Consider the following 113,042-nt stretch of genomic DNA (forward strand, 5'->3'; position numbering starts at 1 on the left):
ATTGCGTTGCAACTATTATTCTTATCATCATTTGTTTTTAAGAACCCAGACATTTACATTTTTTTATACCACTGTCTTTTATAATATCGTACTTAAATATAGAGTTTTAAATATGCAGTAATCACTACAAGCCGTCCATCTTCTACACCCGCTTAAAGCAGGGTCAAAGGGGTCTGCTGGAGCAAATCCCAGTGCACTACGGGCAAAAGGCATAACTACGATCCAATTTATCATTCATTTTTATTTTTGTATCACCCTCAGAGTTCGGATAGACTCCAACAGAACTCAGTGACCCTGAAATGGGAGAAGTAGGATTACATGCTGGATGGTTATACAATGTTGTGTTGTTGTTTTTCAGTTTTTGTTTTATTGTTTAAGAGAAAATACTGCTTTTGTATGGAAACTTCAAGTTAAAAGCAACTTGTGTTTACCTTGCAGATTTCACATAAAGCAGACTAGTTAAGATCAGCTCAACCTTACAAAACCTTGCAAATTAAAATGCTGCTCACTCATCCATTGTTAATACGATCTGTAAACTCATTACAAATAGTGTTTTTCTACAAAGTAATGAGTCTTTGTTAACGGCCTTCTTATATCATTATACTTTGAATTCCTGTCTCAATCCCAAGGACTTTTATGCGCCTTGATGCATTTAGGGATTTGAGTATTTATGTTTAAAACTAGGTCAAAGAGCGCCCTCTGGTGGTCAAACCCCTGCCAGCGCGTATCAATGTGAAGTTGTTGCCACATTACACCACTAGTCAGGCCGGTGGACGGTTCGCCTTCTCGCTGTATATATTTAGATATCTGACGTGCACACACAGATCATTTGCTGTGCCTCGAAGAAACAAAAACAATCTCAGGAGGAGTCGTTTTGGTTCAAAGTTCAGGCCGAACAGTGATGGCATCGGTGAAAAAGGACAACAGACTGACGAATTCCCAGAGCTTCATGTGTGTCGGTTTCGCCGGCGTTTTCAGCAAAACGACTACTTCACCTTTGGAGGTGGTGAAAATTAAAAGTCAGGTGGGAACTTTTCACTGCAAGAGCGGTTTCTGGCAAAGTTTTCTGGTGATTTACCAGAATGAAGGACTTCGGGGGTTTTGGAAAGGAAATCTGGCCTCATGCCTGCGGTTGTTTCCTTACACCGCGGTTCATCTCACCACATACAAAAAGTAAGTTGAAATAGTCAAACGTTTGTTTGGTTTCACTCTGTATTTATTTATTTTTGTACTGTTTATTTATTTTCTTGCCCATGTTATTGCGCAAATTAGCTTGTTAATCAACTCGGTCAGCTGACGCTGACTTTACAAGTTCGTGTGGTCGAGATAGTATTTGAAACAAGTTAATGTAAGAATAAAAAGTTTGCATCGATCTGCAGTTATTGAACAATTATAGAAACGACATAGTTGGTGTGTTTTTAACTGTTGTTTACAGCTAAAGGTTTACTTCCTGTTGGTTTTACCGACCACGACGCACCTTATTCCTCTCAGCCAATCAGAAGGCTGCATTTGCTCAGTCGATTTTTTAAAGATACACGTGTTATCTGTGGCCCCGAGTTCTGTCTGACAGGTGAGTAAATAAACGTCTCCTCAGTAAAAAGGCACAATTTCCCCACATATACACTTTTAAAAACTCCGAAACAACTTTTTGCAAAAATGTAATACAACATTATATTAAAATGGCTACTTATGTGGTATTACTTTTAACAGTGCCCAGCAACGTTGCTTGTACTTGAAACTGTTGTACAAAGTTGGAAATTGAAAAGGATTGACCATAAATACCTTCTTTTTTTTTTTAATTAATATTTTTATTAACAATTAACAGTACTGGTTATGATTTCAATTAGTATGTATGTAAATGCAGAGGTGGGTAGAGTAGCCAAAAATTGTACTCAAGTAAAAGTACTGTTACTTCAGAATAATATGACTCAAGTAGAAGTAAAAAGTAGTCATCCAAATAATTACTTGAGTAAAAGTTAAAAAGTACTTGGTGAAAAACCTACTCAAGTACTGAGTAACTGTTGAGTAACGTCTGATTTATTTTTTTAACACAACCATTCAAACAGACAAAAGTACAAAATAATCATCTTCAGGCAAATTAAATCAATAAAATAAATTAAAATGAATAAAACATAGCTTAAATTAAAATAATCTTAAAGTAAATTCACGTACTTTAATAAATAATAAAATAAATACAATAATAACAGAATAAAAAAATTAATTAAGCACAAGTAGCACAAAATTTCAAGCCTTTGTACTTTTCTGTTTTAACCAGAACTAGAACAAGCCCATGAACTCATAGAAACTCTGTGTGTGTTTGAGTCTGTGTAAATGTGACAAAACATGCAAAAACAAACATTTTTCCCAAAGAATCACCCAGTGATGTCATGAGATTGACACATACGCGGATAAAAGGGATAAAAGAAAAGTAACAGCTCAACGTAGCCTAATGTAGCGGAGTAAGAGTAACGGTTTCTCCTTCACAAATTTACTCAAGTAAAAGTAAAAAGTATAGTGATTCAAAACTACTCCTAAAAGTACAAAATTTCCCAAAAATTACTCAAATAAATGTAATTCGTTACTACCCACCTCTGTGTAAATGATACAATGTGTAGTCAGGCAAATGTAAGGTAAATGCCAATTACGTCTGAATGTTATTGAAGGTTTTATCATCAAATGCAGCACCATTTAAATATTTGCCATCAAACAGAAGTAAGATAGGAATCCTAGTACTAGGAATAATTTAATAAATGCTGTTTTTTTTTTGTATAGTGTGACATTGTGAAAGTAGGCCAACAAATATTGATTCTCAAAACATGATGTTTTCAACAATATTTTGGTTTTCATATATTTAAATATTAAAATTGGTTCCTCCTCCTCAAGATAAATATTTATTTATATCTTGGTCTGCAAAGTTAAAGTTTGAAATCAAACACGTCAACAAATTCATTGCTAAATAAAATAAATGTCAATATCTTAAATCATAATATATATTTTTGCAAATAGTTGCATAGAGTTATTTTACTTTTGCATTTAATTTTTCAATTTATGGTTATGGGGAACTTTTCATCATGGGGATGACCTGCCTGTGCGGCTGTGCTGAGGGCTCAATATCGCCGGGCCTTTTGTAGGGTCACTAGAGGACAACACATATGGCTGAGCCAACAGCATGGCTTACGAACAACATAAACATGCTGGACAGCCAGGTGCACAAACCACAACAGTAATCAGGCATAGAGTCATAAACCCCGTATCTCAGTAAGTGCCCAGTCACGCTGCATGCTTGTGTGTGCGTGTTCACACACCTAATCCTGATTTGGACAAACTTCCTCCTTGTTTTGTACACCACGTTCCTGGAAAGTACTACCCCTCCCCTATGTTTATCACATGTATCACTCATTCACGTGCTCTTCTGCAGAAGACTTCCTGTTATTGTCCTTAAATATGTCACTTTGATATGTCAGAAGAGATATTTTTATGTTAAAGAACATGATCTACCACAGTGTCCACTGTTGAGTTTAAGCATTTAAAAAAGTATTTTCAGTGTACTGAGCAGAACCAACGCCTTGATTTGTTTTTTTTCCCTGCTTTGTATTTTTGTTTGGAAGGCTAAATTAATCGACATAGTAAATAAATCGCCATCATTCTTTTTTTTTTGTTTAATTAATTTATTGTTTATTTATTTTATTTCTATTTATATCCTTAGTTTTTGCGGTTCCCTGGCTCATACATTAAAGTCCTCAACTTATATTTAAAAAATCTAACCAAAGAAAAGTGCAAATTTGAAAATTTAAGATATAACATTTGGCTTATTTTCCCCCTTCTAAAGGAACTCAAATCAATAATGTGTATTTTCTTAAGGAACGTTTTGGTGTATTGATTTATTAAACCAGAAAGTAAATGTGTATAGAGATGCCAATAATTTAAATTTAATGGGAAACAAATATCAGTAAAGAGATGGATTTGTAAATCTGTGTGTGCAGGATAGTCCACCTTCACATGGACGAGTTGGGCTTTATCTCTCAATGGAGGGCCATATTTGCCGGTGGACTGGCTGGTGTTGCTGCGGCTCTGGTCACATACCCTTTGGAGGTGGCGGAGACCAGACTCATCGTTCAGAACTGCAGGGAACCCACATACATCGGCGTCGCTCACACTCTGTCACGTATCTACAGAAATGAAGGGCTGCGAGCTCTCTACAGAGGGTTTTCCCTCACTGTCTTGGGTGTGTATGCATATTCCTAAAAAATGATTAATTTCCTGTGAGTAATGCTAAGGCATATGATATCAAATATTTCTCACCCACAATATTTGTACACCCTGTTGTATACAATGCATTGAGGTTTAAAAAAACTATCTTTGTGTACAGGTGCATTTCCATTTTCTGTTGGATGCTATGCAGTCTACTCGAATTTGGACAAGATCTGGAAGGAGCCTCCCTTTCGCTTCACTCCTCTGCAGAACTTCATTAATGGCTGTATTGCAGCAGGACTGGCTCAAACCCTTTCATACCCCTTTGAAACGGTGAAGCGTAAAATGCAGGTGGGTCACTATGGTACTATTGTTGTGTCCATGGTGACTAAGTAGGGGCTTGTATATGGAGCACTGCACAAGTAGTTTATCAGCTGAATGAACCTCATATTCATGTCAGCACTGTTTGTTGCGATACTGCTGTTGCACAGAACAGTTGCTGGCATATTTTATCATTCCGTTAAGTATTTTATCGTCTCACTAAGCTCGCCGATCTTGTCTGTTATATGTTGGATTTTCAACCACACTGCATTTTCACCTAAAGACTTTTTCTCAAGCAATCAGTGAGGAGAAAAAAAATCTGGCATCAAAGATTATTTACTCTTCACAGAACAGTCATGTTACAACTTGTGAAAACGTCATTGAAAATAAACCATTCGATTTTTAATTCTGACGATAATTCAAATGTTTTTCATTAAAAAAGATTACAAGGCACGGATGACTGTGACGTGCTGCTCTTGCTGTAGCAGCAAGACTACATCAACTTGTAAGTTAAGTGATTTATGATAACACTCTGTTTACAACAGAAGTAAGTTGTGCTGTATTTTTTTAAAATTGAGTACTTCACTAACCATCGGCCTGCTGTCGGACTACACCACCTCCTGGAGAAACTTCATAACTGCACAAACTGATCTGCACTGCTATGTACTTGCATTTGCAGGTCATTTCTCGCTGTCACTTAACTGCAGTGCGCGATGGTGCAGATGCTTGAGCACTCACCATTGTTTGCACACTACTTTTATCAGAGCATTGTGGGATACATTAAGGGCCCGATTTACTAAGATCCTAAATAAAGAGTACTAAATTGCGTGTGCACTGAAAAAGTTTGCGCGTGCTGTTGTTGTGTGTTTTGCGGGTGATCAACTAAGATTGCGTGCGCAATTGATAACAGGTGCAAACCTCAGTATTTAAATGAGGTGTTGCGCGTCTTACGGTTTGCGGCGCAAACTTTGCGCCATGGAGAGTGGATGGAAAGCAGGATATACAGTAGGCGCAAGCGCAAAATGAAATTTGACGAGTTGGAGTTAGAGATATTAGTGGAAGAGGCAAATTGTTGTGCCGTATTCAGCACCCCTGCCGTGAAAAGCACCCCCTCGTATATTCAATGATAAGTAGACCAAGAAAAAAAACAACACACTGACACTTCAATATATTTATATATACACACTCACACAAACACATACTTAGTAGTTTATATTATATATATTTACAAATATTATGGAAGACAACACAGTAAGCAGGCTATTAATTAATGACATCAATAACCATTTACCCCATTTTTGTTATCTGTGACTGTGATTGTGGGAAAGTATGACTATTGTGGAATCCATGAGCGCATTTAAACATGAATCATTAACACAAAACTGGACGCTAAACAGAACGTGACACGGAATGAGAATATGATTTTTGTCAGACGAGGGGGTGCTTTTCACGGCAGGGGTGCTGAATACGGCACAACACCGGTGTATGACAACTGCAGAACAGGCGCACAATAAGAAACACTTTTTTCTCCATGAAAACACATGATTTATTTATTATCACAAATAAAAAAATGAATGTGCCTCCTGTGGCAACCTTTTGCTGAATAATACTCGATTTAACATTCAAATAAAATATTTCTCCTTTTGCATGTGGAGATTAGCACCTTCCTTTCGAACGTATTAAATACGTAATACGCAATCACAATCCACGCAATTACTTTCAGGCTTGGTAAATCTCATTGCGTGTGGTAAATGGACCAATTTGCATCTTCCCCTCGCAGTATATAGCGATTTCTGCCGGGTACGCCCCATATTGATTATTCATCAGGGCAAAAGTACTAAATGAATTGCGTGTGCTATTTTGCTCATTTGAGAGGCGCAGTCCTCTTTGCACGCTGTTAGTAGATACGCTGGCACTTTGGTTTGCGGGTGCTGTCAAGTTTGCACACGTTTTTACACACGCAAACCTTTAGTAAATCAGGCCCTAAGTGTTCCTTATAGGGGTTAATAATTTTCATAACATATTTGGAAATGGCTAATAAATGGCAACCACTTAATGTAGTGGACTATATATTATTCAGGGTGGTGGTTTCAGACATGTCTGCGTGTGTGCTGTAGCCGATGTGCACTACAGTGTCCTAGGGTTTAAAAAATTGATAGATTAAAAAAAAATATTATGCCATAATATCAAGTGTTCAGTCATACAGTTTATGACAGGTAACTGTTTTCTCTCCCCTCCCGTATTTATTTATTTTTTAAGTTAAAAGTAAAAATGTGTTTATGTGCAAAATTGATGCTGGAGATAATGTAATGCATCTTATAATGAAATCAAATATTATGATGCATATCTACATATTCCTCACTTAATATCTGGTAAGAAAAAAAACCTGTCAACTACCAGTTGTAGGTCCTGATTACTGGCTGTATTACCGGTTTGTACCACAAGAGGGCACTATAGACGTGCCTAATTAATTGACTATGTAAAGTTTTAAAAGCAGTCTGTGGCTACACGCTGACCTTACTAAGCCATTTAATGTTTTTAAAAGTTGAAGAGGACACAACTTCAGAGTAACACCATTGTTAAATGTTTTGAACATATCCTTCACATTAAATAATTTTACTTAAATGTAATGAGCAGACATTTTCTGTATGTATGTCACAATCGTGGAAGAACATGTCGTGTTACTTTAGAGTCAAGTCTGAGATGTCCTCTGTACGTTGGGAAGGACTCGAGCGGAACAATGGCACTGCAAAGAACAGAATACTACATCCGCTTTCGTCAGGCTGTTATTAGACACCACAAGGTTCAACAGCAGCTGGGAATGCGAATGTGGCCCAGGTCTGCACAAGCTATAGATAAGTTCTCTAAAGATAGCTGGGAGCTGTCAGATACAAGGAGCACTGAGAGCTGTTTGTTTCCAGTCTATCAAGCCCACATCACCTTTTCAATAAAGACAAATTCATTCATTCATATATAAAGATTTCAATTTAGTCATTTGGTCTCTGTAGTGAAAAGCTCTAGATCTACACATTAGTGCATGGCAGGATGAAGATGATGGTAAAACAGCTGAGGTTTCAGAAGCTTGGGATAATGATTACAGTACTGTATGTTTAACTTATCCGTAAGCCTGATGTTTCCCCTACAAATTCCAACCCACATGTGACTTCAAGAATCCTCACCGCCTATATGATGGCCGGCAGGGCCTACGTCACAGCACAAGGGAACTCAGCGACGCCCCAGTTGCATATGACCCTAATAAAGGTTAAATATCTGCGTCCACCAATCAGTTGGAGCCGAGGGAGTCTCGTGGAGGTGAAATGGCTTTAGCAACCAAAAAAAATGTGTCCAGCTTCTCTCCTTGTATGTTATTATGATTATTATAGCCCGGAGAAGTAAAAACTTTGAACTGACCAGTTTACAAATGGTTGGTCTTTACACCCTTGTGGTGCTGTTTTCCCTCCGTCTTGAAACGTCTGAGGTTATCTGTCCTCTGTCAGATCACATGACACTCATAACACAGTCTGCAGGGTTGGGGTTAACTGGAGAGTAGAGCATAAACTTTCACACTGCAAGAGTCCTTTCACTGACTATATATAAATATGTCCTTGATAAATCTTTGTTATAATTCAGGCCCATTTCTGTCAGTCACATTTATTAGTCAATTTAAGTTATTAGAACATTTCTGTTTTTCTTCTTATTTATTTAATTTTATCACCTCAGCTTGTCCTTACAGAGTATTCAATATGTGACTACAGTGGTTTATATTGACACAATATATTGAAGATGTTTTACGTTAAGTAGTATGAAGTTGCCTTTTCACTCGGTACAAAACATTTTCAGTGTTGTTCTTGTAAAGCTGCATATGAGAAATGTCCACTGCATGTGCTCTTGTAGTAATTACAGTAATCTCCACTGCGTTCAACACGTCCTGCACTCTCTGTCCTCTAGCAAGACCCACTGCAGCTGTTTGAGAGCGTAGCTCCTGCAGCTCAAGCTAAATTTTGGACAAATCCTCCAAGAAAATATGTGAAGATGTCTAATGAAATCAGTGCACCTAAAGATTCACTTATGTTTGATTTCACTTTCATTGTTTTCTCAGGCGCAGAATGCCCGTCTTCCCCATTTTGGTGGAGCTGATGTCCACTTCACTGGAATGATTGATTGTTTCGTCCAGGTCGTTAGAAACAAGGGTGTCCTGTCACTGTGGAATGGCCTCACAGCCAACACTATTAAGGTACGTTCATGTACTACTAATAATAATTTGTCATTGTCCTCAGATGTGACATCACACTCGTAGGCAATGCAGTTCAATGCGTTACAAGCAAGTAGGAACTGTAATAGCTGCACATGCTCAAGAACATAGGGGACTTTATGAGTAGTGGGGTTGTAACTCGTGGCCTTGTCAGAATAGGGGCAGGGCTTGGAAAGTAGCATCCACAGCAGGAATATCACAAGGAAGGTGGAACAGCATGCTCCACTCTCCAATTTCAGCTGCAGATATCGTCAGAGTTGCACATTGTGTCACACATGACAATCTGAGTTGAAATAATGCCACCCCCAATTTGTCAAATACTTTGACTAAGACTTAAAGTAATATAACTGATGTCAGCGAGTAAATGCTTATTTTAATGAAATACACTTATCTCTCCCAACCGCTGTCATCCTCTCACAGATTGTTCCCTACTTTGGCCTTTTGTTCATGTGCTTCGAGATGTGCAAGCAGGTTTGTCTTTACCGCAATGGCTACATCCTCTCACCTCTGAGCTACAAGCTCACTCCGGGGGTCGACCAGAGCCTCGGGCCATACGAACTGCAGGAGGTCAAGCGCTACTTGAGAAACAGGAACTTTGGTTCTCGGGAGTCGTCTCTGGGAAATCGCTGGTGAAGCTAAGAAAAAAAAAAAAAAAACAGACTGTGGACTACATTTCACCAGCAAGGACTAAAAAATGTGATATAACCAGATATGTCTTGTCAACCATGGACTCTCTACCTCTTTCAGAATTGTATTATTTTATTTGACAGTATTTGATCAAGAATGACTCACTTGCCAGGAGTTTAGGACAGGTTTTACTTCATAACATGTGCCTCCAGAGTTAAATATTTATTTGGGGCTTTATTGCAGCTGTTGCTGCATAAACGCCATGTAGTGCCAGAGCCTATGCATTTCAAATAGGTTGCTAACAGCTCTGACACTGTGGAAAATCAAAACCTGAGCTTTAAGTCTGTACGAGGATAATTTTAAACATAATGTGCGGTTAACGTATTGATGCGTGATACGTTTGAGCATGTTATGGACAATCATGTTAATGTTCTAACATGGATTATGGTGGAGGAAATTGAGTATTAAAACGTCCTTTTTCATGAACACACTGTACTGGATAAGAGACTTTCTCCTATAGTGAGCTTTCAGCAAAAGAGCTTAATGACTGTTCTTTTGCATATATTCTAATACAATTTTGAGTTACATGGTTATTTTTGTTTAGAGAGGTAAACTATGTACAACTCCATTAGATTTATTTTACATTTAACTATGTTCATGGTTTACTTCTTATATTCACATTAGTGTATAATATGAAATCACCATTCATTATTAAAACGTTAGAAAAAGTGTTTTACTGATCCTGGGTGTGAAACTGACCATCTTTTATGTGGCATTTTGCAGGAGTGAGGGCTTTCAAATATATTCTGATGCTGATACATGTGTACGTTTGCTTGAGTAGTATTTTCAAAGTTCATTGTGACTGTCTCTTCACTGTGATTATTTTACTTAAAGCTCAGAGAACGAACTCAGCCCTCTGAGTCTGGTAGTACTTTTGAGGCATCGGACAAGTGTGGATGAGTGTGCTGAGACGGGCTTTGCTTGGAATCAGTCAGCTGATTGAATCGCGTCCTTCCCACTGTGGGAAAAAAAGAGTGACAGCCAGAGGACGCCAACAGATGGGATGACCTTTACCCGCCATATCCTTTAGGCCTCAGCTGCTTCAGACTGACAGTTTGACACAACCTTGAACTTTAAAGTGAAGCAAAACAAATAAATATAAACACAAAATGATGCATCCGGAGTTCTGCTGTGTTGTTTAATTAGACCATCCACAACTTTTCTTGTAAAATAAACCCTCTGTCCGTTGTGTGGGGGGAAAAAATGGGTCTGTAGTGGCTTTACTTTATTATGATAGAGGTGACGCTCCAAATCGGACCGTAAGGGACATCTCTTGGCCACGCCCCCCTCTCCTCCAGCCGACCAATCAGAAGCGAGCGTTGCCGTTCACGGTTTCTCTGGCGTGCAGCCTCCTTAAATCCCCTCACCTCCACATTGGATTCGGCCATTTCAACTCTACCGGCAAACCTCACGGAGAGAGCAGCGGGACCGCGTCCGACAACACCTGAAAGATGAGCGAAACAGCCATTTCCTTCGCCAAGGACTTTCTGGCTGGCGGTATCGCCGCTGCCATCTCCAAAACAGCTGTAGCCCCCATCGAGAGAGTGAAACTTCTCCTCCAGGTGGGTCTCATTTACGTCTCTGCAGCCAGTTACATGCATTGGTGTCAGCTTTATGTGGCATCCTCAGAACTCCTGGTACTGGTTTTGCAGAAGTATTACTACTTATTTTTGCTGATGCATGACTCCTAGGGGGTTTAAAAGGGAAGCTGAGACATTTCAAAAGGATGTAATGACATGTGATGGTAAAAAAAAAAAAAATTAATGGAAAAAAGGTTAAAACTTACAGATGCTACAGTGTCAGAAGTAGAAACTGGCTATTATTATTATTATTATTATTATTATTATTATTATTATTATTAGATAAAAATGATATTATTAGGATTATTATTTTATTTATTTATTTATTTATTTTATTTATATTTATTTAATTATATTATTATTATTATTATTATTATTAGGATAATATAAAAATTGTATTATTGATTGTTATTTTATTTTGTATGTAAAGCACCATCTGTTGCATTTATATTGCATGATTTGGTGCTATATAAATAAATGAAGTTTGAAGTATTAATAGTAAATCGTAGCAGTCTGTCAGAGATTGGTGCAGCACAGATGAAGAAGGATCATACCTGTTACGTCATAGACCAGCCCCCAAAAAAGTGCAGACTACTCCTGCGGACCAATGAGGGATCACCCACTGTTGTCTTCTTCAGTGACATGGAGTTAGTTTGTCTGACAACAGCCTGGGAAGGTCACAGCCAGGGCTGCGCCATGCTTCTCCTCTGCTGCATTGGGGCTGAGTTCAGGGGGAGGAGGAGGAAGAGGAGGGGGTGGGTGTGAATAGTTGAAGAACTGACTTATGCAAGTTTAAAACTTGAACAAATGGGATGATTATGGCATGCATATGTGATGGGCTCTGATGAACTGTAGTGTCTTTTGCTATGATTACAGGTACAACATGCCAGCAAACAGATTACAGCTGATAAGCAGTACAAGGGCATCGTCGACTGCGTCACTCGTATCCCCAAAGAGCAGGGCTTCCTCTCTTTCTGGAGAGGGAATCTGGCCAATGTCATCAGATACTTCCCCACCCAGGCCCTCAACTTTGCTTTCAAGGACAAGTACAAGAAGGTTTTCCTAGATGGCGTGGACAAGCACAAACAGTTCTGGAGATACTTTGCAGGCAACCTGGCATCCGGCGGCGCCGCTGGGGCCACATCGCTCTGTTTCGTCTACCCCCTCGACTTCGCCAGAACCCGTCTTGCTGCTGATGTTGGCAAAGCGGGGCAAGGGCGTGAATTCAAAGGCCTGGGAGATTGTTTGGTGAAGATCTCTAAGTCTGATGGCATCAAGGGTCTGTACCAGGGCTTCAGCGTTTCAGTGCAGGGCATTATCATCTACAGAGCTGCTTATTTTGGCGTGTATGATACAGCAAAGGGTGAGTTTCACTATCAAACATAGCAAAGCTCAACATCTCTTCTTAACGTTGAAGCTCATCTTGTTCCTTGACATTTCTGTTGCAGGCATGCTCCCAGACCCTAAGAACACAACCATTGTTGTGAGCTGGATGATTGCTCAGAGTGTGACTGCCGTCGCTGGTCTTGTGTCCTACCCCTTTGACACAGTCCGTCGACGTATGATGATGCAGTCTGGACGCAAAGGAGGTAACGCATCACGGTGCACCATATGCTCAGCTCTCTTTGCAGTTCTGATTTTAATATGTTAACCATTTTGCTTCCTCCCTTCAGCCGACATCATGTACACCGGTACCATTGACTGCTGGAAGAAGATTGCACGCGATGAAGGCACCAACGCCTTCTTCAAAGGAGCCTGGTCTAATGTGCTCAGAGGAATGGGTGGTGCCTTTGTGCTCGTCTTGTATGATGAGCTTAAGAAAGTTATCTAAGATGACTTTGTTTATCCACTGCTCTCATATTGTGAAGTTTAACTGTAACATATCTTGTACATTTGGAAGGACTTAAATGCCGAGTTATATATTTATAGGGACCAACTAGTATTTTCTACTAGTTGTACTGGGGGAATCTGTTATGCACTCTTCTCTTGGCCCATACTTTTTTTCCCTTTTTTCTTTTTTTCCTTTTTGTTTTGCCCCACACAATAATTTCATTCCCCAACCACAGGAACCTTGCTGGGAAAAGTTGAAAAATAAAAATAAAGGCAACCTACTGAGTGAATGTCCCACTTGGTTTTTAAATTCAGTGCAATGTCTGAAAGATGTCATGACACATTTAAGTGTCTTGGCAGCCCATGTTCCTTAGCCATGGTGCTTTGAAAGCCATTTGGCAGCCTCGTGTGAGAGATGTAAGCTTAGACCTGCAGGTTGTGCTTGGGAAGGAGCCAAAATCAGCTGAGGAAGCCGACTTGCTGAACATAGTTAAACTAAGACACGCTTGCAGAAAAGTGATATACAGGAAGTCCGGAGCTTTCTGTGTAAAATGGTTAATTCCAAATCTATTTAAGTAGAACAATCAGGATTACCTGTAGTAAGGTGGATTGTTCCTACCTTCTAAATATACTTTGAACTCCTGTCAAGCCTTATTCTGACTCCAACTGGTGTGACAGAGAACCCTGTCCTTGAACGGTTGGATCATTTTCCATCATGACAAATTATTTACTGTCACAGTCAAATGATCGCTTGATGTGCCCCTTTTGAAGTGCATAAGAATAGATTATTATGTATGCTAGTTCACAGAAGAAAAAGGTACAAAAGTACAGTTTTCATAGTTGGGCATGCAGCTGGTATTTTAAGCAATGTCATGCGTTAAATTCTTTTTGACATATGATCTTGGCTAGTTTAGGCTTTGCGCTGTTATGGACATGCTGTACTACATGTGGACCAAACAGGGTGTACGCCTCCCCTGCTGTAATGGTTAACTTTAGGCTCTTGCTTTGTAATGTCTATAAATATTTCTCAGTAGTAGTAGTAGTAGTAGTAGTAGTAGTACTATAGGGTTTAATTGTATCAACAACACTGAGTTTCCATAGTCCATTTAAACTGTTTTTGCTTATTTTAGCATTACATATTTTTTGTTTTTAATAGGCTATAGTAGTACTTTAAGTAAAGAGCTACTATATCTTGGGAACACAATCTTTTGATTTCAGGATTTAAAAAAGAGGAAATAGGATAAAATTTGATAAATGGGGTCTAAAATTATGAAAAGGTTTTTAAATGTCTCTAGCCAGTCTTTTAATGTTGCTCCTAGAGTTTAACAAAAGTCACCGTTGATGAGTCGTCAGTATTATCATCATCATCATTAACTCTTAAAAGAATCACTCGTACAAGACCAAATAAAACGTGACTTGAAACGGTTCTTATATTTTTTAAATGCAACCCAGACAAAGAGCCGAGAACCTAATTTAAAGCAATGCTCTCAGATTATGTCATTCCCTCAGCTGGACACCGTCTGATGTGCCTCAGTGATTCACGAAGTCTTAAATTTGACCTCTAACCCAGTGAAAACAGTTGACCAGTCAATCCTTGAAAGCTTCTCTCAGCAGGTGACACATAAAGTTGATCCCTCATTCACCGAGCGACTGTGCCCTCACAGTTTACAAACACAGTGACTTGGAGGTCATGTGGTTAAACGGTCAATCCATTGCAGTCTCTACACTTTCACTATCATTGCAATATTCACAAATGCATGTTTGAATTCATTCATATTTTGCAAAACGTCCATATAGTCTTATTTAATAATTTAATGTTTCATAGGAATTCCTTTCCAATATTTCATTCAAAACATTGTTGAGTAGACTTATAAAGAAATGGGAAATATGATTTTATACTTTAGTAAAACTAATGATTTCCCTTTCTAAAAAGGGACGGGGACACCAGTGTGTCTGGTTTATCCACATTATGCAAGCCCACTATTACTGAAGCTAAACTCACTTAGAGCCATCTGTCTGCTCAACTTACATAATCGCAGCTGTTTCACTGAATTATGTCATAGCATTATTATCTATTCTCCCATCTGTCCGTCATGTCGTTAAAGTTAAAATATCGGTTCCATTGTGCTCATATCAGGTGTTTTACCTATCAAAGGATGACCTGTTTCTGGAGTTTATTAAGTCCATATTATTTCTTCCATCACACACATGTTCTTCAACAAATGTCAGTCGTAAGTCTGAGGTTGCATCTGTTGGGTCGTCTGCCCTGCTCAGGGCTCAGTGAAGAGAGGTTTTGCTGCCCTCTTGTGGTCATATGACGCCATAAGTAACACCTAAACATGGAAAAGTACGTTTAACATTTCTCCAAATTAAATAGAATAACCTCATTTTACCACATAATTAAAGAATAAAACCTGTAGATTAATTTGGTTAAATTTGTCAATAATACATACGTAAACCTGAAGTAAAATATAATTTCATACTCATACAAATTTTTATATATATACTACCTGAACATAATTTTCTATTTTCCAGTAACTGAAGATGAAATGCATTTATTGATTTTCAGTTTAAATAATATATAATAAGCAGAGAATGTGGCCATTGTTTTTATATCATGGCAGGTGTGGGTTTTTTTTTATTTTTATTTTTTTTAGAACATTTATGCATTCAAGTTCTGCACTTTCGCCATTTTTAATGTATTTGTTGAGATCATGAGCAGTTTTGGGTGTCTGACTTGACCTGGTCTGATTACATTTAAGCCCAATCTTAGAAGGCAAGACACCCTCTGAGACAGCTGTGAAAGTTTAGCGTCTCTCCACCAATCCTTAAGATCAGGGATCCTGATTCAGAGCATCATCTCCTCACAGTACTGCACAGGACATTAACGGCCTGCAGAGGGTAGTAAAGTAAAATGTGTTTATATAGCACTTTTCACAGAGGACGCTCATAAAGTGCTTCACATAACAACACAAAGGTAAAAAGTTAAAACTATAAATTACATAAACAAGGAAAATATAATCCATAAAGCACAAAACCAAGACTAGCAACAGACAGAAACTGTCAGAAAAATCACTACGATCCCTTACTAAAAGCTTGCTTGTACAAGTATGTTTTAAAATGTTGTTTTTTTTTAAATGTCCACAGTAGCTGAGTCTCTCAGGTCCTGAGGAAGAGTAGTTCAAAGCCTTGGTACAATAGACTGGAAGGCTCTATCACCTCTGGTTATAAACCTAGTTCGAGGTACAACCAGAAGAGTCTGGTTGGCAGACCTAAGAGACCTGCGACATGAGGGCAAAGGAGTTCAGACATGTACCCTGGAGCCGGATCATGAAGAGCTGTAAAAGTTAAAATCAAGATTTTACAATTAATCCTAAAACTAACCGGAATCCAGTGCAGCAAGGCCAAGACGGGAGTTATACGGTAACTCGTCTCAGATGTCAGGGTGGCCCGGCAGTAGAACACTGTCTAAGACCCCCCCCCTGTATATCCACGGCTATTCAAAGAGCTCTTCCTTGCTACCCTTCCCCTAGCCTGACAAAAGGCATGACCTGTTGATGCTGACCTAAGGAATTGTTTGTTGCCACCCTGCAATTCTCCACAGTAGCTCTGTCAGCTTCAGCAACACCTGTTTGTGCGACATGAAGAGGCTGCGGGCCAGCGTCACCTTGCACCCTGCAAACATGTGCTGGAGGCATATGCTACTGTTGTTGCACAGTGGGATCCTCATTCCCAAACCACCAAGGACATGGGGATGTGTTTTAGACTGCCTTCATCAGGAAGCTGAGTCATGCTCGAGGACACACTGACTTGATAAAATATTGTTCCATTTCCACCAGTGTGTCCTCCTCCACCATCAAGGTCTTCCACTGCTCCGCTAGTGGCTCTGTACAAGACTTGGGCCCAATCCCAATACACCCCCTACTTTTCTTCACTATCCCTACTTTCTTTCACTCGCCCTTCTTTTCTTCACTACCCCTAAAAAAGAAGGGACAGATTTTAGGGCACTTGAAATCTTCCCAGGGGCCTGTCCCAATACTCCCCCCACCCCTCGTTTTCATTCCTACTCCTAATCAGGAAGCTGAGAGCCAAAAGCTGTTTTAATTTCAGCTGTAGCGCTGTTAATATGGCACTTTATTAAGTTTTAATATTTTTTCAGGTGTAAAAGTAACCCTTAAGATCCCCAACCTGTGCTCAGTTTATCCAAATAACGCCTGTTAAGAAATTTGATCTGATTGTTTCGGCGATGATGAGACCGGGGCGCAGCAGCAGCCGGAGTACAGACGTGATCGCCAGGTCAACCTGCGCCGTCTTCCCGGGGAGAAACCTGCAGCTCTGTGGAGAATTACCGCTGGCTGAAATAAATCATTTAGGAAGATAAATGTTGGTTTAATAGATGAAATCTAACAGTTGTAGCTACGCCTGTTAAGAAATTTGCTCCGAAAAATTTCGGGATTTCTGTCTGCCCGCCGGCTTCGGGAGCTGATTTATGGTTCTGCGTTAAATCGAAGCAGAGCCTACGGCGTAGGGTACGGCGTAGGGTACGGCGTAGGGTACGTCGTACGGCGCGCGTCGCCGGGTAACCTACGCCGTAGGCCTGCATTGGTGTAACGCGGAACCATAAATCAGCCTTTATTCCGGCGAGATTGCAAAAAATGGGCAAAAAAGTGATTATGTATGTTATTCACTGAGTGACTATTATGAAAGTAAAATATATATTTCTCGCTAGAAATGTAATCAAAACTCATTTTTATGCAGAAACTAACTCGAAATATTGATTTTATTCACTAAAAAATAAGAAATGTCCGCCATGTTTTTTTTTTTGGATTCAGTCCGCAAATGACGACGAAAAGCATTTTGGGAAATTTTTTGGTCCCTAGGTCAGCGAGTGAGGACCGCAAATCCCTCGCTCCGTAGGGACAATTCATAGCCACTACCCCTCGTTTTCTCCACTCCCCCTAGGTGAAAAGAGGAATTGGGACACCACTACCCTCACGGGAACGCGCAAAATTTAGGGGTAGTGATGAAAACGAGGGGTAGGGGGAGTATTGGGACAGGGCCTTGCACTGGTTCTCCTCCGCCCATTCCTGCCTAGCTGTTCAACTTTTCCAAGACCTCTCCGTGCTGCAACCTGCTGATGGCTTGGTTGAACTATGCATGCAATTTCGTCCCCGGCCCCATATGAACCTCTGCATCTGCACTTCTTATAAGCTAGTCCTTGGATTCCCTTTGGCTGAAGATATTGGCTGAGTTCAGCAGAGGCTGCAAAGTATTCTTGCCAAAGAGGCCTAAGTTGGAGAGCAGCAGGGGAAGCTGAGCCATTTGCTGATGCAGTTGTTGGCCATGCCATGCATCATGGTCCCTGCTGATGATGCAATTTTGCAGACTGCATCAACATTATATGTTAGAAGAGTATGACAGCACAAATACTGCCATCACCACAACTGGTGCCGACTCTTGCTAACCTGCCTGCCAGTCTATTCCGAAACAATTGTCTATTATTCGTCTGTTGCAGAGCTCCAGAATATTCCCACCCTAAGATTTGAATCGGCTGCTTCTGCACAAATATAGCATTTCCTCTGCTCCTGCAGCATTCACCATGCTATCATCCCTCACTCCTTTCTGGATTGAGAGACTCTAAAACTTTGATGACTTTCTCTCCAACCTTCGACCAGTGTTGACAACTCATTGAGGTGCTTGGAAGTACATGGGGCTGCCTGTGAAATACTTGTGCCATCTTTCATGTAGCTTCTTGAGGCAGAGATTTTGATGTCAGATAACAACCTAAAGCCTCTCACTACTTGCTTGTTAACAGCACAGGCTGCTCTGTGGAAAAACTCCAGTGCAAACAGTTAGAAGAGCCATTAGCATTCACCATATGTGGATTGCCTCTCTAGCTCTTAGTGCATTCTTATTACAACACTATTGAGTGGTAGTGTAGTAATAAACATAATCTCCTTATTTTCCAGCCATATATCTTTATTGATAGATGTCAGCAGGCAACAACAGGCGTGTCAGTAGCACATTTCTCTCTATAAATGTAATCAGAGGATCCATAACATCTTGACAAAATCCTGTTAGTACTGCATTAAACAAAAAATGATCTATAAAGTAATCTGCCCTGCTCAGTACTTAAATAAAGAGCAGCATCACTTTGTGGTCTCCACCATATAATCTACCCACTGGATGGCAGTATCTCAAATGAAACTATATCTTTCAACAGTTTTATGGTTAATTAATGTATCATAAGAAGGAATCATATAATGTAAGAAGGAAGGCAATTTAAGGAAGGCAAGTAAAAACATGTCTGCCTAATGGAGGCCAGCCAAGTATTATTGAGTTGCCTGAAGAGTCTGTCAAGAGTCAGCCACACCTCTACAAAAATAATGAATTTATAGCTATTATTATACTCAGTTGCACAGACAATCATGTAATATCATTTTTTTCAAGTAGATATATTTAAGTAGTCTTGCTGTTGCCATAGAGTCTGCCCATAGTGTTGATGTGGTGCTGGATGAAATAGAGTCTGACACCCCTGTTCTACAGAATTCAGTTACTGTGTTAAATATTAAAATTAAAATAAGAAGAGGACTGAACAAGCAGGGATTGTTTTAAAAAAATGCCTGCACAGAGCCTCTTTTGTCTTAAAAGAACATAGCAGCACTGCTCATGTGTGCAAAGATGCATCGGAATAAACCCTCAATGTCGCTCTGAAATATATTATATTATATTATATTATATTATATATTTAAAGGGGACCTATTATGAAAAACACATGTTTTCTTGCTTTAACATATATAAAGTGATCTCCCCTCAAGGCTTCTTACAAACATAACTGTTCATTCAGGGGAAGCATCTGTTTTAAGCTCAAGTCAAGTGACCAAAGTCTTAATAACCGTCAGAGACACTAATCATGTCTACGCCATTAGCAAAGACGGCCCTAAAAAGGTCACGCTCACAAAATATGTAAAGCAAAGTAGAGTGCTCGCTAATGTTCTCGGAAAGCTGCTTTGCAAAAGACAAAGTTTATGGCTGTACATGCTGCACTTACACTTTTTTGTAAAAGGTGTATTTAGAGAAGAGAGCTGTTAAATTCTCACCACCCGATGAAAAGGACATTTGTCTTCAGTTCCAAGCTGGTTTTAGTAGACTTAGTACTCCTTCATTTGAAAAGTCTGTTTTTACTCAGACTAATCTGCAAAACACAGCAGAATTATTCATACGTTCAGGGGCAAAAATCCCGTTTCATAGTTGGGGGGGACGATAAACAGTAAAATTTTAGAGAATAAATCCAGTGGGGGACAAGGAATAAAAGTTTTAGCCTTCCTTTAATACAGCATTTTGACATTTTCAACTCTATCTCGCAAACAGGCAGAAGACCTTTCTTAGAGTAATACAAAACAATGGTATTAGGTGGAAGGTGGCAATAATACAGCACATCTGACATAATACACTGCAAAAACCCAAAATCTTAACAAGAATATTTGTCTTATTTCTAGTTAAAATGTCTCATTTTTAGTTTAAAAAAATCTCATTACACTTAAAACAAGACTCATCACTGGAGAAAAACAACAATTTTCACCTGTTTCAAGTAAATTTTCACTTGAAATAATTAGAAAAATCTGCCAGTGGAACAAGATTGTTTTGCTTATAAGATAAATCTTGTTCCACTGGCAGATTTTTCTAATTATTTCAAGTGAAAATTTACTTGAAACAGGTGAAAATTGTCAAATAACAAGTTATTTTTCTGGTGATTACTCTTGTTTTAAGTGTAATGAGATTTTACTGTTTATTATTATTTTCGATTTCGGTTTCGGCCACAAATTTTCATTTTGGTGCATCACTACTAAATACTACTGCATTGTTCCAAAATTATTAATTCGCTCTCAAATTATTCTAGGGGGGGACAGCTTTACTAATGGGGGGGACTTGTCCCCCCTGTCCCCCCCGGGATTTTCGCCCCTGCATACGTTACTTACTCATGGTCCATGGACAGTAAATCTTTGGGAAATATCTAACTTAAAAAATATCCAGTGTGAAGTTAAAGGTGTGACCAGTAGAGGGCGTCCCATCACTGTCCACAGCTGACACCCGGGCCTCCCTGCAGCCAATCACAGCTCTTCTTTAACCACCTTGACTCGGAGCGTGTAATTTTCTTTTTTTTTTTAAACACAGTTCGAGTAGCTTGTGCTGGGAGGAAACCGGCCTTCCCCTCCTCCTTTTCTTCCTCCTTTTTCATCTTCTTTTCCTCGGAATTAAACATGTGCTCGAACAAGTCAGCAGCCACTTTGTCCAACATGCATCGGTTCAAAGTGAGCGGAAAGAGCCTGCTGCTGTAGGAGAAAGAGAGAGAGGGGGAGGAAGATGTGGCGTCTGTGTATCGCCGTAACTTTCGGCCTGGTTTGGTATTTCTCCGACTGCGGTCGCTCTTTAACGCAGTACTTCATATGTTTCGTGTTTTGCTTTTCCACGCCACTCCTGCGTGGCAGCGAAGGGAGAGAGAGCGGGACGCAGACTGACGGAGAGACGACGGAACACCCGCTTCAGGTTCAGGTACTGCTGCTTTTCCATCAGACAAACTTTTAAATCCGAGGCTCAAGTTGGTTTTTTGCAAGATTAAACCTAAGATAGCTCGTAGTTAAAATATGAGTGTAAGATGTTTTCGTTTTCAACCTCCTGCACGTCACTGACAGGTGTGATGAAGCGACTTGATTGTTGATTAAAGGCTGATATATGGTTCCGCGCACCGACGCAGAGCCTACGGCGTAGGGGGCGCGTCGCCGCGTCCCCTACGCCGTACCTTACGTCTGCGTCATTTTAACGCAGAGCCATAATTCAGGCTTAACCTGGAATGTCAGCATTGTGATTGTCGCCCCTGCTGGGATCACATGACAGCACTTTGAGACAGTAAAACAAGTCAAAGTGAAACATAAGTACTTCTTGCCTGAAGTGCAAATAACTTTTTCCTACTCGAGCCTGCACTGCAGATATGTACACACTGTCCTGCTACATTTTTTTAAATTTTTTTTCACTCTGTTTTGTTTTCCAGGAAACTGCTGAGGATGAGTGGTTTGACGTGACTGATGCGGGAACTGGGAAGGACTCAGAACCACCAAAGTCTCACTGTCCTCATGCCAAGAGGTCCCTACAGCAAGGTGAGGGCCCCCCCCACACACACACACATACACATGTCCATTTAGGTGCCACTTTTAGAGCAAATAAGAAATGGTTTAACGACTGGACTGCTGGATCTTCACACCTGATTTCAATGTTTTGTCATCAGCTCTGTTTTAACTTGACACATTTGAAAAGAGGAACTCTGCATAGGCAGGGCTGCTGTTCCAGCTCACGTTACATGCAAACTAGGAGGGGCGTTTTGGAAATAAAAGAAGTGGGAGTCTTTAAACAGCTGTTATGAATCAAGCAGGAAATGAACTGCACTTTTCATGCACTGTTATCAGATTTTTGTCCTCTTTTTTTGCACCTTTATTCATATTTCTCAGCTCTTAATGCAATTCAACAGTTTCTTTGACTTTCGGAAGTCTCCCACTTTAATAGAAATAAACTTAAACTTTAAACAGTGAGGTAATAGTAAAGTATGTTAGACTTTATTTTGTTTCGTAATGAGGCTTCAAAAACACTTGACTGTACTAACTCACTTCTAAATATAGAGCTGGTTTGCACACTCATGAGCTATCAGTCCTCCTCAAATCAGGTTTTACCGTTTTTAAACTGTCTTTAATTTATATAGGTTATATAGTTTAATTTTGCACTTTTGTAAACTATACAGCAATTCAGGAACCCAAAATACATACTTTAACTTTATCAGTGTTGCTCCAAAGGCTAAGGTTGTAGCTTGTTTCCCCCTCAGTGCAATTAAGGCACGCACTGACAAAATGTTTGAGATTAAAAAAATATATATATATGTATATATATACACACACACACACACACACACACACACACACACACACACACACACACACACACACACACACACACACACACACACACACACACACACACAGTGTCTACTTAAAATAGTTCTTCTGCCTATTGGTCAAAATTGAACAGTGATAACATTAAAGCTCCTTGCATTAATTTTTGTACATTTGTATACATGCACTCTCGTGCCCTCAGTATGACTCCGGCCACTGTGACATCAATACAGAACCTCCGGAGATGTTCTGGGATGTCAAGGAGGTTTTGTATTGTCACATCTTGTGGATATTTATAATACTGGAATTTCCCAATGTAATTTGTGATGAGATGATCAATGTTTCTCAACTAAAAGTGGTTTTAATGTTGTGGCTGGTCGGTGTAAGGGAGCTTCTGTTTCAGCAAAAATACAAGCAATCTTCAGTTTAAGCAATTCTCTGAAAAATTATAAATAAGGGACCATCAAAGCCCTGCATTGACATTTAGACTGTCTATCCACCCGTTATCTATACCTGCTTATCCTGTTCAGGGTCACAAGGGATCTGCTGGAGCCTATTGCAGCTCTCTTTGGACAAAATGAACATTTAGTTTATCAGTAATATCTAAATGAAATTATTGGGATGTCAATTCACAGAATAAAAGATTCCAGATGAGGTCATCTTCCTCTCACCACCACCTCCTGTTCAGAGGAGAGTCCTGGCATGGATATTTATGTGGGGTTTTGAAATTAATTATTGAGTTTTTAAGTTATTCAGAAATTTAAAAAAGAAAAGAAAAAAGTGAGAGCTCGAATTTCAACTGAGCTCTGCTGCTGCCTTAAAGTTTGATCTTGAAGGTGAGTTGTATTTCTCTTTCACCTCCCTCCCCTATTGTGATTTGCTGACATTGTGATGGCTCTCCTCAGTGTTTGAGTGCGCCTACACGCAGCTGGTCCTGCCTTGGTACAGCGTCCCTGAGCCACGTGAGCACCAGCCTCTGCATAAAGTGCTCAGCAGGGACTTTGACTTCGTAATTGACCGCATCGTTGAGAGGGCCAAAGACTTTGATGTCTGCCAGGTGGCGGTGGGCTCCATTCGGATTTTGACCCAGCACTTGCATAATGCCAAACAGTCTGACAGGTGAGACTAGTCTTTTTCTTTCTTTTTATGCATGTCGTATTATATTCTGGTGCCTCTTAGGTTAGACTTTGCACTTCATAAGGCTTCTGAACTCTATAAATCCCTCGTTACTTTTTATCGTCTGTGAATAGGTAACCATATTTTAGGTCACATCTTTGCTGATGGACTCCTAAGACGTAGTGATCGAAGAGTGTTGCATCACAGGAGCAGATTTTAGATAAAAATCTTTAAGAGCTTCTGAGACTATTCAAAGCTGATTAGATATTTGGAGAAGGCTAGTACTTATGAACATTTAAGCTTACGTGTGTTTTTGCTGTCTGCTTCAGAGAGGTCTTGTTCAGCTCCAGAGCACAGGAGATCACAGTCCTCCGGGAGCTTTCTGACGCGCTGGTACGCAACCTTTTTCCCCAATCTCTCTGGGGACAAGAAGTCAACCGCTGTGCCCTAAATGAGATCATTGCCTTAAAGGGTAAGGAAGCACTAAATCCAATCTCTACAGTAACCCAGTGTTATGTAAGGATTAAGCCTCCCTTGACTTCTTTCAGGAGTGTGAATTCTATGTAATCCTTTAGTGTCAGCAGCAGTGTAGACTTAAGAGATTAACTTTAGGTTAAATAAAAGAACGGACTCATACTGAGATCTTTCAGTTCCCCTTAATGTTTTCTTTCTTTTTCAGTAATGGATAAAATGTTTTATCTCTTTAGAGTCTTACTGTGCACAAGGATTTGGCATTTATAGGTGTTCCCCAGTTTCAATAAAGGATTTAACAGAATTGTTAAAGTTAAATGTTCATCCGGACTGCTCTGGAGTTAAATGAGTGACGAACCTGTTCCCAGATGTACAAGTAAATGTTCTTACGTTTTAAGACTAACTCCTGAACACACTGAGCAGAGCCAGAAGTGAAACTCTACTAACCCTCTGACTAAATAAAGGGCTTTATTTGGCATTTAGTGGAGGATAAATATAGAACTTTGCTTCTTTCTGAAATGGCAAGAAAACTCCTCCTCTCTTCTCCTATCTCTACTTTTTTTGGTCTCTCAATCACCAGTGGGCAGATAGGCCAGATTAATCTTAAAGCCAGACATTGCACTGCCCTGAAATGGCTGCCCATAGACCATATTTAAGCACAAAAAGCTCATTAGTGTCACATCTTGTACATTTAACTGCTGTTAATTTCAGAATACCAAGAAATTAATCGGTGAACTGACGGAGAAACAACAAACAATGTCTGCACGGCAACAAAACAAAACGCTGCAGAGTAGACCATACCTTTAGCTCGTCCTCTTATTACAGGTCGATTTCAGACTTTTTGACATTTGGAGTCAACATCTGTCCATGTTTGCTTTTAGATGGATCAATATCTGTCGGGATTCTTCTAGTGCATTTACAGTAATGTAATAAGTCGTGTCTCTCTCGAGTAAGGTTATCTGCCAAAACCATCCCTGATTTGCTCTGCTGTCATCTGTGCATTAGGAGGATGTGATGAAACTAAACGACTGAAACTACTTCAGCTGTAAATTATAGGAAAATCCCTAATTTGTAGAAGTGAAATTAGTAAATATAAACCGGCTTAATAACGAGCAAATATTCTTTCTTTTTTTTTCTTTGTTTTTCCTGTATTTGTTTCCTAGTATACAGTATAATGTTTTTTTCAGTTGGATTTAGGTTACAGACAGATATATTCTTAAATATATCATCAATTCAATGGACTCCTGTAGTTGTGGCAAGTGTGTTTTTTTTTCTTTTATGTTCTTTATTTTATCGTTCCTTGTTTGCATCCTGCAAGAAACAGCAGGAACTGGCTGAAATGTTTTTCAAAACAAAAAAGGTCTACGCACCAGCCTCTATGACGGCCACAAATATGTTGTGTCCTGGGTAATTGAAACTAAATTGAAGGACTGCATATCATGCAGTTATGTTCAGTGTTTTGGTCCCCCCCCACCCCCCCAAGTCCTAACAAATCATTTATTTATTTACAACAAATAAAGGTAATAACTTTTATTTTTAGCATGCCGTGTTACCCCTGTAAGGCCTGAAAGTGTAGAGGCTACAGTTACTGATTTACAGCTTTCACAGTGATTTAAGCCAGAACTGAAACTGTAATATATTTTGCATATTTCCCTTTGTGGTGGCTGTCTTTGTAGGGTTGGGGCTCTTGGTGAATTGGCTCTCCGACCCCGACAACCTGAACCAGCTGGTGGTAAACCAGCTTGACAGAGTTGCATTGGAAATCTCTGCTGAGGAGCTGCACGTATCTGACCCAGATCATGTTTCTCTGGCTTCACAGGAGGATGAGGGCGAGGGGGAAGGAAGTCTAGTGTAAGTGGCTGTCATGTTACCACCCTGCTCTTTTGACCTGCTGAAATGTTTGTGAGCCGTTTTTAAGAAATGACTGTAGCATCCACCAATTGTGCTTCAAATTGAAATTGACAAGTTACTTTGGTTTACTATTTAGGAGCTTGGAAGGAGCTGGGATTTCAAACGGTAGTGGGATCAAGGGCAAAAGAAAAGGTATCTTCGGTGATGTATTGTTGCAGCTTGAAATTATTCTGTTCAAAGCTCTGTGTGAGTTCTTGTTTTCGTTATTTATTTTCTTCAGCGACAAAAGGCCTAAGGTAAAAATAATGGGGTACTTTAAAACACATGAATGTGCCTGGATATTGACTTGTACAATTATTTCATGAGTAAGTGTGCTGTCAGCTACCTAATGTTATACTTTTCTTTGTCAAATTGGTTTTCAGTGCACAATCAGCCCTCAGTTTCATCTGTTTGTTGTTCCAGACAGCTAATTACACAAACAGAAACTCATATAGTTCCTGTTTTTCTTTATAATCAGCTCTGCTCTGTTTAAATGAAACAATCCAGCAGCAGCGATGGCTGAATAACGGATGTCTATAATATATCTAATCCTGAATTCTGAAAAACACCCTAAGTTGTCATAATGATTCACAAATTGCCAGGTTGTTACATGAATAATAACTTTGACAGTTTGAATAATAATCGTGTTTACGCCGTTGCCCTGCCTCATTGTGCATTGAATTGTTCAAATGGCTTTTCACAAACATCTTCTCACCATCCATTGTTGCACCACTTTCTGTTAATGCACTATTCAAAGCAAATTTTCAGCCCAAAGTGTTTTTCAATGTCTTGAGAGAATTTGTTATTCACAATGCTTGGGATACAGTCAAATAATGTAACAGGAAGTTGTTCAAAATTATCCAGGAAAATGCTATGCTTTTACTATGTTTACTATTCTGAACTTTAGGCAACAGGTTAAAAGAAGGATGGTCCAAATTTGTGGAAAAGATGAAATCCAAGAAAGCCAAGAAGAAGAAGATGAAAAAGGTTGAGCAGGATCTGATGTTGAGGCTCATGCACGGGGACGAGTCCAATGAAGACAACGTGAGCAGCAGGGGCGGCTCTGCTCGCAGCCACACAGACTCTGACAGGGTGATGCTGCCTCAGATCATGCAGGGCATTAAATTGAATATCACAATTTGCTAAGCCTGACACATTCATTGCTTCTTTTCTTTTACCAAACACCATCAGGATGACAGCGATCTGGAGGACTATCTGGCCAGCGTCCAAGAGGACATGATGGAATTCAAGCTGTCTTATGAGATGTGGTGCATTGGCCACTGGGCCGTCAGCATCCCTCATGTGAGTTAGAAATGGTGACAGTGAGGAGTGTCCCGAAGGCTTGTTATCTGTCTACCAAGGCCCTGTAAAAGCTTGTCATTTGCTGAAGTGTTAATGTTTGAGCTGAGTTTTGACCAGAGGTTAACTGTTGTAGGCTGTCTGGGAGGATGGAGAGCTAATCTTCACTGTACACCTGGAGGAAAAAGACAGCCCTGAGAATTTGCACTGGGACATCAAGAAGACCTACACGGATGCTATTCATTTCCGCAACAGATGGCAGGTGAAGCCCTGCGTGCAAATCCCTGTTAAATTGTTTTCTTTTTTTGTACTAATTAACATATGATAGTGGTTCTTGTTAATTGCTGCAGCTGCTAATGTTTGCAAATTAAACTTCCTGAAATGAATTGGAGCCTTCACCTGTGAGGAGAAGCACTCGCTTATGTAAGAGTCTAGCACAACTCTGTGGCCACATATGCACTTGGTTTTACTAGATATGCTCTGGTTTTACAAATGATGCCAAACAGGCCAAACTCAAACCTACTGACTGAATTAAATGAGGGAGATGATACTTCTGGGAGATACTATAGCGGCTACAAAAAAGACCCCTACTACAACTACTACTATTATTCTCAGGACTCCCCCAACATTCCCATGATCTTGGAGCTGGAGGAGTCTGAGGTCAGTGACGAGGTTACAGAAGAAGCCAGGGCATCAGTTGAGCACTTCCTGCAGGTGACTTACTTGGGAAGCTCAAATGTCTTGATAAATAATAACTTGAAAAGATTTCACTCTATATAATTGTAATTTTGTCTTCCAGGAATTGATTTCTGATTATCTGATTGGCCACAGTCAACCAATTTTTCAGTTCTTGTGTCCACTTGACAAACTGCTGAATGAAGAAGTCCAGTCTGGAGGTGTGTGGGGGCTTCTCAGTGGATTGGCTTACTTCCTCACTCCAGGCCAGGAGGAAGAAGAGGTAACGTCTCACTGCTGTCTTTCATCAAGTTCACGCTTTGATACATTATTCTGATTTGTTAGAAACAAGGTTTGCCTGTGCTACTTTTACAAATTACAAGTATACTTACCAGATTAATTTGTGTTCATCATTCAAGGTTACGTCAATTTGACCATCTGAGTGTTTTGTACGTAGGTTGATTGCCTTACACAGAAAAACTCATAAATAAATTAGAATTGTCTCCATTTAACTTTTGCAGGGATTCTGCAGCCTCATGGATGCTCTGTTAATGTTAAAAAAAAAAAACATTATCGGTATTTTAAATAATTTGTCTAAAGAATGCACTAAGAAGTGTGTGTAATGGGATGGAAGAATATAGAAAATTATTAATATAATTTAATTTACAGAATGTTTAAAAAAAAAAAAAAAAATCTCTCTCTCTATATATATATATATATATATATATATATATATATATATATATATATATATATATATATATATATATATATATATATATATAGAGGTTTGTAGGTTCCAAACTATGAAGCTATATTTAAGTTAAAAGCAGGACCATGAATTGGTGAATGAAATTACCTTTAAAATATAACATAGTATGATTTGAGTTAATAGAACCTCACAAATAAATGCTAAATCTCATGGACAGTCCATATTCTGGCAACGCCATGTATACATTTAACAAATACCTGCAACGTGGATCGGTATTAACTGTGTACAACAACTATTTCCACATAGCTATTTATCAATAGCGTCATTATATCTGTGCATGAGCCTTATCTTTACAAACCTGACATCATCAGATATGAATGTGCTTTTCACTGCTTGAGAAAATGGGCTTGTCATGTCAACCCTGACAGGATGCCTTCATATTTCCTGTTTCACTTTAAGTCACAATCTTGTTAGCTGCTGGGAGGCTTGGTTTTATTTTTCTCTGCCTCCGTCTGCTGCTGTATCTGAAATGCCTTGAATTTTCATTGTTTTGATAAATGCAGTGGAAGTGGGCAGCCTGAAGTGGTAACATGCTATTTTTTTTCTGTCAGGGACTTTTTGTGTTTAAAGAGAGGTTCACTCAACAAGGTTTTAAGCTTTTTTTCCATGTCATAAACATAGTTTTGAGTCATGTTCATATATATAACAGACTACAAGCAAATATTTAGGTTAGTAGTTATTTTGGAGGAGTTCAGTGTTTTGTCAGGCATAAAAAAGGCATAGTGGGAAATATTACTTCTTGGCCAAAGTCCATGAGTATTATAGGGATTTTCAGCACAGAAGACGATGCTGCTCTAGTCATAAAAGCTGTCCTTTCTAAAGGGATTTGGTCAAAATACCACATAGAGGCAGTACAAAATCACCCTTTTCAACCATGTATTTACATCTTTGTTCATAATGGCTTGTTTCCAGGGATGGAGTCAACCACTTCACTCCACCCCCCTCGTCTGAATTTGAACCACCCAGTGAATGTCATATTTTCTGAACAAGGAAGTCACAAAGTGGCAAGATTGTGCTATGTTGGAGATTTAGAGTTTGTAGTCACTTAAGATGCTTAGGCGTGCTCCCATACTGGTGTATGGTGCTCATTCACAACACTGAACAGCCTATCAGGGGGATTTCTCTTACTGTCTGATTCAGCATTGTTCAGTTGGCTGGATAAACCGCCGACGGGGGTTCTGATAAAGCCGAGTGTCCTTTAACACCGAAAAACACAAGACAGATGTTCACTGGTGCTCCCGATGGTGTAGTGTCAGCTTTGTGTGTAAGGGTCATAAAAGAATAAACCCCTAGTGCAGGAATCACATGACTAGAAAAGACAAAGTGTGGATTGCTATAGCACAAGTATGCTTTTTCTAATTGCAAAAAATGCATTTTATTTTCTCCCCTTGCTTTATTGCAAAGAGAATGTATGTAGGCTTTTACATGTCCAACCCTCCCATCCAAGTAGCTTCTAAACCATCTTGGTCCACACAGAAAGGGGAACATAGTTATGGTTGTCTAAATATCCGGTGGTTATTCAAGTGTCATAGATGTGTTTTCAGATGGGAATCTATTCATATAAATGTGTTAAAGCACATTTTAATAGAAGGTAACAAGCAAGAGAACTTTACTTTAGCCATTAACCCAAGCAGTGCAGTATTTCAAGTTTGGTAAATGTCACGTTTGTAATTGGTGGCCTGCTCTTACAACAGCATCTCCCTGAACTGTTTTATTGGTTTTGTTTTTGTTTATTTCTTTCCTTTTTTGCAGAACTCACAGTCAGAAGTCCCAAAAGAAAATACAGTCCTGCATCCAGAATCCACAGCTGCGTGTGTAGAAAACCACTGTAATTCTGCTGAAAGCAGGAGCTACATTCCCGATTCTCCGGTCCCATCCATTGTCATCTCTCGGTGCGACTCTCCTCCAGAAGTGCCTCAGGAATCAGAAGTGAATCCACAGCCTGCTGTTAACTCAGGCTCCTCAAATGAAAACTCCTCCCAGGAAAAATCAGAGGACTTGGATAATCCCTTAACTTCTCACATTAAAATGATCATGAGAGGATTGACCAGATCCAGGTCACAGGAGACTCTGAGCTCACCAAAGGCCAGCGGTGATGAGCCGTCTGATTTGGGTCTGCAGCAGGACGGCGTGGAAATGCGATGTTTCAGTGCAAAGTCGAGTAAAAAGGAGAAGTCGATTTTCAAGATGTCTGGAGGGACCAAGGTCAAAGGAAAGGAGGCACAGGACACATTCCTGAGAGGAGAGGACTCCCAGCTTCAGAGAGGTCAAGTCAACCGGGAGCAGCTGGAAGCCACCAAAGCCATATTGGATCTACTGAAAGAAATCTCAGGTTTGTTCAGTTTTGGTTTTGAAAGTCTGATGGTTGCCATGTGGACATCTCATATAATTTTTTTTCTTTTTACCCCAATTGCTGACAGCAAGATATAATAATAAAGATATAATTTCACCTTCCTTTAAACACAGGACAACTTGAAGGGGTAGCTTTACTTGTTTTCAAAAGACCTGGGTGATGATTTTACTTGTTCAGGAAGCGGATTTAACAGCTGGCAGCCAAACAGCTGTTTTTATTTTTTTCACCTTTTGTCTCCGTTTTTTGCTCAACATAATGAAAACATATAAGTGACACCAGGATATCATATATTATAAATAATATAACTAGTAGTCATTAAGATAAAAACACAAGAACTTGAAGTTAGCTTAATACAAATTTTAAAAAAATCATGAAGGGTGCTGAACTACTAAATTAAAGAAGCACCATCTAAAATATTGATAAAAGAATCTTGGAAATGCAGTAACGTATATTATTAATGGAGCAATGACACATGAATAAAGGTTAACTTTTTGATAAATTATCTACCTGAGGCAGCCTGCAAACCAGAGAGAATTAATATTACACCACACTGAAATAAACTGGCGTGATCACATGACATTAAAACTGACATTAAAACTGTTGTTTTTTTTTTTTTTTTTTTTTTTACAGTTTGTGTTTTGAAGCCTCTTTCAACTCGAGTTTTGGTTCTCAGCTGGCACATGTCAGTCTCAGCCTCTCACATAAACCTCAGTAAGATGCAATCCAATGATTAATTAACTCATGTTTGTAATTGTAAGAGCAAACATTGCTATTTTAACCCTCTCAGAGTAAAAAATTTAATTCCACTTAAGTGATCCTGTGGATAAAGTTTCTATGGACAGATGTAGGTCCTTTTGACTTTGTAAGTGTCCATGAAGGAGTTTGTACAAACAGATCTCCTTCTGCTCACTGCCCGTTTGTTGTAAGTTTATGCAAGTCGACTATCGAGTGTCGTGTCAATAAACACAAAAGCTTCTGCTTCCTGTGTTGTCTACCCCTTTGTGGGCGGCTTCTAATTTACTATCATTTCCCATTGCTACAGGACATATTCCCCTCTGACCATCCCAGTGCTTGGTCCATCTGTCTTTCTAGATGTCTCTTAGATATCTGCCGAAACCCGGACCTGTAGTCTCAACCCTCTGACCACCTCAGTGTCTGCCGTCTACATCCGTCTGTATAGTCTCGGTAGCACACCAACTAACCACGTATCAGTAATAGCTCACAGATAATTAATTCTAATATATATTACATTTTTATAAATTCTCAACTCTTTAAATGCCTATTTGATCATGTGGCGTCACTTTTTAATGAAAGATAAAAGAAGATATAAAATATGAGTTATTTTCCACATAATTAATTTTATGGGTCTGGGGATACTTCTAAAAGACCAGTCTTAAATATACCACAGATTATACTATCAACTTGACTTCGTTGTCACTTTTAGTGTCCGGTTTAAATGTTTCTACCCTTTTGGGTAATTCAAGGACAAAAACAAGTCCTCTTCCAAAAATTGCAATTTAAAAGTATAGATTCATATTTCTTTCACTTTCTTTTGCTAGTTTATGTGAAGATTAAATATTGGTGTGATTTATAACTTTTCCTGTCTTCACAGGAAACTCTATCCTCATTAACATTTTTGATGCCATTTTGAAACCTGTAATGCCCATTTTGAAAAAGTAAGTTTACTACTATTTATTTATTTATTTTTTTCTTTTCTACAAATATTTGTTAAATTTCACTCTAAATGACTTGGCTCACTGTTGCTCCTCAGGAAAGTGAACTCTTTCCTAAACAAGATGAACCCCACAGAGGAGCAGATGGCTGCGTACATCGACAGCCTGCGTAACAAACTGTGGCCCGAGTTTCAGGCAGCTGCACCTTCTCCTCCTCGCACCGATGAGGAAAAGAACGAGACCAGAGAGCGAGCACATCACCTCATCAGTACCAGATGTAGTTGGCACCTTGCTGCTTTTAAGTCAGAGATAACCACCTAAATCTTTATTTTGTTTTTTCATTTTTTATTTCTGTCGACTCTGTGTTGTAGATTCAAATTACCTCATCCTGAAGAAGACAGACATGGAGTCGGTTTTTAATCTTTTTCAAGACAGTGAGGAAAACAAAACTCTGGTTTATGTGAGTACCTCAGCATTTCACTTTCCGTCATCATATCTCCTTTCCTGTGTCTAATCTTCAGGTTTGATAACAAATGTGTATGTTCTAAATCTGCCTCTTTATCTTTTATACAGATGCTTCTTTCATTCCTGTTGAGAGAGTTCTTGCCCAATGAGCACTCATTAAATGTGAGCGCTGCTATTCTGCAGAAAGTGACCAACTCCACCAACTGATCTGTGAAACTCTGATTTTCCTTTCTTTCTTTTCTTCTTTTTTTTAATGTAACTTTTTGATGCTTTTATTTATGTCATGTTATTTATTAAGCCTCTTTAAATGCCTTAACATATTTGGGATTACTTGTGTGTAAATGTTAAGCATCCTTTTTGCCGTCTTTACCTCAAACAGACTGTGAATATTTTCTTAATTTCATTTGGGATCATTGATCTTCTTTCACCTCCAGTCTAATGAACAGTGAAACCAGAAACATTTCTCAGAGGTGACTTGGAATAATCTACTTTTTGTTTATCTCAGGAAGAGAAATTATTCTGTATGTCATAATAGTTTGAATTTCATCTGTCACCTTTTTTTTGTATAAAGAATATATTTTTCTAAAATGTTTCCCATCTCTTTGAGTACTTTTGCGTGGTGATGGGTGTCAGCTCTTTTGAATTTCCTCATGAATTTTAAAATGTATTTCAATTTCTAAATATTTATCACTCCATATGAAGTCGCTCTTGAAGTAATGTAAAAACTTGAATTTATTACAAATAAAATGATTTGATAATGGGTTGTTTCAGTATTTTTCTTTCTCATAATGAAGTTGAAGGTCTGCTAAATAGTTGTTTTTAGTGCTCTTAAGAAATGTTATTTGGTTTATAACTATATCTGTGGAAAAGGTGAATTTAAAAGATGAATCCTTAAAATAAAAATTACAAAGAAGAAATTGTTTTGATTGAATTTGGGTAAATAATTAAGCAAGTATGATGGAATATAAAGATTTGTTACCTGTGCCTGCTATCACATTTAATCATCTGTTTCGATTAAAAAGTTGGACATTTGTCAATTTTGAGAACGAAAGAAGGGAGTCGAGATTCACAGATGAGTTAAAGTATAAAGTGCCAAATGAAATACACAGTTCATGTGTTTAAAGTTCAAGAATGTAAAACACATCCTTACAAGCAGTATTATGCGTAGGCAAACAAACTGATTTGTGAGGTATCCCTGATATAGAATCCGTCATACTATTTCATTTGTCTTATTTCATTCACATGTCTAGCTGTATATTTACCAGTACAGAGAGAGGTTTGTCTAGAAGTATATAGTATCTATGTTAAATGCATACATTATGTCTCTTTATGCATGTAACATTTTTATTTTGGCTTATAGACTAGACTACATTCATTACAGTCATTACTACGGAAGAGTATTAGGACCAGGCAGGAGAAAAAATATTTGAGAGGGGAAGATTTTTTTTTATTGTGCACTTTAAGAAAAAAGTCGAAATGTCGAGAAAAAAGTCAATGTCAAGATTAATGTTGAAATACAATTTCGAGAATAAAGTTGAAATACAATTTGGTGAATAAAGTGGAAATGGCCCATCAAATCCAGTTAGGAGAGCGACTGACAGCTATGCAGCAGCAGCCGTAACTAACCAACTAACTTACATCGTGGAAGTGTAACGTTAAGGGTACGTTTCTGAAGTTATGCAACTGCATATGTGTGATGTGTTTCAAATCAATATCGTACAAAATTTTGACATTTTTCTCAACATTTCGACTTTTTTCTCGAAATTGTACTTCAACATTAATCTCAACATTTCGACTTCTTTCTCGAAATTGTACTTCAACATTAATCTCGACATTTCGACTTTTTTCTCGACATTTCGACTTTTTTCTCGAAGTGCATAATGAAAAAAAAAATCTTCCTCTAAAATATTTGTATTTTTCTCCTGCCTGGCCCTAATACTCTTCGTACATTACACCCACATTATTGATGGGTCTTTATATGTTTATTTTTTTATGAAGGTACTTCAATGTTTCATAAAAATGTTTGAGAATTACAAAAGGTGTGTTAAGAGGTTGAATAAGAAAATTAACCTATTTGAAAGGTTAGAATCGACAAAACAAGACATTACTTTTTTCTTTTATATTACAGTTTTATATATATATATATAAAACTATTATATATATATATATATATATATTATATTTTATATTATAGTACCATGATTTGGTAAAAACTTTTATCCTTGACATATATATGCATTTTAATCTTGTAGCAGATGTGAGAACAGGGGCAATACAAACACCAGGAGGGCCAAAATGGTCACAGAGCAGAGGCGACAAACGAGGGCACAAAGGGGCACACCTGCGACCAAAGGTGAGCCCAGGACAGGCACGCTGCAGCCAGGTCCTCTCCAGGCCTGCAGGTCCTCTCCAGGCCTGCAGGTTTACTCCAAAAAAAAGCAATGCGACTCATAAACAAAGTTGGATACAAGCACCGAACCAACCAATTATTTATAGAGACAAATGAGCTTAAATTCAATGAACTGGTGGACTTCAAAACTGCATAGATTATGTTCAAAATCAACAATAACATGCTGCCAGACTGTATTCAAAATATGTTCAATTTAAGACAAAGCCATTACAACCTCAGAGGGGAGAGCATATACAGGAAATCAACAATCAGAACCAACACCAAACTGAGATGCATTGCCGTGGAAGCGGTGGATGTATGGAATAAATTAGATAGGGATTTGAAATTATGTAGAACCTTAACCTTATTTAAAAAAACATTGAAAAGAAGGATGATTTCTTTATATCAAATTAATGAGTGGTGACGCTTGCTATGTTGAGTTGGGTATTTATTTAATTAGTGATTTGATTAGATTTTTTAAGGATAAAGGTAACATGTAGACTGCACCTTTATTCTTAATTTTTTTTATTTCTTGAGGAATTTTTGTTATCCTCATGGAGGCCATTTGTTTTACTGGCAGTCTTTTCTCTTACTTCTTGCTTTTATTTCATTACTTTAATAAATCTTTTTGAGGGTAGGCAAATAATAAGCTTTGCTTCAGCCTACACCTTTTTCGGTCTAGATGTTATTTGTATATTGGAAACTTTTTTGTAATGTTTTCTATGAACAGTGTATTTGTTTTCTTGTTGTCATTTTTATTCTTTTTTTTGTGATGTCATGAACGAAATAAACTAAACTAAACACAGGTTCTCCTCCAGGCCTGCAGGTTCTCTCCTGGGTTGCAGGTTCTCCTCCAGGCCTGCAGGTTTATTTATTTATTTCAGATCCCCATTAATTGCTGCCTCAGCAGCAACTATTCTTCCTGGGGTCCAACAGTACAAATATACATTTCTATAAAACTTTTACAGTACAATATAAAATGTTAGTTAAACAGAATAAAACAAAGTAGATAATAAGTACAAAGAACAACAACTAAAAAGAAAAACAAGACAAAAAAAACAAATAAAAACTAAAGATAATAATAAGCAGAAAACAATGAAAAAAATAAAATGAATTTTCCTAAATGAAAAAAACGAAAATGAAAAAAAAAACAAAAAAAAACAAAAAACAAATAACAAATAACCAAAAACAGATAGATTAAGTGGTTCTCCTCCAGGCCTGCAGGTTCTCTCCTGGGTTGCAGGTTCTCCTCCAGACCTGCAGGTTCTCCTCCAGGCCTGCAGGTGGCAGCACTGAGCCGCAGCAGCAGTAGCAGTCAGGCCGCTCTGTTCCAAGATGTCTGCGCCCTGAAGGATGCTGCTGACAGCGTGAAGGTACAGGACAAGTTTCAGGTATTAAACAATAAAACACTCACCGATAAGCTTTTCAGCTGGTTGACTGGCAGAGTTGTTTTTAATTAAAGTGTCTGTAGCTGGTTGTTGTTCATTGTGGCTGCTGAAGACGCATCTTGGTGTCCAGTGAGTTGATCATGTGGATTAATGTTGTTTTGTGTTGCGTGTCTGGTTTATTTAGCGCTTTAAAGATCCGCGTTTATTCTTATGGCCATTGTTTACTCATACTGGAATAAGGTCAAACCGGAGGCTGTGATACCTGTTATGGTCATTAATGGGGATCAATGTTGTAAATCAGAGGTATCTTAGTGTTATTTACGAAGTGCAAACACTTCTAGAAAAATAAGTATCCAGAGGAGTGTTAAAAAGAGGAAAAGAAAGAAGTACAAACTGAAGTTCTTTAAAATGCTCTGTTGAATGATGGAACTTGATGTTGTAACCTTGTAAGGCCATATAAATCGCTGTTTAATAACATTAAGGTAACTAAAGAAAGGACACAAAGGGAGGTCACTTTCATAACACAAACTGACACATTTTTGCAAGAAGCATAGAAGTGTTCATTATGTTAAATGCACATTTAATAAAAAGGTTCAGGTATTTTAACAGGTGAGGCAAGGTAATAACATGCAGCGTGAACACTTGAAAACATGGTGGTTCTGATTTTCTGACACTTCAAACTTGAGTGTGAAAACAGCAGGATACATTAGGTTTTCTAGATGATGATTAGATTAAATGCAACGTTTTTGTCACTACTACATATCACAAGTAGAAACTGCGGTCAGGCCAGCTGTCATTCGCAGTTACGTGGTTAAATCAGCAGCCCTCACATTTCGTGTGCGCTCGTATTTCTGTCTTTACGACATCAGAATGAATGCGGCTCAAACACAACTTCCGGTTTTCAAAATAATATTTCGAGTCAAAATCATGGATGTATTATATAACATTAAATAAACTCAAAATAAACAAAGGAGAAAAATAAAAAAATGCGCTACTGATTTAGAGGTAATTAAGATATGTATTTTTTTCATAGATCTTATAGATTACCTTGATTACACCCATACTTTTACTGTAATTTTACACACTTTTACTGTAAAAGTAGTAAGAATATACAAATAATTTATCCCTGAGGGACTGTAAAAATTTGTTTTTCCATAATTTCACCTAATAACTCACATACCTATTTTGAGGACTAAGATGACTACACGGATTCTTTAGGGAAAAATACATTTTGACAGTCTGCAGCACAGTACCTGAAGCAGAAAAAGCGATTGACCTTGGTAAAAAAAGTCAAATGTTTGAAGTCCAGACCTCCATATTTCCACTTTTGCACAGTAAAGGTGTTTAAACATGTGGGTCTGCTTGTAGTTATCGTAGTCCTGAAGAGAGGTGTGTGAGTTATTCAAGATTCAAGATACTTTATTTGTCATTGTTCATATTTCATAACAGCGAAATTACAGGTGCTTCATCGCAGGTGCTGGTCCTCGTATACGTGCAAGATAAATAAATAAACAATAAATAAATATAGAGTGCAAGATAAGTTAAAAAAAGGTGTTAGGTGAAATTATGGAAAAATAATAATTTTTACAGTCCCTGCAAAACAGTACCGGAAGGGAAAAAAAAGCATTCAATCTCTTTAATAAAGTCAAATATTTGTATATTCTTAGCACATTTATCTTTTTTTTTTTTTTTACAGTAAAAGTGTCTAAAGATTATGATGCAAGTATGGCAAAAAATACTACTACTATTACTACTACTACTACTACTGTCATTTAGCAGACGCTTTTATCCAAAGCTACTTACATCAGAGACACACACGTTTAGGGTTAAGGCCTTGCTCACTGGGTCCTCCAGACCCAAGCTCACCTCTGTAACCACTAGACTACCACCTCAGTAATAAGATAAATATCTTTATTAGTTAAAAAATCAGTACCTTCGAATTCATATTGTACACCCCATATTGTACATTTCTGTTTATACATTTTATCTGTCCTATGTCATCCTACGTCACTTTTTGTAAAGACTCATATCCGGCACTTTAAAACCTCATATTGTACATTTCTGTTTATACATTTTATTTTATCTCTTATATTTGTTTGTTTTTATATTTTTATTGTATTGCACCAATCACCACAACAAATTCCTTGTGTGTGTTAACAAACTTGGCAATACACCCTTTTCTGATTCTGATTCCGATTCCGTCTTTATTTTGACTTCAAATATTATTTTGAAAACCGGAAGTTGTATTTGAGCCGCATCCATCCAGATGTCGTGAAGACTGAAATACGAGCGCACACGAAATGTATGAGCGGCTGATTTAACCACGGCTGGGGTGACCGCAGTGAGTAGAAGGTAGTAATACAGTCATTTTCGTAACTATAGCGGGAGTCAAACCCGGACCGCCTAGTGAAATCTGCTACAATCAAACCGTGGCTGCTGTGGGCTGAGAAGTGCAGGGCTTTTCCATATGTTAGTGAATGGCTGAGTTTCTGCAGGATCTGTTCAGTGTCCTCCTGACTTGTACTTGTTGTCACGGGATTAAAAAAGGGATATTTCGAATCTGGGTTTGAATAAATGACTGCGGCATCTGAGTTAAAGTACTTTATGTGGTATATGGTACCAGAAAAGCAATATAAAGTCCACAACTTACCTTTTTAGATGCTGTTCTGTCAAAAGGTTTATACTTAAGTAACTTCTACCAAACCACTCTTCTTATTCATTCCCCAATAAGTTAATTAATTCACACACACTTTTCTCTGATGAATTTCTTATTTATTTATTTTTTAATCTCAAAACATAACAACCACACACAGACCTGCTGCTGTTACCCTGGACAGTTTCTCAGCCATTATGACATATAATGTATGCAATTAATTGTGTTATTTATGACATTAGGTCACAAGAGGATACTTGTCACTTAATGAACATATGTGATGTATTTATTTTTTTTCTGAACCTCATATCAAACCAGGGTAAAGGACTAGTTCTTTTAGGCTTCGGTCGCACAGTGAAATCAGTATTAACTTTGTATTTATCGAATTTATTTGATGAGGGCGATTAAAGTAATGATTAACAAGCCAAATGGTAATTTTTTTTGTCTTCTATCTGGATAAACAATTCAATGTTTGTTATTTTAACAGTGACTAAAGTTCATTTCTTAACTTTTGTCATATACCGTAACTAATAATACCTGGGCTGTTTCAGGCCAGACATCAGCACCATTCATATGCTCAGTACCTCCACAGTTTTCAATACAACGCCTGCCTGAGAGGACATAGGTTTTAGAGAAAACAAATAGCTGAGTCATTTTCAAACTGCAGTTGTTTGCAGTCAAAGACAACAGACTTGGATCTGCTCCCTTTTCTTCCTGACACCCTTTTGTGGGGTCAGTAAGCATCCAAGCTTCACATGATGTGATATATTGGTGACACTCCAACTGAATCCCACTGATTTGAAAGCCAGCCATCTGAATGTGAAGTTAAAAGGATATACTGTCCTACTTTAGTTGTCTTGACACTGGGCTCGCTGTTTCCTGGCTACAGTTCCCACAAATATGTTTGATGATGGCATAACCTTGAATATTCACATGTGGCCTCGAGATGGCTATTATGTCTCTTCTGGGTAATGCATGAATCTGTTCCCATGGTGCTTTTCCTTTTCTTCCTCTTCTCTCATTGCTCATTTATCCTCAACATAAAGAAATCTGGTTATATAAGCCATAACAATTATCTCGACTCCTTCTCACACATCCAGGTCATGCAAATAATCAAGGCTTAAAATCAAGCACATCATGCTGAGAACTGGAAGATAAAAGTTGCAGAAGGGCTTTTATTTTATCTTTTGCATGATTTGTGGCACGTACGTCAGGGGATTTGATGTTTTTTTCTGCTCTGATAAGAGAAAAAAAAACTTACAGCTATGAAGCCACACATTACAGAACAACCTGCCTGCCTGCAAAATATATATATATATATATATATATATATATATATATATATATAAAAAATAATCTCAAATAAGAAAATACTTTTTCTCAAGTGGCTTCTTAGTTGCTGATTCTTTATTGCTGCTGTTAGTTGCCTTTTCAGGATTTATCTCAAATACAGCCTGTTTGTAATACATTCTATCTTGCTATTCAAAGATGATGGCGGAGGGAAATGTAATTCAAAGCTGCCTCTCTGAGATTTGATCACAGGGAAGCAGAAGTAATGCAGGCAGAGCGTTTTTGGCTAAAAGGCATCGCTATTCAAGTGTAAGCTCCTGGGTTGACCTGAGCTGTAGTGATGGGCTTATTTATGTTGGCTCAGTATTCAACTTTCAGCAAAGCAGCACAAAAACGGTGTCAAAGGCAGCTGAACGTTTTCTTTTTGCATGGTTTGCACTCAGCAGCTAGGATGAGATTATAATCTCTGTGGTCAAAACCGTTATTGAAAATTGCACTTTGAGTGCTGAACATTTCATTACAGTGCATGAAATTTTCCATCTTAAGCCTGATTTATGCTTCTGCCTTGCAGCGATGCATGTAGGGTAGATACAGCCCCCAGGCCGTCTCTGGCGTTTATATTTCTGGGTTATTGGCAAAGGTTATTGGTTGTGTTGCTCTGTAATTACATCAACAACCACTAGAGGCAGTGTAGGCTCTTTCTGTAGCAGTGTGGCTAGCAGTGCCGAGTTTCCTTTTGTTCACTACATGTTTGTGACTCAGACATAATCATGGATCAAATAAAATATATTTTACACAATTTGGAGCTGTAAAACAATAGCTATTGCAGCAAACCTTTGTTCTAGTTAGCTACTGCTATTATTTATGCACTATTTAATCTTCACTTTATCTGTAATATATCACCAAACTTATCATCTACCTATTTCCTATATTGTAGTTGTTCCTGTTTATAGTTCAATGACACTAATGCACAAATCCATCTGTTTAAAGGTGCGGGTATACTTCTGCGTCACACACACGCAGAGCACACGGCGCACCCGTGACGCCGTCACGAATCGTTCAGAGTTCTCCGTCTCTCCATTTGGTCGCGGTGCAGAACCCCCCGCGGCCACTAGTTAGCGATCTTTTTCTGAATGGTTTATCCGACTTTTTCCGGTCACAGTAAATCAAAGAAATAAGGACAACTATTGTGCAAAAAACAAAAACAAAAAAAATCACATATAAACGAAGAAAAAAGCCCTGGAAGTTCACTACTGATTCAAACCGGAAACCGGAAATGCTTCGCTTTCAAACGAACCAATCACAGCCCTCTCGGTCTGCGTGTGGACGGCGTCTCCTCGACGCGTAGTTACAATTTTCGGGAGGTGCACGTCACTGACGGCGCATGTGACGGCGTGTCCTCTGCGTGTACAAAAACCACACGCCGTAGACACGGCGTCGTTTTGACGCAGAAGCATAATTCAGCCTTAATATGTTCATAGTTCTTCACTATTTTGCTCACTCACCTGGATATGTACCAAAATTGCACTTGTAAGATATATATACCTGTGTGTATATATGTTTCCATCTGTAAATATTGTTCATATGCCGTAAATCCTACCTGTGTACAGGGCCGCCGCAAGGGGTGTGCGAACCGTGCGACCGCATGGGGCCTCGCGCTATGGGCGTTAAATTGACGCAGAGCATACGCCATAGGGTACGGCGCAGTCTACGGCGAGGTTATGCGGCGACGCGCAACCTTCGCCGTAGGCGCTGCGTTGGTGTAACGCGGTACCATAAATCAGCCTTAACAGTCACAGCAAATTTGCCGTGAAGGAGATTTGCGCTAAAGTTTAAAAGAGGACTAAATTTGTACAAATGTTTTGAATGTTACCCCGTTTTCCACGTTACCTGGATTATTTTGGGTTATGGAAGAGTCAACTACCGTTGGTGAGTCAGTGTAACCTTCTTAAATAATGTCTTTATCAGAATGTTGTGGTAGCTTTGACCACCTGCCTATTTTAATGTTTGTGTTGTTGTCAACTAGACCGCCGAGTCTATTCTCTGTTATAGAGCTCAGAAATTATGTTAATAGACCGCTGTGTCTATATCTATCTAAATAGATAGTGTAATTTTAGACCAGTTATGTTTTTTTTTTGTATTTAAGCTGTAAATCAAAGATGGAACTGAGCCAGTCCGTGACTATCTGAGTTTTCAGAGCCATGTGATTGACAGCTGTCAGACACCTCCCCACTGCAGGGGAAGGCGTCCAGTATTTTGCTAATTGGAGAGTTAAAATTGCGCATATAGACACCCGATCTGACCCGAAAAACCACAAAATTCCTCCTCTGGCCATTTCGCACAGGGCCTCGCAAATCTCCCAGACGGCTCTGCCTGTGTATACCTTGTATAAACCACAATATTTATGCTCTCACACTTACTGCTGACTGCACTCCTGGTTACATGCTAAACTGCATTTCGTTGTTTTGTAGCTTTACATGGGTAATGAAAATAAAGAGGCGGGGAGTTCGAAATAGAAAGAGAACAAATCAACCTCTCAGGTTTGAGGTATGTAGCTCAGTCATCAGATTTCTTCTTCTTCTTTTTCAAATTTCCTGCCCATTTCTAATTCATCATTTTCAATTCATGTAGAACGATAGCTTGTTGCATAGTGTAAAAACTATGGTTAAAAATGTCTGGTGGTCAACATTTATCAGCTCCAACTCGTGTAAAATATGCTTTATTTGCTCTGTTGCTATGTCTGAGCTACATACAGGTCTACTGGGGATTCAGGAAAGAAAATACTGCAACCTAGTATTTGGTTGGTGTAATTACACATATGAAAACAATTACGCAGTAATATAAACCGAGCAAAGGCGTAGAGGCCGTGCATGTCCTACTTCCCTCAGTACTATTCTGAAGCATAAACCAGGTGTTCGCTTCAACTCTATAGAGTCTGGGAATACAGTTGCTTTCAGTGAATCCTAAAGGTGATCTGGTTGGGCCGTTTGCAAACCAAGTTTTTCTAGATCAAAGCAATTTTTCATAGAACCTGCAATTTGCAAACTGTCAACATTATTTTGTTACTTTCCCTGAATAAGATAAAGTGGGGATGAAATTAGAAATTGTAATACAGGGGAAAAAAATCTCACAGGAGCTCTTGCATTAAATTATTTTTTACTGTATTTTCGGAGTGTGAACAAAAGATACTTAATGTTTTCTTTATCAATTTCATTGCATTTATATCATTTTCCACTTTTAACAAATTAATTGTGTGAAAATTCTTTGTGCATATATATATATATATATATATATATATATATATATATATATATATATAATAACAAAATCACCAAAGCGTTTGAAAACAATGCTGATAAAGGAAAAATTGCAATCGATCTGTATATTTTTACTTTTAAACTACATAATGTCATAAAACAATTCAAGGAATCTGAAGGAAATTCAGGCAATGGGTGGAAACCCAAGCTGGAAATCCACAATCTCCAATCCATCAAACGGCACTGGATCAGGAGTAGTCGTTCATCAATAGCTGATACAATCGCATCGCAAATGTATGGTGCCTTCAAGATAACATCTTTTCCAAGTACATCCTAATTCTGAACACGTTACAAAGGCATGGCTGAGGAAGCAGAGGGAGGACTGGACTCATCTGCTGCAACTCTGCCTCTCCCCCAAGAGAGACTAGCCTATGTGGAGAACCTTTGAATGAAAAATGTGATGATGACGTTAGACTGTTGAATACCTTAAGATGTGTTTCCAGGAACAATATCACACAGCTGAAACGCTTCTGGGCTTCTAAGTACGGTTGAAAGGAATGGCAGCGTTACAAAGTGGTAAAAGCTTTACGCACCCAGTTTTTTGGAATGTGTTACCACCTTGAAAAGCAAAAAATAGAAAAATAGGGGGAATAATAATTTTGGGTTTATGCTATCTGAAAAGTAAAACAAGTTAATGTAAATGTAAGAATCACTGAACTTTTTGTATTTTCCCGACTATTTCTGGGAAATTTGGTCATAAGAAATCATCCTCAAACTGCTGGAATATGAACTAAACAAATATTTTTTTGGGTTATCCTTTAATGCCTGCTTCTGAAGATTCATACAACCCAATTCTTAATGGTAATTAAGCAGACTTTACTCCGACAGTCATTGTGAAATTTGTTTTACTGAAAACTCAACAGACTCCCATGAAAGGGGGGGGGGTTAAAATAAAATAACATAAAAGGTAAATAAACCGCTTGGTGGGGGGGAGGCATCTGCTGCAACTCAGAAAGATAAGAAAGCAAACAACGGGCACACAAACATTTGGACTCTGAAAGAGAGAGAAAAACACTTAAAAAAATAGAAACAGGCAGTGACAGAAACAGCAACCACCCCAGGTCACTAAAACTGACTCAAGACCACCGCAATTATTTGTCCCCAAAACTGTGGGGAGAGCATGTAAGTGATTGAGCAAGCAGGTGAGTATGTCTGTGTATATGTGTGCGTGCAAGGCTTTAACTGAACTGCATCAAGAGCGGAGGAGGGGGTGGGGGGGGGGGGGGACAAGACAGAAGCCCATTGGCACCCAGCAGTGCCCTCCGGGGACCAGAAGAAGGGAAGAAGGATGTTCCTCGCCAGCAAGCCCTAGGTAGGAAACCCCAGAGCCAAAGCCCTACCCAGCTGCAAGGGCAGCGGGGGGAAGTGGACACGGGTACGGAGCGCGAGAACCCCCCAACAAGGAGCCACCCGGACAAGCCCAGCAGCATCTAACTCAGGCTAGACGATGGACACCCACATATATGCACCGACACACACCCACTGACAAAGACATGGACAATTATACTCTCACCACTCCCATCTCCCCCTGAAGGCCCACACACAGCGAGCCCACTCCCGGGCCGGCCATCAGTACCGCCCCCTGGCCCAGGGCCAACAATAGGAAACATGGGTGTAGGAAGACGTCACACCTACTGTACCCCTGGTGATGAGAAATTAGGAAGGCGAGGTCACAAGATCACCACCCACCCGCCCCACTAGGTGATGTAGCCTATCGGGGACCAGAGAGAATGCAGTTCTGCCGAATGATGTTTACTGGAAGCAGACTATCTCATTACTGATATGAACTGACAAAAGATTCCTAAATTGATTAATACATAGATTCGTTTTTTGCTTCCAGTTCATAAGGATTGTTTTCTTTGCGATACATAAGGCAGTGAGAGCCAAGTTAGTTTCCATTTCGATGTCACCCAGGAGACCTAGTGTGCATAGTGCGGGGCACGCAGGAATTCTGCTATTGAGCCATATTGATAAGTCTTCACATACCTCCAGCCAAAATTTTCTGCACAGGTGCACAAAACCACAAAGCATGCATATAATTATCAGGGGTGTTCTCTGTGCACCGTGAGCAGATATTAGAGGGTGCAAAACCCATCTGGAACATCCTTTGTCCTTTATTCTTCTGTAAGGGACTTTGTATTGTATAAGTTGCAAATGTGGATTCCTAGTCATACTGAAAATATTTAAACATAATTGTGACCACAAATTTTGATTAGTGTTAAGAGATAAGTCAGCCTCCCATTTTGGGAAGAGAGACTGAGTTATCTATTTTGGACATTCATCTATATAGTTTTGATAGTAATTTTGGGGTGTTCAGATTAAGAAATTCTGTCACCTTAATGGGAAGTTGTAGCTCCGGTTTGTTGCGTATATATTTTTTTACTTATTATGGACTTGAGTCGTTGGTATTCTAAAATTGTGTTACAGCTAAGCCCATATTGAACAGTGAGTGTGTCAAAAGGTACACATTTTTCCGCTTATGATTATAAAAAAACCCACTTTGCCTAAGTGGAGCATCTGACGGGACACCCATCGGTTCAGTCTCTACAGTTCACAGGTCTCTTCCCTCCTCCACTTGTCATGATGGAGCTTGAAATGTTTTGTCATTGCTGCAGTTTTTTTATTTTAATGTATTACAAGTACGACATTATGCAATGTCACTCTTACTTTAAGTAGTAAATCAATGAGTTTCATTAATTCTGAAGTTGCTCTTTGTCTTTTCATCTTTATTTAGAGGCATCATCTCTTCAAATGTTGAGCAGGTGCCAACTTATACCCTCATATGCCATTTAGGGGGTGTTATTTGTGTCAACAGTAGATTAAAATGGTTGATTTGATGTGTCCGAAGTTGGCTTGTCTTTTCCTCTTTAGTCAGACGCACAGAAGAGAAAATATGAGATATATTCTGCATGAGCACAAAACGGCGAGTTCAGTTTGTTATGATTAAAGTAAGATATATTGTTGGATGAAATCTTATGCCCCTCGGAGTTGATGAATGTTCTTGTTAAAGATCGTGTCAGGATTCCTAAACTGGAAATATGGTTCATTGATTAATCAACAAGGAAAAAGAAGTATTTCTATTGATAATGGTTTATTTTTTCAGCTCAAATGCCAACTAAAATCCTTGTTTTTCATGTTCAACACTGTGAGGAGATGCTTTTCAGCATTTTCCCGGCATTATATGTTTTGTAACATTTCTCCATTATATACTTTAATGTTTTAGTTAATTAAAAATGGCAGATAATTATTATTTTCCGATGAAATACAAAGTAGAGGCGGTCACAGTTTGTGCAACAAGGAGGTTGAAAACATATACCGTATTTTCTGGACTATAAGCCACACCTGTATATAAGCCGCATCCGCTCTATTTTTAAAAAAACAATAAAAAAAAGATATACAAGCCGCACCTGTATATAATCCACATCCGCTCTATTTAAAAAAAGATATGCAAGCCGCAGATATTTCTGTTGTTCTGTCTACCTACTTCTATCTGCTAAAGAAGAAGTAGCCTATTCTTCTTTGCATTTATTTTGTCTTAGTTTATATTCTAATTCCGGTTAGCACTCCCCCGAGCGGTGGAAGAAAAATCCACAGAATAGCCGCACCTTTGTATAAGCTGCAGGGTTCAAAACCTATGAAAAAAGTAGCGGCTTATAGTCCAGAAAATACGGTACTATAAAAATAAGACTCATAAAAACTAACAAAATGAAAATATACTAATTAAAAATAAAATGGTTTAAAATAAATGAATAAATAAAAAGACCTGATTCAGCGCAGTCTGCCTGTGTTTTCCCCTTTCGAAGCTAAATATGAGAGCCAAGTCAGCAATTTAAAATGAATGACGAGGAGTTTTTAGTTTCTTCAGAGGCAACGAAATCAAAAGGTTTTACTGGACAGGATTTTTCTAGAAAACCCTCCGGTTTTGAGAGGCCCTTTTATGATGTAGCTTTGGGTAATGGATTAAGGAGAAGTCTAACAGCAAAAGACAGAGTTGTCTGCTTATGTTTGGTCAAATAATGATGGATCTTCAACTGACACACAGCAGTACACAGCCACTTTCTGCTGGGTAGTAGCTAGATCTGAACATGATAAAGAGGAGGGACGTCTCTTATGGTTCAGAGATGCGAGGACGAAACCTGTCCCTGACCTTTACCCTCCCCTCTGTCCGCCGATGTCAGCCAGCGTTTGCTTTTCATCAATGCCGAGATCACTGCCCAACTGCAGATTACACTGTCTGCTCAAAATGTTAATAAGAAAAAGAAATCCAACTGATTTCATACCAGAAATCTTTCATGTTGAAAACATGGTCTCGTTGCAGGTGGGCGTCCGTGACCTGAATGTAAAGATAGATTTACAGCTTTTTATATTGAGGATTGTAAAACATGGTGAACACTGAAAATATTCATCCTGCTGTCCCATAGCAGTGATTAAATGTCTGCCTGCTCAGTAAGAACATCAGCTAAGTGTAGGACATGAATTTAAAGCAGTAATACCTCCGTCAGAATATATGTTTTAGACATAGTTAATCTGCAGACTGAAAGTTTAATATGAAGAGCTTCTTTCTTCCTGCTCATTTGAACCTAATTAGATCAGATGAAACATCAGGCTGTTTGGTATAAAACAGATGTACGAGGTTAAATGAGGAAATAAAGAGATTTGGTCCTGGGACGCGCAGTGGAGCTGAGAGCATGCAGAGATGCAACCTGCAGGTTCAGACGTGGGTTAAACTGTGTTGTGCAAATCTCGTTTTTCAGCGTCGAAGGGTCATTCAGTCTCTTCTTGAGGTCTTCGTTTTATTTGACGGGCCTTTAGCGCTTGGCATTCAGCAATCAATAGCTTGAGTCCCTGAGTTTGATGGGATGAATACTAATGTAGTAGAACAGCAGTGGTATATGACTGGTCCTCAAAATGTTTATATGTGACTTTGTCTGGATATTATTGAGGGCATCTTGTGTGGCTCAGCAGATGATTACAGTCCAATACATTTGTTCAGTTTGCTCACAGCAATAGGCTCATCGATTACAGTTAATCTGTGGCTCCCAGCTCATAACAGGGTGCCATCTAAACTGATGATGCATCCCAGAGTCCCCAGCTGCCAGTGAAGGTCCTCCCCATGCTGTTTATAGTGCTGTTAAGAGATTTAGTGGTTTTATTCATTCAAAGGCAGCAGTCATTACTTATGGTTCTAATGGTTTTCAAACTTTTCTGCACAGATGAGCAGAAACATGAAAATGTTGTAATTTTAATATCCTTCTGCTTTTTTTTACTCTCTTTGCATCCAAGGATTTAAACTTGTCTCCATGGATTGTGTCCCTGTACATCCTAAATATGCTTGGCAGAAGGCTTGTGTAGTCATGACAGAAACAATCCTGGGAGTCTCAGATGGACTCATTGTGAATTAATTTTTCAGTTTAATCCCTTCACAAAAAATGTAAAAGATGAGTGCAACCACTAGATGGACTTACAAACTAAGAGATTGAAGAGGAGACTGAATTTTGCTTCTGTCTTTAGAATCACAGGTCTGGTTTACAAAAGGGGTTCTGACAGGTTTTATCTTTTTAACAAGATGGAAGCAGAGAAATCTCTTTTTTTTCCTGTGATGAGACCAGAATGAGACCACTCTCATCAGAGTATGAACAAATTGGACCTTCAGGAAAAGGAATATCAAGCGATGGATCGTGATGTTTTCAGTGCAAACCAAAAAAGCAAATCAGATCAAATAGGTTTAATCTGTCAAATTAAATCATCCCAATTAGAGCAGCTAACTATCAGCCATGCTGCAGATACTATGTTATCACAACAAAGAAAGACAGCACGAGAGCCAGTCACAGAAAAAAAATAGAAAGAAAGGCAACTTAAAAAATGGAAGCTGCTAATGTAAATGAATCCTGAGTCGACAGTGTTAATACTGATATGTTGGTATAATGCTGCTCTGACCCAGGGAAGTGTGGACTCCACACGACATCTGAAGGGTTCCTGGTAGAATAAGACGCCAAGACTTAAGCAGCAAGTCTTTCACGGTGTGCGGTGGGGCCTCTGGTTCAGATTTAGTTGTATTCCAATCATGTGCTATTAAACAACATTAACTATGTAGATTTGAGTTTAGATCAAGTCCTTCATAAAAGCACCATCATTTCCAGTACTCGAGTTGTAAAAAAAAATCAGGGGGGATGGTGGATTTTTCTTATATGGGGACAGATCATTTGTGCTGATTACAAATAATATAATATATTACAAATAATAGCACTGACCAAAACACCTGCAGAAATAGTGCAGGAATGACATAGCAGCAGTTAAATGCAGCCTTCTGTAAGCTTTAAATATCCACTGGGCTTACATCAAATACATCAAAACACAACAATAAAAACAGTTTTCTGAACTTATCAATATGACTCTGTCCTTCACAGGATAAGTAAAATTGATCACTGCAAAAACTCAAAATCTTAACAAGAAAATGTGTCTTATTTCTAGTTAAAATGTCTCATTTTAGTAAAAAAAATCTCATTACACTTAAAACAAGACTCATCACTGGAAAAAACAACAATTTTCTCCTGTTTCAAGTAGATTTTCACTTAAAATAAGTAGAAAAATCTGCACGTGGAACAAGATTTTTTGCTTATAATGAGAAGATAAATCTTGTCCCATTGGTATTTCAAGTGAAAATTTACTTGAAACAGGTGAAAATTGTCAAATAAGTTATTTTTCTGGGTTTATTTTTCTGGTGATTACTCTAAATGTTGAAATAGCAGTAAAACCACATTCATTGATGAAATGACATAAGGGATGGAAAGGGGGGATGATTTTGACCGTTTTTATTTCAGGGGGGCCATCCCCCCTCATCTCCCCTCAACTCGAGTACTGATCATTTGACTGATTCTTTTTATATGGATATCCCAGAAACCAGAATCCCACCAAACTATTTACAGGGGTGTTAATCTATGCCTTTATCTGACATTGTAAGCAAACTGAACGCTCTTTATTGATGCAGAATAAATGAGTCATCATCTGACAGAAAATCACTAGGCTATTTCAGCCATTTGAAAAATGCACTGCATTTTGACATTGATCAAATATTGGCTTTTTATTCACCAGATTGAATCTGAACATTTATTCAATAAAATCTTTCAGCGTTTAGGCTGTGAAACGGTTGTAACTACTGTCATGAATTTTAATATGACACAAAAGTGTTTTGACCACAGCTCCCTCAGCTGAAGGAGCACATTAAGCATCTGAACCCGTTGACCTCTTGTTTATCACTCAAAACGGCTTTTATGCTGCATGCACCCACTGACTCGCAGGTTCAACTGTAGTTCATGTGGAGGTTTTTCTTTGCATCCGCTCACTGAAGAACACAGTACATCAGGGTCGATGCTAGGTTCTTGGAGGTTCTCTTGCCCAAGGGCACATCGAGATGTGGACTGCAGTGTCCGCTGGCCTTCTGATGACCCTCCACCTCCTGAGTGCTGAACCACAGCTGCCCCACTGTTAAACAACCTCTAGGCTATGTATCTTGTTACCATGGGAACTATGCAGTCGGTTAGGGATGCAGAATGGGCCATTTGTGTTATTATGTGTAATTATGACTAGCGGACACTGCTAAAGTTGTTCTTCAGTGCTGTTATTGGATCCAAAGTAGATCTGAAAAATTAAACCAAATACTAGAGAATATTAAATCAATAGAATTATTTTAATTTAGTTAAAGACTCTGGGAATTTCTGAATTTAATGTTATAGAATCAGAGTTTAAATATGCCCCTTTTATAACTCTTTTTAAAATGTAAGAGCTTTCTATGTAGTTGTCATGACATCAAAGGCATGCAGCCTGCTGTTCTTATGAACCAAGTGCTATTTCATGCAGAAGAGGCATCAACTAATGTATTACAGCCCCTTTAATTTGAGGAAGGATTAACGATGAAAGGTCATAATCACAGTTGTGGTTTCCATTATCTCTGTTTAGTTTTCAGTGTTTGTTCAGCCAGGTAAAGCAGAGCTGGATGATGTTTAACTTGGATTTGGACATCCCACATGTACCCAAATTCATTGTGATCTGAAGTGTTAAGAGGCCAAGTCAGCACTTCAGTCTCTTATATTTCCACCGTCATATCTGCATGGAAAGCTGTACCACGCAACTCTCTGTGGGACAACTGCTATGTCACCAGGTAAACTGAGGTTAAAGGTTTAACCCCTAGTTAAACTCCTGTACGATGGAAGACAGCCACATGACATAGAAAACTATACTGCACCGTAATCTGTTACCTCGGGATAACATTGCATTCATGCATAACATCATTTACATGAGCGTATTAACCTGTCATTTACATTTTGTCAATATTTACCCACATTTAGTCCCCTGCAGGGTGCTGCTTCTGAATTAAACACCAACAAAAAATGTGTTTTTGCAGTACATTAATCCTGTGTATTTAGGTGGATCACAGTGCAGCAACACTCACTCATGCATACATGTGCAAAAATGATAATGACTGACTGGACTTGTCCTGCTGGAGGAAGACTGTCCTGTCCTGATTGACAGAATACTTTAGCCTATCATGGAGGCTGTCCGCTCATGAAAGGAAGGTGTCCTTTCATGTCCTGTCAGTCTGTGTCACTTAAAGTGGCCCCCAAAGTGTCGGTGCACGTGTATAATTATAATCCAAGCATGCCTTCTTGATATTTGGTTGAGATGAAATCACCATGTCAGCTCCCTTTTAATACTTTGACTACAGGATTCAATAATATTTTTTTCAGAGTGAGCAACATAATTTCCCTCAGGCTGTACTGACTCCACAGGGTGAATATTACAGTTTCTGGTTTCTGGTACTTCTGGTTTTAAGCGGTTTAACTTGCGATCAGTGAAATCTGGAAGTTTAGCTCCAGGTTAAACTTGAAAAGTTGTGGTTTAGGTATGGTGTTAAACTAAGTCAGCCAAGTTAGCCACATCCTAACTGACTGCAGTTGGCCCTGTGAGTCATGCACATGGTCTTACAAGAGATTTACACCTGCTTTTAAAATCTATCCAGGGGGATTTAATCACAAATGGAAGCACGGGTGTAAATGCACCCAGGATACGTTGGAGGACTCATCGAAATGCAGATCCTTCAAGCACATTCATTGGTTACCTGGGACACGCGTTTGCTTTCTTTTACAAGTGTAAACACAGTCCATCCTGTGCCACATTGATTTTACTGATGTCTTCTGTCTAGGTGGAAGAACATAGTCATTATCGCAACAGCGGTGTCATATTTAAATGCAAAACATCAACAGCGAGAGCCATAGCAACTAACAACAATACACAACCACAATTTAACAGATTCATCTCAGTTTCTTTTGTATGTTAGGTTTTTTTTTTATTCCTTTTTGTTTCCGACACATATCATATGGATATTTATTCTTTACCATAATTGTTGTATATATGCTTCTTACGTGTTAAATGATGCTGGAAACTCGAGCAGATGAGCAGATTTTTCTTATCATTTTTCCTGGTAACCAGGAAACCAGTGGGGTTTAGTGCATTGCTGCTTCTGCAGGTTAAAAACAACAGTGCATTTGTTCTTTTGAGGCAGGAATCATGTATTTGCCACTCAAGAGACATATATGGAGACAAATGTTATTGCCAGGTGTGAGGATATGGGCTTGGAGCAGTCCACTTGTTACTGGATCACTTAATACAGAGTTTAGTATAAACACGACCTTAGTTTAGTTATGTAAGTCCATTAACTTAATTTCAGTGGACAAAAAAAGTAAACTGGCACAGTATGGGTTCGTACTGTCTGCAATGGGGAAAAATGTAAAGAAAAAAAACTCCATCTATTTATTTATTTATTCAGTTAATTAGTTATTAATTATCCATACTCCCCCACGCTTCTTTGGTTTGGGGCTGTAGATCAAAATTCAAAAGACTTAACTGTCAGCCGCTGGGAATGATAAAAATTCTGTATTAAATGTCACAGTAGTTCATCTCGTTGTCAACATGCTGTATTTCATTCAGCAAATTGCCAACCTTAACAGTTATTATCCAGGCACCATTGATGTGTATGCACAATTTAATGGCAGTTCACCAAAGCAAAAAAGAAATGTAAAAAACTTTAATGGGGGTCATAAGTTTATTATCTTGCTTTTTTTAATGCCCTAATCCAAATCTTTTTTTTTTTTTTTTTAGTTCTTAACCTCACATAATGTAAAATAATAATTGCTTATGTCAGCACTAAACCCTGCCGAGCACAAGCCAGGAGGCCGTGGTGTATTTTGGTGAGCAAGGCTTCACGATGTCTGCACAAGTCTGGTCAGAATGGCCTCGTAAGTTGAGGATGATAGTCCAGCCCTCAAAACCTTAGGCTTTTCTTTTCAGGTTGGCTCACATTTACTGTTTCATGTTTGACAGCATGTTCCTTTGAGATTATAATGTTAGACTTTTCATTTCATGTGGAAACACAGAGCCTATGTAACTGGGAAATATTCACTTTCGCCTTTTCGGCTTTTCCATTTTAATTTAACAGAAATATGGAGACGAGAAGGCAGATAATGTGTTACCAAGATTATTGAACCAGTCTTGATTCAGAGGTCTTGCAGGTACAGAGCCTGATCCGGCGGTAAAATTCATTACTATTCAGATTTCATTTCATCATGCTACCAGCAAAAAAAGATATGAAAGATATAGAGAGAGGAAGAAAACTTAATTTCCCTCAGGCTGATACAGCATCAGTATCATTTATACTGAGTGCAGGCCGGACTATCAAACCACAGAGAACTCCTGCAGGCCAATTTGTTCATTTTTCAGAAATCGCTTTTAATAGAAGATCAAAATCTGTACCCCTGACTTTTAAATAAATAACACATTTAGAAACCTTGTTGATAGTGGCTGCAGTTTGGCTTCCCTCCCCGATGTAGAGTAAGACGAACCTAATAGCCGAAACAACAAATGGTGGTGGGCTTCACTGGTGCGATTAAGCCCAAAATTTTAATAGCAAACTGCTTAATTTCTATAATCAAAGTCGGCTTTATCCTTGAAACGCAGCCGATTTTAATTACCTGCGAACACAGAGCAGAAGCTGGTTTACTGTTCTGTGACAACCTTCAGAGGTTTCAGAGGCATAACAGTGAGTAGGTGATACAATGCGATGTGTTTTTACATGGAAAGACGAGCTCTGAAAGATCCTCTCTGCAGTCCTGCGTGTTCTCATTACAAGAGGGATTTTATTTTTCATCTTTTCTGTCAAACATGTTGCACCCAACGTCTTTTGGTTTATTAGACAGACAAGAGTGGAGGTTAATACGTTTAATTTGCTTAATTTTGTTTGAAAAGCTTCTTTCAAAGTTTATATTTGGTTAATCACTGACATGTTATTAATCATAAATATATAACAATTAGATGTAGTTGGTGCCCAAGTTCATAAATGCAAGCCTGTGTTTAATTGTTGAATGTTTCTCTACATTCACAGTGTAAGTTTTTCAGCTCTTTCCATTTTGATTTGTTGTTAATTTAAAAACTGAGTCTTTGGCACTTTATTTATCAGGTGTGCTAACAAAGTGGTTTCACTTTATAACTGCGCAACGAAACAAATTACATTTTGTGTTTGCTCCTACTTAACCACAACGCTGTTGCCAGCAAATGCTTGAAGAGTAGCTAAAAAAGGCCTCTGTTCCTTTCTTAAATTGGTGCAGATTTGATTAATTACAGCAGAGTAACAACACAGCGCTTGCCGAGTCTTGGTCTGTAGTCTTGAACCACGTTTATTGCTGCGGTTGCCTTATCTTATTCCTTGAATCACATGTAAATTCAGCTGTGTGAAATGTACAGTGCCGATGTGATGCCTTATGTAGGTCAATTCTTCTTGAGCGCCCGCTGTTGGTCCTTATGAGCGATTTCATTTTGGGAAGGAAATGCAGTTATATTATTCATAGTTCAACAGAGATTGGAGTTGTGGTGCATTAAAGCATGACACTGTCATTTCCCTACTTGCAGAACTGTTATTCCTTTCGCCCCAAATTGGAATTAAACTGAGCTTTTGATGTTAGTCCGAACAGTCCCCCCCCCCTCACAGTCTCAAAAATCCAGATTAGCTCAATCAAGGTGAAGATTTTTAATTATTTTTTCGTGCTACCTTCAATCTCGTGTTTTTCTTCCTTCCATTTAAGAAGTCATGAGATTTTTTTCTGCCTTTTTCATTTTCTGACTTCAGATTTAATGCCTATTGAGCTCCGTGTTTTTGTCTGGCTCTGAGATCGACCAAAGCACAGCATCATTTCTTTACAATGAAGTAGCTGAGCACATTAGGTGAGTAGCGTGAAATTGACCTTCGAAAAGTTGCATTGTGTGTGTGAGTTACAATGTAAGGATTGCTATTGAGGGAATTCAGCCTAAATGGATTCAATTTCGGACTCTCTCTGCCATATGCGCATCACCCTAATGCCCCTACAAATATTGCCTCACGGTGGCTGCACTTTAACGGCTGCTGGATAATCACCACTCGTGATAGAATCACAACTTTTCTTGAGAGTAGCTTACCCCTATGTTTTTTTGCTCCAAAGCATCATGGGGTCCCATATATCTTTTGGGTTCTGTCACTTTTGTTGATCTAATTGGATACCCTCTGTTGCCTTCAATGAATCATTGCAGGACCTCCTCTCTTCCCTCAAGTACTTATTTTTATTGGATGCAGGGCTCTCCTGAATCTTAAGGCTCAACTTGAGAAGCGTGTATTTGTCCCTTGGCTTCAGTCATTGATCTTGTTTTCTTCTTTCTCCTTTTTCTTATTTTTACACCTGCGTGAGTATCATTTTATTCCAGCTGTAGATTATTGGCCTCCTTTGTCCTCTGTTTCCTCTGAGAAAAGCCAGGGATTCAGGCCGGCCGCTGTCTACGCTTCTTTAAGTGACTCCTAATTTAGCAAATGCACATTAGAGTGTAATAAAAAAAAAAAAAAATCTTTGTCCTCCTGGTTTTCATATACAGGGATGAAACTGCCAGCCGTCCTCTATGCGTGTGCTCTTGACCCCTGTTGATACAACACAAGTTGTGTAGCATCACTGAGGGTCTGGTGGTGACCTGCGTGAAGCAGCAGTGAGGCAACAAAGGAAATTCGACATTTAACTCCTGCTGGTTCTGGGGCCCTTCAGTGTGGCAAGTATTTAATTCAGCCTCTGATCCACAATGCAAACAGCTCCGGGAAAGCGGCTCTTGCTGAGACGATCGAAGGGAAAGATTTTTTTAATTACTTGCCCGTTGCAGGCGCGGGTTTGGCCTCTGGGTATTCGCATCGATGTGAGAGTATGATGTTTTAATGAGCCTGCCGTGTGAATGATTTGTTGCAGGTGTGTACGCTTGAAAAGCCTAATTTGTTTTTGTTTTTTTTTTTCTTCTGTGTTTTCAGTGGATGGATTCTCAGTTGGCTTGGAGACATATTTGAGGTTTTCCACACGGATCAGGATGTCAAAGATCTCAAAGGCCGCAAAGGCTGTGAAAAAATTGGACACCAACACTGTGATCCGGGCTATAGTGAGGTCAGGACAAGCAGCCCCTGGACCCCCGCTCGGGCCCATTCTGGGACAGGTAAATTACTTGTGATTTCACTTCTTGTTCCATCTGTTTGCTCAGAGTAATCATGAATGTTAACTTAATTGTGGGAGCAGAGCTTCATCTTATTAACCTGACTTTATCGCACAGCTCTTATTAACTGTGAGTCAGCTTCATCCTTCCCTGTTTTCACTTTGCCGGTCACCGAGGTGCTTTTTTCTCCTCTTCCACCTCATCGTGTATCCCCTTCATCTCATCCTATAACACCATTCATATTCCCATTCATATTCTAGTCGCACAGCTACATACTGCAGGTGTGTGCCACTCAGCGGCTCCAGCCTGCAACTATTTTCTCAGTGAAGACACCTCCATCCACAGCTCACACACTGACCACATACATTAGCCCCGCTCCCTACAAGGCAGCAGTTGAAATGGGATTGAACGTTGAAGGTTTCGTCTTCAATTCAACTGTACCTCTCTCTCGTTCAATTGCTCCAGAGAGATAGCTTAGGCTGTCTGTTTCTCTTTCCCTTTTATTACTCAGTGATGCACCGCTGCAACTTTTTCACAGCCCATGCCAATTCCAACAAGAAGAATTTATGTGTTGGCTGGTACGATAACAACATAAATCAGCAGTTCTCAAACAATGAACAATGTAGAGGGATTGAAAACTGAATTATGTTGTAAATAAATGAATCCCTCCGTATCTTAGTGCTTTTAATACTAATGCCGTGTTCATTAACCCTCTCTTTGTTTCTGATCACAAAGAATATTTTTAAAGCTTTCTTATCACATTTTTATTTTATTTTACACTATAAATGCACAGTCTGTTACAGCTTTAACAGCTATTATGCTATTAAAGTTTGATTGTTCCTCTTGAGAATGAATGAAAGGAGCCGTATGGCTCGTTCTGTACATACAAATGATCCACTTAGCCTCTTTAATGAACAGTGCTCATCAGCCCAGAATGCTGTTGCACACTTGGAAAGCAGATCAATTGTCACTGTAAATCCATCTCTGTGACTTAATGGTGATTCTCAGACAGGGGGAATGGAGACTTGGACAAAGTCAGTTGAAAAGAGAGCAGCACATTATTCAAGAAAATGCAAATGTTCAGACGTGTGAGAGGATATAAATAATGTAAATACATATCATGCCTCTCTTATCTGACATGGGCAAAATCTGCAAAGTGATGCACTCTGCACGAAACACAAAACCTGCTCATTACTGGAAACATGAACCTTCTCATTAATCTGGACGTGCTCAAAAATACTGTACTTGTTCAAAAGAATGGATATAAGCTCCTACAGTGGCCAGCAAATACCTTATTCAAGTTTATCTTACTACAATTGTTTCTAATGAAGTGAGAGATGACAAGGTTCCCAAAATGCTTGAAGATGAAAATTAAATTCATCTTCATTATCAGTCCAACTCAGTTTTCTTCATAAGAAGCTATGCAAATGTTTGAATACGCTGCATAGTTAATTTAGTAACACCCTCTTTACCGAGCATGACAGTTTTGTAAATGGATTCTGTAGCCAGCAAAGACTCTTTCAGACACTTGAGTCTGGAGCCGGTTAGGGGCCTCCGTGAAACCATCAGCTTGTTTGAGTGCCTTCTCGAGGTGCTTCATTGCAGTTGTTGTGTGTTTCTGATTGTGGAACTGTTGAAGAACCAATCTCATCCCCTTCTTTCTGTTTTTAGCCCGCCCAATGAGCCATCCCACTTACAAAATGGATTTACTGTGGAAAAACAACGCATTTTTTCACATTTTATGAGCTTGTTTGTTAGGGGAAACAGCAGCTCCCTTAATCAGTCATCAAAAAATGGCTGCAAATTAAGTTTTGGTAAACAGGCCCGCTGGTCCATAATTTAAGCTTTACATCAAGCAGCTCTGTTCAGAATAATTCAGCCCCTCTCATCCCTCCAGCTCTCTCCCCTCCAAATTCTGCATCATTTATAAAGGTGGTGTCTGTGCAATGGCTTTGCGGATGACAATCTTTCTTTAGTGGGGGAACTTTCGGTGTTAGAAATCAGAGCTTTTCACATCTCGGCACTGAAGAGGTTATACATATGTAGGTTTGCCTTAAAGCTGCCGGAATACATTTTGAAAAAGGATCACATGACTACGTGGAGCAAAAATAACTCTCCTTCAACCCTGCTGCTCCCCTTAGTTTTTACTGAGCACATCAGACTCTCAACACTCACTTTTTGTTTCCGACTTTCATCTTTGTTGTTTGGATCAGTCGAGCCGCTTTCGGCAACATTTCTGAAAACAGTGGAAATTTTCAGTTGAAAGGCTGGAACCATGAACTGATCAGAAAAAATGGGACTCCGAATAGATGCTGGTGTACATGTAAATAAGATGCTGAGGCTTCGGAATTTAAAAGCATTTGCACATCACTGTTGTTTACTTATTTTTTTCTACCTCCTCCAAGTTGCCAGAGAAATTGGTGCATAGTTGCCAGATATCAGACAGAATTATGAACTTGTTAAACGTACTTTCCCAGCTTCAGTCTGTCCTCCACTCTGATCATGTACAGTGGGCTGCGGCGTTTGATATACTCTAACTGTTAATTTACCTCAACCTTACAGTTTTAGAAGAGAAATGATGCACATTAAAAAGGGTTCAGTAAACATGTGTGGGATGATGAGGAGTAAATTGCCCGTGTTGCGACACAGAAGTCTGAGAACACTTGGCAACAATTTGTCAATAGCGTCGGTCCCACCGTTGTGCCAGTTGGCTGATGGTTAGTTCTCTCACTGTACTCCTCAGACAGGTTGTTTTTCACTTTGGGAACTGCTGCTTTTAAGTCACAATGCCAGATTCATCTTTTGAATTGGACATATTTAAAGGACTTGGCCAGGTCAAACTTCACGCAGGTTGAAGATGGTCAGAGGAGATGCCCTGGATAGAATTTTGCCTGGGTATAAGATAGACCGATATTTTGTGTGTGTCTGAAAAATGATGAAGAGGTGAATGGGTGCTGCCACCACATCCCATTTAAACGCTCTCTTATTATTGCTTTAATTTAATGCCCTGCCAAGTAAAATAAAATATATAAAATAGACCAATTTCAACATATCTGTGTTGTTTACCATAAGATGTATAATTGATTTCCCTTTAACTACACACAAGACCTTTGGCTGTCCTCTGAATCTTATAAAGTTGTTTTTTTTTTGTTGGGAGGGGTCATAGTGTTGTGGTGTCAGCATTAGTGGGAGTGGGTGGTGTATGTTGGGTGTTTGGGTGCTGCTCGGTTCCCAAGTGCATCATGGTTAGCATCATTTTAGACATGTCATTTGACATTTCCTCCACAAATCTGGGAGCAGTGGCTCTCTCCCCTAGCTTTAACAAATATTCTGTGTGATTTTTCCTGTCATTACTCTTTGATTGTTATGTATATTTCATCTTTGAATTTTGCAGTGTCCTGTCAAAATATTTTGTTTGAGTGAAAAACGCTGTAGGTGAAATATGCAAGACATAACTTTACTGTGGTTCGTTCATCTCACTTGGAGACTTACACAGTTTTTAAATATTACCACTGCTTGGTTTCATGTCGCTGCTGTTTTAAACTTTTCTTTTGGTATCCATTCATAGATTTTGATTTCACTATTTCAGTTTACGTGTAAATTAAGTGCAGTATTATCAGCATCTAATTGTAGATGCTTTTTATTATAAAATGTTGGAAAACTGAAGCTAATAGCCTTCACATTTTCTGACAATCCAAAGCTATGTAAGTTGAATTATTACATCACTTGTCCAGAAGACATGTCAGTACTTTTCTTTACCTTCAGAAAACTGCTTATTTGGGCTCAGTTTATTTTGGGTTGACTTTCATCTCTTCTGTGAAGTGCTCCAACAATTTTGCTGCCTGTGGCTCAACTGAGCTGTCAGTAGCTCCCCCAACACGTCAGTATTGATCAATCTGCTTTCATCAATAATTTATTAACTCTAGCGACACATTTTCATTGGACCCTGTTGCAAGCCAGTGCCATCACGCTGCATCCACCTGTTTTACAGGTGACTGCGTATTGTACGCTTCAGATCACGTTCCCTCTCAAGTCCTTTCTGTACTTTTTCCTATCACTCATTCTGGTTTGGGGTAATCTAAACTTCAGCATTTTTTTCTTTTTCTTTTTTCTTTTAACCAGTAGATGATCATGTTTCTCTGATGCTCATGTGGAGTTTTCTGAAGACTGACATTGTTTGTTGCTTCAGGAGATGGTTCTTCAGCAAATCCTGTGATCGCCCACCACTCCTGTTTCTGTGGGTCAGGAGGTTATGTTGCAGCGGTCATCAGTGTCTTCTTTTTTCTTCTTCCTCACAATGCATCAAACACTTGTATGACAAGTCCTAATGTCCCTGCTGTAATCTTGTCTGATGGATTACTTGTACCTGTTTCACTTGCATTGCGAGCCTATTTGATTGTATATTGAAAGTTCAAAGCAACAGCTTCCAAATGCAAATGCCACAGTTGGACTCAACTCCTGACCATTTGCTGCTCAATTGGCTAAGAAATAATGAAGGAATAGGTCACACCTGTCCAGGAAATGACATTTGAGCCCCTGCAACGAATTAAAGAGCTTGTAATTGCTAAATCCGTCCTAATTAGGATAAATGTGTCCTTAAATCAAAACTGAGAGACTGCATTTTAATCCTAGACCAATTGCATAGCTGTAACTAGAATGTTTATATAAGCTCATATGTAAAATAAATCAGTCATTCTAACAAACACACCCGCATTATAACAATGTGTACTCGCATTACCGGTCAGACACTGTACTCCTTGGAAAGCTTTGTATCAGGAAGAGATGGTCAAGAAGAAAATTATGTATAATTATTACCATAGATGATATAAACTGCTAACAATCGGTTACTTCATTACCCAATGCAAGTCTTACTGAAACGCTTGTAAGTATAATCCAGTTGCACATTATTCTGAAATAGATCCTTGCATCCATCACTGACGTTCATTTTTATTCTGTTTACTTGACAGTGTTTGCAGTGTGTTATCGATTATGTTCCTGAATTAAAACCCTCTTCTACCACTAATTAACAGAGAAAACAGCAGCAAACCCTGACATTTGATGAGGTGGAAATGCTTTGTTTGATAATTAAGTGGTTGAGCTTTTATAATTTATAGTTGTTGTTTAATTGTCTGTTGTTTTGGGCAATTTCCCAAGATCTCCCTCTTTTTAAAAAATTGAGATTTGAATTTCAGCCTCAGGTAAATGTCATTCCAGCATCACAGCCCGGTATTAGTATGCGTTTGTCTCCTCTACTGCATTACATATTAGATTCTTTTGCATCATCTCTTTCTCATAGAGTTTGCTTTGAAGTTTTCTTCCAAAGCAGCGGTGCTGATGGTGTGTGCTATGATGAATGATTTAGACATCTGTCCATTAAATGGGATCATTCTGTGCGGGTAGATGGGCTTGAGTTCATATGCATAACACAGCAGATGCACCATCAGGGTTAATGAGATGCGATGGGATGTGAACAAGCGCTCGGTCAAGCAAAACAAAGCCATGTGTTTGTCTAAAGGTGCGTCTTTTTGAACGATTTAGGGCATCATTGCTGTCAGGACACTGTGTCATACGCTTGTGTCTTTTGGCTCTAAAGTTTACAATCTGTGGAGCTAATGGGAAATAAATAGTATTTGGCAACTGCTTTGCTTCAAGCAGTTGCCCCTTTAATCTCACCCATCCTCTACTCCTCAGTTTCTTCCCTTGCTACTGACTAACCATCCATGACAGTGGAAGTGCAGAGAGGTAAGCTGCCTCTGGACTTCAGGGCAAATTTAAACAAACAAGAAAAATAAAAGAAAGAAGAGGATGTATTAAAGGGAGCTGACAGCTCTAGTATACATCATGAGGAAAAAATAAATTACACCCTGCTCTATGGGTCTGTATCAGGACATAATTAAAAAAAAAAGATAAACTAATCTAATCCATACCAGGTCTTAAAGTGAGGCAAATATAACTTTAGTGGATAAATTAACACATAATCCACTTTGCCATTATTTGTTTAACAAGGGCTAATCCAAAATGCAGAAACAGTGCAATGAAAAACTAAGAAAACCATCACGTCCCGGGCCTCTGCTGGAGCTGATCCGTTGGGTGAAAGGTGGGATACACCCTGGACAGGTCCCCAGTCTATCACAGGGCTACATATAGACAAACACACTTACTCCTACAGGCAATTTAAAATGAGAAATTAATATAACCTACATATTTTTTGGACTGTAGGAGGAAGCTGGAATACGTGGAGAAAACCCCACACCAGTACAGGGAGAACATGCAAGCTCCACCTGCAAAAGTGTTCTTGAATTCAGACCAGGAACCCTCTTGCATGGGGCAACAGTGCTAACCACCAAAAACACTGGTTTGGAAGCTGTTCTACTGAAATGGTTTCTGCTTGTAATATTTGCACTACTTAATTTTTTTATGATGAGTAACCATGCCAATATGAAAGATTTATGTTGGAACAGCATTACTTGTGTTTTCAGTTTTCTAAAGCCAAAGTAATGCCTGCAATAAGACTCCAATTCCAGGTGGGTTGAAGAGGAGATATTGAGAGCAGGAGTAAAATTGATAGAAAGTTGGAGGAAATTCAAACCATTTCTTACATTGGCTTCGGGAATGTATCACAGGCTCATAGATTTCTGACTAAATGGGCAGACAGAGCTATAAAAGTAAAGGAGTGAGTGAGTGCAGGGCTTTTTAACTACAAATAAATGAATGCCAGACAAGTTACTGAGAGTATCTCTGCACCCTGGAGATTGAACTGTTGGCTGTGAGTTTCCAAGCGTGCCGTCTACCACGGAAGTTCAACCATGTTACCTCCCAACGCTACATTTGACATCATTAGTTCAGATGTTGCCAAGCTACAAACACAACACTGCATCCATCCTGATTCTTCTTTTTTTTTGCCAGGCTCTTTGTTTCTGGAAAACTTTGTTTTGGGGTTAGTAGATATTTGTTTAGGCATATTTTTCTTGAGGAAAAGACACAACTCTTCACACACATTGAGGTCTGGACCTGTTTGGCCATTTTAACACCTTGTTTATTTTCTTTTACAGTCATTGTGTTGTAGATTTGCTGGTGTGCCTGTTGTTTTGTTGAGGAATCCGATTTCTGACACGTTTTAGCTGCCATACAGATGGCCTCACATTTGACTCAAAAATGTAAAACAATGTCCTGTGGATTCAAACGAAGCCCAAATCATCACATGTCCCATCCATGCTTGACAGCAGGAGGTATATGTGCTGATGTGTTGTGTTTAGTTTTAGCTGTGTGTGATGGTGAAACATCTTTTACATTTACATCTGTCCACATTTCATTGTTAAGAAAGTCTTGTGTTTTCTTAAAATGCAACCTTGCATACCTAAGCTGTGCAGACATGCTCATTTTAAAGGGAAGAGACTTTCTATGGGTAACCTTTCCAAACCCTCATCTTTAATTACAATTAACTCGGCTGCGGTGGAAAAGGATTTTCATTTAGAAAATAATCAACATTAGTGTCAAAATTAATTGAGGGATCTGAGTGCAAGGTTGTGCAGTCTTTCTCCTGATACTATCATGAATGTTAACATTTATCCTTCTAATTTACCCATGTAAATCTGAGTTGTAGCTCTTGGGATTTTTAGTTTCTCTCAGTTTGTTCTGTTTGACCCTCGGGAAACTTCCTGGGACATCCACTCCTGGGTAGATTGGCAATGGTATTGAATTTTTTCCACTTGTGAATAATCTTTCTCACTTTAAAGTCAATCCATATTGGCTGTAAATGGCCTCATAACCCCTCTCACATTGACATGTGACAGTGTTTGCTTCGATAAATCATTGCTGAGTGCTTTCCTGCTTTACATTGTGTTAGCAGCTATCTCAGTTCTCTGCGTGTAGTGCTGAAACCTCTGCTTTTATAGAGGTGGTCACAGTTTGTTTTATCAAGGTCTTCTGATAAGCAGCAGCTAGCTGCTACTTACACTCTTAATTTCTGCAGAAGCAGTTGTGGAGCATTTCAAACACTGCTTCTGTAATTTGCTGTTATTTGTCTGATCTCTATTTATGACCTGGTAAGGACTGTATATATTTTTTTATTATTTATTTCACTTTTTTATCATGTCCTGTAGGGATGTGCGGTATGGACAAAAAAATGTATCACGATAATTTCTGGCATTTATCCTGATAACGATAAAAATGAGGATAAAAAAATACCAATTCAACTCCACCTTTGTAACTATAAATCTATCTCGCTCTCAGATCTGCCATGTTTGTTACACAAAAACGTCATCAATGGGAATTTTTCTTTCTTTCTTTCTTTCTTTCTTTCTTTCTTTCTTTCTTTCTTTCTTTCTTTCTTTCTTTCTTTCTTTCTTTCTTTCTTTCTTTCTTTCTTTCTTTCTTTCTTCCTTCGTTCCTCCTGCTCTCTTCTTCCTTCCTTCCTTCCTTCCTTCTTTCCTTCCTTCCTTCACATACGTTGTGCGTGGATTTAACGCAGAACCATAATTCAGGCTTTACACAAAAACGTCATCAACGGGAATTTATCGTTTTTATCGCGAGATGACAAATTCTTAGCGTGAGGAATTTATTTGACGGTATATCGTGAACGGTAAAATATCGCCCATTCCTAATGTCCTGGTGCATAACATGAAAGAGCTTATACTTTATTTGAATGTGACTCTGTGAGAATAACTACAAGCTGGAGTGAGATGTGTACAAAAAAATGTGAGAAAAGAATAGGGAGTACCATAGCGAACTGCACACGCACACACCAAAAAAAGTAGCAGAGCAGCTTATGCACTTTTCTTCAGTTACACGTTATAAGGGTTGTTGGGAGCTGAGGGAAAATGCTGAGCATCGTATTTGAAACTTAACAGGTGTAACAAATTCTAGGAGGCAGTCATTTGCAGTGGCTGCTGCTTTTGCAGTCATCGCTTTTAGTGTAATGGAAATATGAGAAGTTGCCCAACAGGGACTGCATACAGAATGCATGTGTTTGAAATGTAGAGTGAACAAAGGAGAAAGAGATGAAAGACAGAGGGTGGGCGAGATTTGGATGCTGTTTACTACTCTGGTTATCCCCGTGTGTTTTCACCCTAAAAGGCTCTCTGAACCAAAGAGAAATACCCTGCAGAGACTGTAAATGAATATCCTACTGTGGAAGCAAGTGTACATTAGTCTTAATACATATTGTAAATCAAGCATAAATCAGTGACAGTAAGTGCTTTCATTTTGACAGAAAGACTCAATTTCAATTAAAATGACTATTAGAGCTCAGATGAGAGGACGGCAGGTGTATTCATCGCCGCTTAGAGCAGAGGCAGTTGGCTCTGGGAAAAAAGAAACGCTTGTATGATCTCTCTCTGCATTTAAAGCATAAAACACGCCAGCACAATCAAAGATTACAGCAGGAGGATCTGAGCTGATGGGACCGTTGGCATAATTGTGATAAATGACGGCCTTTCGTCAGCGTGCTGCCCCCCGAGGCAAAGACTCTGCGTCTCTGCCTTGTATGTGTCGGAATCTTTCATTCGCTTCAGTTCACAGTCAGAAAAGACATAAAAGCACACAACTTCCTGTGATTTGAGGATGGGGGGCTGATTGACTTTTATATAGCAGAAGCTTTACAAGAATGAGAGTGATGTCTCCTGAAGGCTTTTCTGGCTTCGTCTAATATCATCTGACTCATCCTGTTTTTCCCTCAGTGGGGGTGTGGGTACCAGTAACACTCCTACATAATTGTCAGTGAACTGTGTTCACCAGGCGAGTATGAGACACTTTATTAGTTTGTACTCCGTCCTGGAGGCGTGACTGACAACAGATGTGGATTAACTTCACAATATACACATGGCATTTTTCCGAGCTCTACGTGACACTTGTAATTGTCTGCATCCTGCTGCTTTGTGAAAAACGAGGCACCTGAGTGTATTGGACATCCTCTACGCCTGGTGCACCTCTAATATATCCTGATGTATTTGGGAATCAAAATCTCCGTCAAGATGACTTTTGTGGGCGAACACATTAGAGGCTTGGAGACAGGGAGGTGGACTGTTTTTCTTTTCCTTTTTAAATGATCGACAGAGTGAGACAAGTAAAGCTCACAACAAATATTGAAAACTTCAAAGGGATTACTAGAGTGGTATTCAGTCTTTATTAACAATATTGTAATGTAGAGGTGAGGTTTGGGTTTCAGTAGCATAAAGTGCATCCAGATTCCTTCTTGTCCATCTCTAATCCCTGCTAGAGGAAGATTGTCCACATTTTAGCTGTTTTAAAGTTTCCCCAGGAAGATTTGGCAATTAGTAGCAAATGCTGTAATGCATATGAAAGTCAGTTATCCATTTCTCAGTCATCAAGGTTAAATGATGGTGATATTTTGAGTCTAAAGATTTCAGAGTTCGGTGCTGGTGGTTGACCAGTGTGCCCCCGAGTCTGCAGTTTCTCATGCCACTGAAATTACAGAATGACTGCAGATTCAGCTGATCTATATTTTATATTTGATTAGAGGAACTATAAAGTGATATTACCCAGTACCCCTTTAGGATATGATGATGAACACACTGTGAATGCTGTCATACCTTAAAATGGACAGAGACACTAGCTATCAATCCTACAGACGTGGCCAGAAGGTTCACTTCTCAATAGAGATGTTTCAGGGCCATCGCTCCCATTCAGAGACTTGGGCTTTGGTTATTGGCTGACCAGAGTACCAGTCTGATACTTGTTAAATTTATTTTTTTTATTGTATTTTGTTTTTAAGTTTTATTTTTTATACTTACTACTACTAACCTTGGCTCTGTTGCTGTTGCTTTTATTGTGGTATGGTCATGCAAACGATAAGTACAGCCACAAATACGTAAAATAAACATCAATCATGATGTTTGGTCAGTCTCATACTGTTGGAAGATGGTGGTTTTGGAGATGTATTTCTGACCTGGGAAACTTTACTTTCCTCAGAGGTTCATTTAAGCTGTGAAATTCAGCATCTTGATCGACCAACAGGGTCTTGTTATCCAGGACAATGAAGTCTTTAGTTTTGTCTTTTATTGCTGAGGCTTCCTAGATTAATTTGCTTAAAACTTTATAGGGTTTGTTTGTGTTATTTTTTAGTCCACTCAGAAAAGTTGCGAGCCATTATTGTTTACAGCAACTTCATGTGCTGGCTCATAGAGCAATGAAGAAGAATTGGGAATCGGTTTCAGGTGGCACATTGATGTAAATGTTCACAGATCCCAATACCCTTATTGAAAGTAGAATCGGCAAGTATTTTAGTTACAGATATCAGACTTAGAACAATTCTACTTCTGTACCTCCTTGAAGGCCCAGTCAAGTCTCCATGAACAAGAGGAAGAAACGCAGCTCACACAGACATCCTCCGACGGTCATTTTAATAAATGTATGTAAAATTTATGCTGTTGTCACAGTGTAAAACGTTTTAACCAAAAAGATGATACAAGCATCCATTTTTTTTAAAAGCATGCACTTTTTCAACATACTTTTTTTGTGGTAATGAGTTGAAATGGGAATACCCAAAGGTAGATGCACCACACCGATCTTCAGGTAAAGGTGGACTAATCTTAACATTGCTAATTTATTCAGCCTATGTCAACAAATACACTGTTTGGGCTGGTAGTCTTTATCAGATGACAGAAAACCTGGAGATTATGTCATTTATAATCAGGAACTGGCAAATGATCAATTCAAGAAAATCACATGAAATGTATGTAAGTATAAGGCAAATAAAGAGCTTTCTTAAGAGTCATAGGTGTTTATGTTAAGGTCAACATGATTCTCCACTTCATTGCATTTTGTTGGATCTGGGTGTAAATCTCCGTCTCTCCTGCCAGAACAGTTTACTCTCCCGAAATTGAACAGGATCTTAATACAATGACATTCACAAAACTAAGTATAGTCTTTGTTTTAAGTCTTTTTTTTTTTAATAATATGTTTTTTTTTCTTTTTATGAGCAATCATTTGCCAATTCCATTTTTTAAATAACCTATTTTTTCTGCAATGCTTCAATTAAACTTGAACATCTATATTTAAATATCTTAAATAAATTGTTAAAATTCCGGTTCGTTTTTCTTTATACCCTGAAGAAGTGTGTGTGCTAACCATCTGTCTCTGGATATTCAACGTTGGAAGATACAGTATGTCCCTCACTGTAACTTTGTTCTGTCACCAAAGATATCTGAAAACGGTACCAAAAAAAATTAAAAGTAAAACAAACCTTTTCTCATAATCATAGAATAATAGGCCTTTTCTTGCTATAATTGTCAAACTAACCCAACAGCATTTAAGAAGAACCAGTTTCATAGCCTCATAAAGGGTAAAGAACAGCACCACCTCACCCCATCTATAACAATAATAACTGAAAAGATCTTTTAATTTGCTCATGACAAACGGGAGGTACAGTTGCAATGACCCTTCATTTCATCACTCGACACATCCGCGAAAAGATGAGATTAGTAAAAAAAACATGAAGATGGAAGAAAAAAAAAAGGTTTCAGCTACATTATCATTCCCCCTAACTCCTTTTAAACAGTGTGTATTTTAATTGTAGAAAAACTATATAACTTCCTCAGACATGTTGAAGAAAAAACCAAGAAGGGAACATCGCTCGGGGTAATGTGAAGGCTTTGATTTAAAGGATAATTGGGTTAAACTCCACATTAAATGTTTAAACTCAGTAAGTGTGAATTTTCTTTTTCTTCGATCTTGTGTCTGTGGTGCTCAAGAAAAATACATGAATTATCACTCCTCTATGTTGAGTTATTCCGTGAAAGTAAAGGATCAGAAAATGCTCCCTGGCAGATTGCAGGTAGTGTTTGGGCTTCTTATAGACGCATTCAAACAGATCTAACGGGGTCTCTGGGTGTTATGGGAATTGGGGAGGCTTCTGAAGGGCAACATATCTTTATGGGCTTTTTTTCTGGTTGCATTTGCACCACAAAAAGGATCACTGAAGTGATGCAACAGCCAGCCCACGCACGAGACGAATTAAAGTCAGGTCATAATTTCTCGATGGCATTTTGGCTCAATAAACCATGGACTTTACTGTTGCTCCGTTCCACTGGGTTTTGTGTAGGTTTTTAGAAGCTAATATTAAGAATAGTTGTCTGGCCAACTTTTTTTTTTTTTCTTAAGTAGGGGAGTATTGTGCTCCAGTATTCTGTCACAATACATAATCTGTACCAGTGTAAGTATTCTTGCATCGAAAGCTTGGAACGTTCCTTGTCTGAACTACAACTACTTAAACATTTATGCCAGAAAGCCAGATCTTATGCCAGAATTTTGAAAAGGATCCAGTTTCTTTTTTTTTTTTAACAATTGTGATCCTCTTGAAATGTTGACTACTACTGTAGGTTCTTAAAAAAGTCATATAAAAGTAGTTCTGTAACTACAGTTAGACATTGTGTTGGACACAAAAAAGAACTTAATTCCTTCATTGTCATTCAAACCATGAAAATGTTAAGGTGGTCCAAAAGCATCTTACTTGAAGGCAGAAGTTTTTTTTTTTTTTGTCTTTTCTGAAGAACCCCAGAAACTAAACTCAAAGTTTGATATAACTTTGCTGTTTAGTTTGAGTTAAACTTAAACTAAACACAAACTAAACTCAAATTTGTATTCCTCACTCCCACACAGATATTAATTGATATTTAGAAAGAAAAAGAAGAAAACCAGAAGAAAAAACCCCCAACTCAAACCACAAAAGCAGCTGGAGGCAGTAAAGCCTCCTTTGTACAACAATGACCACTACTAGACTTCAAACTTCCTAGAGTACTCTGTACACTCTGATAGTTGTGCTCACAGTGTTGACTTTAAAAATACACCCCCAAAAATCACAACAATGCATTTGGAGTTACTCTTAGGATGATAAAATGCTCAGCTTGCCAAATGCTTTTGCACAGCTCTATGTTGTACCCATCACCAAAATTCCATACACGAAATCTGCTTGGATGCGATACTGGCTTTGCACGTCCAAGTTTTCATGTTTGGGTGTGCGTTCATACATTTTTGCATGCGTGCATGTTCCGAGCGATTCTCTACAGTTCATGGGAGATGAAAGGAGGTCCTAAGGGCGTTTGTGGGGGCTCCAGGCTCACGTGGGAGAGTGTGTGACTTTGGGAGCGAGTCAGTGAGTGATAATGAGCGGGAGGAGCCTTTCCCTGGGCTCGGCCATCTTCCTGCTCCGAATTCTGGCTTGGCACAACGGAGCCTCCTGGTTCTGCTCCAGCCACAGTCCCAGCTCCTGCAGCGCCGCGCTCCTGCTTGTGTCTCTCCCAGGCGGAGCTCAGCTTCACAACAAGAGCCAGCAAGTTTTTGCCTAGAAACACAGTGGACACTCGGGGGTCTCTGTACCACAGCATGCCCGTGCCCCTGAAGACCAGGGTGAAGATGTTGATGGTGACCAGGCTGAGCCAGGGGTACAGAGCCTCCTTCCGGGGGCCTCTCTGTCCAGGTAGGCCCGTGGCCCCCAGCTCTGTGAGCGCCACGCACGGCAGCAGCAACAACAGGGCGTAGCAGTAGAAGAAGACCAGGCCTTCAGCCCAGATGGGCAGCTTCTGCTCGGCGGCTCCGCCGGCCCCCGCCGCAGACCCGCTCTGGGCCTCCCACAGCCCGGCCTGCAGGTCCAGCACGTCCAGCAGGTCCACCACCACCCACAGCAGCCGGCCCCGCACCTCCTGCTTCCTGCGCTGCGGGGTCATGTGGTCGGCTCCCGTCAGGATGAGAAACAGCGAGGGCAGGCAGATGGACAGTAGCAGCGTCAGGGTTTTTCTGGCCAGCGGGTCCGGCGGCCGACGCTCCTGCCTGTAGTTATGACAGACAAAGAAGAGCTTAAGCTGGAGGAGCGACAGGAACAGGAACCAGAGGGCGTTGGCAAAACCCCGACGCGGCGATCGCGCCTCAGAAACCACTCCAGCTGAGACGAAGCGCAGCGCCAGCAGGAATCCCACGTCGCCTGACAACACAGCTGCGTACTGCCACATGCTCGGCCCCGAAAGACCACGGGCTCCCAGCATGCTCTGCTCCAGAAGGTAGAGGTCCACCACTGCCATCGTGCTCACAGTGACCAGGGTTGATACGCACACCTGGGGCGTGGGCACCATGCCTGAAAAGAGAAACATAGACGCATGGAGGTCAATGTGTTACATCTTTTCCCTCAGTGCCATCTACCCCCCTTGAAAGTGACAGATGTGCAGGATAAAACACACACTTAGTTCTCCAAGACTGTGTTCAAACCAACTGTAGAATAGTTTGATGCTTGTTGCTATGGTTAAAGACATTAGCTGCAGAGAAAGCAGGGAGCGTCCTTCATCTTTGGCCAGAGCTGCACTCTAGCTGGTCAAGCAGAGAAGCTTGTTAAATAGTCTTGCTTTTGCTGTTTGAATTAACTAGTCTTCATTTTCAATAAAGATCCTAACAGCGCTCCTTTTTGATTCATACAAAGTTCTCTGCTGTTACTTTTTCTTCTGCTTCTGTTCTTTTTCCAAAGCAGCTTATTCATTATTAATTAATTGTATTCAGACACAGCTAGGTGCCGTGTCAAAGCCTTTTTCTTTGCCTCCATAGTTTTCTGTGTTTATTCTCATACTGTGCTGCACCTTTTTAATCATGCGTAATCCCCATCTCATTTCAGATGAATATTGATAACTTGCTATTTGTATGGAGATGTCCTTGACTTGTCTCTTTGTGTACACACTGCATGTGCGCTTGGGTGACTACATGAAAACAACTCCTACTGTGGCTGAGCGTGCGGGGTCATGCCGTTTTGTTACAGCTCATACCGTACATCAACCATGGACGGCATGAAAACCCAGTATTGATCTCGGTGTGAGGAATGATCGTTGACTTTCTAGTGTAATCGAACCGACATCTCTTTATCGTATTTAGCTGAAAAGCACAGCACAAGCCACTGAACTGCCCCTGATCAGCGCCGCTCTGGCGGTGTCAACCGCACAACTGGATCGATCGCATTGTAATATAAAATCATTACCAGTTCAGATGTGTCCTAACAGCAACAGTTGAGCGTGATTGATCGAGAGATTGTGAGCATGATTGTGGCTTCTGAGAGGGGGGGGAAAAAAAGGTCTGCCAGTGTCAAAAATTGTGTCTATTTCCCTGATGGAAGATACATCACCTCCCTAACTGTACCAGGGGCTTTGCCACGTCCTCTGTGGCTTTTGAATGATTCAAGACGGCCGAGGAACTCCAAAACACGGTTTGAGACAGTGTGCATTTGTGGAGGAGAAGGAGAACTGTAAGTGAAAGATTAAAAAGCCTTTTGGGCTGTCTGCATGGCTAATAAAGTGTTACCGCATGATGGTAATGGTTAATAAATAAGCTTTGGGAAAAAGAGGGGTGATGAAGAAGATAAGGCTTAAATGCGCAAAGAAAGTGGCTTCCACCCTCTTACATTGAAACATTCATTTCATGAGCCAGCTTGGCCTGAATGAATCCAGATTCATCTCTGGGAGTATTAGGAAAAAAATAGCAGGCATTAAAGGTTTATTCTGAAGCCGATGAATCAAAGGGATGAGGAACAATCTCAACTGATTAATCCTGCTTGGAGGCACGGTGGGAGGACAGGCGTGGATCAAACCAGCATTCATTGTCTATACACGCTTTTGTCTCACTGTGCACGGCAACTTGATTATCGCTCCTTCAAAAGCGAATGAATTTCAGCGAGCTGCAGATTGAAAGGATATTGGAAATTAAATTTGCATTCTGTTTCTCGGGGAGCAACCTCAGCCTGCTGGGGGAGGAAGCTGTGAGTGAGGAAGTTCACAGCCGCTGCTGCGGTTGCCTCTTTCGAGGTCATGCCTCTTAACTTATTCCACCTGCACCTTCAATTTCACCCTGGAAATATCGCCGTCAACCCGTGTTTGTGTTTTGACTCCCCTTCAGCGGGTTGTAATTTATTCTGTTCTGAGTGAAAGACAGAGATGACAGCCTGCGTGTCCACTCAGCTCATCAATAATGACCAAATTCATCATCCTGCTGTCTGGGGAGTGACACGGCTGTTGACAAGGTGAGGCAGCCTATTTCACACTGAGCGTGAGTAATGGCATATAATAGCGTACAGGTGAAAAGATTTGTCCAAATTCTATTTAGAACCGAAAATCCTTCCCCCCCCCCTCTGTTTTCATCCCCCTCGTGTCTTTCTCGGTGTTGCATGAATGCACACAGTGCCCACTAATGTCTTAGTGATCATCCAAAAAGCACTTACATTTTTTCCATCGCATAATAAAAGAAATAAAGCAATAGGTTCTAGGTTTTCCACTTGCATTTGTCTTTCTATTAATATTTGGAGATTCCCAGGTGGACAAAAAGCCATTTAGAGACCAAATTAATTTGTCTGCATCAATTTATCTCCACAACCAGCTGCCATGGAGCTCCAAAGACAAAATCTTTCACAAGCGTGGATGACACTGGACTATCAAGGACATCAGAACAACATCAGAGCCATTATGTCTGAACTAGAGATTTAATAGTCGGGGGTGTGTGGTCCCTGGTGAAAGGACTAAATCATCCCTCCAGACATGAATCCAAAGGACTAAAACATCTGTTGATTTATCAAGTGACAGCTCAAGAGTTGCTGGACAGGCTTCCCAGTTTAATTTTTTTTTCTTGTATTATCTCTTTTGTTGTAATAGCTTTCCTGGTTATTCCCTCGGCAGGCTGTGTTGTCCCGAGGCGCCTTTTCATCATTTCATTTAAAACCCTATAATTAAAAGCATCGCTGTAACACCTGCCTTATGAGCAGCCCTGTTTTCAGCGGGTATTGTGGGGTGATCCGTGCATGGCTGGTAGTAAAGTGAAGCTTTATTTACCCAAACCATTCGTCTTGCACTTGGGCTCGATCGTTCCGGCTTGATTTATAGAAAGTAATCCGAAGTGGGAGCGCTGTCGGAGGACAATAAAAGTCTCTTTTAATGTCGTTGATGAGCCGGGCTCGCTGATAAAAGTCTCACTGTTTGTACACAGTCAGGCTCCAGGAGGAGAAGCGTCGTCCAGGGGGCAAAGTCATCGCTCCCGCCTCACCAAAACAGCAGGCTCGAGTTTGCATGGGAGCAGAAAAAGAAAAGAGCAACCCGGCTCATACTTGAATGTCCTCCCTCAGCCCCAGATCTCTCCGTCCCGACCCCGCGGTGGCTCGGCGGAGGCTGGATCTGCAGCAGTGTCGCGGTCGGCTGTTGTCTGATAATCTTTTGACACAGCAGCGGGGGAGGAGAGCCGTGCAGGGCTGCTGCTGCTGCTGCTGCCTCCGCCAGCGGGCTCCGGCTGTGCGGAGCAGCCGGGAAGTCGGTCAGAAGTGGAGCGGCAGGAGCGGCGGCAGGAGCGGCAGGACGCGGTCGTCGTTCAAGTGGAGATCACAGATCGATCTGGACTGAAAAGATGGCTCGGGAGGGAAAGGGGAGCTACACAAACTCTCTCACGCTGTCCGAGTTTAGTCATGGTGATAATTTGTAAGCAGGCTACGTGCTCCAGCCCAGACCTCCCACCCTCATCTCCTCCTCTCCTCCTCTCCTCCTCCAGCAGCTGTGGAAGTTCAAAGAAGCTGACTATTCCAGAGTCTGATACTGTACACTCCTCGGTTATGCAGAGGATTACACCTGCTTTGTTTGCGAGCATAAAGATGCCTTATTTAGCCGAGGAAGTGGAGCCAAACATGCGTGGAGCGTGTAGATGCTCAGAAGGCGACTTTAATTAGCCCCGCTTCTGTCTACTTACTGCCTCAGTCACTCAAGGAAATGATTTCCTCTGTTGTAGATTAACTCATTATAGATGGCTTAGTGCATGCTCACACAGAGGGATTGGACATTTTCCGTGACAGATCTGATTGAAAATGGTGGTTTTGGGTTTTTTTGTTTCTTTTAGTAATTGTTTTTAGAAGGCTGGCTCTTATACTTGTTCAAGGATTCAATTTTTGGTTCCTTTGTCATCTCCAAATGAAGTTTTTCAGAATTCACAGTGTCACCTTGGTCTCAAGGTCCCACATGCTTGCCAAAAGCTCTAGTCCTCAGCCACCTTGTTTCTGTGACTCTCAGTGTGCTTCATTGTAGAACGAGAGGTTTAATCAGACTGTTGAGAAAGGGGATGGAGAGTCATCTTTCTTGTCAGATTCAGCTCTGCGCTCTGCTGGCTTCCAAGAGAGGAGAGATTTTCCATTTTCCTCACTTCAGTCTGTTTTTTTTCTCTCCAGCCCTTTTCCATCCTCTGCTACCCATATTCTTGTTTATCCCATTCCCCCCTCCGTACTACACCCCACTCAGCTCTTTTGTTTTGGTTATTCTTTTTTCTCCAAGTGGGTGTGGTTGAAGGTCAGTTGTGCACTGGCTCACTTTCACAGAAGAAAGAGGGGGAGAGCGAAGCAGGAAAAGGGACGAGGGGAGCTGCGAGAGGAGCAGAGAGAGGGGCAGCCAGGCGGGCAGCCTGTCCACACTTCTGTGCACTCATCACTTTTTGTCTCAGACATGATTGGAGAAGTTGGAGGACACTTGGGGTTTACAGTCTCTCAAAAATAGCTAAAGGCATCAACATTGAGCTATCCTCCACATCAGACCGGAGACTGACCTCCACAAACATGGAGGACACGGTGCCGTCACCTCTCGGCTCTTAATCAGTGCCATCTCACAGTGTGAGACATGAATTGCAGGAGCACAAGTGATATTATCCGTTTTATACCATCCATTCATCTTTCTTGTCAAAACCTGGCACATATAACGTCCATAATTCAAGTGGATTGCCAACAGTTCTGCAGGTAGCAGCTAATGAAGCCTGGAGCTATTGGCTTCCAGCAGAGTTGGAGGGTGGGTTAGGGACGTCTGAGTAGCTCAAGTCTCTTGAGACGTAGTGAACAGATACGCATATCAATTGATATGATCTGCAACGGGAACTATTCTGTTTCAGAAGCCTTACCTTTGTTGTCTGGGTAGTTTTTGATAAGTGATATTTGTCACATCGTCTATAATCCCATCTCAAAGCCGCTCACTATCTTCTGCCGACATTTTTCATTTATTTTTTTACTTATTTATTTTTTTAAATGTCAAACCTTGCAGAAATAATCAATGAAAGGAGAAAGAAGCACTTGTCTGGCATATACTCTTTTCTTTTCAGCTCCTGCTGTTGTTTGTCTGTGTGTTTTTTTACTGATTCCACAACAGTTTATCTTTAATAAAGACATATTTGAGTCTTAATAGTCAGTTGATGTGTTTTAGCAGGACGACCGCTGTCTGAAACATGGCTCATTGCTCCCAGTGGTGAAGTCAGCAGACAATGCTTTCCCAACTCCACATTTGTTTCTTTTTTCCTTTTTTTTTTTGTTTTGTTTTGTTTTCAGACTTGCGTCCCAGCACTGACTCAGTGACACCACTAGAGGTAATTTATCAAACTTTGCACAGCTGCACACTGCCAAAAAAGGGTTTAACTCTTTCTATGTATCCTACACTGCTCTCTAACACCTATAAAGTTCTCCTTTTGAATATAAATGAATTCCCCCTATAAACACATACATTTGGGGTTATTAAATGTAAATAATTTTAGTAAAACACAGTGTTTAAAATGTTTTCCACTCACATAAAGCAGTGTGAGTATCTTCAATGTTCTGGTACCATGTAGTCCAATTATTGTTTCCAGTAACAATCTTCACACTACACGCAATACGACATAAACCAATACCATATGACTGTCCTAGAATAGTAATAGACTACGCATGACTGAGAAAAAGTATGTTTCTTTGGCATAGCTGAGCTGCCAGAGGTGCAAAGGTTGATTTTTTTTTTTTTTTTATTTATTTATTTATTTATTTTTTTCTCGTTTCCAAGTTTATGAATCTAGATGTAAGATGCTTTGCTCATGAAGTTGTGGTTTAAAAGCTTATGTCAGGGATGGGCTCAGTCTTGCGCCTCAGAGCTTAGCACTGTTGTTGAAAACACAGAAGTGTCATCTTTCCATCACAGCCAGTTTGGGATTTGAGTCAATAAATACCTGAGAATAAACACTGTGTACCTTTACCATTCAAAGACGGCACTCAGACGTAAACAGGTTGTTTTTTACACCGTGAAAAGGAGCTATTTTCCTGTCCGAGCACTCCACTTAACGATAACTTTGTTAAAACATTTGCTTTCATTTGTCTTAAGTGTGACTTTGTTCCGGCCTCTGACTCTCTTCCTCTCTGTGTCTCTTCCCCACATGTGAACGTATCCTGTTATTTATTTATTTTCTCCGGCCACCTCCTGCATGCAGCCACAGCAGCCTGCAGTTCAGGCTGCCGTGTTTCTGCTGCAGCCTCCACACGTGATTAATCATGTGAAGTGGCAAAAAGCACAACACTGTCAAGTCTGTAAGGGGGACCTAATGGAGTTGAAAATGGGATGTTTTGTGGTGATGCAATCCATTTTGTTGCACTGCCGCCTGCTTGTTTGCTGTTGCCGTTCCCTCAGAAGGCGGATTCTTCTTGTTCCTTGAACAAAAAGAAAAGCTTGTCTATTCTGAAGGATGATCCATGTAGGAGGAGCAACACTGAGAGGTTTTTGTGTTATTTGTTCTAAATGTGCATCCCAGAATTTGGTTCACCCCGTCGGGTCGGCACTTGTGCTTGTTTGAGCAGCCCTCCCAAGCTCTCTTCTGCAGGCCAGTGTGTTGGCCTCAGCACAGTTCAGTGGAGACTGGGGGTGAAAATCGTTTTCATTTTCCACTTTTAAAACTAATCCACTCATTCCGCTGTGGAAAATCAAGTAAAATGCATGTCCAGCGTGAGTTCAATTTATTTCAGGCTGTTTGCAGTGTGTGGCAGCGTCTCCTGGAGTGGCCCGCTGTTCAGCCTCTCAGTTACCTCCTCTGCAGCCGAGGGGGGGCTCAGCATGAAACCTAATCAGCTGCATGATGCTGCAGAAGGGCTGAATGTGATAAAATGCCAACACCGGCGCAGATTAAATGAACAAGTTAATGAAGGTAATGAATGAGTGTTTCACACTGAAGAGTTTAATTAACCTCATCTCCCACCAGCCTCTTTTCTCTGTAACACCTTTGTCGCCGTGTCGCAGACCTCCCAAGTGCCAACCGCCCGGGGCAATTTATCCAGTGGCTTTGTGTGCCAGGGGCAATTAATTCTGCCTCCTCCCCGACGGCCTATCCCTCATCTGTATCCTTTAGCTTCATGTTTGCCCTGCCCCCATAAACACAATGCTCCTGTTTACTCACTCTTCCTGTCTCTTATGCACCTCCTTCTCATCTTCTCTGTTTCTCTTCTTACTCTTTTTTTTTCTTGTTGTCTGAGAAATAGAAACAGTTGCGACAGCACAGCAAACATTTCCCCACCGTCAGCAGCTTAATACGCTCACACGTCTACTTGTTAAAGAGATTAAAATGAGGAAAAAGTGTTTGTATATGAACATTGGAGCACGCTCACCCATATTCATGAGGACTTCTGCCCACCTCTGCTTTACTCCTCTCCTCTGTTGTTGTTCACCTCAGTCAAACAAACCCCCGCTCATTGTTCAAATATTGACCACGATCGCTTGCCACACTCTGACAACTTTAATACACCTCAGCTGTCTCCCCCTTTTCCATTTCCATCTCCACTCTCATTCCTTCAAGATCCCTCCCCTATGCACGCACACACACACACACACACACACACACGCACACACACGATGCTGCAACACCAGCGCTACATCTTGTTAAAAAGAGTTAGTGAAGCTGAAAGGCCAATCACATTAACACAGACGGAGTGTCAAAAAAGAACCGCAGAAAATGTGGTGGAAGGGTCAAATCCAACGGTCCCCGCTCAGATTTTAATTGCAAATGCCTAATTGCCCCCATAATTATTAGTAATAAGACTCAACCGCCGTGCTGATCTCAAATAGATCATATAGCAATTACTCACCATAGTCGCTGCCGGATGTTACAGCAAACTATATCATCTTAGATTAGCATCTAATCCCACTGGCCAAGATCTCTGAAGGCTTTGAAGACATGCGTCTGAAAGTCCTTGTCCAAAGGCGGCAGTGATGTGCAAGGCCCTGCTTTGGGTTACGGGCGGCACAAACTTTCTAGTGGAGAGCTATAATCAGTCATGGTGGAGGAGCACGGACTTATCCAGCAGCTTGGACTCATGGATGATTAGATGCTCAGATGCAGCGAGTGGGGTTAGTGATTTGGCCTGGACATGAATGTTACGGTTCGAGCTTTCTTTTGCTGATAAATGTCACGGGAAGTTGGAGGCGCCAACCTTGAATGTTTCTTTCATGGCATGCCAGCTCCGTGTCACATTTAAAAACTGTGACTGCAGTTATCGACACGGTTCAGTTGAGGTAATTGCTCAGTTAAGGTAATTATTATTGGGTTACCTAAGGCCAAGATAAACCTTTATCTTCATAGGCTGATTTGTTTGGACTTTTGTGGAACAGCGTAATTAAGATATGATCCCCTCACTCTAGCGTATATTGAAATATGTACAATGCTTAGGGCGAACTGTTGTCCCAGGACCGGTCTTATTTGGCACTCGGTTTAAGCAGCGAACGACGGTCTGGAAAGGAATGACTTTGTGTCCGTGGCTCCATCTATCTTTAGCATGGTCCCAGCTCTGTCTGCATAATGTGTCATTGTTCATGTTTAAGCACATTTGGTGGCGTCAAGCATTATCTCTCGCTGGTCAGTGAGGCCTTTTCACGGCTTTGTGTGGCCATGAAAGGCTGTCTGAGTTGGCGAGGGAGATCATTATCCAACAGGGACCGAACAGAAGGAGGGTAGCACAATGTGTGAGGCAGAGCCCGAGGGTTTGCTTTGACTCATACCCAACATCACAGCCTTTATATTAATCCATATTTAATTAGACTTTCCTGTACCGCACACTCCTTGCTTGTTTACCTTTCCTGTGTTGTTTTATGAAAGGCGGAGTGAGAAAAGGCTATGGGTAGAAGGTACTGACATGGGATTACTATTAATTAGTGTGAAGGGGAGGGAAGGCAGAGCCTAGTGAGGACTCCAGGGACACTTGTGTTTTATTTCACCTGTAAAATATTGTAATTTCAGGTTTGCACCCATCAGCTGAAACAATAATCTTCCTCAGCGCATGCAATGTGCTAAAATTTCCCTCACTTTGTTGTTATTGTGTTTTGTCTGCGAAATGCAACTAACAAGTAGCATTTTTTTTTTTTTATTGACATTAATGAAGTGATGGATCGTTGCAGATCGAGCGACTGATTTGCATTCATCAGGTGCTTTTTGAAGCCTTTGGTAGAGATGATGTTCAGGGAACTTACCACTCCATTAACTTCAAATAAATGTATTCCCCAGCCTGTCATTGGCAAATGTCTCAGGATGACGGACTTTTCATCAGATCCATTATGAGAATGTGCTCTGTCGTGGAGCAATAGAGCCCCACAACTCCATTAAACTCTATATAAAACCCTTTTTTCTATCCCTCATTTCTGAAATGAACATTTCAATCAGGTTATTGCCTTTTAGGGAGGATGATGGGTGAAGGTCAGTTTAAGTTTCAGCACTAGTAATTAGATTCTTTATTAGTCTTTGCCGCTGATTTTTGCTTCAAAGAGGAAATGCTGCAAAGGAGCCGCGCTGGCCCGGGTGTTGACTTAATGTCACCCATCCATTTTGCTCTCGCTCTGGTTGGCCTTGCAGGAGCCAGAAAATGGGAGCCTATTCATCACTGGGTTTCTCTGGCTCTGGGCTCCAACATGCATTTAGTCATAGCTCTCATGACAGACACACACACACACACACTTTGGAAAAACAGTGAGCTGCACCCACAAAACCACAGGCTTGTTCCCTGAACCATTCACATGTATGAATATAGTCAGACCTCTGAAGCTTTGTGATGGATTGATTGACATGCAGCCGGGGCATCTGCATTCTGTCAGCACAGCGTGACACTAGCGATATTCAGCTGAATGATTTGTGAGCGCAGAGTCCTCATACATTTACATCAGTCTTTCTCCAAATTTTCATACGTATTTCTTCTTCTCTTTTCTCCATTGCAGAAAGGAATCCCCATCGGACAGTTCTGCAAGGACTTCAATGAAAAAACCAAGGAGCTGAAGGAGGGCATCCCTCTGCCCATCAAGATCCATGTGAAGGTGCCTCTGTCTAACTCGTCCCCAACCTCTTTCACTTAACACTCATCCCTCCCACGATTGTAGTTAATTCCACTAGCCGCATAACATCATCAGAGCGCTTCCATTATTCATACTCTACCACTGAAGTAAGCCCTTCCATTTGCATTCATTAATGAAGCAATACCCAGAGGAACTTGAGTCAAGAGGCATTAAGTGCATGCAAGAGATGTGAATTCCTCAGGAAATGGGTGCTGCGACTTTGATTTTTTTTTTTTTTTTTTTCTTAATCTTCCTCAACCATAAATTGTTTGACTTGTCATACCTCTCTTCCTACCTTTTGTGGGTAAAGCAAGAGTTGTTTACTCACAGCTGATTTAATGTGTGTTGTAATGAGATTTAGGTGTCAGGACGGTCAGGTTAATCCTTTAAAAAGGCATGAATTTAGTCTTGACATGCAATATTCAGCAACAGCTCTGCCATCACAACCGTTTCTGTCCATCAGTGCCATCTGCTGGTGATTCCTTATTGTTTTCATGTAGTGAAAGGATTGTGCACTTTGTTTTCCAAAAAACATGTGCATGGAGTGCATTACAGCCCCGAAGATGGATTGGATGCATTTTAGCTTGATTTCACCTTGGCTAAGTCTTTGGTTTTGAGCACATCTATTACTTCCTTTCATCTTACTTTAAAGGAACAGATGGGCTCTTTGGACAGTTCATCTTTTCACTTTCTTGAAGAGAGTCAGATGAGAAGATCAATGCCTCACATGTCTGCATGTGAAATAAGAAGCTCGGGCAAGGAGGCAATTAGCTCTGCATAAAGACTGAAAGGAGTGGGCAATTGCTTGCGTGGCTCTGTCCAAACTTATAAAAGACTGCCAGGGGTCTCACTGTAGCAGTGAGTCCATGCAGCTCAGTCGGTTGCTGTTACAGGATGTCAAATCGGTTGGGGAAATGGTCTCACAATGACGGATCAGAATGCATAAATAATTACTCAGGGTACTGCTGCATAAACTCCACACGCTCCTCACTCAGTTTAGAAACATATGGATCCAATGTTGCTGTTTGATAAAGTCAGGGGTACATTTTGCAACATTTCTTCTTCTTTGTGAGTGATGGATGTGCTGTGATATTGATGGTGATGCAGCAGAGTGTAACGTTCATCAGGTTTCACACTCAAGAGTCAGTTCAATATATGTGAGGGACAAAGGTGCAGAACGCCAGCAGATAAATACCAGTTTGAACAAGAGCAGGGTCTGTGAAACATAAAATGACAAGATATTGATATTTCATATTTGGCTTAAGCCACTGTGCAATAATTGCAGGGCTTAAGAAAAGGAGACAAATCAGGTGTTGAAACTCCTGTCACGTCAACAAGATGAAAACAGGACATTGCTGCTCAGATTGTATTATCTGAAAAAGTCATTAACAGGATTCAGGCAGACTGCTTCCACCTAGTGGTAGCCACTCCCCCCGGATCGTTTTCCATCTTGACAGCTTTCTTAAAGCAGCACTATGTCACTTTTCCACCTTAATATCATATTTCCAGAGTCATTGTGATGGTACATCAACTTCCAACAGGTTTAATGAACCTCTGTCATGGTCTGAGGGGTCTGTACCGCCTTCACTGGCACTATGTAACTTTGAGGAGCATGGTAGGAACCCTGCCACACTAAAAAACTACACATTTTTACGGCTTTGACTGCTTTACGGCATACGTCACTTCCCCCTCCTTCCCGATTCGTAGTCGAGATGAAAGCTGGGCGGGGCTTGGAGCTCAGAGCTCAGGAGAACTGGTGGTGAGCTAAACACAGAGTTGTTATCATTGCCGAAGCAGCGAAAAATCAGAAGAAAATAAAAGTTTTAACGGAGAAGGCGAAAAAAAGAAAGCGGGAGAGTAACAAGCTAAATGCCCGGAGAAGAATAAACATTGGCCCGGCTTTCACTCGCTGGTGTGAGCTGAAAGACGAGGAGGGATGTCCGACCGATGGGGATTTATGGGGATAAAACAAGAGACAGAATTGTTATGATACAAATGTAAATGTAGAGTTCTATGTTCAATAAGAATCAAAATTAGAATATTTTCACATTCGTCTTGGGTTTTGGTAATTCTAAAATTACTGACAATATCAACGACACAGAATAATAATAGTGATCATAAAATTGTGTAATTGACAATGAGGAAGCTTTATAAAATAATAATACAATTGAATAGAATTACAGCACTAGAGGAAAGAATGCAATGCAAAGAAAATGTATAGAACATTTCTACTATTTTTCCTGAGAACTGTAAAATTGTGCAGGGCTGATCTGCAAAACATTCAGTTATTCACAGGTTATACATTTTTTTTTAATTTTGTCAGTAAGTATGTTGAACTACTAATTTATGACGAAGTCCCTCTAAAAAACGTGACAGGAAAAAGGTGCAGTAGAACAAAATCCGAGCGTTTGTAGTTTGGGGCGCAATTTGGGGGACTTCACTAATAAAACCAAGTTGAACTTAATGATTTTCAACATCGTCATATTACATTGTTTAGTCAAAAATAGATACATTACCTCTTCGCTATCCATCCTGCAAACGACTGCTTGAAACAGAAAAGTAGTTTTGAAAGTCTGTCCCGTCTTCTCAATATCAAAACAAATGCACGCGATGGGGACAGGAGTTTTCCGGCAGTACGCGCTGGTGCTCATGGAAAACGTAGTGTTCTTTCTGGTAAAGCACTACCGCTTTTGTCCAAAGGAGCCGCCAAACTCAACAAAAGCTGAAAGTTACATTGTGCTGCTTTAATGATACAGGTCATTTGCCATTACAAACCAGTGGATATAGAATGTCTTTCACAGGTGTCTCAGTCTGATGACAGCACTAGACAAAGGTTTATGGGATCATCAAGTTTGTGACAATTTATCCTGAGAGGACCATGGATATAAGTGGCAAATCTCTCTTGGAAATCCACAAGTGGCTCTGGTCAGCCAGAAGTCCAGCTCTTTTGGTATATTTCTGGTCTTCAAGCTAAACTAAGAAGATCACTTCTCATCAAATATGATGTTCAAAGACATTTCCCACAACTTCGACCTCTTTCTCAAACATATTTGCAGAGTCAACTTCCTGTTACTCTAGTTCTCTGCTCCCCCTTGACTCTGTCGTATTTTTCTCTTTCTATATTGCTTGTCAGGAAAACCATTGCAGTAAGCGTTTGTTTCATTTTATCAAATGGAATCACGGAAAAAAAACAAATCCTCATTGGATCATATATAAACAATAGCTTCCTTCATAAATGGAGATATATTCTGTTCCCTCTGTCGAAAGGTCACCGGTGTTAGATAACACGACTGCAATGACAAATCACCAGGTCTGCAGTATCTTCTCAGCTCATCTTACGCTCTAGTGTTTGGTTTTTTATATATTTATATATATATATATATATATATATATATATATATATATATATATATATATATATATATATATATATATATATATATACATAAATATGTATGTGTGTGCGTGTGAGAGAGAGACAAATAGTTGATCCAAAGTACATTTTTTTCCTGGATGATTTATTGATTGGATCAATGTGTCAGTTTTAGTTGATAAAGCCCCCCAGCCAGGCAGTGCACTTGAATATAAAAACGAGGGTCAGAGAAGAGGTTGAGGAGATTATTTTTGTTTTGGTCCTGAGGGAAGAATGTAAAGGCTGTGCACTGCTGCACATCTGTAGCCTCATCTGCTCAGACTAAATAAATACAAAAATAAAAACACCTCATGCAGAAAGTTTTGGTAAACTTCCCAGTAACTGAAGTAGTTAAATATTATTCTACCATCTTCAGGACTTCCCTGGTGCATGTTCTGTATTTTGCATAGCCGGTGGATCAAATGCCTCCATATAATGTGAAACAGGCTGTTGGTGGAGATAAATCAGTGCAGAGGCATTACCCAGGTCCGCAGTTTGTCTCGGCTCACTGTTCTGGCCAGCTTTCCGGATCGGATACAGTGTCACTATTCTGCCACAACAAGCAGCTGCTCAGCGTACTCGCTGATAAAAAACTGTTATTTCCCCTAAGGAGCGGTAGGAACATAGGGGACAGGAGGTAGGGACAGCAGTTTTCATCCAGAAAAGATGCTCTGGAGAAATATTCCTTCTCCTATGTGACTGGCAGCAACTGCAAACATGTGTGTGGACAGAAGTGTGCAGAGTCAGTCACTACTTGACACTGTCTGGTTTCATTTGCTATTCTGAATAGTTGTGTCCAGTCATGTTTGCCTAGACTTTGGTTGTTTTATGTAGTTAAACAGTGTGATGAAGCACATGAGGGGTGGAATTTTATTATAATAATATTGTAGGCATTGATCAGTGAATAAAAAAAGCACCAAGCACTGTACTGGAGGTGCCAAAACATTGCTGGTTTCCTTCAAAGCTGAAACCGTAAACTAAGTTTGATGCATCTCCACATCATTTTCTGGCTACAATTCAACTCACTTCACATGAGATTTCACAGCAGGTTTTCTATTTGAACAAAACGTCTCTTACATTGAAGAAAGAAATCTATTTTTGCAGGAATCATGTCCGTAATATTGTCAAGCGCGTATCAATCTGAGCTTCTTTCACTTTCATTTGACAACAACTGCCTCATGGATTGCTTGGCAGTAGTTTTCCTGTAGCTTTCTAACTCTGTTAGATAGATATAGATAGATAGATAGATAGATAGATAGATAGATAGATAGATAGATAGATAGATAGATAGATAGATAGATAGATAGATAGATAGATAGATAGATAGATAGATAGATAGATAGATAGATAGATAGATAGATAGGATAAATTGGTTGTTTTTGTTTAATTTAACCTCAAGTGAAATATGGTTTTGAGCTACAGTTTTGAATTTTCTGCAAAAGTGATGAAAGTTCCAACCAAAGTCACCAACACAACATCAAGGGCTCATGTCTCTATTTTAACACCCAAGTGTTAATTCATGAAAACTAGACTGGAGAAACTAGATGAATATAGATAAAATTAATAATTCATCTCAGATTTTGCCGTTGACAGTTTGGGTAACGCTTCAAAGCACTTTTAAACCCTTATGTTTCAAAGTGAAGTTGTGAAATAATAAAGATAATCCAGTTTTAGATGGGGAGATGCATCCTGCACTGATGTTAGACAAGTTTTTGTTTTTTATTTTCATGTTAAAATCTCAGTTTCAATTTAATTTGAAGAGTACAGTCTTTGACGTTGTGAAAGCAACCTAAGCTGAGCACCTCTAGAGAGACCCACCGAGCAAAGATTTCAAACGTTTCTTTGAGGCGCTTTTGCAAGTTTGTCGTGGGGTGGGCTTTTTAACATCAAATTTAGGAGACAACATGCACCGGTTCTCATGTTTGGAGGTTGCCTAAACTGTTAATTATTCAATGCAGGGATCTGAAGCAGCTTTGCTTGCAAAATAGCTCTTCACTGTTTGGTAGCTGAAAATAGTCCTGGGTGTACAGCAACCTTAATATGTATATTTGACAAAAAACACCAACAAAAACATTTCACACAGGGATCCGACAGAGGCTTTGGTTTACATATAGTTAGTTGGATTTTGTGGGACTGCTGTGCAAGCGCAACACCACCAGATGTCCCTGTGAGCAAGAATTCTCATGGAAATTAATGGAGGAGTTTTGATGAGCAAAATTGTACTGACGTCTATGAAAATGGTAGAAGTTTTAAAATAAAGAAAATCGTCAACCTGCTCCAGACCATAGAGTTTTCACTTAACAGACCCCCCCCCCCTCTCTCTCTCTCTTCCTATTTTATTTTATTTTTTTCATCAAAGAGAGGAAAATCGGAAAATGTTAGTTTTTCATGCTGGAAGACACCAAGTGAGAAAAAGACACTCATCTGTTGGATTTACATTCACCTTTTATGTTGACAATTTTCACCGCAGAAAAACACAAAAGTCAGACAGATGTGTGATAATTCATCATGGAAACCATTAAATACCCCTCAGAACTCGTCAGATGAGCAGGGTCTGTTATATGGTTTGTTTACAAGACGTTTTTAGAGTCACCTCACTCTAAAGCAATCAGCAAGAGAGCAGGGATGGGGAGTAGGAGCAATTCCACCACAGTTTCTCCAGACATTGCTTAGTTTAGTTCGATCCATGTGAATTCCACTTCCCAATGTTTTTGATGACGGGTTTCAACTGCTCTTATTTCTCTCCTCAGCCTGACAGAACATATGACCTAAAGATCGGACAGCCCACCGTGTCCTATTTCCTCAAGCAAGCAGCAGGAATTGCAAAAGGGGCCAGCCAAACAGGTGAGAAGCAGCCGTGTCCGCTTTCACTTCACTCTAACTGACATGTTTCTCCATTGAGTCAGTTTTCTGTTTCTCTGTGATTGATGTTATATTCATGACTCGTGGGGGAACTGTAGCTGAGACAGGAAATGGCAAAGGTGGTGTGTTAAAGATGGAGATTTATAGATTTCCACCTTTTTGCTCCAAGCCATCTCCAGCTCACTTTCAGCTACTGACTATGAACCATCAGTGTACTGTGTCAAAAGAAAAATGCACACACACACACACACACACACAACCCAACTCAGTTTTTCTACATTTGTGCCAAACTCTATTCTTTTTATGTACTGAATATATATATTTTTTTCTGTTTCACTTGCACAGGCCACGAGACTGCAGGGATGGTGTCGGTGAGAGCGGTGTATGAGATTGCTCAGGTGAAATCTCAGGATGAATGCTTCACGAAGAGGAACGCCTCCCTCCAGACCGTTGTCAAATGCATCATTGGCTCGGCCCGTACGCTGGGCATTAAAGTTGTCAAGGAGTAAGTGAAGATTCTGTACCCGCTGCGCTTATGATCTCATTTGATCGAACTGAGATACAACAAGCGTGATCAGCGGATGAATGAGGACAGATGCTGGCGAGAACACTGGTTCAGTGTGCCGTTGTGCCTCCAAATGTCCGATACAAATCAAGGCAGGTAACGGTAAAGGACTGCTTTGGGCAGAGTAAGGTGGAGAACTGGTGCAACCTAACAAATGCTTTTCTATAAATTAGTTTTGCTGCAAAACTAAAGGTTGAGGAATGGGATTACCGGTAATTCCCCCCAAAATTGAATAAAACAACTATTCTTCAGTGTAATTCAGAAGGAGACTGCAGCCTCGCAAGGAACTCAATGTGCCTGTACTGCTTTATTATTGAATGCTTATCTGGCCAGTACGTATTCATACTACATTTAATGCTTTGACAAGAGAAAAAAATATGTATTTTTGAGTAAAAACAGCCTGATAAAACCTTGAAAACATGAATGTTTCATTATTTGTCCATTAGGGTATATCGCAAAACAGCTAATTCTCACTGTTAATCTCTGCAGCTCCAGCAGAGTTACTCATCATACCAGTACTTACCATCATTATGCAGTATGTACTTGGCTTCTCCTATTAATGCACCACATGCATACACAGTTGAAATACGACCCTTAAGTTTTCTGACTGATGTGATTTTTTGGGTACTGTAACGATGCAATCTTCTTCTGGCATTAACAAGATACTTTAAATATCCATCAGCCTGTCTGCAAGCGAGAATGTAGTTTATAGTGCAGAAGTAATACTTATATGATACATGGTTGCAGAGTGCACTTAACTGCATCAATCTCCGTAGGAAGTGTCGTTAAACCATAATACCCTGACAAAGACAATGAGCAGACAGCACTTTTTAAATCTCAAACTTGAGCTCAGTCCCTCCGCGAGCATCCTGGTTGATCTTTTGTACAGACACGGCCTCTGCTCGGCTAAAAACTCCTGTGGATAGCTGCCAAACTCTTCATTAACACCTAAAAAACAAACAATAACTAATGTCAACTTTGTTGTCGGATGGAGAAATTCAGTTCAGGGGGTGCAGTATTATTGATATGCAGTGGTGCACGGGTTGTATAGGGTCCTGTTTATTTAATTGTTTACGTTACAAAAACCCGACTGAGATACAGAATACAGTAAACTCTGGATATAATCAGATTGTACTGTGTAGTCAAAGCCCATGGATTCTGCAACAATGTGATACGTTTGTAATCTTATATTTATGGGCCTTTTAGATGCAGCAGCAGAAGCCTGCTTGTTTTGCTTCTTGATATCCTCCAGTTTTCTTTCATACTTTCAAATAAATATAGTTTATGACAAACACAGTGGGGAATTTATTTTGACATTAACTGTTCTTGGTTAGTATTCAGGCACATTTATCCACTTCTTTTAATTCCAGTTTCCCTTCAGATAATGAAATACTTTTTCATTATCCGAAGGGATAATGAAGGGATTTTCAACCCAAATTCAGTTTCAGCTTGTTCAAACTTAACATGCCCTGCAGTGTAGTGAGTGCGCCGTCTGTGGGGAGACTGGTGTTTTCCTCTTTTCACAAAGCATCGCTGATGTTTAATCACCACTGTACTGTAGTTAGTCCAGGGAGAGTCTGTTGCTCTCTGACTCTGAGGCAGCAATGCCTAAAAAGAAAGGAATTTTACAGATAGTTTAAGGATTCTCAGCTATCAAGCTGCATATGTTCTGGTTATATGATGGTGTGGTGTCTAGTTCTTTCACACCTTGATCCACCAAACTCAATCATTTATTGTAAATTAATAGGCTTTCAACATTTTCTTTCCTGGAATAACTGAAGATAATTTCCCTTTTATTTCTCCTCAGTCTCTCAGCCGATGAGTACAAAGTCTTCTTGGAGCAGAGAGAGGAGAAGCTGAAGGCTGATGCTGCAGCTGCTGCAGTAGCTGCAGCTGAAGCGGCCAAGAAGAAATAACATTTTAAAACAACTGTAATACTGACCTCCATTTGTTTTGACTCTATTCATGTACTTCATTTATGAAAAACTTTCTTATTATGTTAATAAACAGTCACTTGTTACATCAGTTATCTCACTTTCTTCATTCACATATGGCATAACTATATTTGCTTTCTTGATTTCAGCATTTACATCACCTGAAACTTGGCAATAAAAACTATCTTCTTTGATTATGAACATATTCATGGCCCTGAGTGATTGGTTTCCTCTGAGCTTAGTTGCTAAAAATGAAATTGCTGTATCTTGGAAGGATTTTTAGGTTCAGGCTCTTTGATGTTTTTATCCATTATTAACACTTCTAGAAGCGGTTTGGCTTTTTGACAGGTTGTGCAGATGGGCTCCACCACATTTCACACATTTTCAATCAGTCAGAGATCTCAAGGGTTCAGTACATTAATTATTTCACAAATCTGCCGATGTTGTGGTGCTGAGATAATTTATAGATAATACCAACTTCCAGATGATCCGTGCTCTCGTCTTGGAACAAAACTGCCATTAAAATGAATTTAACAACTTCAGTTTTCATCTCACGCTGCATAAAAATGTAATTGTTTGCTGTTGTGAAACTTGTCATTTATGAAGAAAAGATTGTTTGGTTACAGAAGTGTGATAGTAATTATTTTTTTCTGCATTTTTGTTTAATGATTGTATAATTTGAGGGTTTGAACTGTCACAAGTACATAATCAGTTAAAGGATCTCGCCATGAATTCTATCGTCTTAAGCTGATCATTTTTTCTGACGTTATATAGTTGCCTTGTATCAGCTAAAGGCATAATTAAACAAGCCACAAAGAGTAGATTAATTTGTAACCAAGGATGAATAATTTATTAAATGAATTAAATAAGTATAAGAAAAACCCACTCAGGTACTTGTTGAATTCATAATTCTTGCTGAGCTTGTTCAAGTGGTCCACCGGCTCCGAATACAAATTAGCTGAACATTAAAATATTTGCATAAGAAGATGAAACCTTTTCTATTTAAAAGTATGTGGAAGATTTTTTTTCTATAAACATTTGTTTAGTTGTAGCTCTGTGTTAAAAAAAAAAAAAGATTGTATTAATAGATTAATTGCCAAAACAACATTGAGAGAATATGTACAGTATCTCACATCTTGAACAATATATTTTCTGGATTAGGGTCAGGATTTATGGGTGTCCTAAAACTTTCACATAATTTTTCTTCTGCTGTTAGTGGAATAACCTGTCCATTTTAGAAAGTTTTCCTGTTGCAATCCCAGTTGCAGCAAAACAGCTTCAAACCATAGTAATACCACCACCGTCTTTCACAGAAGGGCTGAGACATTTCTCTTGGATCCCAATGTTTTGTTTTCTCCAAACATAATTCAAATTTGGAAAAAAGATTATAAATAAATAAATATATATATCAATGGTGCTGAGTAGAGAGCACAGGGCCCATGAGAGGGCATTTTGTAGGGCTCTGGCAGTGCTCATCCTGTTCCTCCTTGCACCACGGAGCAAATACTGGTCATTCTGATGATTTAATGACCTTGAACGGCCTTGTACACCAATCCCAGAGTAACTTCTGGAATCCCCTCCATGCTCTTGAGACTGTACTGGGAGACGTATCTATGTCCCCCTCCAGGAGGAGTTAGACTGCCTGTGCGTCTTCTGTAGGGTCCAGGTATTGCCACATGTTATCAGTGACCCCAGTAAAATCCAAAACTAGAGAAAAATACTCCAAAAAGATGAGGAAGGAAAAAACATTATTGTCCTCCACCTTTAAAACCATTCCTGTATTAGTTTCTGTCTCGTTGTTGCTCCTCTAGCGCACCTGTTGTAAATTTGATTAACACCGAAGCGGCTGAAAGTGATTAAATGTTCAACTGGAATGAAGATGTGTCACGTAAACATCTCATTTGGAATAAAAACTCCCAACCCAATAGAAGTGTCTACCAGATTGAGAGAAACTGTTTTATAATCAAGTCAAAAGAGAAAACACCATTTAAGGAGATGTTCTGATTACTTGGACTGTGTAGGGGGATTATCAGTTAAATGATTTGCTAAAAGAACTTAATATTATTCAGTGTTTATCCAGCATGTGAATGAAAGAAAGCTGAGAAGTGCAGATTTGTTCAGACTTAAAGAAGATGGTATTGAGTGAAACAGTGTAGTTGTGCTACTGCTTCATTAAAATCAACCAAATACCAACAACTATCATAATCAAGAAGAAACAGATCTCCATTTATTAAAGGGCAAAAATCACAGTACAACACTGAATAATGTACATGTGTCACAAACGTATTTGGACTGAAAGCATCATATGTTACTATATGTCAACAGGAGACTGGATAGGGTAACATGTAATCAATCTGAATCAGTCATTCAGAATAAACTGAATCGCAACAACAACACAATGTGTGTGTAAATGAGACCACTGTCCCCCATCCCACCCGCCCACATCAGCACTGTGGCCACTGGTTGATGCTGAACAAGTGTTGGAGGTCAACATCACCACTTTATGTCTGACTACTGGACTGCTTTAGTCTTGGTGTGGATACTAGAGATGCATACTACATCACATCACAACACCAACCACACACATGCATCTACATAGACACCACAAATACCACATCCATCACCGCCTGGCATTTGTCCTTTGTCTTTATCTGTCCTGTCCTTCTGTTTTGGGAGTTAATAAGGCATATTAGATTAGACAGTCAAAGAGGGCTGGTGAAGGACACCCTCACTATCACTTACACTTACACGCAGGAAAAATTAATCTGCTGCTAGATTAAATTGTATATATATATCCAACTTTAAAAAAGAAAAAGGCTTTGCCAGATTTTTGGCACCAACCATTTGATGCAGATAAATAAAAGAAGGTACAGGACTAAAAATGGTGGACTAAAGAGGACTGGGACCATCCAGTTTGTTATCAATGTTCATTTCAAAAGCCTGTATCCCTGAAGGTACAAGGCTGCATTAGTGTCCAGGGAATCGCAGCTTCCACATCTGGGAGGAAAACACAAATGCTAAAAGGAATGTACAACATACTGTAAGGTCCTATCAATCTCCTCAAGCCAATGTCCAGATTCAGAGAATGTGGAGAAATCTCTGTGCACGGGAACAAAGCCAACTTTGAAGGCTCATGATCTTCAGACCTTCAGGCAACATTAAGACCCCTTCCAGAAATTGTAATCAAAGGACACAATCCACAAATACAAGCAAAAGCTCTGTCGTGCAAAGAAGAGGACATATACAAATGTGATATTTTTTTAATTTGCGCTGAACCAAAGTTCTTTTCAGAAACATGGCTTTGTTGTAGAAGAGGGCTGATGCTTAAAGGCTTTGCCTAATGTCCAGACCTTCCACCGATTAAGACATTTGATGGCTCATGAAACAAATAAGACCCAGGACTGCTGAGCAGCTCAATCCTGTCATGTCAGGCAAAATGACAACATTCCTCTCCCACAACTCCACCAACTGATCTCCTCTCTCAGACAATACTGCACTGTATATGGACTATTGCTAAAAAAAAGAAAGCCTAACTACACAGTAAACAATGCTCCGACTTCCTGCATGGAGGATTACCCTCTCCAACGACTGACCATCCCTCAAATATGTCTAATTTAGTTTCATTTTTATTATCAGTGTCCAGACAGTGGACAGTGCCACCCATGACCCCCGATGATGACCTTGATAGGCAGACATGTAGTTTGAACCTGTGCTCTCTCTGTCCTCCTCATAACCTTTTCTTCTCCTTAAGCAAACAATAGGGGAGGCTCCTTTATGTTGCAGTGCTTTTCTTCTCCAGAAGATAGCAGCAGTAGGCTGTGCTGTATTCCCCACACTCATCCTACCTCCGTCACCAGCTCTGCAGCAGGTAGTGGTAGAACAAAATGTTCATTTGCAGATACAGCATGTGATCTCAAGGAATTCGGCTTTTTATAAATATGCTGTGGCACATTAGCTCAAATGTAGCAATAAAAAAGTAAAAATGGAGCCTATATCCACGCAACCAATCTTAAGCAAACCCATCATCTTATCTTTTTATTCCTTTTTTTCATTCACTAGTTTTTCTTAAGATCACCTTTCCACTGTATAGCAACAGGAGAGTTTGTCCCACATCCTTTGCTACTGTACTTCTAATTATAGCCTCCTCTGGCTCTTTCTTTGTTTCTCCCCCCCTCTCTCATCCCTCCCCATTCTGCTCCTTCTGAATAGAAGCTGAGAATAGATTGTTTCAGTCGGAGCTCTTGACCAGGAATGCCTATATATGGAGTCGTGCAGGTACATCACTGAATGTGGGACACTGTGATTGGGAAGGAGGGAAATATTGGCGATTGGGGCGGTTTGTGCGTGTGTGTGTTACCTCCCTGCTTTTATGTGTGTGTATCATCACCAGTGGGAGGCCAACTGTGTTTCCCCGTGTGGATATCGTCATACGAAAAACCTTGATGCGAAGCGTGCGCGTCAGACTGAGTCACAGAGCGTCTCATTCTGTCTCGTCATGCGTGTGCGTCAGTGCTGTTGCTGAGCGAAACTCGCTCCAGGGGAAGAAACGCAGGAGGATGAAGGGGAGGGAGGAAGAGAGGCAGGCATCGTGGGCTGACGACTATGATGATGATGGTGGTGATGATGATGATGATGAGGCTGAGGGAGGAACAGAGGGCTTGACTCTGACGACACAAATGCATCAGCCGCGTTAAGTGCACTTTAATATAAATGCATTTGTATGACAACCAAATACACTTATAAGCATCACAAAAGAACACTGGTCCACAATGTCCATTCTTCAGAATATATTCCCTCTTATGCAATAAAAATCTCTATATTTTATGTACAGACCAATAACTGTTTCATACAAATGTACAAATGCGTACAAGCTTTCTCAAAAAAAAAAACAAAAAAAACAAGAACAACCAAAACATATGCCTACATCCTCAGACGTAATGCATATGAGATAACATCTTTTTCAAATATCACACATACAATAATATAATTTTACACATGTATATTAACTTAGCCTTTAATAGCTAGAACGTAGGAATCATCCTTTACTTGACCGTAGACAACTCTACGTGAGCATGTCGACACCATGGGAATTGTACCATTCTCAACCCGTGTCGTTTGGTTACTGAATAGAAATAGCATCCCATCCCCGTTCTCATTTTTAAAACAAAACCTTTGTATTCTAACCCCTCTTAAAAAAGAAGAATCGCTTCATTCACATAGTCAATTGTGCCTCACTACACCGCGCTCCAGTGGAGCAACGATGTAACCGTCCATGTCGAATGGACTTGGTAAAGAGTTAAAGAGTTCAGCAGGTCAGGGCCGTGTCAGGCACCCAGGAGCCGCTATAAGCTGCCAGCATTGCAAATATTGATGCTGCAAGAATATCCAGCCGACTGCCCTCTGGCCAGGGGGAGGAAGGGGGACCCGATGAGCCTTACATTCAGAGTCTTCACATACAGTACAGCGTAGCAGTGAATATGTGTCATGATCAGAGTCCCAGCACATTTCCAAAAGACATCTTCAGCAGTCTGGAGATCTTCACATGCCTGGATCTCTTCACATGTTTTGTTTTTTTGTTGTTTTTTTGTTTTTTCTTCTACATCACATTGATACACACAATTTTAAGATGGAGAGTTAAATGTTAAAGGCTTGAAACTGCAAACCCAAAGCTCAAAGTATATAAGATAAGATTTAGTTGTTTCTGTACTATTTGTGAGATTTGGTGTAGCCTTAATGGCTACGAGGAATGCTTTCAGACCAGTGAGATACTGGTCCTGACTACTGAAAAGAAGATTTCATGCAAGAAATCTTTCTTTGTTTCTTTATCTACTTATTGTGATCACCATAAGGTTGAAAACGATTGTAAACATTTGACTTTCCAATACATTTGAGATTTGTGTTTGCGTTGCTGCATGTCAGGCAAAAGTGCAAAAATTCCACTTCCTACTGAAATAGCAAGAAATGTATCATTGTCTTTGTTCACAACAGAAATTTCACTACGAGTGAATACATATGCGCATCTAAAGATTGAACAGCGCTTACGATTTCAGAGAAGTTTCCCTGTCTGATCACATCTGAAGCTCATGTAACAGAGAAGCTGCGAGACACCACATGGACTCAGAACTCAGTCAGTTATGAGTCCATGCCGTTGCACCATTGTGTCGTTGTTGCACCAGTTTTGTATAAGTACACAGATAAATGACAGAACAAAAATATAAACCCAATCTTTGTTCTCAGGAGACATGTAGGAGTTAAAGTCCTTAAATTATATATACATTATGTATATTTATACACTTAATTGTTTTTTACTTTTCAGTAAAAGGGTCTCCACAAAATATGACAATATGCCATACTTAATGAAGTAAGTCACAGACTTATTTTAGAACGGAGGAACACTTCCACTCCCATCTGAAAGACAAAAAAGTTAAAGAATAAGTTAGTGGTATATTTTGACAATGATTTCTGACATCAGTTAGCTAAAATGAAATAAGACAAGACAGTTTCTCACCTTTGTGGAAGCACTGTGGCGATGGATGACACTGGAGTTGATACAACTCAGGTTGTTGCCCTAAGCCAGGGGCGATCGAGGCACCTGCCCCAAACATGGGTTCCAGGACGGCCAGTTCCTCCAGGAGGGACTGAGTGCAAGACACGGCGGGCATGGGCGAGGCGATGGGCGTGGAGGTTGGGGGATTCGGGGAGGAAGTGAGGATGAGGGGAGGGGAAGCTGGAATGGAGGAGCAAGAGGACACAGGAGATGACACCACCTCGATCTCCATTGCTTCCTCCATCAACCCCTCCCCTTCCACCTTTACCCCGGCCTCATCAGCCACAGTCGCCCCGCACCCAGCCATGGAGTTACATTGCGCCGATTGGACGCTACAGACGTGGCCCACTCCCTCAAACGGGGAGGGTTGGCACCAGCACACTGGGTTTGGAGAAGAGGTTGGGCTTGAGGGGTTGGGTACAGGGGAAGTCGAGGGGCGACGGGAGGAGACGTCGGGTGTCTGGGAAGGAGCAAAGTCATCTTCCAGAAGGGTTTCTAAGATGCTCTCTTCAAACAGAGAGTCATCATTGTCAAGGAAGAAGGGAATGTCCAGACCTCTCCATGCTTTAATGGGATAAAACTCCCTAAGCATGTGGACTGAATCAGCAGGATCTACTGCTGGAGACAGGAAGGGGGAGGGAGGGGAAGATGAGGGAGATAATGAAGGAGGAGAGAGCTTGGACAAGAGGGGATCCAGGTAGAAACCCTCAGCCAACGAGCTGATGTGTTGAGCTAAGAGGGATATTTCTGCTCTCTCCTTTTCCCTTTCAAGGGAGAAAAAAGAGAGGCAGGGTTGTTTACCAGGAGACGCCTCTGGGGTAAGGAGGCCTTCAGGGGGGCACTGGAAGGGTCCCAGTGGTACGTCAACATACAGTGGACCCCTCACCTCAGGCAGGGTCATCACGGTACAGTCCCCATCTCCGGGGCTGTCAGGGGTAGGGGGCAGCTTTTCATACAGGGAGCCACTGCAGGCCTCCACAGGAAAAAGGAGGTCAGTAGAGAGGGTAGGCAATGCAAGGGGGATCTTGGTTGAGAGAGTAGTGGGAGGAGCAGGGCTAGAGGCGGTAGTTGGTGGGGCTGTGGAAGATGCTGAGGGAGCCAATGAGGTGGTAGTAGTGGCACTTGTAGCAGAGGGTGGAGGAGTGGTAGTACCAGTTGGATCAAAGCTGAAGAGGGGTTCACTGAATGGGAAGCTGGGCCCGCCAATCTGGGGGGTGTATGGAGGAGTGCACGCAAACTCTTTGGTTTGTTGAGCTTGTGAAGTGGGCACAGGAGGAAGAGGAAGGGGGAGCACTGGCACCGGAGGGTCCAGCTGGAAGGACGGTGGCAGGAGAATGTTCTGGGTTAAAAAGTCTAAGTCTGCTACTGTTTCAACAGTGACTGGAGTGGGCGAGGAAGCAGCTGATGGGGTTTCAGTAGGATGCTGCTGAAAGAAGCTTTCCTCTTCCAGAGAGGAGATACTGGAGCGAGGGTCTCCCTCCACTTGCATGGCTTCAGCGACAGAGCTCCCAGGTTCATCGGAGGAGCCGACGCTGCAGCCTGCAGTGCTGAAGTCAAAGGACTGGGCCGACAAGCCGCTGCTGCCGGGTGTGAACACCTGGTCTGGGCTGGAAAGAGTCTCTGGAGACTGCAGACTCATGCTCTCCTGCTGAGAGGTGCCAACACTCAGGACTAGAGTCAGCTGGGTCTGTTCTGAGGTGAGCTGTTGACGCACTGACCAGGCCTCAGAGTCACTGAGAAACAAGACAAAATAAAATTAATAAATCCATTTCATTTATCAGTCTTATGTATTCGATGGATTAGTAGCACTTGGTTAAAAACAAAAAAAGCAGTATATACCTGATGACGTAGTTGTTACTCCAAATGGGGATGTCTCCAGACTGCAGATGGAGTACCATGTAGAGCCAAACCCAAGACTGATCCTGAGCTTGCACACGCACCACCATTTCGGTTCTTCCCTCTCCTCCTTCTCTCACTATTAAACAAAAGTTGCCATCAGTTTACAGCTCTATCAATCTGTTTTTGTTTTTTTATTGTGTCTATGTGCAAGTAGGAAAAATATGTGTAATTGTGTGGGAACGGATGGCTGTAACATTATACTTACATAGGCTATGGTGCTGACCAGAAGCATGTGGCAGATCCTGTGGGTGGAGAAGGCTGTACCAAGAGCGAGAGCGTAAATCTGTCACATCAAAGCCAAGATAGGCACTCACACTGCAGGGGAGAGTGGGAGGAAATGCGTTAGGATCATAATGTTTCTGAACTTCATTTTAGAATAATCTGCCAGTTCAATATTTGAAGCAACAAGTAGAGGATGGAGTGTGACCTTACCTGTCCTGTGCTGCTTGCAGTCTCATGTCGCGAGCGTGCTGAGAGTGGAAACAAGCCAGGAAAAAGTCAGTCTCGGTTGGGGGAAGGGTGGAGGTCAACTCCCTCTCTGCCCCAGGGCTGGAGCGGGTCGGCTGTGGCTCCAGAGGAGAGCAGAAACACACCCACACAGGGTTTGAGGCCCAGTAGGACCCGGCTGCGGGGGAGGTGGAGGGGGCAGAGAGGCAGCGAGCTCGGATCAGAACCAGTTTGTTTCCAGCACTCTGCCTCCGCACGGACTTGGAGGTGTTGAAATGACAGCGAAAGAGACGATCTGTGGAGAGGAAAATAAGGCTCAGTAAATTCATTTAAAAAAATGAATGTGGATGAAATGAAATGAAAATTAATTTTGAATGAATATTGATGAATATTTTGTCTTACCCATCTCAAGTGTTGTAGTGGATGACAGGTTGTTCCTCATTATAAAGTGGTCAGAGGCATCAATGATATCATAAACACTGTCCCCTTGTGAAACAAGATCCACCTGAAAATCACATTGACAGGTTACAGAATGAAACATGAAACGCATTTCTATGCTAAGCGTGCATCATATTTGTATAAATCTCACCATGGAGTGTCCTAGGTGCTCGGAGACACTGTCTGACAAGTACAGGAGCTTCCCCTCTCCAGTGACCAACATCAAAAAGCCTGGTAGAGCCTGCATCAACTCCGACAGCTCGTGAAAAGATAGAAACCTTGAGACCTCCTCGACACTTGCCGCTTCTACAGAAAATAGAAAGGACAAAAAAAATGTGTCATTTTTATTATTAAATCAAGCCGTTACATGAGTCCATATTGTAGTTAAATTCTATCACGTTCGGGTGTTTCACGACCATGGACAGCGCCGAGGCTGCGCTCATGATGCAGAATCATTTCAGCACCACGGACAGCGGCAGATGGCGTTTGTATGGTTTTATTAGCAGCAGTTTAAATTATTTACAATTACTCGATGAGCCACAGGTCTTGCTTGCAATTGCTTCTAAAATCGGACATATATCAACTCAATTTCCGACTATATACCACTTGTTGAGTCCACCGCTGTGAGCTGCTATGCAGCAACTCACGAGTTTCATCAACAGGTAGATTTCATTCAGAATGCATTCATCCTCATCATTATGGGGAGGGTAGGAAAGTGGGTATAATATAAATCATGCATGTGAAAATGTGAATTGTGAAAATTATTGTGAAATAAAAAGATATTAAAAAAAATATATATATGAAAGATAAAAGTAAAAATAAAGTGCAAAAAAAAAGAATGCATTCATCCTTACCTTGAGTGAAGAAGACGGACTTTCTGCTATACATGCAGGCAAGTGACATGATGTGCAGGTAGGAGAGCCGCGCTTTATCTGCATCAGATATGGGCAACAAGTCCTTCAGATTTCTGATCTCGGCATTGATCTGGTCCCGCCGAGCCTTGGATGCTCCTTTCGTTGATCGATACATTGTGATCGGTCGCTGTGATCGGTGAGCGGGTGGAATTCCTCCAGGTGGAACTTTGGGAGTTTTGACCAGAGAGTTGTTCAACGTCGTGCCTCAGTTAAAGTGCACTGTCTCGATGTGTAAAGAGACAGATATTGTGAAGTGGAAAAAGCCTGTCGACAGTTGTTATTATTGGACTGCCATATCAGCTATTTTTTTCTCCAGAGCAAGGTTTTAAAAAACCTTCTCTTGTCACTGCCTCCGCGTCAGCGTCCAGCTCGGATGCTGGTTCGGTTCTGCTGGATGTCCAGGTGGATGGGCGGCTGTGGTAGCCGCCTCTGGGGCAGGAGTCTGGAACCCGTAAATCTGGTTGAGGAACTCTGCTCGCCGATGGTTTATATAGGCTGGGACTCCGCACGGAGCAGGGGGGCTCCCGACGCACCAACACCGACGTAAAACGGAGGGAGGGAGGGAGGTGGAGAGGCAAGGGGAGGGAGGGGGAGGCTGGATCTGTCTCATATCAATGTAAGCACCGGTGAGAGTCTCCCCCCTCCCTCTCCCTGGCCCTCTCCTCGCAGTGACTCTGCCTCGACGTCAGCTCTTCCCTTTACTCGGTGATGACGTCTGGCTGGAATCGGGAGCTCCGGCGACGCAAAAAGCCCGATTTGGACAAAACCGAGTAAAGGGCGGAGCAAGCCTGCAACGTAGACGGAGTCACCGGAATGGGGGGTGAGGGAGAGATAGGAAGACTGTGTTGCATACGAAAGAGGTATCTGTGTTTATAAGGTACAGGTTGTCCATCATTGCCGGTTTTTTTTTGCCCCGGACCTGTCAGTAAACACGGCTGGTTAGGTGAGACTCAATACTTAATTTTGAACACATTGACTGTCAACATTTAATAAATACAAGATCGATGAATCTCAACACAACATGATGAGAGAGGGTAAAGCTGTTAGGGGAGGCGGACATGGATGCTCGGGCTGTTTCACATCGCTCTCTATCACCTTTTATGAATGGAAATCACGTCTTATAGCGAATCAAATCATGAATCCACACATATAACACCTTTATCCATTTTGTCTGTAAGGCTTCACGGCAAACTCATTTTACTATTAGGTTAACCAGTACTCGAGTTGTAAAAAGAAATCAGGGGGGATGGTGGATTTTATCATATGGGGACAGATAATTTGTGCTGATTACAAATATTATAATATATTACAAATAATAGCACTGACCAAAACACCTGCTGAAATACTGCAGGAATGACATAGCAGCAGTTAAATGCAGCCTTCTGTAAGCTTTAAATATCCACTGGGCTTACATCTAATACATCAAAACACAACAATAAAAAACACTTTTCTGAACTTATCAATATGACTCTGTCCTTCACAGGATAAGTAAAATGGATCGCTGCAAAAACTCAAAATCTTAACAAGAATATTTGTCTTATTTCTAGTTAAAATGTCTCATTTTAGTAAAAAAATCTCATTACACTTAAAACAAGACTCATCACTGGAAAAAACAACAATTTTCATCTGTTTCAAGTAGATTTTCACTTAAAATAAGTAGAAAAATCTGCATGTGGAACAAGATTTTTTTGCCTCTAGTAAGAAGATAAATCTTGTCCCATTGGCAGATTTTTCTACTTATTTCAAGTGAAAATTTACTTGAAACAGGTGAAAATTGTCAAATAAGTTATTTTTCAGGTGATGACTCTAAATGTTGAAATAGCACATTCATTGATGAAATGACAAGGGATGGAAAGGGGGGATGATTTTGACCGTTTTTATTTCATGGGGGATGCCATCCCCCCTCAACTCGAGTACTGGTTATAACGTGATCTTTAGCATTCTGTAGCTTTCAATCTTTTTTTTATTATTATTTTTGTCCCGTAGGCTTAAATGTAGAGGATCGTGTTATATTATCCGCTGCGTGAACCATTTGAAACACTGCATTACTTCCACGGGCAAAAAGATCACATTAGACTGTGTTTGCTGGAAAATGTTTGATACCTCGGTGGAATAAAATGGGCTATTATTTACAGAAAATCACCAAACAATAACAAGCAGCTTAGTCTGGAAGACGGAGCCTAAAGCTGGACAGCTCGAACATTATAAGACCCACAATCATCGATCAGCTGCAGGTTTTTCTGTGTTCACTGTCTAACAGTCTGACAAATGACGCCTATATGTGACTCAGGGCTTTCTCCCCTCTGCGGCTTCAAAGTTACACCGACGATTTTCACTGAGAAACTCAAATAGTGATGCCATTTTAATGAATGAGATTCATGAATTATTCCAGGCGCGCGCAAACATCAGCGCAGTCAAGTGTGTTACACGTGAGATAAACCGAGCCGCGTCCAAAAATAGATCTCAAGCCTGGATTATGGTTCTGCGTTAAATCGACGGCGTAGCCTACGGCGTAAGGTACGCGGCGACGCGCCCATAGGCTCTGCGTTGGTGTAACGCGGAACCATAAATCAGCCTTCACTGTCAGTGAATGACGGGAGGACCGCGAGCGCGTCCCCGCGCTGCTGCCGTTGTCCTATTTATAGAGACTTCACTACTGACCCCCCACAACCCCCCCGGCCCCCGAGGAGACCTGGATTGCGACACAAGTGGAGCAGTGCACGGCTGGATGGATCACAGCTGCTGGAAGCTGTTTTACGGGATGATAAAAGTGACTTGAAATGATATCCGGAAGCATTTTCTCTTGCAGCTGCAGGTTTGAAACTCCTTTAAAAATCTCCACTTCAAAATAATAATAGTATTTACTGAAATCATATTCTCTGGATACATTCTATTATGGTCCTTAAATTAAAAATATAATAACAACCCGACAAAACATTAAATGTTTAATTTCAGGGGTGTCAATTTTACAAAATGTCATGAAAAATTAAAATATAAGTCTCAGTTTATAATTGATGATTTTGCTATGACATCTCTATATATAGACAATATTCAAATGATAAATAATAATGCGTCTTGCTCTTGCTTGTTGGGAACCTTCAGTGTTACATGTTTAGGTGCTTTTCACAAGAGATCACTTTGCTACCTTCTCATCAATCACTGATTCCTGATTGGTAATGACCTAAATGTACCAGTGTGCAACTAGATAATGATAGACAAATTACAAATGTGCACCTGGAGGGAGTGTGATGTTGGCTGTTTCCCTCTAAAGAATGATTCCACACTCCTTTATTATTATATTTCTCCAGATTTATATCAATCTTTTTTCTTTTTCATTCTTTCTTTTAACCCAGCATTGCCTGGAGGTGTTACGATGAGAGATAAGAATTTGTCATTTCTGCAGCGCATCACATGGATGGGTGGCACCCCAAGAGCAAAAAAAATAGATCTCTACCCGTTGGTTGCTAAACTAGGGAATATCATGTTGAGGGTGGTGGCATCCTGTAACATTTGGCACTTTCTGGATGCAGTATCGCAGTTTTTCAATAACGCTGTTCACTCACAGAAGACAATTGTAGAGGGGTTTTTTTTTCCAATCACTCTGAAAAGACTCATGTAGAGTCACACCCTTATTCATGGAGTTGAATTAGTAGACTATAAATTGTTGTTGTTTTGGTTTGGTTTGGTTTTTAAAATAAGATACACCTAATGAATATCATTTGTAAATGGGACTTAAATCTAATGGGTTTCTGAAATTTTAGAATGTTATTACATGAAGCCTTACAGATTTATGTGGAATTTCAGCTCACTCCAACGTAACCAGTAGCTATAGGACATGAATGTGATGCTGGGAGCTGCTCAGCAGGGTCATCTGTCATTCTGTATGACAGCATCAATGGTGAAAGCTCTTTTTATAACCTGTCAGGAGCTCTCAGTGATTCGACTTTATACCCGAGTATTTGTCTGTTAGGTACATTTTATTTCTTTCAAAGTCGTGGCGTTTTCCCTAATCTCACACACAACTGGACCCCTGCTACATACATGTTTGTTCTGTACAAACATGTTCTGGTACAACAGTACCAGAACAATGATATGTCTTTTTGCTTGATTTGTTCAAAACAATTCCCATTACTTCCTAAAAAAAGGTATTTGATTACTAAGATCCACACCTGTCCCATCTCTCATCGCCCCTGATTTTCCTGTAACATTTCTCAGGCTGCATCACTGCATTTCCCTCCTTTAAATTGTCCTGTTATCAAAGAAAAAAAGCCTCCTTTGCTTATGCACTTAAACAATGTTTCTGCTCTTAAGGATTATCTTGGATGAGACATATTTTATTCATGGGCATTAAAATTTCCAACATCTGTAGGTAATTTCAGCTCACAATTACAAAAGGAGCCCCAGCAAATTAACATTGTTCATGATATCATTGAATTTGAATCCGAGTTGTGTAAACATAGCATCGTAACAAAAGAAAACATTAAATCCTGGCGGATTATTTGTCGTCTTTGTTTGCTTTGTTACACTTTTGAATGTAAGTGCATTTGCACGTGTCACCCTAAAGCAAATGTATTGTTTGTTTTGTTGTTGTTTTTTTGTTGCTGTTTTTTTTTATTGTGCAAAGATTGTCTTTCCAAATGGATTTCATATTATCCAACAGCTGCCTTTCAAGAAAAACACCTTTAACAGATAAAAAATGTTTGTCACTGATTCTGTTTTATTTTAGCACAACTGTGTATTTTGATCTTAAACTAAGAATGTTGTTTTCTCCAAGATTTAATGTTCTTTATAAAAACAATTCTGCCAGATTTTTCCGTGGGCTGATCAGGCATACATCCGAATGCAGGAGCTCCCAGAACAGAAGCACTCAAAGATGTCTTGAAGGTACTCAAGCTGTCCCAGTGTCCCACACTCTCTGTTCTCTCAAGCTCTGCCATTGTTGTGGTTCACAAGGATTTTGCCAATATGAGGCGCATGCATTGGTATCATAGAGGGCAACATGGCTGTGAAGGGCCAAGCTAATGAAGAACGAAAGGACTTGGAATCGATGAGTGCCTAATCTTCCTGATAGCAAATAGACTCAACTGAATCCAATTAGAGGTCCGTTTTTGTCCCAGAAGCGCCTGTTTTTTCATGTTTCAATATTCACATGGAGGCTCATGGTCTTATAAATACAACCACTTATCCAAGCAGCATTATGAAAGCTTTCACTGAGGTCTTTCACTCCCCGATCTTTTTTTTTTTTGTCAGTGACTCCATTATTTATTTATTTTCTAAGATGTTGTGACCCTTGTATAAAGTCGAGAATGAGTCGCAGCAACGTGCCACTGTGCAGGACCTGAGATTGGGCCGCTGCTTAATCAGTCAAAGGCAAAGGCAAATTTATTTATAAAGCACATTTCACATGCTGAGCATGGACTCAATGTGCTCAAATACATAAACAAACAAACAAACAAACAAAATTACAAATTTACAATAACGGAAATAGACAAAAAAGTATTACAAGAGAAAAACAACAATAACAACCATAATTCCATTTTAACAAAAGTGCAATCACCCAGCCAACCATGTAGAGTTTACTCAAACGCCTGTGCAAAAAGGTAAGTTTTTAGTCTGCTTTTGAAAGAGGGCAATGTTGGAGCAGACCTTAGTTCCTCCAGAGAGTAGTGTTGTGACTGAAAGCACCATGAGCAGATCTAGTGTTAATTCTAGGTATGATGAGAAGACTCTTATTTGATGATCTAAGGGATCTGTTTGGTATTTTTTCAGTGAGCATGTCAACCATGTAGGAGGGAGCTAAGTCATTCATAGATTTAAAGACAATAATAAGTACTTTAAAATCTACTCTTTGTTTAACAGGGAGCCAGTGAAGAGAGGATAAAACAGGAGTGATGTGTTCATATTGGTTTTTGTTAGAATTCTGGCCGCAGCATTTTGAATAAGCTGGAGTTTATGTAACACTTGCTTTGTTAGCCCTGCAAAAAGTGCATTGCAATAATCTAATCTACTGGATATAAAAGCATGAACCAACTTTTCAGAGTCTGATTGTGACAGAAAGCATCTTACTTTAGATATATTTCTAAGATGATAGAAGGCAGTCCTGGAGACATTAGCTATGTGTTTCTGGAAGTTAAGATCAGCATCTAAAATAACACCCAAGTTTTTGACTAGTTCACAAGGTTTTACTGACAGAGGAGTTAATAAAGGGAGAATATGTTGCCTCAGAGCACTTGGACCAATTAAAAGAATCTCTGTTTTGTCTTCATTCAGCTGTAAAAAGTTTGTTGCCATCCAATGCTTGATATCTGCAATGCATTGAATGAGGTACCTCGGCTCAAATGATTGGCAGTAACAGATACATATAATTGTGTGTCATCAGCATAAGAATGATATTGCATAAGAATGAAGCTGTGATCAGGCACCCTGATCACAGCTTCATTGTATAGCAAGTGTACCTGCTCACTCATCTTTCTCTGCTCTCAAATCACACTCAAGCTTCGGTTGAGTGAAAGTAAGAAAACAAGGCATTAGCAGAAAATCTACTTAAAAGGAAAAAGTACAAGCGGAATGCAAATCAATCCAACAAAATTCAGAAAGTCGGATTCTACTTCAGAGGTCGGTGTGGTCCATGAGGAAAGAGATCTTGAAAAAGGAAAGACATGATGGACGTAGACCACTGGACATCCATGTCAAGAAGAAGCTATAGAGAATTGAGTTAAAATTCTTAAAAAAGACCAACAGGAAGAAACTCCACTGACATTGTGGAAGCATCAGACTGCATGGGAATCTGTCAAAATTTGCTTCTCAGTTGACTTATTACTGCACCAATTTATGCATTTTTACAACATTATGGTCCCTGTTACTGAATTCAAATGTTCCACAAAGCTATCTGATAAAATTAATTGAGATGGCTCCTACTTAAGACTTCTCTGCTTGACCTCATGGAGTTTCTCACTTGAAAATTCAACTAGAACACCCCAAGACATCTTTGTTAGTGGTCCACCTTCCACTGGGATGAAGTACGTTCCCAGTAGTTTTGGCCTTTGTCATGTTACGTGGAAAGTGGGAGGTCCAAGCAAGATTTTGGAAAAAATCTGATGATTTGAAGCTCAGAATCCAAAATGGCTGCTCCAAGTGTAAACATTGTCAAAGATCGGTTTATTATTATATTTTATTAATACCAGTTTGAGTTCAATGCCATTACATAATACATGGCAAAATCTCTATTTGTGGACATACAATATGTTAATGATTTTTAATGTGCAAAATAGCCTACTTTTTGTCATATTTAACCATTAATGTAATCAAAACTAGCTGGTTACTCTGCAACTTCTAACATATCAGTAAAATATGAGTTGTCCATGTTTGTTTTCTGAGCTGAGCTTTTGAAACACCTTGACCCTGCGACCTTGGGCATGGCTCCACTTTTTTCCTACTTCCTGTTTGTTTTTAATGGGTCTAACTTGGGAGGTGAGAGGAACCTCTCCAGGTGTGACCTAAAAATGTAACATGGCTGCACCACATGTTAAAAACTGTTGACAGCTACAGTAATAAACTGCTTGTTATGATTTATGTCAGTGTGCATCTTATTAATTCAGTTTCAAAATTGGGTGTGGTGCATTTTTTTGTAAAGTTTGTTCTCCTGTTTAGTTTGAGAAAGTTTGATTCCACTTTATGGAGCAAACTACACAAACTATTTTATTTTATTTTTGAAATGTGAAGGTCAACCGAATACATCTTTGAACAAATCTGAGTTGAAAAACAAGCAAAGTAGCTGCTGAACTGTCACTTACTTTACATTTAAAATATCTAATCTAGGAGTACACTCCAACTTATAGACACCGTACAGAACCAGTACAACCATACACTTTTAAAAGTGATTGCAGATTTAATAATTTATGTAAAGCTGTTTGCCTTGCCATAGGAGCTTAACACCTTCATTGACAGATTAAATACCATGCCGCTCAGTGTAGCAAGATGATGAAACAACTTTTGAGTACTGCTGCAGTGTAAAAGTAAATGTACTTAAACAGTGGTTTTAAAATTTCTAACAGCTATCTGTTTCCTCACTGGTTCTCATTCATTCACTCAACACTCCTTGCTCATTCAATCACACTTCAGCCAGTCACACATTCACTCTTCCACTCCGTCCAAACAATATGAGCAGATGTACAATAGGCTGATAATATTCTTTCTTTTTCCGTGTAGCAGTCAACAGCAGGTGTGACTTTCTCAGTTTGGGCTGTTGGCAGCGAGTGAGACTGTGGATGAGGGGAAGCAGCATGTTGCTCCACAACCTTAGTCATCACATCGCAGGGAACAGAGCGCATAGATCATCGGGCTCTTCAACAGCTTCATCATACCTTGGTGTGAAAGTTGATCACAGAAAAAAAAGACAAAGAAAAAAGTGCTGATAATGATGCATAGATTAGGTTTATTTCAGATGTGGCTGGAAATTACTTCTTGACCACTTCAGGGTGAAGATAAGTGGGGAGCGGACGCAGAGTGGGATGGATTATACGGAAACAAAAATTAAGGTTAAGCAAAGACGTGTGGATCTCATGCCACAGGTGAATACTCATCCCTTTTGCTTTAAGACTATCTTTTTTTTCTGTTTATTTTTACACCCGGAGAGTCAAGGTCTGTACTCTGCTTCTTGAGAGGAAGGAGCTAATCTGTTGCCTAGCAACACCTCCCACTCCTGCATTGAAGCAGGAGCTAGAGAGGATGTGAAATAAAGAGGAGAGTTGAGAAAAGGGAAAAAAGAAAACATTTTAGAAATTTATCAGCACAGAGAGGTAGAGAGGGGCTACTGGGACCACTGGGAGTTGAATGGGAAACCAACAAACCAATAGATGTTACGAGCATCCTAAAGTGGAGTTGAATCATCACCTTCATTCATGTGAATGCTTACACAGTCAGCTTTATCAGTTCTGCTAATTGTGTTCTAAGTATGTGTGAGAGATTTTAGTTTTTAGCAGTTTTGAACTAAATGTCAAAACACAATCACAGATTAGTTAAAGCTACACCTTCATTACACCAGGAAAGTGAGAATTATCTGTGAATCAGACAGATACAGGCAATTATCTGTGAATGGCATCTGCAAAGTTATCATTAAGCTTTGAGCAGGAGGACATTGTAACAGTATTTATTCTTTTGTGAACAGCATTTATGGATATACAGAGAGAAGCAGTAAATGCACTTTGTTGGATAAGAAATAGACAAACAAAACGGTTGTATAAAACCTTACACATTGTGCAAATGCATTGTTGGCCACCACATGTATGCTGGGCAGCTTCAGGGCACCTTGGATTTGATTTGAAGTCTGTGGATCTGCAGAGGATGAATGAAACCTCATTCTTTTCAACACTATTCTATTGTTTTACAAAAAAATAGAATAGTGTTGACAAAAGTATTGAGGAACTCAGTGAAATACTGTTTGTCATTCCAAAATCTGTTCACTATAGTTAAACTATTGATATGTGTTAATACCACGACAAATATGTAACATACGTTTATGCACAAATATTAAAATATTTGGTCTACAGAGGCCTTCAAATCCTATAAATGAAGAATGTTTTATTTAAGGGATAGATATCACAATCTTGTATTTATTTACAGTGAGTCCTTTTTTTAAAGGAGCAAATAGACCCAAACTAATAATTTTAGGCAGCATGGAATTTATGCTGCCCAGTACAAAACATGTATTCGGCTATCTGAAGGGATAACCAACTCACAAACTTTGAGATAAGATAATCAAATCACCCAATTTTTGACAAGCTATCTGAAAGTTTGCCAGATTTGCATTTGTGACATCACAGACCCAGATCATAGCAGAATTGTCCAGATTGATTGCTGAGCCTAAGATTGAGAAGGATCAGGTCAGGTCCTGACCAGGCTGTTGAACGCTGGACCAGCTCCATACCCTTGTCAAGGTCCTTGAAGGGACATGGGAGTTTGCACAACCGGTCCTCGTGGTTTTTGGCATTTGACCATGTAACTCAGTGTAGTCTGTTGATGTGCTCCAAAAGTATGGGATATTGGTTCCTTTAGAAGACATTTGGACATGTAGTCCCTATGCAAACGGGGTGAGAGTTTGGTCCGCTTCGCTGGTGGAAAATCAGATTGCTACCAACAATGCAGACCAAACTTATTACTGGTCTGCGGTGCTGGTGGTAAGTCAGATTGATCAGGGCTTACCTTTGTCATCGATTTTGCTCATACATTTTGTGGACAGAATGTAGAGAATCTCAATGCTGGTGCCATTGAGTGGAGATATTCAGCTCTTACTGGAGCTGTTCAGAGCTAAGTGTAAAGCAGCTGGACAAAAATCAGCCCATCTAAATTCAAAAAGATTCAGCAGGGTTGTTGGACTCTCCGGGGACTTGGAGTAGACTCACTGCCTCTCTACCTCAAGAGGATAGAATTGTGGTAGTTAGGCCATCTAGTTAGGATGCCTCCTGGTCACCTCCTTGGGCAGATTTTTTCTGAGCTTGCCCTATCAGGAGAAGTCCACGGCAAAGATCCAGGATACCCTGGATGAATCATATCTCTAGGCTTGCCTGGGAACGCCTTTACGTCCTCTTGACACTTGATGTCCATCAATGACAGAACATCAAAAGGATGCCTTTGTACTGTATCCTTGTACTGTCTAGACCCAATAACGCCATGGTCCTTCATCAAGATCCCACCAAATTGTGTCACCTTTCAAAAAGAAAAGGCATTTATTTCTTGTGTGAACAACCTTGAACTTATTTTTGGATTTGTCATTTTAATCACACATAAAACAGGTTTCTATTATTACACAGGATATTAGGAATATCCTGTGTCTGGGCGAT

General features: G+C 40.0%; 6 protein-coding genes across 7 annotated transcripts; 4 read left to right on the forward strand and 2 right to left on the reverse strand.

Annotated features, from left to right (window-relative positions):
• The first annotated feature begins 764 nt into the window (after positions 1-764).
• slc25a43 (solute carrier family 25 member 43) lies at positions 765-11,015 on the forward strand. Its single transcript, XM_061725529.1, has 5 exons — positions 765-1,173; positions 3,984-4,225; positions 4,370-4,542; positions 8,612-8,746; positions 9,185-11,015. Exons 1-5 carry the CDS (start codon positions 902-904, stop codon positions 9,395-9,397), a joined length of 1,035 nt encoding a protein of 344 aa, XP_061581513.1. The 5' UTR covers positions 765-901; the 3' UTR covers positions 9,398-11,015.
• On the forward strand, positions 10,821-13,151 carry slc25a5 (solute carrier family 25 member 5). The gene is made up of 4 exons (XM_061725530.1): positions 10,821-11,013; positions 11,908-12,394; positions 12,480-12,620; positions 12,705-13,151. The coding sequence occupies exons 1-4, from the start codon at positions 10,903-10,905 to the stop codon at positions 12,860-12,862; spliced, it is 897 nt and encodes a 298-aa protein (XP_061581514.1). The 5' UTR covers positions 10,821-10,902; the 3' UTR covers positions 12,863-13,151.
• Positions 13,152-21,043: 7,892 nt separating this feature from the next.
• On the forward strand, positions 21,044-34,273 carry si:rp71-46j2.7 (uncharacterized). Of its 2 annotated transcripts, none has more exons than XM_061725531.1 (16): positions 21,044-21,414; positions 21,911-22,016; positions 23,705-23,918; positions 24,245-24,387; positions 26,063-26,237; positions 26,374-26,429; positions 27,184-27,368; positions 27,468-27,578; positions 27,712-27,837; positions 28,191-28,289; positions 28,375-28,533; positions 30,775-31,354; positions 32,988-33,051; positions 33,147-33,325; positions 33,420-33,508; positions 33,622-34,273. In XM_061725531.1, the coding sequence occupies exons 1-16, from the start codon at positions 21,226-21,228 to the stop codon at positions 33,718-33,720; spliced, it is 2,574 nt and encodes an 857-aa protein (XP_061581515.1). In that variant the 5' UTR covers positions 21,044-21,225; the 3' UTR covers positions 33,721-34,273. The 2 variants fall into 2 exon arrangements, with proteins under 2 accessions (XP_061581515.1, XP_061581516.1); XM_061725532.1 differs by having other exon boundaries at positions 21,044-21,408.
• A 2,924-nt stretch (positions 34,274-37,197) lies between these two features.
• Positions 37,198-92,045, forward strand: mrpl11 (mitochondrial ribosomal protein L11). Its single transcript, XM_061725535.1, has 6 exons — positions 37,198-37,293; positions 57,917-58,095; positions 83,073-83,168; positions 89,349-89,442; positions 89,806-89,965; positions 91,833-92,045. The coding sequence occupies exons 2-6, from the start codon at positions 57,973-57,975 to the stop codon at positions 91,939-91,941; spliced, it is 582 nt and encodes a 193-aa protein (XP_061581519.1). The 5' UTR covers positions 37,198-37,293; positions 57,917-57,972; the 3' UTR covers positions 91,942-92,045.
• tmem265 (transmembrane protein 265) lies at positions 71,583-76,670 on the reverse strand. The gene is made up of 2 exons (XM_061725534.1): positions 75,900-76,670; positions 71,583-73,177 (listed from the first exon to the last, which is right to left on the reverse strand). Exon 2 carries the CDS (start codon positions 73,173-73,175, stop codon positions 72,111-72,113), a length of 1,065 nt encoding a protein of 354 aa, XP_061581518.1. The 5' UTR covers positions 73,176-73,177; positions 75,900-76,670; the 3' UTR covers positions 71,583-72,110.
• A 5,063-nt stretch (positions 92,046-97,108) lies between the features above and the next one.
• On the reverse strand, positions 97,109-102,459 carry npas4a (neuronal PAS domain protein 4a). Its single transcript, XM_061726327.1, has 8 exons — positions 102,145-102,459; positions 101,442-101,596; positions 101,255-101,357; positions 100,838-101,147; positions 100,611-100,720; positions 100,346-100,481; positions 98,468-100,239; positions 97,109-98,367 (listed from the first exon to the last, which is right to left on the reverse strand). Exons 1-8 carry the CDS (start codon positions 102,317-102,319, stop codon positions 98,339-98,341), a joined length of 2,790 nt encoding a protein of 929 aa, XP_061582311.1. The 5' UTR covers positions 102,320-102,459; the 3' UTR covers positions 97,109-98,338.
• Between the last annotated feature and the right edge of the window lie 10,583 nt (positions 102,460-113,042).

The sequence above is a fragment of the Cololabis saira genome, chromosome 7 (genome assembly GCF_033807715.1).
Source record: "Cololabis saira isolate AMF1-May2022 chromosome 7, fColSai1.1, whole genome shotgun sequence".
Classification (NCBI taxonomy): domain Eukaryota; kingdom Metazoa; phylum Chordata; class Actinopteri; order Beloniformes; family Belonidae; genus Cololabis; species Cololabis saira.

Excerpts from the sequence above, each read along its gene's own strand:
- tmem265 (XM_061725534.1), bottom strand. The coding sequence starts at position 73,175 with ATGGTGCCCACGCCCCAGGTGTGCGTATCAACCCTGGTCACTGTGAGC.
- slc25a43 (XM_061725529.1), top strand. The coding sequence starts at position 902 with ATGGCATCGGTGAAAAAGGACAACAGACTGACGAATTCCCAGAGCTTC. Across the intron at positions 1,174-3,983 it reads CATCTCACCACATACAAAAA|GATAGTCCACCTTCACATGG; the intron begins GTAAGTTGAAAT and ends CTGTGTGTGCAG. Across the intron at positions 8,747-9,184 it reads TCACAGCCAACACTATTAAG|ATTGTTCCCTACTTTGGCCT; the intron begins GTACGTTCATGT and ends ATCCTCTCACAG.
- npas4a (XM_061726327.1), bottom strand. The coding sequence starts at position 102,319 with ATGTATCGATCAACGAAAGGAGCATCCAAGGCTCGGCGGGACCAGATC. Across the intron at positions 100,482-100,610 it reads TGGTCAGCACCATAGCCTAT|TGAGAGAAGGAGGAGAGGGA; the intron begins GTAAGTATAATG and ends TTTGTTTAATAG. Across the intron at positions 98,368-98,467 it reads GCCACAGTGCTTCCACAAAG|ATGGGAGTGGAAGTGTTCCT; the intron begins GTGAGAAACTGT and ends TTTGTCTTTCAG.
- si:rp71-46j2.7 (XM_061725531.1), top strand. The coding sequence starts at position 21,226 with ATGTGGCGTCTGTGTATCGCCGTAACTTTCGGCCTGGTTTGGTATTTC. Across the intron at positions 28,290-28,374 it reads CAGTTGAGCACTTCCTGCAG|GAATTGATTTCTGATTATCT; the intron begins GTGACTTACTTG and ends TTTGTCTTCCAG. Across the intron at positions 28,534-30,774 it reads CAGGCCAGGAGGAAGAAGAG|AACTCACAGTCAGAAGTCCC; the intron begins GTAACGTCTCAC and ends CCTTTTTTGCAG.
- mrpl11 (XM_061725535.1), top strand. The coding sequence starts at position 57,973 with ATGTCAAAGATCTCAAAGGCCGCAAAGGCTGTGAAAAAATTGGACACC. Across the intron at positions 83,169-89,348 it reads CCATCAAGATCCATGTGAAG|CCTGACAGAACATATGACCT; the intron begins GTGCCTCTGTCT and ends TTCTCTCCTCAG. Across the intron at positions 89,966-91,832 it reads GGCATTAAAGTTGTCAAGGA|TCTCTCAGCCGATGAGTACA; the intron begins GTAAGTGAAGAT and ends ATTTCTCCTCAG.
- slc25a5 (XM_061725530.1), top strand. The coding sequence starts at position 10,903 with ATGAGCGAAACAGCCATTTCCTTCGCCAAGGACTTTCTGGCTGGCGGT. Across the intron at positions 11,014-11,907 it reads GAGTGAAACTTCTCCTCCAG|GTACAACATGCCAGCAAACA; the intron begins GTGGGTCTCATT and ends CTATGATTACAG. Across the intron at positions 12,395-12,479 it reads CGTGTATGATACAGCAAAGG|GCATGCTCCCAGACCCTAAG; the intron begins GTGAGTTTCACT and ends TTTCTGTTGCAG.